Source organism: Vulpes lagopus, chromosome 10 (genome assembly GCF_018345385.1).
Source record: "Vulpes lagopus strain Blue_001 chromosome 10, ASM1834538v1, whole genome shotgun sequence".
NCBI lineage: Eukaryota > Metazoa > Chordata > Mammalia > Carnivora > Canidae > Vulpes > Vulpes lagopus.
In genome coordinates this window covers 107,604,504-107,706,898 of record NC_054833.1, presented here as the reverse complement: position 1 = coordinate 107,706,898, position 102,395 = coordinate 107,604,504, and the positions used below count along the sequence as shown (strand labels likewise).

Below are 102,395 nucleotides of genomic sequence, written 5' to 3'. Positions count from 1 at the left end.
TGATCCCAGGACCCCAGGATCACGCCCTGAGCCCAGCCGCTGAGCCCCCCAGGGGTCCCGAATCTCTCTGTTCCTTAAGAAGAGGATGATGTGAGTACATTCCTTGCCCCGTTACCGCAACAATCAAGTTAATGGAGGTAACACACTTAGAACAGCAAGCACTTGGCTCATAGCAAATACTCAATAAATGTCAATCCTCATAGTTTTTGTTAACTCTAGGTGGGCTGGAAACAAAAGGAGAGGTTGGAATCAAGGATGCTGATTAAAAGGCTGTCACCCCTGTGCCTCAGTTTCTTATCTGAAGCCCCTGCTCCCTGGGCGTCCTCCTTTCCGGCTCCGTGAGGTGTGGGAGCCCACGGAGTACTGGAAAGATCAACCACTAGAACTTGGTGCCTGCCTCATCATTCAGCAGATATTTATTGAACCTCTACTGAGTGCCAGGCCCTGGGGATATGTGGAAAAACAACCCCACCCCACGTCTCTTACATAAATAAGCTCTAGCCTGAGCGGGAAGAGATGAGGAGGAACCAGGCAGTCACAATGCGGGCTGATCTTAGCCTGACCTGGTGTGGAGTCAGGGAGGGCTTCCCGGAAGAGGCAGTACCCAGGCTGATACTTGAGGGCTGTGTAGAAGTTTGTCAGGGGCTGGAGGAGATCGAGAGGAGCAGCATGTGCTCAGCAGGGGCAGGGGCAGGGGCATGAGCAAATTGGTGTTCTGGAATGATCCCTCTAGGGACACATGGGTGGCTCAGCAGTCGGGCACCTGCCTTCAGCCCAGGCTGTGGTCCTGGGGTCCCAGGATCAAGTCCCACGTCAAGCTCCCCACAGGGAGCCTGCTTCTCCCTCTGCCTGTGTCTCTGCCTCTTTCTCTGTGTCTCTCTTGAATAAATAAATAAAATTTAAAAAAAATAGGTAGAATGATCCCTCTAACATGTGACCTAGATAGACTTGCATATATACAAAATTCCAGATGGATGAGGCCACTTACTGTTGTTCCATTGTCTGTAAGAGCAAAAGATTGGTAATAACCCTTCATCTGTCCGTGGTGGCGGCGGGGCGGCCACTTAAATAAACTCTGCCACACTCACAGCACGGGATGGATATTCTGCAACTTAAGCAAAGAAGGAGGAAGCTCTTTTTGCACTAACGTGGAAAGATTTCTAAGGTCTCTTGCCAAGTGAAAAAGCAAGTTGGGGGGACGCCCGGCTGGGTCAGAGGTTGAGCGTCTGCCTTTGGCCCAGGGCGTGACCCTGGAGACCCAGGATCGAGTCCCGCATGGGGCTCCCTGCATGGAGCCTGCTTCTCCCTCTGCCTGTGTCTCTGCCTCTCTCTCTCTGTGTCTGTCATAAATAAATAAATAAAATCTTAAAAAAAAAAAAAAAAAGCAAGCTGGAGAACAATGTGGAAAGTGTACTACTTTTTGTGTAAAAAAAAAAAGAAGAAAATGAGACTGAGAAATTCTGTGATACAATAGCATAGCCACCCAATAGAATGATCTGTGATGATGGAAATGTTCTATATTTGTGCTGACCAACACTGAAGCCACTCACCACATGTGGCATTTGAAATGTCGCTAGTGTGACTGAGGAACTGAAATTTTTTTCATTTAATTAACTTAATTTTAAGTTTGAATCTAAATAGCCATGGGTAGAGGTGCGCCTGGCTAGCTCAGCCAGAAGAGCATGCAACTCTTGATCTTGGGATCGTGAGTTCCATGTTTGTGGTCGCCTCATGTTTGTGGGGGTAGAGATTACTTAAAAATAAATAAATAAATAAACAAACAAACAAACAAACAAACACACTTTAAAAAGCCACATGTGGAAAGGGGAATTTACCAGCTCAGAAGACAGTGCTGTCACCCAGTAATGGTGGGTAGAACAAGGGTGTAGACAGAAGTGAGTAGATTCAGGGGTATTTGGGAGGATTGGATGGCTGATTGGATGTGGGTTGATCAGTGAGTGAAAAGATAGAGTTATAAGGGCACATAGTTGGCTCAGTCTTTTTTTTTTTTTTTTTTAATTTTTTATTTATTTATGATAGTCACAGAGAGAGAGAGAGAGGCAGAGACACAGGCAGAGGGAGAAGCAGGCTCCATGCACCGGGAGCCTGATGTGGGATTCGATCCCGGGTCTCCAGGATCGCGCCCTGGGCCAAAGGCAGGCGCTAAACCGCTGCGCCACCCAGGGATCCCTGGCTCAGTCTTTAGAGCACATGACTCTCGATTTTGAGGTTGTCAATTCAAGACCCACATTGGGGGTACATTTTACTCAAAAAAAAAAAAAAAAAAAGGAGTTACAGACTAGATGTTCAATTTCTGTCCTGGGTGGCTGTTCGATAATGGTGCCTCTTTCTGAAATGAAGACAGAAAGAGCACAGGTTGGAGAAGAGCAGTGATGGGTTTGGTTTTGGACATGCCTGCATTTTGAACATTTTGAGGTGCCTCTGGGACATGGGAATGCAGATGCTCAGGTACAGTAAAGTTCCAGCCTCGTGTTTGCACACCTCTACCTGTGGCTATTTAGATTTCATGAATAAATAAAATATTTTAAAATGAATGAATGAATGAATAAGAAATAAAAATAAAATGGGAATAAGAAAGAGGCAAACACCCGAATTTTGAAATCAGGACTTCCTAAACCTGAGGTTCTTATGCTGCCCACTTCTGGGCCCAATGCAGCATTTTCCCTCCCCTGGCATTTCTCACTCCCTCAGCTGTTGGCCCTTGGCCAGTGTCCCCTCCTTCTCTCCTCCGGATACCTCTCCACCCTTCTCCACCCTTCCATCCCTACTTCCTTCCATCCCCATGTCTCAATGGAAATGAAGTCAAGATTGGTTTTTTTTTTTTTTTTTTTTTAAGATTTTATTTATTTATTCATGAGAGACACAGAGAAAGGGAGGCAGAGAAGCAGGCTCCATGCAGGGAGCCCGATGTGGGCCTCGATCCCGGGTCTCCAGGATCAGGCCCTGGGCTAAAGGCGGCGCTAAACTGCTACGCCACCCAGCTGCCCTCAAGATTGTTTTTGATGGAAAAAAAAAAAAAGATTGTTTTTGATGGAATGTACTTTATGATCCTTGAAAAATATTTTAAATGTAGAATCTCATGTATCGTTTCCATTAAGGAAAAAACAATAAAATCAAGTCATTTCATTCTTAGAGGTCACTTTTTTTTTTATTTCCCCTAGTAATTCAGTTGACCCTCAATTAAAGAAGAAAAGTTCCCCTAATCCTAATCAACAAGTATATCAGGTTGCACTTGCTCCTGCTGGCTGGGGTCAGAAGCAAGTTTATTTTTCCCGGGGTATTAGACATCTTGACTCATGAATCACCAGGGAATAGCTTCAGGTTTTTAATTTCAAGTGTTTCAAATGGCTGCTTACAGACACTCTTCCGTCTTCTCTGTGCCCACCAGATTTCTTGCTGAGACAATTTGGGGTTTTGCTGCCTCCGAAGGACTACCCCTCCCCCAGTTTGTGCCAAAGTGACCTTTCCAGAACATAGATCTCGTCCTGTCCCTTCTCTGCTTAAGCACTTCTGTTCCGTTCCCATGACCTACAGATGAAGTCCAAGTAGCATGTCATGTGAAGCCCTCCAAAAACCCTGGCCTACATTGACCTTACAGCTTTAATTCCTGCCCACTCATAACCTCTCCCCAGGTACAAGCCCCATAAGCCACACTGAACAGTTCACCCTTCCGGAACATAGCCTTTCCTAGTGTCTCTCCTTTGCTTGTGCTGTTCTCCTACCTGGGTGTCTTCCTTTCTCACCCCATTGCTCCCTGAATCTGATAAACTCTTGCAAGCATTTCCCCCTGCAAAGCCTTCCTTATTACCCTAGTAGAGTCAGAATTAGCTGGTCCCTTGACTTTCTACTCTTTATTCTAGCAGAGCTCATGAGACTCTCTTTTTTTTTTTTTTTTTTTTTTTAAGATTTTATTTATTTATTCATGAGAGACACAGAGAGAGGCAGAGACACAGGCAGAGGGAGAAGCAGGCCCTATGCAGGGAACCCGACAGGGGACTCGATCCCGGGACTCCAGGATCAGGCCCTGGGCTGAAGGCAGACGTTCAACCGCTGAGCCACCCAGGGGTCCCGAGACTCGAACTCTTAAGCGTTTTGTGTCCATCTCCCTATTTTGGTCTTAGGCTCACGGAGCGCCTCTGCCTTAACATCCCCAGGCCACGCTTTTTTTTTTTTTTTTAGATTTTTTTTTTTTTAAGGTAATCTCTACACCCACCGTGGGGCTCAGATTTACACCCCTAAGATCAGGAGTCCCAGGAAGTCTCCCTCCTTACGAGTGTTTCCTTAGCGTCTGCATTAATGACTCATCACCCTAGATTATAAATGCTTCTTTACGTGTCTATCTCCTCCACCTGTCCGAGGACACCTGAGGGCGGGACTGTGGGTCTAGCTCAGGGCAGGTACCTGGTGATAGCTAATAATTAGAGAGCACTTTCAGCGTGCCCACTGTGTTTTGAGCACTTTACATATAGTCACACATTTAAGGAACAGTTTTTTTTAAGTAAACTCTACCCCCAACATGGGGCTCAAACCCATGACCCAGAGATCAAGAGTACATGCTCTATCTACTGTTCGAGCCAGCCAGGCGCCCCTGTATACCAATTCACTTAAATGCCAGAACAACCCCATGAGGTGGGTATCATTAGCTCCATTTTCCAGAAGAGCAAACTGAAGCCAGAGATTCTACACTTGCCCAAAGTCACACAGCCAGGAAGCGGAGGAACAAGGATTTTAATCCAGGCCATCTGGCTCCAGGGCCATCTCCTACCCACTGCATGATACTCATTGCATAAGTGAGTGGACGGAAGTGGAGTTGATGCTGAGGAGCCCGGCACACCCTGGATTCCTGCTCCTCTTCCCCCAGGAGACCTAGACCCATGCCAGACTGCAGGGAGTTGCCCACATTCGAGGCCAAGATCTGTACTAATAAAGCGTTCTTGGTGAATAGCATTTTAATAAAGACTTGTTGTTTTCCTCTGCCAGACAGGCCACCCCATTTCCTGCCACCCCACAGGGAGGTCCTGGGAATGGTTAACATTGCTTTGCTGTTGAATAACCTCTGGAGTAGCTTTAGTAACAAAAGACCTCGCGGCACAAGCCTCCTGCCAAACTTTTAAAGACAATCCCCTCTCTCCTTGTTGGTAGGCCCAATAGATGGCTCAAAATCCTGAAATATGCGCTTATCTTTGTCTCAGTAACTCAAGGGGAGTTACCCTTGGAGAAATTGATCGAGACCTACCATATGATTCATCAAAGGTGTGTATATGAAGAGGTTCCTCATAACATTGTTTATAAGAAGAAACACTGGAAAAAACTCTAGGTAGGTCAGGGGCAGCCCCGGGAGGCTCAGCGGTTTAGCGCCTGCCATCGGCCCAGGGCTGATCCTGGAGACCCAGGGTCAAGTCCCACATCGGGACACAGGCAGAGGGAGAAGCAGGCTCCATGCAGAGAGCCCGACGTGGGACTCGATCCCAGGACCCCAGGATCACGCCCTGAGCTGAAGGCAAACGCTCAACCGCTGAACTGCCCAAGCGTCCCAACTTTTTCTATTTTTAGAATTTTTTTTTTTTTTAAGATTCAGCCATTTATTTGTAAGAGACACAGAGAGAGAAAGAGAGAGACAGGCAGAGACATAGGCAGAGAGAGAAGCAGGCTCCCCACAGGGAGCCCCATGCGGACTCGATTCTGAAACCTGAGATCACAACCTGAGCTGTAGGCAGGCACCAAAGGGCTGAGCTGCCCAGGGATCCCCCTAGATTTGTTTTTTTAAGTAATCTCTATACCCAACATAGGGCTTGAACTCACAACCCCAAGAGCCACAGTCACATACTCCCCCAACTGGACTCAGCCAGGCATCCCAGGAAGAGTTACTTTTTAATTTTTATTATTAGTATTTTCTAAAATTTATTTATTTATTTACTTATTTTAGAAATCTCTATGCCGGGCAGCCTGGGTGGCTCAGCTGTTTAGCGCCGCCTTCAGCCCAGGGTGTGATCCTGGAGTCCTGGGATACAGTCCCGCATCAGGCTCCCTGCATGGAGCCTGTTTCTCTCTCTGCCTGTGTCTCTGCCTCTCTCTGTGTGTCTCTGATGAATAAATAAATAAAATCTTTAAAAAAAAAAAAAAAAGAAAGAAAGAAATCTCTATGCCCACTGTGGGGCTCAGACTAATAACCCCAAGATCAAGAGTCCCATGCTCTGCTGACTGAGCCAGCCAGGCGCTCCTGTTCATTTATTTTTAATTTTCCATCCAGCCCAAGGAATAGAACATAAAGATACTGTATGTCTACCTGTGGGAACCCTCTTCCTCCAATGTGCCCCATCCCTCCAGTGATGATCACTCTTCTGATACTTCCCTTTTTTAAAATATTTTATTTATTTATTTATTCATGAGAGACACACAGAGAGAGAGGCAGAGACACAGGCAGAGGGAGAAGCAGGCTCCATACAAGGAGCCCGATGTGGGACTTGATCCCAGATCCTGGGATCACCACCTAAGTCAAAGGCAGCCATCCAACCACTGAGCCACCCAGGCCCAAAAATAAAATCTTTAAAAAATAAAAAGAAAGGACCTTGCCTTTTACTTAGTTCACTTGTATTGTTTTTTTGTTTTTCCCTGACCTTAATTCAATCCTGCCGTGGCTCCTCCCTGCTCTGAGGACCCAGTCTGCTGCTGCACCCAGGGTTCTCCTTTCCTGCCTGTTGGGTCTAGCCTCCTGCCTCTGCCTCCTCCAGCCAGACTGAACTACTTGAAAATGCTGAGCCTTCTTTTCTGGGCTTCTGCCCAGGTGGTGACTTCTGACACTGACACTGGCTATCTCAACTTAGACATCACTTCCCCCAGGAAGCCTTCCCTGAGCCACTTGTGCCCTCCCATCATGGGACTTGTTAATCTTGAATCATTATCACAGGGCTGGTCTCCAACGGATATGGCTATTCTAGTTGCTAAGAACATATGAATGTTCCAATAGGGCCCGGGTGGCTCAGTCGGTCGAGTGTCTGCCTTGGGCACAGGTCATGATCCAGGTCCTAGGATGGAGCCCCAGGTCAGAGCTCCCTACTGCTGTGGTTGCCTCTTTCTCTCTTCTCCTAATAAATAAATAAAATTTGCAAGCTGGAGCAATGTGAAGTGTACTACTCTGTTGTAAAAAAAAAGAAGAAAATCTGAGAAATTCTGTCACATATCATTGGTCCAATAGAAGTCTGTGATGTTAAATGTTCTATATTTGTGTGACCAACATGAAGCACTCACCCATTGGCAGAATGTCGCTAGTGTGACTGAGGAACTGAAATTTTTTTCATTTAATTAACTTAATTTTAAGTTTGAATCTAAATAGCCATGGGTAGAGGTGCGCCTGGCTAGCTCAGCCAGAAGAGCATGCAACTCTTGATCTTGGGATCGTGAGTTCCATGTTTGTGGTCGCCTCATGTTTGTGGGGGTAGAGATTACTTAAAAATAAATAAATAAATAAACAAACAAACAAACAAACAAACACACTTTAAAAAGCCACATGTGGAAAGGGGAATTTACCAGCTCAGAAGACAGTGCTGTCACCCAGTAATGGTGGGTAGAACAAGGGTGTAGACAGAAGTGAGTAGATTCAGGGGTATTTGGGAGGATTGGATGGCTGATTGGATGTGGGTTGATCAGTGAGTGAAAAGATAGAGTTATAAGGGCACATAGTTGGCTCAGTCTTTTTTTTTTTTTTTTTTAATTTTTTATTTATTTATGATAGTCACAGAGAGAGAGAGAGAGGCAGAGACACAGGCAGAGGGAGAAGCAGGCTCCATGCACCGGGAGCCTGATGTGGGATTCGATCCCGGGTCTCCAGGATCGCGCCCTGGGCCAAAGGCAGGCGCTAAACCGCTGCGCCACCCAGGGATCCCTGGCTCAGTCTTTAGAGCACATGACTCTCGATTTTGAGGTTGTCAATTCAAGACCCACATTGGGGGTACATTTTACTCAAAAAAAAAAAAAAAAAAAGGAGTTACAGACTAGATGTTCAATTTCTGTCCTGGGTGGCTGTTCGATAATGGTGCCTCTTTCTGAAATGAAGACAGAAAGAGCACAGGTTGGAGAAGAGCAGTGATGGGTTTGGTTTTGGACATGCCTGCATTTTGAACATTTTGAGGTGCCTCTGGGACATGGGAATGCAGATGCTCAGGTACAGTAAAGTTCCAGCCTCGTGTTTGCACACCTCTACCTGTGGCTATTTAGATTTCATGAATAAATAAAATATTTTAAAATGAATGAATGAATGAATAAGAAATAAAAATAAAATGGGAATAAGAAAGAGGCAAACACCCGAATTTTGAAATCAGGACTTCCTAAACCTGAGGTTCTTATGCTGCCCACTTCTGGGCCCAATGCAGCATTTTCCCTCCCCTGGCATTTCTCACTCCCTCAGCTGTTGGCCCTTGGCCAGTGTCCCCTCCTTCTCTCCTCCGGATACCTCTCCACCCTTCTCCACCCTTCCATCCCTACTTCCTTCCATCCCCATGTCTCAATGGAAATGAAGTCAAGATTGGTTTTTTTTTTTTTTTTTTTTTAAGATTTTATTTATTTATTCATGAGAGACACAGAGAAAGGGAGGCAGAGAAGCAGGCTCCATGCAGGGAGCCCGATGTGGGCCTCGATCCCGGGTCTCCAGGATCAGGCCCTGGGCTAAAGGCGGCGCTAAACTGCTACGCCACCCAGCTGCCCTCAAGATTGTTTTTGATGGAAAAAAAAAAAAAGATTGTTTTTGATGGAATGTACTTTATGATCCTTGAAAAATATTTTAAATGTAGAATCTCATGTATCGTTTCCATTAAGGAAAAAACAATAAAATCAAGTCATTTCATTCTTAGAGGTCACTTTTTTTTTTATTTCCCCTAGTAATTCAGTTGACCCTCAATTAAAGAAGAAAAGTTCCCCTAATCCTAATCAACAAGTATATCAGGTTGCACTTGCTCCTGCTGGCTGGGGTCAGAAGCAAGTTTATTTTTCCCGGGGTATTAGACATCTTGACTCATGAATCACCAGGGAATAGCTTCAGGTTTTTAATTTCAAGTGTTTCAAATGGCTGCTTACAGACACTCTTCCGTCTTCTCTGTGCCCACCAGATTTCTTGCTGAGACAATTTGGGGTTTTGCTGCCTCCGAAGGACTACCCCTCCCCCAGTTTGTGCCAAAGTGACCTTTCCAGAACATAGATCTCGTCCTGTCCCTTCTCTGCTTAAGCACTTCTGTTCCGTTCCCATGACCTACAGATGAAGTCCAAGTAGCATGTCATGTGAAGCCCTCCAAAAACCCTGGCCTACATTGACCTTACAGCTTTAATTCCTGCCCACTCATAACCTCTCCCCAGGTACAAGCCCCATAAGCCACACTGAACAGTTCACCCTTCCGGAACATAGCCTTTCCTAGTGTCTCTCCTTTGCTTGTGCTGTTCTCCTACCTGGGTGTCTTCCTTTCTCACCCCATTGCTCCCTGAATCTGATAAACTCTTGCAAGCATTTCCCCCTGCAAAGCCTTCCTTATTACCCTAGTAGAGTCAGAATTAGCTGGTCCCTTGACTTTCTACTCTTTATTCTAGCAGAGCTCATGAGACTCTCTTTTTTTTTTTTTTTTTTTTTTTAAGATTTTATTTATTTATTCATGAGAGACACAGAGAGAGGCAGAGACACAGGCAGAGGGAGAAGCAGGCCCTATGCAGGGAACCCGACAGGGGACTCGATCCCGGGACTCCAGGATCAGGCCCTGGGCTGAAGGCAGACGTTCAACCGCTGAGCCACCCAGGGGTCCCGAGACTCGAACTCTTAAGCGTTTTGTGTCCATCTCCCTATTTTGGTCTTAGGCTCACGGAGCGCCTCTGCCTTAACATCCCCAGGCCACGCTTTTTTTTTTTTTTTTAGATTTTTTTTTTTTTAAGGTAATCTCTACACCCACCGTGGGGCTCAGATTTACACCCCTAAGATCAGGAGTCCCAGGAAGTCTCCCTCCTTACGAGTGTTTCCTTAGCGTCTGCATTAATGACTCATCACCCTAGATTATAAATGCTTCTTTACGTGTCTATCTCCTCCACCTGTCCGAGGACACCTGAGGGCGGGACTGTGGGTCTAGCTCAGGGCAGGTACCTGGTGATAGCTAATAATTAGAGAGCACTTTCAGCGTGCCCACTGTGTTTTGAGCACTTTACATATAGTCACACATTTAAGGAACAGTTTTTTTTAAGTAAACTCTACCCCCAACATGGGGCTCAAACCCATGACCCAGAGATCAAGAGTACATGCTCTATCTACTGTTCGAGCCAGCCAGGCGCCCCTGTATACCAATTCACTTAAATGCCAGAACAACCCCATGAGGTGGGTATCATTAGCTCCATTTTCCAGAAGAGCAAACTGAAGCCAGAGATTCTACACTTGCCCAAAGTCACACAGCCAGGAAGCGGAGGAACAAGGATTTTAATCCAGGCCATCTGGCTCCAGGGCCATCTCCTACCCACTGCATGATACTCATTGCATAAGTGAGTGGACGGAAGTGGAGTTGATGCTGAGGAGCCCGGCACACCCTGGATTCCTGCTCCTCTTCCCCCAGGAGACCTAGACCCATGCCAGACTGCAGGGAGTTGCCCACATTCGAGGCCAAGATCTGTACTAATAAAGCGTTCTTGGTGAATAGCATTTTAATAAAGACTTGTTGTTTTCCTCTGCCAGACAGGCCACCCCATTTCCTGCCACCCCACAGGGAGGTCCTGGGAATGGTTAACATTGCTTTGCTGTTGAATAACCTCTGGAGTAGCTTTAGTAACAAAAGACCTCGCGGCACAAGCCTCCTGCCAAACTTTTAAAGACAATCCCCTCTCTCCTTGTTGGTAGGCCCAATAGATGGCTCAAAATCCTGAAATATGCGCTTATCTTTGTCTCAGTAACTCAAGGGGAGTTACCCTTGGAGAAATTGATCGAGACCTACCATATGATTCATCAAAGGTGTGTATATGAAGAGGTTCCTCATAACATTGTTTATAAGAAGAAACACTGGAAAAAACTCTAGGTAGGTCAGGGGCAGCCCCGGGAGGCTCAGCGGTTTAGCGCCTGCCATCGGCCCAGGGCTGATCCTGGAGACCCAGGGTCAAGTCCCACATCGGGACACAGGCAGAGGGAGAAGCAGGCTCCATGCAGAGAGCCCGACGTGGGACTCGATCCCAGGACCCCAGGATCACGCCCTGAGCTGAAGGCAAACGCTCAACCGCTGAACTGCCCAAGCGTCCCAACTTTTTCTATTTTTAGAATTTTTTTTTTTTTTAAGATTCAGCCATTTATTTGTAAGAGACACAGAGAGAGAAAGAGAGAGACAGGCAGAGACATAGGCAGAGAGAGAAGCAGGCTCCCCACAGGGAGCCCCATGCGGACTCGATTCTGAAACCTGAGATCACAACCTGAGCTGTAGGCAGGCACCAAAGGGCTGAGCTGCCCAGGGATCCCCCTAGATTTGTTTTTTTAAGTAATCTCTATACCCAACATAGGGCTTGAACTCACAACCCCAAGAGCCACAGTCACATACTCCCCCAACTGGACTCAGCCAGGCATCCCAGGAAGAGTTACTTTTTAATTTTTATTATTAGTATTTTCTAAAATTTATTTATTTATTTACTTATTTTAGAAATCTCTATGCCGGGCAGCCTGGGTGGCTCAGCTGTTTAGCGCCGCCTTCAGCCCAGGGTGTGATCCTGGAGTCCTGGGATACAGTCCCGCATCAGGCTCCCTGCATGGAGCCTGTTTCTCTCTCTGCCTGTGTCTCTGCCTCTCTCTGTGTGTCTCTGATGAATAAATAAATAAAATCTTTAAAAAAAAAAAAAAAAGAAAGAAAGAAATCTCTATGCCCACTGTGGGGCTCAGACTAATAACCCCAAGATCAAGAGTCCCATGCTCTGCTGACTGAGCCAGCCAGGCGCTCCTGTTCATTTATTTTTAATTTTCCATCCAGCCCAAGGAATAGAACATAAAGATACTGTATGTCTACCTGTGGGAACCCTCTTCCTCCAATGTGCCCCATCCCTCCAGTGATGATCACTCTTCTGATACTTCCCTTTTTTAAAATATTTTATTTATTTATTTATTCATGAGAGACACACAGAGAGAGAGGCAGAGACACAGGCAGAGGGAGAAGCAGGCTCCATACAAGGAGCCCGATGTGGGACTTGATCCCAGATCCTGGGATCACCACCTAAGTCAAAGGCAGCCATCCAACCACTGAGCCACCCAGGCCCAAAAATAAAATCTTTAAAAAATAAAAAGAAAGGACCTTGCCTTTTACTTAGTTCACTTGTATTGTTTTTTTGTTTTTCCCTGACCTTAATTCAATCCTGCCGTGGCTCCTCCCTGCTCTGAGGACCCAGTCTGCTGCTGCACCCAGGGTTCTCCTTTCCTGCCTGTTGGGTCTAGCCTCCTGCCTCTGCCTCCTCCAGCCAGACTGAACTACTTGAAAATGCTGAGCCTTCTTTTCTGGGCTTCTGCCCAGGTGGTGACTTCTGACACTGACACTGGCTATCTCAACTTAGACATCACTTCCCCCAGGAAGCCTTCCCTGAGCCACTTGTGCCCTCCCATCATGGGACTTGTTAATCTTGAATCATTATCACAGGGCTGGTCTCCAACGGATATGGCTATTCTAGTTGCTAAGATACTATATTGAAATGTTTCCATATCAGGGCATCCGGGTGGCTCAGTCGGTCGAGTGTCTGCCTTGGGCACAGGTCATGATCCCAGGGTCCTAGGATGGAGCCCCAGGTCAGGCTCCCTACTCAGCTGGGGAGCCTGCTTCTCCTCTCCCTCTGCTGTTCCCCTTGCTTGTGCTGGCTCTCTCTCTTGTCAAATAAATAAATAAAATCTTTAAAAAAATGTTTCCATATCATTGGTCCCTGAGTCCTTCAAATACTCCCACACCCACGTGCTCCCCACATTCAAGTACTCTCCCATTCCCCCCCAGACTTCCCTACTGTCCAGTAATCAAAAGGGTAAATAAAGGGCCTGGGGACCCTGCTCTGCTGTTAAGAGATGGTGTTGATTTCGAGGGGCCTGGTGCCCAGGTTCTACCAGTTGTTGAATATTATGAATGTCATTTTTTTTGAAGATTTTATTTATTTATTCATGAGAGACACAGAGAGAGAGAGGGGCAGAGACACAGGCAGAGAAAAGCAGGCTCCCCGCAGGGAGCCCAACGTGGGGCTGGATCCCTGGACTCCGGGATCACGCCCTGGGCTGAAGGGAGGTGCTCAACCGCTGAGCCACCCAGGCGTTCCCTATTAATGTCATTCTTGATTATTGCCCTGGGTTATAAATACCTGGTTCCCTTGTCTATTTATTCCATCAGAGTGAAAACTCCTTGAGGGCAGGAAGGCACTCCTCTCACCAGCAAAGCACTTGGCACATGCATGGCGCCCAGTGAGTGGTTACCAAATGAATGAGTGGACATGCATTTGGTAAGTTTGAAAAGTTGCAGAGTCACCCTGGAAAATTATGGGCCCCTCACTCTCAGTCTGGACTCTGGAGTTCCTTCCTGCCATGGAGACTTTGCTCTTTGCCCAGGTTTTATCACTCTGCTTGTCTCTACCCCTGCAGGAGCTTCCTTCCACCTGCCCCGCCCTGGCTCGGCTTCACCTTCCCTTCCTACAGAGCTTGGACTCCTTGCTGAGAAGTGCTGACCCTGGCAGATGAAGACGATCCCTTTCTTTCATGAACCCATGAATAGACAAGCACACATGTGCACACACACAAGCAAACACATGCATGCACAGAAGTGCACAGTCAACGTGCTCTCTGGCTGCGGTAAGGTGCCTAACCCAGCCTGGTGTAGCCCGGACTTCTCTGGTTTTAACACTGAGGCTCTGATACTCCAGGAATCCCCTCTATCTGGGGCAGAGATGGCCTCTCTCGCACTCTGTTGGTTGGGTCCTTCTTCATGTACAGTGGAGGGGTGATGGTCTTCAGGAGGGACTTCCTTGTTGCTGGTGCTGAGCCCAGGCCCTGGTCCATGGTGGGTTTTCCTCAGCTCTGCCACTTGCTAGCCATGGAAAATCACCTCACCTCTTGGAGTCCTCAAGAGGCGACAGGATAGGATCTTCCTCTCAGAGGAGCATAAGTCAGTAACAGTAAAAGTGCCTGGTAGGGGGATCCCTGGGTGGCTCAGCGGTTTGGCACCTGCCTTTGGCCCAGGGCGTGATCCTGGGGTCCTCAGATCGAGTCCCATGTCGGGCTCCCTGCATGGAGCCTGCTTCTGCCTCAGCCTGTGTCTCTGATTCTCTCTCTGTGTGTCTCTTGTGGATAAATAAATAAAATCTAAAAAAAAAAAAAAAGTGCCTGGTAGTAGCACCTGGAACACACTGAGTATTATATAAATGAGAGCCGTTGTTGTTGTTATATATGTGTGTATGAAAAGTTTCTAGATTTTTCCATTTGTGAAACAAACCAAAACAGTAGGAGGTATAGGACTACACAAGTCACCCCTCTGCTAAGCTTGCTTTTAGCAAAACTCTCCTCCCAACTTATGAAAGAAAACAGCTTTATCCTGATAATATTCATAAACCACTTAATTCACCCATTTAAAGCATTCAGTTCAGCTGGTTTTAGTGTGTTCCCAAGGTTGTGTGATCATGACCACAATCTAAGTTTAGAACAGATGCCTCTCTCTATTTTTTTTTAATTTTATTTATTTATTCATAGAGACACACAGAGAGAGAGAGAGAGAGAGAGAGAGAGAGAGAGAGAGGCAGAGACACAGGCAGAGGAAGAAGCAGGCTCCACGCAGGGAGCCCAATGTGGGACTCGATCCAGGGTCTCCAGGATCACGCCCTGGGCCGCAGGCAGTGCTAAACCGCTGCACCACCGAGGCTGCCCGATGCCTCTCTCTCTAAAAGAAGTCCCATCCCCATTAGTAGTCACTCCCAATGTCCCTCTCACCCCCCCAGTCCTGCCCAGCCCTAGGCAACCACTAATCTATTCTCTGTCTCTGTGGATATGCCCATTCAGGACATTTCATAAAAATGGACTCATACACTACCTGGCCTTTTGTGTCTGGCTTCTTTTGCTCAGCATGTCATGTTCCCAAGGTTCATCCAGGTTGTTGACTAGTAGTGTGCATCAGAGCTCCATTCCTTTTCATAGTCAACCCCCCACCACCCTCCTTCAATCCATTTTAGATATATCTAGAAAGGGTTCAACACTTAGCATCACCAGAACGAGTTTGCACTTGTAAAGGCAGAGACTAAATGCTTTTTAAATTTTGCTATCTCTGTTTCTGTCTTATTCATTATTTCTCACATTTCCTCTTGCCTTTTCTTACTGCTTTTTTTTTTTAATTTTTTTTTAATTTTTATTTATTTATGATAGTCACAGAGAGATAGAGAGAGAGGCAGAGACACAGGCAGAGGGAGAAGCAGGCTCCATGCACCGGGAGCCCGACGTGGGACTCGATCCCGGGTCTCCAGGATCGCGCCCTGGGCCAAAGGCAAGCGCCAAACCGCTGCGCCACCCAGGGATCCCCTCTTACTGCTTTTTAACTTAAAAAAAAAAATTTTTTTTCTAGATTTTATTTTTAAGTAATCTTTACACTCAGTGTGAGGCACTTAGTTACAACCCTGAGATCAAGAGTCCCACACTCCCTTGGGGTATCTGGGTAGCTCATTTGGTTAAGCATGTGACTTGATTTTGGCTCAGGTCATGATCTCAGGGTCATGGGATCCAGCCCCACATCTGGCTCCAAGCTCAGCAGGGAGTCTGCTTGAGATCCTTTCTCTCCTCCCTCTGCCCCACCACCCCTAAACATGTATGCTCTCTCTTTCTCTCTCTCTAAAATAAATCTTTAAAAAAATAAATTTTACCTATTTATTTGACAGAGAGAGAGAGAAGGCACAAACAGGGGGAGGGGCAGAGGGAGAGGGAGAAGCAGGCTCCCCATGGAGCAAGGAGCCCAACACAGGACTCCATCCCAGGGCCCTAAGATCATGACCTGAGCTGAAAGGCAGATGCTCAACCAGGAGCCCCTAAATAAATAAATCTTTTTATTTTTTTTTTAAGATTTTATTTATTTATTCATGAGAGACAGAGAGAGAGGCAGAGACAAAGGCCGAGGGAGAAGCAGACTCCACGCAGGGAGCCCGATGTGGGACTCCATCCCGGGACTCCAGGATCATGCCCTGGGCCAAAGGCAGGCATTAAACCCCTGAGCCACCAGAGATTCCAATAAATCTTTTTTAAAAAGGAGAAAAGGGTTGTATGCTCCAGCAATTGAGCCCTCCAGGCATCCCTTACATTTTCTTTATCTTTTAAAGGATAATATTTGAAAATTTTTAGGAGAATAAATATATTGCATATACGTTATAAACCATAGTAATATGGGATTCCTGGGTGGTTCAGTGGTTGGGCATCTGCCTTCAGCTCAGGGTGTGATCCTGGGGGACTGGGATTGAGTTCTGCATCAGGCTTCCTGCGCGGAGCCTGCTTCTCTTCCCTCTGCCTGTGTCTCTGCCTCTGTGTGTGTGTGTGTGTGTGTGTGTGTGTGTGTGTGTCTTGTGGATAAATAAATAAAATCTTTTAAAAAATTAAAAAATAAAACATAGTAATATAATGAGTAGGAGCTGGCGGTGGCTCAGTCATTTTAGCATCACACTCTTGATCTCAGCTCAGGTGTTGATCTTAGGGTTATAATTTCAAAATCTTTAAAAAAAAAAGAAGAAAGAAAGAAAGAAAGAAAGAAAGAAAGAAAGAAAGAAAGAAAGAAAGAAAGAAAGAAAGAAAAGAAAGAAAGAAAGAAAGAAAGAAAGAAAGAAGAAAGAAAGAAGAAAGAAAGAAAGAAAGAAAGAAAGAAAGAAAGAAAGAAAGAAAGAAAGAAAGAAAGAAAGAAGAAAGAAAGGAAGAAAGAAATATCTGTTGGATGAGGTTCTGGTGTCCTCACCAAACTTTTCAGCTTCCCTCTCAAGCAATTCCCAATTTCTCCCCCAATTTTTAATAGTCACATATTATTCATAATATTTACATTTTGTTCTGTGACTATAATTTTTTTGAAGATTTTATTTGTTTGTTCATAAGAGGCACACAGAGAGAGGCAGAGACACAGGCAGAGGGAGAAGCAGGCTCCATGCAGGGAGCCCGACGCAGGACTAGATCCTGGGACCCGGGGATCCACCCTGAGCCGAAGGCAGACACCCAACTACTGCACCACCCAGGCGTCCCATGTTCTGTGACCATAATTAAGTCTTCTGTGCTTTGTCTGGAAGTTGAATCTAAAAACTGAAAAGCAATATGCAACATCATGATTCTGCAAGCGTCAGTCAGTGAGAACCCTGACTCTCACGAGCATGAAATGTGAACCTGGTCAGTGACGTGATTTCCAATCTCAAGAAGCTCAAAGTCATAGTTTTTAGAGGCAGAAGCAAGAACTTCCGGGCCAACTGAGTCATTTTACAGACTGGATTTTGTTGGCAGAGGCTGGAGGGTAAACTTTGTCTCAAGTGAAGGGAGGAGGAGGAGGGACTTTCGGTCTCCATCTTGGTGAATGGTGGCTTGGCTCTGGGGGTAGGGGTGGGGCCTTCTCTGCTCTTGGGAGACAGGAACCCCATGGGGCGGGGTGGGGTAGCCCGACTGTGATTCTGGCACCTTATCTGTGATTCTTGAGGAGATGCCAGGTATAAAGATACCTGTGCAAACAGAGGGCACCCGGCCAGCCCCAGAGCTCCCCCTCTTTCCGCAGGCCTAAGAGAGACGGAGAGGCTGGAGGTGCCTGCCACCCACGGCCTGTACTCTGGAAAACCCTGAGCACCATGAAGTGTGGAAATAATATTAGTTAATGTTCATTTAGCACTTCCCGTGTGCCACGTTCATTTAGATTCTTTTACCTGTTTCTCACAACTACCCAACAAGGTAGGTGTTATCCTTGTTGGTACAGATGAGGACATTGAGGACCAAAGGGAGTTTAAGTGACTCATTCAAAGGCCTACCACTAGCCGGTGGAAGAGCAGGATTCAGATTCAGGCAGTGAGCACCCACGTCCATGCTGGGGACCATTTTGCCATAGTGCTCTTGGAACTGGGGCGCCAGCCTCAAGCCCTCCTCCGCTATGACCAGGTTTCTGAGCCTCACTCACCTCCTCTGGAAAATGGGGATGGTACGTTCTGTTCTGTAGGCAGGTTGGAGAACCACAGGCACCCCACACCCCCTTGGGCCTGCCGCTCTGGCTTCAGCTCTCATCATTCCCCTCTACCCCACCCCTTGATGTACTGAAGCTCCAGCATGGCTGAACAGTCAACAGCATGACCTATGCTCTTACCACCTTCTCTGGGTTACCCTGGGGTCTGGAATTTCAGGTGAACCCAGCGAGATCATTTCTCACTAAATTAAGCAAGGTTTGCCTCTCAGTTCAAATGGTAACGATAAATAAAGGCCTGCCCTGGCCTTAGCAGTATAACATGGGGATTAAGAGGCTTTGGAGACCGGTGGTCCTGGGTTCAAATTCCAGTTCTATTACCTTTACTGTGTAACCCTGGACAAATCTTGTTACTACTCTGGGCCTCTGCTTCCAAATGGGTAAAATGGACGTAGTGATAGTACTCAGAGGAATGTATGAGGAACAACGAGAGAAAGCATATAAGGCACGATGAGCTCCAAAACATGGTAGGTATCTTTTTTAAAATCATACTATATATTGCAATTACATTGAGCACAATTCCTGGTTCATAGTTAGCGTTCAATACATAAATGGATAAATGTTTACCTGTCTGCATCCCTCATTACCTATGAGCTTTTTTTTTTTTTTTTTAAGATTTTATTCATTTATTCATGAGAGACACACACACACAGAAAGAGAGAGAGAGAGAGAGAGAGAGGCAGGGACACAGGCAGAGGGAGAAGCAGGCTCCATGCAGGGAGCCCAACGCAGGACTCGATCCCGGGTCTCCAGGATCACACCCTGGGTGGAAGGCAGATGCCAAACTGCTGAGCCACCCAGGGATCCCTGCCTATGAGCTTCTTAAGGGCAGGAAATATTTCTTTAAAACTTTGCTTACTGGGGCACCTGGGTGGCTCAGTGGGTCTGTCGTCTGCCTTCAGCTCAGGCCATGATGGAGCCCTGTGTCCAGCTCTCCGCTCAGCAGGGAGACTGCTTCTCCCTCTCCCTCTCCCTCTGTTCCTCTGCCAGCTTGTGTTCTGTCTTTCCCTCTCTAGTAAATAAATAAAATATTTAAAAAATAATAAAAACAAGTAAATAAAAATAAAACTTTGATTTTTTTTTCTCAGTTCAACTTAATAGAAACAATGAAAGATGGAAAGTGGAGCCCCACTGGACACCTCAGTTGGCCTGCGCTGTAGCACAGCTCAGGCCATTCTCTCCAGGGGAAGAAAGGTTGGCCTCCCCAGCCCCTGCTGGAAAGGCCTGTCCTGTCCCATACCACATCTGCACTGAGTCTGAAGCCTTGTGTTTTAAGCATGACAGCAGTAGCAAGGAGATTTTGTTTTCACGGCCACCCACTGCAGCCCAGCTCTAAAATGGCCCAGTACTCGCTTCTGCTAAGAGAAATATTTTTTGCTCTTCTGGACACGAGGCTCGATGGTATCACTGCCAGGCTTCCAGCCAGGTGGGTGCACTTCCTCATGTTCGTCAGTGAACTGGGAGGCCTAAACTAGCCTCAGCGTCTCATCCACAGAGCAGCTGACAGGAAGGTCATTCACGGTGATCTGCCAAAGGATATTTTTCTCATCAACAATGAAGAGGCCCCTGAATGAGATGCCTTCATCAGCCTTTAAGATTCCATAGTCCTAAAAGAGAGAGAGAGAGAGAGAGAGAGAGAGAGAGAGAGAGAGAGAGAGAGAAAAGACCATAATTCTGAGCGATGCTACACCTGGGGTCTGACACCAAGGGAATGTTCATGGGTCCCAGTCCTTCTTCTTTCTTGGGTGTGTTGATCCATGCCAAGTGATAGAAATGATAATCCACAGAAGCAGCAATCACTGGGTGAGCTTCTTTTTTTTGTTTTTAAAGACTTTATTCATTTATTCATGAGAGACACAAAGAGAGAGAAAGAGAGAGAGAGGTAGAGACACAGGCAGAGGGAAAAGCAGGCTCCCTGCCAGGAACCAGATGCAGGACTTGATCCTGAATTCCGGGATCACACCCTGGGCCAAAGGCAGACACAACTGCGGAGCCACCCAGGTGCCCCGACTTGGTGAGTTTCTTAAATTCTTCTGTCCTGTCCCTGAAAGCAATGGTCTCTGTGGGGCGCACAAAGGTGAAATCAAGAGGGTAAAAAAAGAACACAATGTGTCTGCCTTTGTAGTCAGGTGGTGTGATGTCTTTGAACTGGCCACTTGGCATAATAGCCACAGTGTGGCTTTGAAGCTGGGGACAGGGGCACCTGGGTGGCTCAGCACTTGAGGGTTGAGCATCTGCCTTTGGCTCAGCTCTGCCTTTGGCTCAGGTTGTGATCCCGGAGTCCTGGGATCAAGTCCCACATCGGGCCGCTGCATGGAGCCTGCTTCTCCCTCTGCCTGTGTCTCTGCCTCTCTCTGTGTGTCCCTCATGAATAAATAAATAATAATCTTAAAAAAAAAAGTTGGGGACAGGATGCCCAATTTTGGCATTTCCTGAGTACATCTTGTTCTAGACATCTCTGAGACAGAACAGATACCAAAGACCCTCAGGAAGAAGGTGCTTTATTTATTTATTTATTTATTTACTTATTTACTTATTTATTTATTTATCTATATTTTATTTGCCTTATTTATTTTATTTTTTAAAGATTTTATTCTTTTTTTAAAAAATATTTTAATTCATTTATTCACGAGAGACACAGAGAGGGAGAGAGAGGCAGAGACACAGGCAGAGGGAGAAGCAGGCTCCATGCAGGGAGACCGATGCAGGACCCGGGGGCTGCTCTGCCTTATTTATTTTAAATAAATTCTACACCACATATGGGGCTTTGAACTCACAACCCTGAGATCAAGAGTTGCATGCTCTGCTGACTGAGCCAGCTAGGAGCCCATAGGGCAGGAAACATACTTTATTTTTGTGTCCACAGTGCTTGTCCACAGTGTTGAGCATAGCACCTAGCACATGGGAGTGCTTAATAAATATTTGTTGTTTGCCCTAAAGAGCTCATAGATCTGGTCAGCCGTCACATATCGTGCTAAAATGACAAAGTAAAAGGCTGATAGAGAAGTTGATAATGGGGAATCAGCTGACTAACTGAATCTTAGTATTCTCTCTCTCTTTTTTTTAAGATGTTATTTATTTTTTTGACAGAGAGAGAGAGCACAAGTAGGGGGGGCAGCAGCAGAGTGAGAGGGAGAAGCAGACTCCTCCCTGAGCAGGGAGCCCAATGCAGGGCTGGATCCTAGGATGCTGGGATCGTGACCTGAGCTGAAGGCAAATGCTTAACCAAGTGAGGCACCCAGGGGCCCCTGAATCTTAGTATTCTAATAAAGCCAACCAGACAACTTCTTGCTTCCTGATATGACATTATGGGAAGTATTCAGTACCTCACACGACATATTTTTGTTTAAAAAACTGAATCTGAATCAAATCAAGCCTCTAGGTGTGAGGACCATATAGGATAGAGGGATGTGTTACATGACACTTTGTGAGGATGCATTCAGCCAAATACAAAACAAGACATCCAACAAGACGGGGGCGCCTGGGTGGCTCAGTTGGTTAGGTGTCTGCCTTCAGCTCAAGTCATGATCCCAGGGTCCTGGAATCGAGTCCTACATTGGGCTCTCTGCTTAGCAGGGAGCCTGCTTCTCCTTCTCCCTCTGCCTGCAGCTCCCCCTGCTTGTGCCAATTTAATGGTGGATACATTTCATTATACATTTGTTCAAACCCTGAGGATTTTAATGTAGACTTTGGGTGATGATGAAGTGTCAGGAAGATTTACCAATTGTAACAAATGTACCACTCTGGCGGGGGGGGGGGGGGGGGGGACGCTGCGGGGGGGGGGGGGGGGGGGAGGGCGGGCTGTGGATGTGTAGCAGGCAAAGGGTAATTGGGAAATCTCTGTACGTTCCTCTCAAATCTGCTGTGAACATAAAACTGCTCTAAAAAATAGTCTTAATTTTAAAAAAATGCAGCGGTGAAGAGACAATATTTAGTACAATCACAAAGTTGACAAATTACAAAAATTGCAAAAAAATAATTATTGGAGCTAGATGATAGCTACGTGGTGTTTCATTCTACTCTACATGGTATGCAGTATACTATTTTCTTTGTGTTTGAAAGAAAAATGTTTTCTGCAGACATGAGTGGTTGAGCTCCAAGGGGCGGCACCCCTCTCAGTTACCAGGTACCGTTATTTTCACAGGCAGCTGAAGCTGGGTATCCAGCTCCCTCCCCTGGGTGCTGGCGGGCAGCCCCGGGCAGAGGTTTCAGGAGCCCCCAGGAGCAGCTCGTACGGAGCGTGCTCTCCCCACCATCGGGAGCTTGATCGCCTGCAATCCAGCATTTCGATTTCCCGGGGATTCCTCTCCAGCCAGGCGGGGGTTAAGCTCTTCTCAGAGAGGCTTGGGGCCCTCTGAGTACCATCATAACCACCCCTTTACCAGGAGATGAAAGGGAGGGGACTGCCCAGGTTGTTAATCATTAGCCAGCCTCTTTTCTGACCAGTGGCCAGGACACCCAGGCAACGAAAGTTCATCAGAGACACACCCTGAAATAAGGAAACCTGCCGTTCTCATCCCAGTGACGGACGCTTGGTTAGCACCAGGGACTAGGGCTGTCATCCACTGGGAGAGGCACCCAAAAGGCCTCTGGTCAACCTTCCTTTTTGCTGTAGATGACCTAAAATTCTACCGTTAACACTGGACTGGCCCCCAGAGACCTCTAATCTCAAGATCTTGATTCTTCTTCCCCTCAGTTGAGAAGCTAATGAATGCGGTGGCCCCTATCTCCTTCACTGACAGGGTTGCATAGAATCTCAGGGGGCACAGGTACCTCCCAGAACCCATCCACAGACACCACCTTAAGAACCCTGGGCAGAGCTTACCAGATCCAAATGTCTCATTCCTTTGAAAGAAGCCCACCTAGAGCCCTCTTTAAAATGCAAATAACCCCTGTGAAGGTTGAAAAGACTAACAAGCCGGTCCTGTCCCCGCCCCCCGCCCCCCCCCCCCCCAGGAGATTGCCTAAGAGATTTTAAGGGTAGGGTGGGGAAAGCAGAGCCTGGGAGTGCGGAGGCTGCATAGGGCTCACAGTTTGGTCTAGAACTGGGAAGGGAATGTATTGAGCCGAGAGTTCTAATAGCTAACTCTACAGAGCGCTTACAAGAATCTTGTGAATTAAGTGCTAGCAGCATCCCCATTTTATGGATGAGGAAACTGAGACTGAAAAGGATCAAGTGACATGCTCCCCAGCTAGTGGCAGAGGGGAATGTGAAGCCTCCAGCAACTTGAGATCAAAGGCCATCAGCTCCTTTGATCCTCACAAAGGGGAATCATCTCTTTAAAAAAAAAAAATTATTTATTTAGACATGAGAGACACAGAGAGAGGCAGAGGGAGGAGAAGCAGGCTCCATGCAGGAGCCTGAAGCAGGACTCGGAGAACTCCAGGATCACTTCCTGAGCCGAAGGCAGACGCCCAACCACTGAGCCACCTAGGCATCCCCAGGAATCTTTTCTTTAAAAAAAGAGATTTATATACTTATGGGGGGGGGGGGGGGCAGAAGAAGCAGGAGAGAGAGAGTCCCAAGCAGACTGTGCTGAGTGAGGAGATCCATGAGGGGTGTGACCTCACAAACCCTGAGATCATGACCTGAGTTGAAACCAATGGCGGGATGGCCAACAGACTGAGGCACCCAGGCGCCCCTGAAGGAATCTTTTTTTTTTTTTTTTTTTTTAAGATTTTATTTATTTATTCATGAGAAACAGAGAGAGAGAAAGAGAGAGAGAGAGAGAGAGAGAGAGAGAGGCAGAGACATAAGCAGAGGGAGGAGCAGACTCCATGCAGGGAGCCCCATGTGGGACTTTATCCTGGGACCCCAGGATCATGCCCTGGGCCAAAGGCAGACACTAAACTGCTGAGCCACCCGGACATCCCTAAGGAAATCTTTTTTGATGGAAGAGGAACTGAGAGCCATAGTCACTCAGTGCTTCACCTCCAACCCCTGAGTGTTCCCACCTCACTCTGGACAGTTGAGAGCGGCAGCCCTTCACTAGTGTCCCCTAGAGCTTGAAGGACTTTCTGAGAAATCTGGAGAGAGTGTCATGCCAACCTGTTTTCACTGCCCCTAATTGTTTTCTAAAATCCTTTTTATTGAATTATCAGAGTGTAATGGAAGAGTCGATGAGAGTCGCTTTGGAGTTACAAGGCCAGGCCTTGCTGGGTGGAGAAAAGCAAAGCCCTAAAGGCTCCCTGGGCCGAGCAATGGTATAAAATATGTATTTTTACATAACTGGGAGAAAGAAAATAAACGGACAAGCTGCCCCATGGGGGAAACGCCTCTTTCTGTATTTCCATTATCTTGTTTAATGCACATTCGGTCAGGAGCCTCAGTGGGAAAGGAAATACTGGAGCCCTTTCCCTATGAGCCTCCTAGTGGGTTAAGAGGCAGAGAGAGCCAAAATTCAGAAATCCAAATGGCCTGGGCGTGTACTTAGAAACCCATTAAAACTGAGGGGCCAGGGGTGGCTGCATGGCTTAGTCCGTTAAGCGTCTGCCTTTGGGTCAGGTCATGATCACGGGGTCCTGGAATCCAGTCATGCATCGGGCTCCCCACTTAGTGGGGAGCCTGCTTCCCCCTCTCCCTCTGCTGCTCTGCCTGCTTGTGCTCTTTCTTTCTTTTTTAAGATTTTATTTATTTATGAGAGACTCAGAGAGAGGCAGAGACACAGGCAGGGGGAGAAGCAGGCTCCCTGCAAGGAGCCCGATGTGGGACTCGATCCCGGGACCCCAGGATCACAACCTGAGTAGAAGGCAGGCACTCAACCACTGAGCCACCCAGGCGCCCTGTATTCTCTCTTTCTGTCAAATAAATAAATAAAATCTAAAAAACAAAACCAAACCAAATCAGAAGGGACAGGTGGGGAAACCTATTAAACCTGAGGGGACAGGGTGGGAGGGGGACAGGCTGATTCAAAACAGCGTCTTGGTTTTCAACAATGCCTCTCCTCTCCTCTGGGTTGAGAAAGTAGCCTCAGGGAGCTCAGATCCCCCCTGAGCTCTGGGTGAAGTATTCTAAACCCGGCCTTCCCCGTGAGGAAGGGGGCAAGGAGGTGGTCCTTTCCACAGAACAACCACCACACCGACATTTACTGAGCGGGTGCTACCAAGTGCCAAGTATTCTGTTCAGTGATTTTCTTGCATAGCTTCCATCAACCCATTTATACAGATAAGAGCACTTAGCTGCCCAAGGTCATGCAGCTGGTGAGCAGCTTACTTCACACAGCGTTTTGCAGTTCCGACCATGCGTGGGGAGACAGCGTCCTTGTCAGGGTAGCCAAACTGCCCAGATGCAGCTGGCCCCTGGCCGTCAGACACAGAAGCTATCTGACCTAACATTTGCCTGTCTATTCTTTTTTTTTTTTTTTTTTTTTTTGACTCTAAAATTATTTTACTAAGGACAGAATTCTCTAGGGAAGGCAGTGATGGCAATAGTGTGGTGTTAAGAGCCCCAATCTGGGGATCAGAGATTTTAGGCTCTAATCTTGGCTTTGATACTGACTTGCTATGGGACATTGAAACTTACCTGCTAATAACAGGTTTGGATGATCTTTAAAGGGTCTTTTCCACCAAGGACAGGTGGAAAGCCACAGCTCCAGCTCCCAGACGATCTTGGGTTTACATGAGATGAAGCTAATAGAAGAGTCCTGGAATCAGAGGGAGGTGGGTTCCAGTCCTCCACCACCTCCTCCTGGCCTCCAATTTATAGGTCAGTTGCCTGGCTAACGAATCAGGAATAGTAACAGCTCTTGGGGGGCACCTGGGTGGCTCAGTGGTTGAGCCTCTGCCTTTGACTCAGGTCATGATCCCAGGGTCCTGGGATTGAGTCCCACATGGGGCTCCCTGTAGGGAGCCTGCTTCTCCCTCTGCCTGTGTCTGGGCCTCTGTCATGAATACATAAACAAAATCTTTAAAAAAAAAAAGAAAAAAACAGCTCTTGGTGTGTTTTGAGACGGTCAATGTTACTGTTACCATCCTTCACATCGTTACAGAGCTTTTATGGCACAGGAAACATTGGTCTTATTAATTGTAGGGCAACCTCATAACAGCATAGGGAGGGGTTTGGTGATTATTCCCAGTTGGAAGGTGGAGAAACTGAGGCTTTGAAAGATGAGTCCTACCCAGTGGTTTGATTTGCACACTCACAATCTCTGGAGACCTGCAGTTAGAAAGACAAAACTCCAGGCAGCTGGGTGGCTCAGTGGGTTAAGTGACCCACTCTCTTCTGGTCTGCTCAGGTGGTGATCTCAGGATCACGAGATAGAGCCCCGCCTCGGTGCTTGACTCAGAGCCTGCTTGAGACTCTCTCCCTCTCCACCTCCAAAATAAATCACTCTTTTAAAGAGGGGGAGAGCGCGCTGGTGGGGCGCCTGGCTGGCTCACTTGGTAGAAGGAGCGACTCTTATTCTCCGCGTCAGGAGTTCAAGCCCCACCAGGAGTGCTGGGCCTACTTTTTTTTTTTTTTTTTTTTAAGATTTTATTTATTTACTCATGAGACACACACAGAGAGAGAGGCAGAGACACAGACAGAAGGAGGAGCCCGATGGGACTCGATCGCAGGAGCCCAGGAGCACGACCCCGAGCGGAAGGCAGACGGACGCTCAACCGCGAGCAAACCCGGCGGCCCAGAGTTGGGCCTACTTAAAAAAAAAAAAAAAAGACAAAACTAGTTAAAGAGTTAAAGTCTCTTCGGTCCGGAGTGTTCCTGAGCCTCCGGGTGCCGCGGGAGCTGCCGTTCCCCCCCCACCCCGCACTCTAGAAACCGCGGGGGGCGGTGCGGGCGCCGAGGCAGCCGGGCCGCGCCGCTCATTGGCCGCCCGCCGCAGGTGCAGCCGCAGCCAATCGGCGGCGCGGGGGGCGGGGCCTCGCGGCTCACCTGGCGGCCGGACGCGGCCCCGCTCAGTGGCGTCGGGCGCTGCGGGCACCTGTGATTCGCGGAAGTCCTGCCGCCTCGCGCCCGGCTCTCGACCCCCGCCCGCCATGGGCCCTCGGTACGGCGGCGCCCCCGCGCTCCTGCTCCCGCTGCTGCTGCTGCTGCAGGTACGTCGCGTCTTCGGGCTCTCGGGGGACGCCTCCCGCCCGCCGCGTCCCCTGCCCCCTCTCTCCCGTCCGGCCTCCGCTCTCCCGTCGCCCCCTCCTCTTCCGAGAAAGTTGAGTTTCCAGAGAGGCCTGGAAGCTGCGCGGCGCTCCGGGCTCCACCGAGGCGGGAGTGGGGCGGGCGGGGAGCCGGCGCGGCCGGGCGGCGGGGTGGGGTGGGGTGGGGTGCAGAGGAGGGGAGCCCCGTGCGGGTCGGGGGGAGCCGGGAGTGGGGGCGAGCAGCGGGGTGGGGTGGGGTGCAGAGGAGGGGAGCCCCGTGCGGGTCGGGAGGAGCCAGGAGTGGGGGCGACCCTGCGCTAAGGAAGGGGAAATCCGTGGAAGTAAAAGTACCTGCCGTGTAGGGGAAAGCGAGGTAAGCGGGTAGGGAGGCGGCCCTGCGCTGGCAGAGGGCTCGGGAGGTGTCGGGGCGCTGGTGCCCGCGAGGAGCCAGGCTGCGCAGGGGGGCGTCCCCGGGAGAAGGGAAGCGAGGTGGGGGAGAGCGAGGACGCCTCCGGTGGAATTAAAGAGGAGACGGGAAGGAAAGGGAAGGACGTGACCCGGCAGCCCCTCTCCCCCGGGGCCCTGGGGGCTTGGCCGCAGCAGGTTTCGGAGGGAAAGGGTTTGGTGCGGCCGCCTGCCCCGGGGGTTGGGGGTGGGGTGGGAGTGAGGGTGAGGATGGGGGTGGGACCCACCCACCCACGACGCCGACGCCGGGAGCGAGGGAGGGGCAGCGCCGTTGGTTTCGGTCTGGGCAGGAGGGGACACCCCCCCCCCCCGCCCTCCCGCCCCAGGTCACCCCGGTTTCATGCCTCCTGCCCTCCTCCAGGTCTCATCGGGGCTCTGCCAAGAGCCGGAGCCCTGCCGCCCTGGCTTTGGCGCTGACAGCTACACGTTCACGGTGCCCCGGCGACACTTGGAGAGAGGCCGTGTCCTGGGCAGGGGTGAGTCTCGAGCTGAGTGGGGTGGGAGCAGGAAGGGTCTGAGAAATTGCACTGCCACACCCCTGAGAAAGCCCCTTTTTCCTGGTTCAGATGATGACCCTTTGGAGTTTACCCAGACGGAGGTACCCAAACTTCTAGGCTGGTTGAGGGATGATACCCTTGCATGGCCCTGCTGGGGAGGGGGCCTTTACTTGGAGGCCTTCCCTGCACCTAGAGGGACAGTCTGTCACTTGAGACCGCAGACACCTGATGTATGGCAGGGGCGGGGAGGGGCACCACAGTGATTCCCATTTTGCAGCTAAGGAAATGGAGGCTTGGAGGGTGGAGTCCCTGCGCCCAAGGTCAGGGAGCAGTGTCGGTCACAGGCCCAGGTGCCAAAGTGCACCGTCTCAGTGATGAAGTGCCCTCCTGGTTACCAGGTTGTGGCATTTGCACAAAGAGGTGAAAACATTTAGGTACAGGTACTATTCCCCCTGAGGAATAATGTTTTTGTTTTATTTTTTTAAAGCCTGATAGCTTTGACTCAGGGAATGGAAAGGCACACTATGTATTTCCGGGCGGTATCATTGTGATCATCAGGATTCTAGAGTTTGCTTTAGTTCACTTCACTGTGCCCCAGGAGTGAGAGAGCAGGGAAAGCTTCTGGTTTCATTGATTCCCAGATGCTTATTTCTTACCCAACAACTTCTCCTTCCTCTTGATTTTAGTTGATTGGGTGAGTATGGTAACTATAAAACACTTTTTAAAATGAGAACTCACCCATAATTCCCAGAGGAAATTCACTGCATTTATTCTTCCAGTCTTTGGCCGCGTGAAAACTGTAGCAATCACACTGTTGTGTGAAAATTGTTTGAATTTTGGAAGCTGTTCCAACAGTGGGCGGCATTTTTTTTTCCTTCACAGAAACTGCAGCTTCATTGATTAAACATATTTGCTTTTCTGAGGCCTGTGTTGTGTGGAGGTTTCTATTGAGTCAGAAAGGAAGTGTTTGACTTTCGCAGTGGGTCCACCATTAGTCAGTGGTTGATACTCTGCACCCTGGTGCTGGGCACCCAGGAATGAATTGAGGAGACACAGGGACACCCCAGTCCCCTGTTGGTCTATCACATAAGAGCAGATTATGGAGAATGTTCCAGGACCCACTCAGAGGCCACTGTGGGACATAAGCATTTAGGTGCCAAAGAATGTGGGTGGCCTGCGATGTTTTGTTGGGTATCAGTGGGCAGTGAGGACTGGCTTCTTGGAGAAGGCAAAGTTGACCCAGCCTTGAAGATTGAGGCGGGGGTTAGAAACCCGGAATGTGAGTGCTTGTCTGTATATGCGCGTGTTCCAAGACCAGCACAGGACACTTTGTTTTCCAGCACCAAGTATTTAGTAGCTCTAAATGTGGGGTAGTTTAATTGCCCTTGCGCTTGCCTCACGCCCCCCCAACCTCCCACACCCCAAGTTGTTGGTCTGACTGACCAATATATGATTATTACATAATATAAATATTACCATTATTATTAATAGAGGCACCTATTCCGTTTTGAACCAGGCTCTGGGGGCAAGTGCTTCCTTTTACCTCATTTAATATTCGCAGGAGCTTTATGAAGGTCCAGGCGCTGTTGTTACTGCCGTTTTGCAGGTGAGGAAAGCTGAAACGTGAAGCAGTTGAGTAATCTGTTCAGAGATGCGCAGCTGGTCTTCCTACGCTTCTCTCCTCTTCTCAGTAATCTCAAAAGAGAGACGGTGGCTGGAGAATTAGTGTCCATTAGGGAGGTACCTGTGGTCTTACGTGTGTGCCTGAGAGAGCAGAGAGGTTGACGTGGCACGACCCCAGGAGAGGAGGCGGCGGCGACAGAGATGGGTCAGGCCAGGTGGGAAGAGCAGGACGTCTGCAGCTGGTGTTCTTGGTGATGGAGGCCACCTCTGCAAGCTGCTCCCGCCGTTGGTTTCAGTTTCTTTTTTTCTTTCTTTTCTTTTTGTTTTAAATATTTTATTTATTTATTCATGAGACACACAGAGAGAGGCAGAGACATAGGCAGAGGGAGAATGAGGCTCCATGCAGGGAGCCCGATGTGGGACTCGATCCTGGGACTCCAGAATCACGCCCTGAGCTGAAGGCAGACCTGAGCTGAAGGCAGACGCTCAACTGCTGAGCCACCCAGGTGCCCCAGTTTCAGTTTCTTTATATCCAAGACCCACCCCATTCAACCAATTTTCTGACATCTCACTGTTTTGGGCCTTCTAACCAATCCAGTGTAGAAGTGCCCTTCTGGTAAACTCACACATGCCATCTCAGAGAACTGGCTTTGTGATTTTAAAAAGGCAGCCAGGATTTAGGGTGGTGGCCTTACTCTTGGGACAGCCTAAGGAAACGGAGGGATGTGACATGAGGACCAGGTTTAAAGCACTGACAACAGGAACACTGCTCCATGGAAGTTTGAAAATGAGGAACCTGTTACTTTTTGTCTGCCATTGGCCATAGAGTGTCACAAATAGGGTTTGACCAAACTCAGGGGACCCTGGGGGTGGTTTGCTGGGGTGAATGTTGTACTCTATGGGATGGTTGACCCCATAGTCTCAGTCTTGTATTTATTTCATTGGTTTCTCTCCAGGTTCTAGAATGGAGAATGTTTTAAAAAACAAATGACTGGTAAACTGGTTCTCTAGAGTTTCTGATTATTTTTTCTTTTTCCAACACAAGCTGGTTTAAGAAACCCAGGCTATTGGACAGTTTGGGGCCTAAGAAGTGTCAGAGTGCCCTCAGCTTTAAGATGATCGAGGTGTGGGAGGGGAAAAGCAGGCAGGGTTTTAAATTGATGGCTTTCTTGCTTTGTTAACTCCACCACCTGGCTTTGGGCAAACAGGGTTTATGTTTTGGGTTGAGCTCTGGCTCCTTGATGGATTGACCTAGCTCACAAGCATCCACTTGTGTACATTAAATACATCCATTTCCCCTTCCTAAAAGATGTGCTGAAAGGTGGTAGAAACAGTGTGCAGACCTCCTAATTAAACTGGGCTGGAAAAAAAAAAGAAAAAAAAAAAAAAAGAGAAAAAAAAAAAGAAAAAAAAAAAAAAAAAGAAAAAAAAAAGAAAAATAAATAGAGAAACCTGCTCTGATAGCTCCCTTACATCATCAGATTCCCTCTCCCCCGCCCCTCAAACTCACTTCCCCATTACTCATCTGTGGCGAGGCTTGATGCAAGCTCACTGAGGAAGGAGACCTGGATTCTCCTGTCCTTGCCTTTGTCTGGGAGAAGTGGCGGCTTCCCACATACTTCCTAGGTAAGGAAGTCTGGCTCCTGATCCCCCAGATCCCCGCCCCCGGGGGCCTGCCTGTTTGCTCTCCCGGGCTTAATATTGGGCGAGTCTTTTCTTCCAAAATGCTCACCTTGGTGTCTGTTACACACTCCCTCCCAGGCGTAGCCCCAGATAAGCCAGACGCTGAAGCAATCAGCTCTCCCATCTCCCAGGAGCTGCCAAAACCCTAAAATCCCCAAGAGGCACTGTCACAGTTCACACTTTCTGGGTTTCCACTCTGCCTCAACTCCCATCTCCTTTCAGGGCTTTAGGCTTTCAAGGAGGGGAATGAAGTCTCTATGGCTGGTCAGTGACAGTTCGCACACCTGAAAGATCCAGGTTTGGGGCCCCTGGGTGGCTCCGTCGGTTATGTGTCTGACTTCGTGATGAGGTCATGATCTCAGGCTCCTGGGATCGAGCCCTGCGTAGGACTCTGTGCTCCTCAAGGAGTCTGCTTGTTCGTCTACCCCTCCCTCCACTGTGTGTGCACGCTCTCACTCTCTCAAATAAAATCTTAAAAAAAAAAAAAAAATCCCGGTTTGCCTTCTAGCGCCTAGCCGTGTGACCTTGGGTAAATCACTTTATTTCAATGAACCTCAGTCCCCACCTGTAAATTGGGGGTGTGTGTGCAATAATACTCAGCGGTTTGTTGTGAGATGTAAATGTGCATGTTCGTTTATTTGGCTAGGCGGTAAGAGGAGTGCCAGCCCTGGGCTAGACTCGGGTTGCGGTGATGAACGGAAGCCCGCAGGTGCGCGCTGAACACAAAGCAAGTGAGATGATGTAAAGAAACAGCAAAGATTCATTAGATGGTGCCTGATATTTCTTAGGGACCGAGTAGGCACTCAGAAATTTTAAACAAGTGAATGACTGAATTAATATTTATTACCCCTCATACATTCTAATTTTCCCCCCTCTTAACTCTTTGGCCTCAGGCCAGCCCTAGATGTTGATCGAAATGGATTGGTTTATTATTATTATTATTATTATTTAAATTTTTATTTATTTATGATAGTCACAGAGAGAGAGAGAGAGAGAGAGAGGCAGAGACACAGGCAGAGGGAGAAGCAGGCTCCATGCACCGGGAGCCCGACGTGGGATTTCATCCCGGGTCTCCAGGATCGCGCCCTGGGCCAAAGGCAGGCGCTAAACCGCTGCGCCACCCAGGGATCCCCGAAATGGATTGGTTTAGAGGGGAGTCTGAACTCTCTAAGACTTGTGTGAGGGCTGCACGCCCAATCATGGTTTCTGGAAGTTGGTCTACCTGGATAAGTGTCCCGGGGATACAGTGTGTGGAGTGCTTCCCTCTGAGAGCCAGAGGCAGGAGCCCTCAAAACTGAATCTGGAAGGGGAAAAGGCAGTCATTTTTAAGTGTTTTTCATCTTTGGTCAGTTAAATTCTTGTGGTGGCTTTTCTTTCTCTCTTTTCTTGCTAATTTAAGTAAATTTACCTTTCATACATCCCAGCTCATGCTTGCTGCTTTTGGGAGGGCTTTAGCCTCTTTTTTACACATTTCCTCTTCCCTTTCCTTCCTCTTATCTGCCTCCAATCCTCCATATACCATCCCTTGCCCCCCCACCCGTGGCTCTGGAGGCACATTTCCTCATTTACAAAGTTCTGAGTCAGGCTGCCTAGATTGAAACCCAGGGAATGCCCCTTGCCAGCTGAAGGAATGTTGGCCAAGGACTTTACCCTCTATCTAAGCCTTAGTTTTCTCATCTGTGAAATGGGCATAATAGTACCAGGTGCTAAGTGAATATTAAATATTAAAGCCCCTGGAGTATTTGGTGCCTTCTGTTTGAGTCTCTACTGTGTGTTTTACCTTTGGTTCAAATGTTAGCCCTGTTCTCCCTCCCACCCAGTAAACCAGCCAAACCAGTTTCCTCACTCTCCCTGCTTCTGTGTTAAAGCAAACACTGCTCTGCAAACAGTGACTCGACCAAAGTGCCCTTTGCTAGGAAAGGCAATTCTGTGGTGTTTTCTTGCTTGCGCTGTGTAGTGTACCTGGGTGGGGCTGCCTGTGGACCGGCTCAGGAATATTGTTTGCAGTTGGTGTGGGAGGAGTGGGGCAGGGAGCAGCTGGGGATGAAAATCAAGATGACCTTGAACTTGTCAGTTTTTTTTTTTTTTTTTTTTAAGTGAAAGGGCTAAAGCATGATGGGGAGAGGAGAGGGAGAAGCAAACTCCCTGCCGATGCAGATTCAGGCTCATGTGGGCTCTATCCCAGGATCATGACCTGAGCCGAAGGCAGATGTTGAACCACTGAGTCACCCAGGCATCTCTTCTGTTTAGTTTTGAAAATTATTTCATGGGGTACCTGGCTGGTTCAGTGGGTAGACCATGTGGTTCTTGATCTCATGACCCTGAGATCAAGAGTTGCATGTTCCACCCATTGAGCCAGCCAGGTGCCCTGGGTTTTCTCTCTATATATTTCTTTCCCCTTTATATTCTTTTAGTGGACAAATCATTCACTTGGTTAATGTGCAAAAGTCTCCCTATCACCCCGACCCAGGCAGTGTCAGAGGTGGGGCTACAGTCCTGTACTTTTATCTTCCAAAACCCATGCTTTCGTTATGCCCCTCTTGTGCCTTGTGGCCAAACTGCATCTCCAGTGGGACCTAAGTCACCTTTCTGAGGGAAGGACTTCCCTCCTTCCTCTTGGGAAAGGTGTCTTTATTATACCTTTTGTATCTCACTCATTTTAACTGTGATGCTGGAATTCAGCTTCTTTTGTTTTCGGAGGGCTGCTTGTCTTTGACGTGTGGGCAGTTTCCAGCCTGGTTCCCTTTTAACTCCACTTCGAAATGAATGTTCGAGGAAGTGCATTTCTTTTCCTTTCTGTCTGCAACTTCGGTCCCTGGAAATGCAGTTCAGTCAATTCAGTTGGCATTAGGAATTATGGGTTGGGAGGGAAAGTGTCTTAATCTGACTAAGGTTCCAACTCAGGCCCGACCTCTCAGGAGACCCAGATAATTCTATTCCCGCTAATCCTCTGCAAACTCCACCACACATTGGACCAGGACTTTTTCAAGGTGTGAGAGAGGTCTGGGCCCGGATCCCTGTGAGCTCAGGTGTTCCTGCTGGGACCTAATGGAGCCTGTCTGGAAGGGTTGAACCTGTTCATCGTGAGCAAATCATAAACAGTGGCCAGCACAGGACCCTGTGGGATAATTGGCCAAGGCCTAGATAATAATTAGTGGGCTTTGTAATTAGGAAAGCTTGTAACAAGCCGAAAGCCTTTCAGATTTATGGTACCTGGGCAAGTTGAAGGTTAGGGAGAACACCTGTTTCTGTGGTTTGGCATCAATGTGCTCATACACCTCCTCTGTTCCCAGAAGAATTTCCCCAAAAGAAGTTAGTGTCTTCACTTAAGGTATTGCAACAGCCTCCTTTCTAGTCGCCTTGTCTCCTCTGCCCCTCCCCCCAATTTTTCTCTCCATCCAGCAGCCAAGAGTGATGGTTTTTATTTTTCTTAAAGATTTATTCATGAGAGACACAGAGAGAGAGGCAGAGACACAGGCAGAGGGAGAAGCAGGCTCCATGCAGAGAGCGCGATGCGGGTCTCCAGGATCATGCCCTAGGCCGAAGGCAGATACTCAACCGCTGAGCCACCCGGGCATCCCAGGAGTGATGGTTTTTACTTTATTTTTATTATTTTTTATTTTTTAAAAAGATTTTATTTATTTATTCATGATAGAGAGAGAGAGAGAGAGAGAGAGGCAGAGACACAGGCAGAGGGAGAAACAGGCTCCATGCAAGGAGCCCAACATGGGACTCGATCCCTGGTCTCCAGGATCGCACCCTGGGCCAAAGGCAGGTGCCAAACCGCTGAGCCACCCAGGGATCCCCGAGTGATGGTTTTTAAAGTTGAAGTTAGTACAAATAATAGTATGTTCTACACCTGAAACTAATAAAACGTATGCCAATTATACCTCAATTTTAAAAAAATTAAGTTAAAAAAAAATTAAGTTAAAAATAAAAATCCATCAGTGGCTCCCCATTTCACACAGAATGTAAGTCAAAGTCCTTTCTGTGACTTGCAAGGCTCCTGTGATCTGCCCCCGCCCCTTGCCTCTTGTCATTTCTTCTTGACTGTATCTAGAACGTACGAGGCACACTTCTACCTCAGGGCCTTTGCAATGGCTATTACTGCTGTCCATGATACTTTTCTCTGATATCTGCATGCCTCACTCATTTTATTTTTTTATTTTTAAGTAAGCTCTATGTACAATGTGGAGCTTGAACTCATGACCCCGAGATCAAGAGTTGCTTGCTCTACTGACTGAGCCAGACAGGTACCTCACAGCTATCTCATTTAGGTCCAACTTTTTGCTCACATGTCACCCTCTCAGTGAAGCCTTTCTTGAAACCCCTATTTGAAATAGTTACCCCTTCTCCTAGCACTCCCCTTCCTCCTTCTTTGCTTTATTTTCTTCTGTAGCACTTTTCATCATCTAGGATACTATATATTTCAGTTATTTCTCCTGTCCATTTTCTGTCCCCTCCCAGTAGAACAGAAGCTCCAGAGGCCACAGAATTTCATCTGGTTAAGTTCAGGCTGTATTGCATCCAGAATAGTTAGTGCCTGGTACATATTAGGTACTCAGTGAGTATTTGTTGAATGAATAAATGAGGTTTCAGAGTGTTATGTATAGATCTATACATTTTTTGCGTGTTTAGAAACTATTCAAGGTGTTTTTGGTTTTAAAGAAAAGATAGAACTTTGTCAGTATAAGCCATAGAAGGACATGAGGGGACATTCCCAGGGCATGTGTCTCTGTTTGGCACTCCTCAGCTTCCCTGAGCCCTGCACACCCCTGGTGTAACCTTACCTAATTGTCTTGTCACAAAACAGCTTGCAATCTAGAGTCTAAAGGTCAGGGGAGCCATTTCTGCCCCACACTTCTTGGTGTAAGGAAGCACCAGATCAAAATCTAAACAGAGATCCGAGCCGAGCCGGCCGGGGCCATCTGTTTGGTTTCCTATTGTCTGGGTAACACCTTCCTTGAGTGAGACTCCCAGATGCACCCAACACCTTCTCCCTGGGTATCTGCAGTATCCTTTGGGGCCATTAATTGTTTAAGACCTGGTATCCATTTTTCCGGTTCTTGGCAACGCACAGAAGCCTGGAAGGAACTTGTGAGATGCAAAAAAAAAAAACAACCCCAAAAAACCAAAAAAAACCTCCCCAAGACAAAAATCGAAAGCCATCTTAATTAGCTCATGGCCAAGATATAAGTCTCACAACTCCAAAATCCATCTGATGAGTAAATATTGAGAAGGTATTGTAGGCAGTGTCTTAGAAATCATTATGTAAGATATATTGTCACCCTGCTTTCAGGAGGGTAACTGTCTAATGCCCAGTTGCCAGATGTAGCAAATAAAAATACAGGATGCCCAGTTATATTTGAATTTCAGATAAACAGTGACTAATTTATTAGTTAGTACGTCCCATGCAATATTTGAGACATACTTACCAAAAAAATTATTTCATCCTCTATTCTCATAAACAACATTGCACTGACAAGCAGTTACTCTGTGTCTAGATCTTCCAGATTCTGTCTCTCTCTCTTTTAAACCTCAACAACCAGTGAGAAGCAACAGTTGTAGCTCTGAGAGGCTAAGATAGTGCAAATCCTGGAGACAAGAAAGAGGAGAGCCTGGCTGGGTGTTGTGGTGCCTCTTGGACTCCAGAGCACAGCAGCGCCTGTGCTCTTTACAGCTTGAAAGGGCAACTAGCCAGATGGTCTGTGACCGGCCAGGTGAGGATAGTGGGGGTGATTCCTGCTCTGAAGCTCTCAGGGGGACAGAAGTCCTTCTAGATGATGAGCTTCAGTCTGATCAGTGAACAAATTTGTGTTGAGCACCTGCCAACACTAGTACTGTGTTGAGCTACGGAGGATCTAATGGACCAAAGCACAAAAATCCTTGCCTTTCTGCAGCTTCCCTTCTAATCAGAGGAGGAGACAGGAGGAGACAGCATGGTGATCCGTGGAAGGAGAAAAGTACAGGAGGAAAGGGACAGAACTGTGAGCGTTGGAGTGGAGGGGCTTGGGGGAATCCTTCCTAAACGACATTTATATGAAGACCCCAGAAAGTGAAGTGCTTAATAGACGTTAGGATTGGACTAGGTCTTTGAGGGAGCTGAGCTTCCCACATTCTTTTAAGTCCATATTGGTCCATACTGGTGCCATTTGAAGACAATTCTATTAAAGAGGCCTGGGTGGCTCAGCAGTTGAGCGGCTGCCTTCGGCTCAGGACATGATCTCAGGGTCCTGGGATCGAGTCCCGCATCCAGCTCCTTGCAGGGAGCCTGCTTCTCCCTCTGCCTGTGTTGTGTCTCTGCTCGCTCTCTCTCTGACTCTGTCTCTGTTTCTCATGAATAAATAAGTAAAATCTTAAAAAAAAAAAAAGATTTAAGACAATTCTATTAAAAAAAAATGCTGTTCTCTTTAAAGGTACATACTCCCAGTTGTGAAAATAAGACACAGGATCCACTGTACAGCACAGGGAATATAGTTAATAGTAGCTAACAACCTTATATGGTGACAGATGGTAGTTAGGTTTATCTGGTGATCTCTTTGTAGCCTGTATAAATGTAAATCACTATGTAGTACCCCTGAAATTAATACATTGTATGTCTGAAATTAATATATTGTATATCAGCTACACCTCAGAGGGGGGAAAAAAAAGGCTAATCTCTGGGCAGGTATTTTTCTAGAGGAATAATCCCGAGGGCTAATTGTCCCTGCATCTCCTTTAAAGGGTATCCGGTTTACACCAGGGTCTAAGGTGGGGTCTAAGGTGCTTTCCAAGGCTCTCTCTGGAGAAGAATAGGCTTCTAAATCTGCTTTGCTTAAGCTCTTCATGCTAGAGGGCCGGGATGGCCCTGAAGGCATCAAGGCCCCGGGGGTGGGCTACACTCCTACCGGAGTCCCAAGACCTTAGTCAGAAGCATGCAGCTCTGACTGCGCCTGGTCTCCCTCAGATTCCTCCTCTCGTGTGTGGGAGGGCGGGAAAAGGGAACCTGATGACCGAGTTGTGGTGGGAAAGTCTTGCATTTTCTGTAACGTCACCCCCTGAGTCAGCCTGGGGCCAGGAGCCTGGGCGGCCACCCCGCCTCTGGCCAGGTTATCAGGATCCGGGCTGAATCTACTCGGACCCTCACCCTAGGACGGCGCAGTCCTAAATCCCGGGACACTGGCCCTGGGAGCGCTCTCCTCCTAGCAGGAAGACGGGCGTTTTGCAGAAATGACGGGGCTCTGCAGCTGCCGGGTGAAGTTCACGTGGCCCGCTTCATTACCGCCTCGGCTCCTGGGCTTGTAATGACTAAACTTTCTGGAGAATTAGAATTTGGGGGTGTACTTCCCGTACCTCCTGACTTCAGTCTGCAGGGATAAAGAAATGCTCTTGCTTGCCTGGCAGATGGGTGTTTCAGAGCTTGTCATTAGTCTTTGATTGGGCAACTTTCATGTAAATTGCGCTGATTTTTCTTTGGACTTTGGAATTTAGTTATAATTTCTCTCTTTTCTTTTTTTCCTTCCTCCTTTCTGCTAATCCTCTCACCTGAACCGAGGGAGTACTTAAAAACTTTGGGAATTAAATATCTGGGAGGTGGTTCAGCCGAGGAAACTGAACTTCACTTACCAGGTGTGAGGTTGCACTCCCCGGCTTCAGCAGAGATCTGACGTCAAGGTTGTGGCTTGAATCTTCAGCATTTATTTCTCTTTTATCCTTTGAAATGAAGGAAAGTCTCCTTGAGCCCCCTCCAGGAGTAAAGCTGATTTGGCAAAGGCAGTATGAGAAACAAGATTGTCTAGGTTCAACTTCTGATTCAACTCTTGGTTGCCATGTGACCTTGGGCAAGTTATTCAACCTTTCTGTGCCTCAGTCGTCTCACCTAAAAAAGGGGTTAGAATCGCAGCTCCTGCCTCACAGGGTTGAGGGAGGAGGATTCTGTGAGTTACCACATCTAAAGCACTTTCAGTGCCTGGCCTCTAACAAACATTTTGAACTATTGAGTTTTTCTTATTAGGTGTTTCTCTGCTTTAGATTTGTGTCAAGGGGGTGGAAAAAATGTATAAATATTAGAGACTAAAGGAGCCAGACAGAAGATATTAAGGATGAGGAAGGGCTACATCCCCTTGCCTCTTTGCACCTTGACCTCCTTCTACCTAAGATACTCTCCAGCCAACATCATTCGAGTGCAAATTGTCTACAAGTCAGGCGCTGCCAACCAGATACACCATCATTAAGCTACTTTGCTTATGGTCACGTCTGTTGGTTCACCCATCCTATGAGCTTGACATGACTCTTACCTCTGCTTTTTATGGAGGAGGGAACTGAGACTCAGTGACTTGCCCAAGACCAAGTTAAGAAATGGCAGACAGTGATATGAATGCTGATCTGCTATCCCAAAGCTTAGGTCACAACCTCAGTACTACCTGTACCTGGCTGGTGCTTTCTCTGTGAATTCCCAACCGCTCAGTCCCTTTCAAAATTACTATTACTACTTAATGTATTTTCCCACTGTTCCTTGAATTATGTATGTATAGATCCTTTTTTTTTTTTTTTTTAAAGATCTTATTAATTTATTCATGAAAGACACACAGAGAGGCAGAGACACAGGCAGAGGGAGAAGCAGGCTCCATGCAGGGAGCCTGATGTGGGACTCAATCCGGGACTCCAGGATCACGCCCTAAGACGAAGGCAGCCCTGAGATGAAGGCAGACACTCAACCCTTGAGCCACCCAGCCACCCAGGTGTCCTGTATGAATAGATCCTAATGCCACCAGCAGCAGCAGGAGTAGGGGAGGGGCAGAGAGGGAGAGAGAGAGAGAATCTGAAGCATACTCCCCGCTGAGCATGGAGCCTGATGGGGGCTCTATCCCATGACCCTGAGATCATCCTGAGCCAAAACCGAGAGTCAGAAGCTCACTGAGCCACCCAGGTGCCCTCTTCTTTTTTTTTAAAGATAGATAGATGATAGATAGATGGATGGATGGATGAGAGAGACAGATAGTAGGCAGAGGGAGAAGCAGGCTTCCTATGGGGAGACTGATGCAGGGACTCCATCCCAGGACCTCAGGATCATGACCTGAGCCAAAGGCAGACACTCAACCACTGAGCCATCCAGGTGCCCCTAAAGATTTTTATTTTTAAGTAATCTCTATACCCAACATAGTGCTTGAACGCACAACCCTGAGATTAAGAGTTGCATGCTCTGCCGACTGAGCCAGCCAGGCACCCCCCAAGAATCGAGTTTCTTAGTTTATACATGAATTGGCTGGTTCCAGGAGATTAGATGAATGGGCCAGAGTCACGCAGCTGGTAGGTGTCAGAATAGCAATATTGTTAAACTACACTGCACTAATTATGGCAGCCATGTAGTATTCAACGGTTGATGCAGAACTTTGTTTTTTTGCTCCCTATGCTAACCTTTGAGGTAGGGAGTATCACAGTTCCATTTTCAGATGATAAAACGGAAGCCTCTAGAGGCAACTGACCAACCGAGATCACATAGCTAGGGGCACATCTCTAGGCCTGGCCTGCTATTACCCTTACCTGCATTCAGCTCCATTTTTGGGAATATCTGCTGCATTCCAGATTCTACACTTTGGCCTAGAAAGGAGCCTCAAGGTCCCAATGCAGCTTTCAAAGTCCTTTCACCAGTTTCAGCCCTTGGGGTAAATGAAGCTTCAAGATCCCCTCCCCCTTTGGAAGCCCAGCAGGAAAGGGGTGTTCCTGGTGCCCTTGGGCTGCCGTTTAAATCTGAATGGTGAAGTGTGGCCAGAGACAAAAGTTCCCAAGCCACCATTTCAGAGTTTCCTAGGCTCCTTTTATTACTGTGTTTTCCTTTTTTAAACTTCTACTTCAAGTCTCTTAATCACGTGGGGGTTTTAAACCTGTTAACTGTGTGAACACCACTCCTTCCTGATCTCCACGCCAGGCAGGATCAGATGGAAAGTATTTTGTTTTTTAAAACCTTAAAGGTGGTAGTGGATAGGGATTATTTTTTTTGAGGTGAGGGAGTAGTCTTAACCCTCTGGAGGTTGAAACTGACTGACTTACAGATGGAAGGAGGCGCCTGGGGGTGGGGTAAGGAGAACGGGGGTGGGGGGTAAGGAGCCGGGGTTGGGGTATACATGAAATCACCAGTAGGGTATTGGTGCTGTGTGCTCTGTGTGGGGCTCATTACCCTGTTTCCTCTACTTTGGGACGTGTTTGATAAAGCTTAAATTCTACAAGGAAAACCTGAATAATCTATAATATGAAATTTAAACACCTTCCAAAAATCCCTCCCCTTCTGAGGGGCTGCTGTTAATGATTTGGTGTATATCCTCCCAGACATTTTTTTTTTTTTAATTTTTTATTTATTTATGATAGTCACAGAGAGAGAGAGAGAGGGAGAGACACAGGCAGAGGGAGAAGCAGGCTCCATGCACCGGGAGCCTGATGTGGGATTCGATCCCGGGTCTCCAGGATCGCGCCCTGGGCTAAAGGCAGGCGCCAAACCGCTGCGCCACCCAGGGATCCCCTCCTCCCAGACATTTATTTAAACACTTAACAGCACATGTGTGTCCATATTTGTGGGTTTTTTTCTTTTCTTTTTTTTTAAAATTTTATTCATTCATTCATTCATTCATTCATTCATTCATTCATTCATGGTAGACACAGGGAGAGAGAGAGAGGGGGGCGCAGAGACACAGGCAGAGGGAGAAGCAGGCTCCATGCAGGGAGCTCAATGCGGGACTTGCCCCCGGGTCTCCAGGATCACGCTCTGGGCCAAAGGCAGGCGCTTAACCACTGAGCCACTCAGGCGTCCCTGGTTTTTCTTCTTTTAAACTGGAGTTTTCCATAAATGGAAATATGAATTGTTCTACAAAATGTAATCATCTCCTGCCTGTCCTTTATAATATGTCCTGGAAAGTTTTCCACATCAGCTGGTGAGCTTTTCCCCCCTTATTTTCTTCACCCAGAGGAAAGTGTTTTTAATATCTTAGAAGCTGACCAAGTTCCCCTCAGTCAGTGATTAAGGGCCTACTATGTGCTTTGCGTCAGCCGCAAGGTTTCTCCTATCCTGTGGGGTTTGGCCATCCGTCCATGAGTGTTGGAAGATGCTGAGATGCCAGTTTTTCAGACAATGGGCGCATTCAGAATCCAGGTGGGGTGAGACCTGTGTGGGCTAGAGCAGCTGGCGAAGCTGTGGTGGGGAGTCAGGTGGAGCTGGGGCAGCATTGTAGGGTAGCATATGAGCAGGAAGGTGGGGGAGGATTTTGTTGTTGGCTAGGGTGGCAGGGGTACCATTAGCCAAGGCAGTTGTGGAGGGATCTTCCCAAGCACATTCTGGGGGTTAGGAACATGAGGAAGGGGATGTTTGGGTGGTATCTCAGCTGACATGAAACTGAGCTTCCAGCTCTGGAGCCCACACTAGAAGCGTGGGGGCTGTGAGGAAACTCCCCCTTGGCTTTTCCAGCCTGGCCTCTGAGCTGATAGAGCCTAACATGGCCATAGAAGGATAGTAATGTGGCTGCCGCTGGCTGGCTGGTTGGGTGGGGCCCCGTTGGCAGAGACCCAGGCAAGCTTGGAGAACAGGAGTAACAGGTTCTCCTCCCTCTGCCAGCCCTGGGGCCAGTGGACCAAGTCACTCCTGGGCTCTGCTGGAGCAGTCTGGAGTGAGCCACAGAGAATGAGAAATGAACCACGCCATCCACATGGCCCCCAGAAAAGCCAACATGGTCTGGCCTGGGGGTATCAGATCCAGGGCGTTCACCTACCCGTCCCGCAGCCACCTGAATGCTTATCCAAGGTCTACTCCTCTCCCCCCAGCCTTGCTTCCAGGTGCTCATCTCCACAACTGGTACCACCCATCCTATCTATCAAGTTGTGCATTATTCATTCATTTGCTCATTCATTCATTCAGTAAGTAATGAATAAGAGCTATTATGTGCTCTGTTCTAGGACTGGGGATCCAGCAGAGAACCAGCCATGTACAAACCACCCAGGTGGAGTTCCTAGTCTAGTATGTTGGTGGGAACAGGCAGTAAACATAATACATATATAAAGCATTTAGGGTGTTGGGGTGGCAACAAATGTTGAAGAAAAGTGAATCTGAGTAATTGTTGGGAAGCAGTTGAGATGGTTTGAGAAGGCCTCACCTAAGGAGGGACATTTAAGCTAAGATCCAAGAGAGGTGAAGGATCAGGCTATATGGGGAAGGGTGTTCTAGGTCAAGGGAACAGCAGGTCAGACACCTTGAAGTAGAGTAGAAGAGCAAGGCCGATGTGCATGGATTTGAGCGACCAAGCTGGAGGGCGTGCTAGGAGGGCAGAGGCGGATGGTCCAGGGTAGAGGGCCTTGGGACAACTTTAACTCCAGGCTCCTCTCTCTCTCTTCAGTGCAGACCCCCTCTCAGATCTTATCTCTTTGCCTTATCTCTTCCCTTCTCTATTCCAGACAGTGGAATGCTCCTAAGTAGTTGTTTGATGAAAGGCTCTTCAGTGGGAGAGTATTATGCCCGTGGTTCATAGCTTGAACCCTGGCCCCTGACTGCTCAAGTTCAAGACCCTCCAGGGTAAGGTCGATGGATTCACATTTCGAATGGTGCTGCTGGTCTATCTGCCGAGTAGCCAGACTGTGTCCCTTCCACCAGCAGCACTTCATCGTGCTTTCTCCCTGGCTGACTCCTTTCTCAGGTCCAACCCAGTTAGTGCTTCCTTCAGGAAGCCTTCCCTGATCTTTGGTCCTGCCCTCAAGGCGTTGCTCAGGACATCTCCCCCCAGCCCCTTCTCAGATTGAGATCCCCTGAGTTCTCTCTTCCCTTTCCGGTAGGCCGGATGCCCCATGAAGTGTCCCTTCATGCCCCCCTAGCATGGCACCTAGAATGTAGTTGGCGCTCAAATAGTGTTTGATGAGAGGCTGTTCACTGGGGAGAATTAGGCTGAGGATCCCTGGAGCCCAGGTGACCTATATCCATCTGTTGAGGACATTGTGAAAGGTGGGGGGGAGCAGTGGGAGATGGCGGGGAGGGAGTGCATTATAATGTAGAAGTCAGATTTCTAGACCTCTTATTTTTACAATTGCATTTTGCTTTTCCTCTTCTGAAAAACAACCCACTTTCAGCTGAGCTTAAATATGATCGTGATCCCTCCGTCCATTCTTTTAAATAATAGGAAATTTTTAAAGTTTTATCCACCCCCCCCATGGCTGTTTGCTTCCTAAAGATAAGTCAGATGTAAAAAGCATCTGAAAGTATTCAATTTCTTGATTTTTACATTGAAGGAAAATTACAGTGATAGCTACTACTTTTTAGACTGTTTAGCACCCGCCAGCCGCTTAACTCAAACAAAACTTGGTCACTCTTCAACCTGCCGAGGCTGCCCGCTGCCAGGCACCCTTGGGAAGTCAGGGCTCCAGGTGAGCATCACCACCCCCTGTGCAGAATTTCCATTTTAGAGGGTGGAGAGACGACGCACTGAGTAAGTACAATGTTAGAAGGAAGTTGGGGGGAAAAAGACCTGAGTTTAAAGCAGCATGGGGTGGGTGAGCTAGGGGTCTTGGGAGTGGGGGTTGCTCCTGTAATCCCATCATTGCCACCCCCAAACTTGGTGTTTTCAGCCCCTTACGATTACAAAGATGGCAGGTTTAGAGGGAAACGGCAGGTTTAGAGGGAAACGACTGGTGATACCTACCGACTGGTGATACCTACCGTGAGTACGGGGACAGTTGAGGAAGTGGCTGGGACCGTGAGCAAAGGAGAGAGACCCCTGGAAGTGGAGAGGAGGGAAGTGAGTCCTGGAGGGGGAAATGTCTCCCCACTCCTTGGAATGTGGGTACCCTGAATGCTCTGCCATTTGAAATGCTGATTAGTTGATTAGCAATTGTTTACCGGTCTTCAGCTGTTATTCTGGGACAAAATTCTCATCTTTATTTGGCTTCAAAACCACCCTTGTACCTAATTAAAAATGTAGACTCCTGGGCCCCAACCCCCAGAGATCCCCATTGATACTTCTGGGGGAGGTCCGGGAATCTAAGCCCACCCTGCTCCTGGATCAAGGTCCTGGGATTGCACTTCAAAGGAACCTGATCCACACCTTCCGCTTCCGAACCTGGGCTCACCCAGACAACTTAAAGTGCAGATTGGAGGGGCCTCCCCACCAGAGATCCAGAGTCAAGAGGTCTGAGGGGAACTGAGGCATTTATTTCATTTTTTATTTTATTTTATTTTATTTTATTATTATTTTTAAAAGATTTTAAAAAAATTTTACTCATTCATTCATGAGAGAGACAGAGGCAGAGACACAGGCAGAGGGAGAAGCAGGCTCCCTGCAGGGACCCCGACCTGGGGACTTGATCCCAGGTCTCCAGGATCACGCCCTGGGCCGCAGACGCTCAACCACTGAGCCACCCAGGAGTCTGTTATTTTGTATTTTTTAAAGAATTTATTTATTCATGAGAGACCCAGAGAGAGAGGCAGAGACCCAGGCAGGGGGAGAAGCAGGCTGCCTGCGGGGATCCTGGTGCGGGACTCCGACCCCGGGGTCACGACCTGAGCCAAAGGCAGATGCTCAACCACTGAGCCCCCCCAGGTGCCCGAACTGGGGCATTTAAAAACCACACTCTCTTTGGATGATTCTTGATTGGACTTGGTTGGACTGGGGAATCCACGAACCTACCCTAAAGTAAACAAGATGAATGTGTGTGTGGAAGTGGCCTCGCGGCCGTCTTTGGGTTCAGTGCGTCCACAGCTTTCGACAGACCTTGAGGCGTCCACCTCCCCCTGAAGGGTGCTGGAGGGTGGCTCTGTGCCCCAGAGCCGGTCCCAAGTGGAGCCAACCCCAGGGTCTTACTGAGTCAGAGGGGAAGAGAAATTACGTTGCGCACTGTAAACGTCCCCTATTTTCTTGGAGGAGCAGATATGAGCAAAATATGCAGGACGTGGGATGGAGTGACCAAAACCCGCCGGAGGAAGAATCTATCGTCTGTGGAGGGGAGAGGAGAGTCGGGCGGCCAGCGGGGCTTGTTCTCTCCCCCTCTCCCCCCTCTCCCCCGGCCTGGCCTTCCTGCCTTCCTGCCTCCCCCCATCATTCGTTCCTGCACTCAGGTAGTCACTGGGCGGCTGCTGGCTCAGGACCCTCCGTGACCCAGACTCCAGTCCAGGAAGGGTCTCCCCGATCCTTCGGACTAGTGGATGACGTGATAGATGAGCTTACCGGGTTTGGGCCCGGGGCGCTAGCAGTTGCCCAGCCACCACTAAGATGCATCGCCAAGCCCTGCTGCTGTCCTGGAAAAACTGGCATGAAACTCAAGCGTAGCAGAAAACAGATCCAACATGGAGATAAGGCAGCTGCAGTTTCAGTTTTAAGGTTGGGCCAAGTAAGAATTTTAGGGACTTTCCTTGCTGTGAACAGGGAGTACAGGTGCTTTTCTACTTTGGAGGCGGGGGGGGGGGGGGGGGGGGGGGGGGGGCTGAAGGTGATTTGGTTATGAGTAATCTACCTGGAGGTTGATAACAGATCCAGCGAATGTGTAAGGCATTTCAGAAATGTGATTCTAAACGCGCTCTTGATATTTTAGAGGGCAATTAATCATGAACCCAAAGACTCATGGGTTATTAAAAAGGTATGCCCTAAAACAGGTGACTTACCTCCTTTAAAAAAAAAAAAGGTATTTCTGGACATGTCATGGCTTTCAGATACTTAACACTTTTAAAGATTTATTTTTCTCTCATGAGGAATTTCCCTGTTAAAGTTGTATCTGGTTTCTCCTTATATTTTGTACCTTGTTCTCAGCAAATTGTCCTCAGTATAAGTGTGAAATAATTGAAGACCATTATCAAGAACCTTTCTTTCTTTCTCTCTTTTTTTTTTAAGATTTTATTTATCTTCGTGAGAGAGAGAGAGAGAGAGAGAGAGGCAGAGACACAGGCAGAGGGAGAAGCAGGCTCCATGCAGGGAGCCCAATGTGGCCTCCATCCCAGGACCCCAGGATCACAGCCTGCATCAAAGGCAGATGGTCAGCCACTGAACCACACAGGCATCCCATTATTTTGGGGTAGTCCCAGTAATTTTGCTTTTGCTTCCCATACCAAAGGAGACATACCTAGAAAAGTGTTTCTTGAGGGGGCGCCTGGGTGGCTCAGTGGTGGAGTGTTTGCCTTTAGCTCAGGTTGTGATCCCTGGGTCCTGGGCTCGAGTTCCGCATTAGGATCCCTGAAGAGAGCCCACTTCTCCCTCTGCCTATGTCTCTGCCTCTCTATGTGTCTCTAAAGAATAAATAGAAAAATGTTTCTACAGCTGATGTCAAAGAGATTACCGCCTTTATTTTCTTCTAGGAATTTTGTGGTTTCAAGTCTTACATTTTGGTCTCTAATCTGTTTTGAGTTTATTATTTTTGTGTAGGATGTAAGAAAGTAGTCCAGTTTCATTCTTTTGCAGGTAGCTGGCCAGTTTCCCTAGCACCATTTAAAGAAACTTTCCTTTTCCCATTGTATATTCTTGCTTCCTTTGTTGTGGATTAATTGACCATAAAATTGTGGGTTTATTTCTGGGCTGTTTTTTTTGTGCCAGTACCATACTTTTCTGATTACTACAGCTTTGTTGTTTTTTTTAATTAAAAAAAAAATTTTTTTTTTAAATTTATTTATGATAGGCACACAGTGAGAGAGAGAGAGAAAGGGCAACAACCAGGCCCATGTCTTCAGGGACCTTTACTTCTAGTGTCTTTTTTTTTTTTTTTTTAAGATTTTATTTATTTATTTATTTATTTATTTATTTATTTATTTATTTATTTAAGATTTTATTTATGTATTCATAAGAGACACACACACAGAGAGAGAGAGGCAGAGACACAGGCAGAAGGAGAAGCAGGCTCCACGCAGGGAGCCCGACATGGGACTCAATCCCGGGTTTCCAGGATCAGGCCCTGGGCTGAAGGCAGCGTTAAACCGCTGAGCCACCCTGGCTGCCCAGATTTTATTTATTTATTCATGAGAAGCAGAGAGAGAGGCAAAGGCATAGGCAGAGGGAGAAGCAGGCTCCCTGTGGAGAGCCCGAAGTGGGACTCAATCCCATGACCCCAGGGTCACAACCTGAGCCAAAGGCAGATGCTCAACCACTGAGCCACCCAGGTAGCCCCAATTGTAGAGTCTAAATAGACATTAAGCATGTCAATAAATAGAGATTCCTGGAATGGCACATTCTATGAAGGAAATGAAGCAGAGAAATGGATAAGAGACTAGAGTGGGGCAAGGGCATAATATAGATAGCTAAGACTGGGTCAGGCATGTTGTCACAAGGGAACATGTGTTATGTGTAGTGCTGTAAGGGAGGATGCCATGACAAGAACTGTTGGAAGCAGAGGAAATAGCTAGGACCAGGAGCCTAAGACCACAGAGCACAGTTTACTGGGGAAGGAAGAGGCCTGTCTGGCAAGGGCCTGCTGGATGTGGTGTGGTAATAGTGGGGAGATCCCCCTGGAGGGGTAGGCAGAGACCAGATCTTGTTTCTGGGTCAGATGGTCTCTTCATTCATTCATATTTATTTTTTTATTTCTAAAGATATTATTTATTTTGAGAGAGCAAAAGTGAGGGGAGGGAGAGGGAGAAGAGACTACCCCCCTCCCCCCGCCCCAGCAGGGAGCCTGACATGGGGCTTGATCCTAAGACCTCCGGGATCATGACTGGAGCTGAAGGCCAATGCCCAACCAACTGAACACCTGAGTGCTCCCATTCATTCACATTTAAATATATATTTAAATTCTATGTTGTTGCACATGGTAAGATTTCATTCTTTTTTTATTTTTGTTTATTTAATTTTTTTTAAAGATTTATTTATTTATTCACAAGAAACACAGAGAGAGAGACACAGGCAGAGGGAGAAGCAGGCCCCATGCAGGGAGCCTGATGTGGGACTCGATCCCAGGTCTCCAGAATCAGGCCCTGGGCAGAAGGCAGCACTAAACTGCTGAGCCACCCGGGCTGCACCCCCCTCCCTTTTTTTTTTTTTTTTTTTTAAATAATCTGTATACACAACATGAGGCTTGAACTCACAACCCTGAGTTCTGGAGTCCTTTGCTCTTCCAACCAAGCTAGCCAGATGCCCCAATATTTCATTCTTTTTTTTTTTTTATGGATAAATATAGTCTCTTGTGAAAGACAGATAAATACCACTGTGTCAGCTTCTATCCAGATGAAGTGATTGAACCATTCCATTCAACTGATGTATCCTTCTGGTTAATCATGGAAACTTTGTCCTCAATTGGAGGAGCCTCTATTTCTTAAGGAAATGATGTGCAAGAGACCAGAACATTAAGTTTATTCAGTGAATATGGCTAGCTAAGTACGGGCTATGTGTCGGAGAGGATTTGGGGTGGATGGCTGATGAAAATTACTTTGTACCTGCTGTATCCTGCTTCTCAATTCCAGCTAAATCCAACCTCCCCTGGCTGCTGGATATATGTATGGTTTCTTGCTCCAGCTCTGTTTCCGGTAGCATGTGAGTTTCCTATGGGCCCCGGAATAGCAACTCGGGGTCTCTGAACTTATCTGATATCTGAGCCTGTGCTAAGGGCTTTACATGGATTAGCTTGTGAGTGATGGAGCCTGGACTTGAACTTCGTCATCTGACCTCTCACCTGGGACTCTAGGATACCTGCCTCACAGGTGACCTTGTACTGCCACAGGATGGCTGAGAGTTTATATCCTGGACTCCTTGCAGACAGGGTCATTGCCTTTATGACTCTTACCCTCCTCCGGCCAGTCAGGGAAGAGAAGGGCTCCATTAGTTCTTTGAAGTCTCATCTCTAATTTACAGTTTGATAGTTGCCACCCCTCCCAGCCTCTTGGGAGAGAAAGATCTCTTTAATTAGTCCACCGAGATTAATAAACCATAGACCTTTCAAGGAAAGGGAACAGTACGTGTTTCCTGAGCATCTTTTATGTACCAGGCTCTGCATTCAGAGTGAGAGACCATTGTTTGCCAACATTTATTGAGTACTTAACAGTGTGCCCAGCACTGGACTCCCCTCTCCATGCATGTATCCTTTTTTTATTCCTCTTTTTTTAAAAGTTTATTGAAATCTACACCCAGTGAAGGGCTCAAACTCACAACTCTGAGATCAAGAGCCGCCTGCTCCTCCTGAGCCAGCCCTGTGCTGGCGTCTTGTATAGATCTTGCCACAGCGAAGTAGCAGCTGCAGTTACTACTACATTGTAACCAGACAAAGGCCTTCCTGGAAACCACCACACTAAACACCCAGTAAAAACCACAGGGTTTAAGGGAAATGGCTAGGGGCACAGCACTCAAAAACTTCGTTGTAATACGTTAAAAAAAAAAAAAAAAACTGTGGGTGTAGGTCTGGTGGGGCTGCATCTTGTGAGTTCTTGTGGAAGGAAGATAATCTGCAGTCGATGGAAAGTGGGAACAGCAGATGTGGATGGGTGTGGCTGGAAGATCTGTGTGTGTTTTGTGCATTCCTACCCCTCAGCAGAGTATACTGCTCTGTATTCACCTAGTGTTTCTCCCAGACAAAATTACACACATGAGCAAACTTGAAATTTGAATTATGCTCAAATTGTTCCCTATTAAGTCATTCATGTTGGAACACATTTGCATTTTTGAAGCAAGTATAATAGAATTGACTGTATATTCTCTATGTTGCAGTGAAGTAAACTGAGTCTTGGAGAAGTAAGGTGACTGGCCTCGGGTTATGCAGCTAGAAGATGGCAGAGCTGGGATTTAAGCTCACGTCTGCATCGATGCTTAACCTCTGTCCCACAGGGCTTTTTCTGTTCTCATTCAAGGGAAGCAACTCTCCTGGCAGAGTTGGCCAAGAGCAGCAGAGACTCTGAGACCTGTTTAAGGAGCAAGAATCGTCTTTGGCAAATAGCCAGGAGTTAGGAAGATTCAGGAGTGGATATTTTTGGTTTTTTTTTTTTTTTTTTTTTTTTAAGATTTTATTTATTCATGAGAGAGAGAGAGAGAGAGAGAGAGAGAGAGAAAGACATAAGCAGGGGGAGAAGCAGGCTCCATGCAGGGAGCCTGACACGGGACTCGATTCCGGGACTCCAGGATCACGCCCTGGGCCCTGAGGCAGGCGCTCAACTGCTGAGCCACCCAGGTGCCCCCAGGAGTGGATGTTTTAAAATGTTTAATGATGACCAGTACAGCACAGACCCTTTGCAATCAAAGTGGATGCCTGGCATTTATTGTTCAAACAAATAGTGAGATCCTGAGCAGCAGCCTCTGGAGGGAGGACATGGGGGAGGCCCCCAGGAGGCTCAGGACAGAGGCTTCTTACCTACGGACGGGGGTGGCCTTTGCAGCTTGTCAGCCATGGGTGCAGGCGTGTCAGCACATCCTAGCAGAACATCAGTCCTGATTACATCCTCAGTAACCTGGTCGGTTAGTTTGGTTTGTTCCTCCTCTAGACCCTTTCCCCACTCCCAGAACTTTAATTATGGAAAACTTAGAGCATACATAATAGTTGAGAAATAGGGATCCCTGGGTGGCGCAGCGGTTTAGCGCCTGCCTTTGGCCCAGGGCGCGATCCTGGAGACCCGGGATCGAATCCCACGTCGGGCTCCCAGTGCATGGAGCCTGCTTCTCCCTCTGCCTATGTCTCTGCCTCTCTCTCTCTCTCTGACTATCATAAAAAATAAAAAAAAATAATTAAAAAAAAATAGTTGAGAAATAGTACAGCAAACACGAGTACTTCTCATTTTTACCATCGGCACCGTCGTGCTTACCTTAGGTGTGTTTGCTCTGTGAGCCCTGTGAGAGTATGTCAGACCTCTCACCACTGCATAGTTTAGCCTGCGTCTGCTAAGAGTAAGGACAGCCTCCTTTTGAACTGCAACTGAAAATCACCATTGTCTCGATAAAGAAAATTTAGTCTTCTCTAACAGCCACACCATATTCACAATATTCCCAAATCTCCCAGGAATGTCTTTTTTTTTAATTATAGAATCTTGCATGCAGGCCGTTGAAAATGTTGACTTCTGTGATCACAGTGTATGCAGTAGGGAATGTGAGAAGAAATGAAGGCATCTTCCCTTCCTTCAGAGCCTCTGGCCTCCTTTTGTTCTCCCACTTTGGGAATAGGACTTAAAGCATCTGTGGGATGCAAGGAGAGGATGGAAGTTTGTTGTTGTTGTTTCTTCTTCTTCTTCTTTTTTTAAAGATTTTATTTATATGTTCATGAGAGAGGCAGAGAGAGAGAGGCAGAGACACAGGCAGAGGGATAAGCAAAGGCTCCCTGCAGGGAGGCGGATCCCGGAATTCCAGGATCACATCCTGAGCAGACACTCAATCACCCAGGCATCCCGAAGTTTCTGTTCTTGTGTTTATAAGCACATGAGTTTCATGTAAGCTGTATCCATGTACACAGCAGCCGCACATGGAATTCAAGTTTGTAATTTAAAAAGACATATTTCTTTCCCCTGTAATAAAGCATGGCTGGCATTTTTAGATCTGCAGCTTTTGTTTTTTATAAAGATTTTATTTATTCATAAGAGACAGAGAGAAGCAGAGACACAGGCAGAGGGAGAAGCAGGCTCCATGCAGGGAGCCTGATGTGGGACTCGATCCTGGGACCCCAGGATCACAGCCTGGGCCGCAGGCAGGTGCCAAACCGCTGAGCAATCCAGGGATCCTGAGATCTGAAGCCTTTTTTTTTTTTTAATTAAAAAAATTTTTTTTAATTATTATTTTTTTTATATCTGAAGCTTTTGAAGTAAAAAGAGCTGGTGGTGTCAGCATGTGCCTTTCAAAAGGAATAACAGGGGATTCCTGGGTGGCGCAGCGGTCTGGCGCCTGCCTTTGTGTGTGATGTGACTATCATGAATAAGTAAATAAAAAAACCAAAAGGAATAACAGGTTATATTTTAATAGGCCCTAAAGTTAGGCCTCAAGGTCAAGACAGTGTAAGTTCAGTGTGAGCATTTTCCAGAGCATTCATTCACTATACTTGAGTGTTTAACATTAGCCGAGCACTGCTTTTCCTCTTTTTATCTTCCACAAACCTCCAAAAAGGTAGAAATTTAGCAGTGAAAGTTCTAAGCTGCCCAAATACAGTTACTTTCAATTTCTTTTTATGGAATGGCAGGTAACAAGGACAGTTCATATACTTTTGCTATTTTGAATAAGCATGCTGTCTATGAACATGGATGATAAAGGGCTTAACACGGTGCCTGACGTGCACTGAGTTCAGCCTGAGCCACCGGCCAGGGCACTCACGTGTGCATTAACTCCTTTAAGCTTGAAATGGCACTGTAATGTTTTACATAGTAAAGTCTCATTTTGTCTGCAACTTTGAAAGAACAGGAATCCTTCACCCCTACTTTTACAGGAAAACTCAGCATGTTTTGAGTTATGCACCATTTTTAGCAGAACAACCTGTGCATAAAATCCCAGTCCGACAGGCTTGTATGTGAGCCAGGGTGCTGATCTTTTGCCTTCTGCACTTGCTCATCTAATTCTCAATACAGGTTTCAGATTTAGAGATCACCATGAGACCCATCTCCCAGATGAGGAAACAGTGGCCTGGGGGCGGCAGATGACTTAGCTTGAACCTGGAGGTCTGGGTGGTAGAGCTGAAACCTTACCTGGGTGTTTGTGACTTCCAGGTTGCCACTTGTTATCATCAGGTGGCCCCCACCTCCCAGGGATAGCCCTGTCATAAATGCAATGCTGGTGTATATTATATAAGCCTTATATCATGAGCTGGTTAAGAGAAAGCTAGAATCACAACGGGTTCCTTTAAGGTGTGGTGTTCAGGCATTCTGGCAATGTGCTTCCTATCTGTGGAAGGCCTACTGGTCAAGAGCTCTGAGGCCATACTGTGCTCAAATTCCAGTTTGATGTTAGTAACTTAATAAGCTGTGGGACGTGAGCAAGTTACTCAACCTCTCTGCACCTCATTTTCCCCACTTGTCAAATGGAGATAATAATAGCACTGTTATTGTTACTGTGAAAGTTAAATGTGTAATATAATGAGCCCGGTACATAGTGTGTGCTGTAGAAAGTGCCTGTGGTAGAAGCAATAGTAGTAGTTACTGTTAAACCACCACCAAGTGCTTCAGCCTGGGTTGCCTTCAGAGCAACCTTGTGTTTGTGAGGCTGTGATTTTCTAGGAGAGGTGACCTGTTTCCTTAAAAGATCATTAGCAAAACCACAAGATAGCACTTCCCACTCACTAGGGTGGCTATCATTTGAAAAACAGAGGGATGCCCTGGCTAGCTCAGTTGGTGGGACATGTGATTCTAGAGTTGGGATTGTGAGTTCAAGAGTTCAAGCCCCATAGTGGGTATAGAAGTTATTTAAAAATAAAATCTTTTGGGATGCCTGGGTGGCTCAGCAGTTGAGCGTCTGCCTTTGGCCCAGGGTGTGATCCTGGAGTCCCAGGATCGAGTCCTACATTGGGCTCCCTGAATGGAGCCTGCTTCTCCCTCTGCCTGTGTCTCTGCTTCTCTCTGTGTCTCTCATGAATAAATAAATAAAATCTTTTTAAAACAAATATAAAAAAAAACAACAATAAACCACAAAACAGAAAAAGACAACTGTTAGCAAGAATGTAGAGGAATTACAATGTTTGTACCCTACTCGTGGGAATGTAAAATTTGTAAAATTGTGGAAAACAGTGTGGCATTTCCTCAAAAAGCTGAGCATAATTACTATACGAGCTAGCAGTTTCACTCCTAGGTATATATCCAAGAGATTTGAAAACATGTTCACATGAAAACTTGTACGTGAATGTTCATAATATTATTCATAGTAAAAACAAAACAGAAACCAACCCAGATGTTCATCAGCTGGTGAATGGATAAGCAAAATGTGATCCATCCATACAATGGAAGTCTTCAGCCATAAAAAAAGAACAGAGCACTGATGCCTGGTTCAACGTGGATAAAGGGATGGACCTTGAAAACAGGCTAAGTGGAAGAAGGCAGACACAAAAAGCCCCATAATATGTGATTCCATTTATACAAAATGTCCAGAATAGGCCAGTTCATCTGGGAAGGGAATAGAAGAGTGGCTGCCAGGAGTTTGGGGGGGAAAGGAGAGGGATTGGGACCTGCTGATGGGTGCAGTTTACTTTTTTGGGGTATGGAAGTGTTCTGGAATTAGATTGTAGTGGTCTCAGGCTGCACATACAACAGAGATAATAGCTTAAAAAACATCGAAATTATATACTTTGGTGAATTTTATGTTATGTGAATTATATCTCAACTTTTTAAAATGCCGAAGGGGGAAGATAAGATCATTAATTAATGAAACAGTTCCTGTTTGAGGTAGTAGAGCTCTCATTCCACAAGGCCCCATCCCCTAAAGAAACCTTGGTTTGCAGGCTTCTCATAAACAGAAGGGATTCTGGGAAACCACAACCACATACCTGCCGAAGGAAATGAACGTCCAAGATAAGTTTGATGTATTGTATAATCAAAAGGCAGGCAGGGTCTCCAGATGAGCCTAATAAGCTAATGGCTTAAAAGGGTGTTTAAATGGCATCCTGACTGGTCTGAACTCCTGCCCAGTCAGCAGAAGTGGAGCATTAAGAATGAGAAGGGAAAGTATTTAAAGCTGGCGACAATGGCATGTGTTCGCCTTGTACAGGGCTTGATAATGCACAGTTCTACCATGGAGTTGATGGAGATAAGGAGGTTTTTCTTTTCCTGGCTCCTCTGGCATGCTTCCTTTCTGTCCGAAGGCAAGAAGTTCTCTGCGAATTAACATCCAAAAGTTGCACTCTCACGTAAGCAATGAAATCCTTTGGGGATGGCCAGGTGGCCTCTCCAGCTGTTTTTTTTTTTTTTTTTTTTTTTTTTGCCTCTCCAGTTTTGCCAGGGCCAGCGAACCCCATTACCAGCTAGGTGTTGAGCGAGCCAGCTTTATTTACAGCTCTTAGAGTTAGTTCCTGTGTTGTTGAAATTCCCCGAAGATGAAATTCCCCAAAGATCTCCTCTAACTGGGCCTTGTCAGATGTCAACACTCTGCCTGCCCCATCAGCACTTAGCCTTCTACCTGGAGTGCCAGCTTTAATGAGATGCCCCAGTGGCTTGTCTGGGAAACAAACGGCTCCTATCTGGATCCTGACACTCCCATTTCCTGACCTTGTGCGGGAAGTGAAAGGATAGAACCAGGGAGGAGACCTGACAGAACAGATCAGAAGGGTAGGACAAAATGGCTTTGGGGTCGAGTTGGCCTGAGTTCAGTTCTCATCTTTGCCTGTTTGCTAGCTGTGTGACCGTAGGCAAGTCACTTCACCTCTGTGAGTCTTGGTTTATTTACCTGTAAAATGGCACCACAGTACCTACCTTCTAGGATTGTGATGATTGATTGAGAATCTGTATGGTGCTGGGTCACCTGGGTTGCTCAGTCTGCCTTCAGCGCAGGTCATGATCTCAGGGTCCTGGGATGGAGCCCCACGTTGGGCTCCATGCTCAGTGGGGACTCTGCCCCAAACTCAGCTTATGCTTGCTCTCTTATAAATAAATAGAATCTTAAAAAAAAATCTGTACAGTGCTTGTGATAGGGTTAATACTTGAGTGCTTAACTAGTAACCATAGGCATGAAATCGTTATGATAATAGACTGTTTTAGCCTACTTGCAAAGACTCATGAAGTTAAGATGGGTATTCCTGGCTCATGAGCATCTTTGTCTCCCTTACACTGGGGCTGACCCCAAATCCCTTAGTCAGTGTCTAAAACTGGGGATTCAAAGCTCCAGTTCAAAGTCCCAATTGCTGGCCACTCCCAGGCTCCTCCATGGTCTCTGGAAAGTATGTTCACCTCAGTTGGATTACTGTTCAGGGTTTACTTGCTCTCGGATTGGTTTTGGGGCCATCTGGGCCATAGGATCTGACCAATGTTTGGGGAAGACAGAGGCACCATTTATTCACTTGACAAATGTTTATTGAGTTCCTACTAAATGCTTGGCAATGTTGTACATGTAGAGATACAGTAATAAACAACATTTCAGGGGCAGGCAAAACTCCTGTCCTCATAGAACTTCTCCTCTATGGGAGGATATTAGGTAAATAAGAAGTAAATAAGTCTTATTTATAAAGATTTATTTACTTATTAAGTAAGTAAATAGATAATGAGGTGGCAAATGCTATGAAGGAAAAATAAAGCAGAGAAGCACAAGGAAGGAATGAATACTAGAGGCAGTAGAGTGCTATTTTAGCTAGGATGTTCACAGAGTCAACTACGTAGGAGACTGAGCATTAGATGAGAATTCAGATCTTCCCAACAGATGTGTGTGTGCGCAGGGTGTATAGGGACCATTTTTTTTCTAAAATCAAGGAAACTAAGGCTCAGGGGTTAATGTTCCTGAAGTCATGCATAGTTGAGGTTAGAATCCAGGTTTCTTTGGACTCCAGGCTTATACACCAAACCCCAGTGCTGCATGGAGGCTGCTCCTGCTGAAGCCATTTGTGCTCGAGCAGCTGAGGGGCACTTGGGAGGCTGGAAGCCCAGTTCTGCTTGGGGTGGCTCTTAGCATAAGACATTTCCTTCTCTTCTCAAGTGATCTCACTCTTTCTACTCTCCTGCTGGCCCTTACCGTGCCCTTTGATGCCACTGTCACTGACACTTCTGGAAGGAGTCAGCCCTGCACATGGTGAGGACACACTGTCTTTTCTCCCAGCCCCATCCCTCACTCTGTAGAGGGCATGACTTTTGGAAAGAAAGACACATTCAGCATTGAGCTCATTAGATTGTAACCCCGAGAATGTACTTCTCCAACCACAGATGGAATTGGACAGAACAGGACCAGATAGCTTCTCATATCCCGGGTGTCTTGTTTCTGATAATGCAGCTGAAGTCTGCATCCAGGGTTTTGGGAAGCCTGGATGCAAGGCTTGCCCGCCAAAGTTAGTCAACTAAACAGCATCGCTCCTTCAGTTTTACTCTTTCATTAAAGAAAAGAAAAATGTCAGTTTTTGTGAAGTTAGGAAGCAAATGTGAACCGGTTTAAATGGTGCAAAAGGATCTAAAAGGGAGTCTCCCACCTGTTTCCCCCCACCCCAGCAGTCTGCTCTCGAGATTCCTAAAGATGTTCTAGGTGAATTCTCCAGCCTATTTTGCCGTTTTTTTTTTTTTTTAAAGATTTTATTTATTTATTCATGAGAGACAGAGAGAGAGGCAGAGACACAGGCAGAGGGAGAAGCAGGCTCCATGCAGGGTGCCTGATGTGGGACTCGATCCCGGGCCTCCAGGACCACACCTTAGGCTGAAGGCAGGCGCTAAACCTCTGAGCCATCCAGGGATCCCCCTTGCTTTTTGTTTTTATTTAAAGACAGATTCCTCCCGTTATTATGCATAGATTTACCTGATTCTTTTTAATGACTATCTTAAGTGTGATTTCTGCATGCCTCTTGCTCATTTAACCTACCCTCTCTTGGTGCTGTTTCTGTCTCAGGGCCCCTCTCACCACACCTGCAGTGATTCTGCAAGGATGTCTGTCCTTGTTCACATGTGTGAGTCCCCCTGTGAGATCAAGAATGTAAAATCTGCAAACATGGTCAGAATGGCCTCCACGAGAGGCATACTGGTTCTACTTGCATGATGTCCAAGAAGAAAGCCCTCGAGCTCACATCTTTTGATGAAGTCCAGACTGTGTGTTACCGATGAGAAAACTAACCCAGGGAGAGAATGAAGGGACTTGCATGAGTGTTCCTCTTCCTGACGAACCCCCTACTTCCTGAGAATCTAGTCCCCTGACTTGGCATCCAGCATTTTTCCCAGACCACCTGACTAGAGCCCTCCTCTGCAGCACCCCTTCCTTCTCTGGTCATGTGTGGGTCATCTATCCCCTTCTTTCCCATCGCCCATGTGGACCCCTCCCTATGGCTTTGCTGAGATTCTTAGAGGGGTTCTGGTCCCCTGGAGACAAGTCCTCTGAGCACTTGCAAAAATATAAATTCTTCTCCTAAAACAATTTATATATGTTCCCTTATAATTCATCTTTTTCTTCTTTATGGATGAATATGTTCACATGGCTTTAAAATCAACCAATATAAAAAGTATACACATTGAAAAGTTGCATTCCCACTCTGTCCTATTTTGGTCTAATAACAGACCCTTCCTCATTCTTATAATCTTGCTTATTGGTTTCTTTCAAAGTTTCTGTATGCAAACATATGAATCTATATTCTTTTTAAAATATATATATTTTTTAAATATTTATTCATGAGAGAGACACACACACACAAAGAGAGGCAGAGACACAGGCAGAGGGAGAAACAGGCTCCATGCAGGGAGCCTGATGTGGAACTTGATCCCAGGACTCCAGGATCACACCCTGGGCCAAAGGCAGGTGCTAAACCATTGAGCCAGGGATCCCTGGGTGGCGCAGCGGTTTAGCGCCTGCCTTTGGCCCAGGGTGTGATCCTGGAGACCCAGGATTGAATCCCACGTCGGGCTCCCTGCATGGAGCCTGCTTCTCCCTCTGCCTGTGTCTCTGCCCCTCTCTCTCTCTCTCTCTCTCTCTCTTTCTCTCTGTGACTATCATGAATAAATAAATAAAATCTTAAAAAAAAAAAAAAAAAACCATTGAGCCACCCAGGGATCCCTGAATATATATTCTTATTCTTGCACTGCTTTGCACCTTTTTCACCCAGCAATATGTCTTAAAGTTCATTTCATTGTAGTGCGTAAAGAGCTTTCTTGTTTTATAACCACGATAATATTTCACTGGAAATTGAGAAAATTCTATGGTTTATTTAATCTTCTATTAATAGTTGTTTGAGTTGTCTCTATTTGCTACTACAAACAATGCGTTGGTGAATAGCCTTGTACATAGGTCATGTTGCATGTGTACAACATTCCAATTTTGATCACATTGGAAAATGGGAAGAGGCTGCGTAAAAGTTCCACGGAGTCTTGAAAGAGTTGCAACCAGGAAAATGAAAATTTTGGGAGGTGCCATGGGGGTAAATGCCCCAGGTCCTTGTGTGGTAGCAGCAACCATACAGCTGCATCTTGTAGGATGTGGCCTGTGGCTGTACTGCAGCTTATGGCAAAGTCCACATCTGGAGCTACTGGGCTGGTCTTCATGTCCTTTTCATTCATTCATTAATTCATTTATTTTTTACTTTTTTGAAACTCTTGAAGTGAGCACCCCAGTCTGAGATATTTCTGCTTTTTCCTGGCACTTGGAGGGATACAGAATTGGTTGTGGAGTTTATTTCTCAGGGGCCTATGCAAAGGCACCCATGGGGGCTGAGCAGTTACCTTTAGAGCCAATTGAGTAGATTTAGTAAACGCTCTTAGAATCTACGGCCTTTTGCATCAATGCTTATTTGTTCTGATAATGAAAAATGATGCTAGCATCTATTAAAAAAGAGAAAGCCTCCTCTTGTAAGCTTTATTGGACAAGCGAGCACTTGTTTCGGAGTCATCTGCAAACGCATGTGACCTAGAGACTGTGGGAAATGCCTAACTTCTGCAACTTTGGCTTCCAGCTGTTCTTTGGAGCCCTTTTAGGAGTTGTGTTGCAAATGTCAGAGTCAGAAGGCCCGTGCTTTTCTAGCACAACCCACATTTGGAAAAAGGTGCAAGCCTTCTCTGTGTGAAAGAGGTTTCCAGTCCTTGTTCCTTAGTTTACTGAATGATTCCACATTCCAAACTCCACAGCAGATTTCCATGTTTCCAACAGCCAGAGTCAGCACATTTCTGTGTCACTCAGGCCTTGGGAATGCTGCCCCAGTTGGGCATGTATATCCTTTTTTTTTTTTTTTAAGATTTTATTTATTTATTCATGAGAGACACACAGAGAGAGGCAGAGACATAGCAGAGGGTGAAGCAGGCTCCCTGCGGGGAGCCCTATACGGGACCCGATCCCAGGACCCTGGGATTACTGCCCTGAGCTGAAGGCAGATATTCAACCACTGAGCCACGCAGGTGCCCCGGGCATGCATTTCTATCTGTGTTGTGTTCTTTACAGAGCCTAAGTCTGGTGTTAGCAGTCTACCTGTATGCTCCGCGTGGATCTGCATCAGTCTCACGTTGCTCTGCTGCCCCTGGAGCTTCTCTCCTTCCTCAAGGCAGAGCAGGTTTAGCCTAATGGCTAAGGCAGTGGTGGCTGGAACTGGGTGTGAATTCCGCTTCAGAGACTGACTAGCTCTGTGACCTTGAGCAAATGACAGAAGCTCTTCTGGGCCTCCATCAGCATTGAGGGATTAGAGAACCCCACCTGCTTTATAGCAGCCTAGGAGTCAAGGTTTGTCAGGTGCTCAGCACGATACCTGCACATAATCACTGTCGTTATATTGGGTATTTACTCTTCTAATTATAAAGAATTATTTGTGGCTTCTCTTTTCCCTCCCTACTTCTTCATAACTCAGACTGTGGCAGTATTGTGTGCATGGATTGTGTCTTGTTTTGAACTATGGGACTTTGACTCAAAGGAGACCCAAGTAACTTATTTTTGTTACAGGATCATCCAGATGTAATTTACATACCACACAATTTACCCACTGCAAGTGTACAGGGAGATAATTTTTATAAATGTACCCAGCTGTGTGGTATCACCACAGTCCACTTTTAGAATGCTTTCTTCAACCCAGGATTTATTTTATTTTATTTTATTTTTAAACAAAATGCCTTTAGGAAACGGGAAGAAAAGTTGGGAGGGGCCACAACCTCAGCGGGGGCAGTAGGGACTAACTAATTTCCAGCCTGCCCCTTCCTTCTGGGAACACCTCACACAAGTTCCCAAGTTCCAAACCACCGCCCCCCAGGAACTTAGGGGTAAAAGGAGGCATCATGGCCTCCCAGACCCTTTCTAACTCAAGACCAGGGTGTCCCCAACTGTATCCTCCCCTCCCACTGATCAGCTTTCTCTCTTGTTTTCTAGAATTTTTTTTTAAGATTTTATTTATTTATTCATGAGAGACGGAGAGAGAGAGAGAGAGGCAGAGACACAGGCAGAGGGAGAAGCAGGCCCCATGCAGGGATCCCGACGCGGGGACTGGGTCGCGGGACGACTCCAGGATCACGCCCTAGGCTGAGCCACCAGGGCTGCCCTAGAATTTTCATATAAATAAGAAGGTACTCTTTAGTGCACTTAAATAACAACAACAACAACAACAAAAAACTCAGGCCTGAGCCATTCCCCAAGCTAACTGAATCCAGATCTCCAGGGCTGGCAATATTTTCCAGTCTTTGGTCTTTTTCTTTCACTGAATATAATGCTTTTAAGGTTCATTGATGCTCTTGCCCTCAGTAGTGTGTCATTCCCATCTGTGGCAGAGTAGTAATACCGTATCTATCCTAATAACTGCATAGGTTAATATTTTTTAATGGGTCAGTGGAGAAAAAGAAGAAAATTAGGTTCTTTTTTTTAAGATTTTATTTGGCAGAGAAAAAGGGAGCACAAGCAGGGGGAGGGGCAGGCAAAGTGAGAGGGAGAAACAATCTCCCCATGGAGTAGAGAGCCCTACACGGGCTCGGTCCCAGGACCCTGGGATCATGCTTGAGCCAAAGGCAGACATTTAACCAACTGAACCACCCAGATGCCCCAAGAAAGAAGATTCTTAAAAATACAGTAGTGCCCATCCCTAATTTTTTTTTTTTGAGTTTTTCTTTCTTTATCTTCACCCAACATGGGGCTTGAACGCATGACCCCAAGATTGAGTCGTACACTCTTCTGACTGAGCCAGCCAGGCACCCTTATACCCTGACTAAACACTCACACACACACACACACACACACACACCCAACCAGGCTATCAAAGAATTGCAGAAAGGGGACATAAATGAATCACAAGAGGGATGTTGGCCAGAATCTGAGGAACGCATTCATTGCAAGCATAGACAGTATCTTCTCTGGATTAGACCGTGAGGGCTTTGTGCTTTTGGCTTTGTCCTTTTTTTTTTTTTTTTAAATTAAAAGTTTATATTGAGATATACTTCTTAGATCGTATATTACACCCATTTAAAGTGTAGTGTTGGGTTAAAAGAGGTAAAATGTAGGATTCAATGGCTTTTCAACATATTTACAGTTGTGCAATCATACCATTTTAAAGCATTTTCATCATCCCCAAAAGAAATCTCTCACCCTGTGGCTATCACCCCTCAGCTCTGCTCATCCCGACACCTCCAGTCTTAGGCAGGTCCTAATTGATTTTTGGTCTATAGCTTTACTGATTCTGGGCATTGCGTATAAATTGAACCATACAAAAACAGTCTTATATGACTAGTTTCTCTCTCAGTGAAAGGTTTTCAAGGTTCATCTGTGGTGTAGCATGTATCTGCAGTCCATTTCTTTTTATTGCTGACTAATGTCATATGGATAGACTACATTTGACCCATTCATCAATTGAGGGACATTTGGGTTGTTGCCACTTTTTGTCTATTATGAATAATGCAGCGGTGTTATCTGTATTTTGTTACTTCCTCTGATGGATAGAAGATGCTACTTTTTTTTTTTTTAAGGTGCTACTTTTTAAATTAAAAACAAAAAACTAGGATTTGGGGAGGGGATAGATGTGGGTAACAGCACCCTGATAAAAAGTGAGGAGGGGCTTCTGGATGGCTGAGTTGGTTAAGCATTCAACTTTTTTTTTTTTTTTTAAGAATTTATTTATTCATGACAGAGAGGAGAGGAGAGAGAGCATGAGCGACAGGCAGAGGGAGAAGCAGGCTCCATGCAGGGAGCCTGATGTGGGACTCAATCCCAGGATTTCAGAATCCCTCCCTGGGCCTAAGGTAGGCGCTAAACCGCTGAGCCACCCAGGGATCCCAGCATTCAGGTCATAATCCTCAGGTTTGTGGGATCGACCCTGTGTTGTGCCGTATAGAGTCTGCTTTTCCTTCTCCATCTGCACCTCCCTCTGCTTGTTCTCTTTGTCTCTGAAATAAATGAATAAAATGTTAAAAAAGTGACTGAGGAAATGTGAAGTGTGTGTTTTTCCCATCACATTAGCGTCCAGTAGTCCACAGGTTGTGGAGGCTATGCGAGAGTTAAGACTGTGGTCCTGGGGGCAGCCCGGGTGGCTCAGCGGTTTAGCGCCGCCTTCAGCTCAGGGCATGATCCTGGAGACGTGGGATCGAGTCCCACGTCAGGCTCCGTGCATGGAGCCTGCTTCTCCCTCTCCCTGTGTCTCTGCTTCTCTCTCTCTGTCCCGCATGAATAAATAAATAAAATCTTTAAAAAAACAAAAACAAAAACTGTGGTCCTGGGGTTCAACTAGACCAATATTTGCTGTGTGGTCCTGGGAGAGTCACTTAATATCTCTAAGCCTTGACTGATGTCATTGGAAGAGGATCCTTCTCATATTGGTTGTTGTGATAATAAAAAGTGCTTATTCTGATGCTTGCCTTGCACAAAGGGAGCCCTCACTGGGTGCTCTAAGCACCTGGGGAAGACTTAAGGTATATGCCCACGCCTGAGTATTTTTAAAAGCATCCCAGGAATCTATGTGTAGGACATGTTAGACCCTGGTTGGAGACGATGTTAGAGATACTTTGGTCAAGGTATTTTATTGCACAAGTGGACAACTAGAACCAGCGGAGCCCTTCCTGCTGCATTAGGGCCTATGGCCTGGCCCCTTCCCCAGGCCTGTCACTGCCTTTACCAGTGAGGGGTCAGCAGGAGCTAGAGGGAGGAGCGATTCAGCTGCTTTGGAATTCAGAACAGGGGGCCCTCCCTGGCCTCAGGGAAACCAACAGAAAGGAAAAGTGGGCAGTTACTGTGGTGTGAGAGGGAACCTTTCCTTTCTAATCAATAAGCAAACAGTTCCTGGAGTTGCCCAAGCTGGCCGCAGGAATGTATCCTGGCCTGCAGCCCTGTGGGAATGATCAGTTAGCGCCTCTGTATTTAGGCAGGTGGGTTGGGTGTTTGTGTACTTAACATGCAGCCAGGAGCTGGGACCGTAAAACTCCAATTTAATATGGAAGCCAGAGCACCCCCCACCTCAGTTCTCTTTGTTCTTTTTGATAAAACCAAACAAGGTTCCCTCCCTAAGTCAGGGACGAAGTCCCAGCTCCACCTCTGCAACAGGCAAGGTGCCAGCTTCTGTTAGAGTGAAGTTCAGTGTTGGCTCACTTCCCCTCCTTAAATGAATTGAAATGAGATTCCTTGCTGGTTAGTGTCCATCCTGGGACATTGAAGCCAAGCCCACTGTCCCAGACTTGAGCCACAAAGCAGCCCCAGCTTCCCCAGCTGAACCCCTGGAGCCCCCATGAAGACAGGAGTATTGAGATTAAACTGAGTGAGGTTTTATCCGTGGGTGCTGGCTCATTTCTGAACTCTCCAGTGGAAGGCAAAAACAAAAGATTTAAAACTGAGTTCTTTTTCTTTTTTTAATTTAAATATTTAATTTATTCATGAGAGACACAGAAAGAGACAGAGGGAGAAGCAGGCTCCTCACAGGGAGCCTGATGTGGGACTGGATCCCAGGACCCTGAGCCAAGGCAGATGCTCAACCACTGAGCCACCCGGTCATCCCCAAAACGGAGTTCTTTTCTGGCCTTGATAACAAAAGGGCAGAGGGAATGGAGGGGCCCTCTGGCCCTTCTGGACTCAAGGAGCAGGAGGCGATGCCGCTCTTGGTTAGGCCATGACATCATTGTCATCGCACTAGAAAGGCAGCCCCGGCAGGGCAGGGCCTGTGTCCTGTTGTGTTCGTGGCTGGGTGTTCAGTACTAGGACAGGAGCTGAGTGTTAGGTGTATAGGGCTTGAGCAGGCCCTGGAACTGTCCCCCACACTGCCACATGGCTCACTGCCTTGCTTTGGCCTGCAGCCAGAAAACCGGAACAGTCTCTTCAAATGCCCCTTCTTGAGGTGTCCCTAAATGCCCTCTGTTAAATTGTGCCCCCCGCCCCCCTCGCTCTGCATCAAGCCTTAGAACTCCCTGACCTGCTGCTTTTTCTGTATTAGCACTTTGCATTCCTGACCCTTAGTTGTTAATGATCTCTTCCTCCCTGGAATGGAAGTCCTCTGAGGGCAAGGACCTTACAGTGCTGTACTTGCCAGGCCTTAGAATGATGCCTGGCCAAGAATAAGGGCTCTGGAACCAGTTGTGGAACAAAGAATCCTTGAAACAATCACTCAAAGGAGATGAGGACGTCTCCCTGTCTCCCTTTCCAGAATACAGAAGCAGATGCTCAAGGAAGGTCAAAGTACAACTTGTTACTGGGATTTGAACTTGACTTGGTTCAACCCCTTCACACAAATGTGCAGCCATAAAAGTATTTGCACTGGCTTTTTACTAACTCCAGAAGTGCCATTTATGACATTTTTTAGTGTGCTGATCAATCAACATCCGGGATATTTGCTCTCTGAGAAATAATGGACCATTAGCCCAAGCAGAAACATGACGGGGAGCAAACATCCACTGCCAGAGTGACCTAGACGGCCATGCCTAACCTTAAAACAAAGCAGGGTGGGGGGATCAACGATGGTGAGGCCTTTAACCTTTCCAGCTCCCCTTGGGAGAGGCCTGGGCTAAGTGTTCCTTGATCTGTAACCTCAGTGTTTTCTGTGCACACCGATGCCCTGCTCCCCACCAGTCTGTTGTGTGTGTTTTGTTTTTTAAGATTTTATTATTAGTAAGTAATCTCTACACCCAGTGTGGAGCCCAAGTTTACACCGTCAAGATCAAGAGTTTCATGGTTTATGGTCTAAGCCAGCTCGGCACCCCATACCTCGATCTGTTTTGTTTTTTTTTTTTTTTTTTATAAATGAATCCCTAACATAATATATTTGTGGGTTACCTTTCACTATTTTTTTTAATAAATCCTATTTATTTATTTATTTTTATAATAGTCACACAGAGAGAGAGAGAGAGAGAGAGGCAGAGACACAGGCAGAGGGAGAAGCAGGCTCCATGCACCGGGAGCCCGACGTGGGATTCGATCCCGGGTCTCCAGGATCGCGCCCTGGGCCAAAGGCAGGCGCCAAACTGCTGCACCACCCAGGGATCCCCCTTTTTTTTTTTTTTTTTTTTGATCTGTTTTGATGGAAACACTTGAAGGAGACTGCTCCTCACTTCCTACCCAGCTGGGTTCATTGTTGACATCTGTTTTTAGGGTGTTCATTACATGCAGACTATTTTTTATTATTTTTATACAATTTGTGTTCATTTATTTTGTTTCAAGTTTTTATTGAAATTGTATTAGTTAACATATAGTGTAATGTTGGTTTCAGGAGTAGAATTTAGTGATTCATCTCTTACATAAAACACCCAGTGCTCATCACAGCAGGTCCCCTCCTTAATACCCACCACCCATCTACCCCATCCCCCCACCTACTGCCCCTGCAGCAGCTCTCAGTTCTCTATAGTTAATAGTTTTTTATGGTTTGCCTCCTTCTCTTCCCCCCCCCCTTCCCCCATGTTTATCTGTTTCATTTCTTAAATTCCACAGAAGAGAGGCACCTGGGTGGCTCAGTTGGTTAAACATCTGCCTTCAGCTCAGGTCATGATCCCGGGATCCTGGGATTGAGCCACATATCGGGCTTTCTGCTCACCTGGGAGTCTGCTGCTCCTTCTCCCTCTGCTGCTTCTCCTGCTTGGGTTCTCTCTCTCTCTCTCAAATAATTTATTTTTTTGTTTAAGATTTTATTTCTTTGATTTACAGATGATTCATAGATGAGTGAAATCATATGGTATTTGTCTTTCTCTGACTAATTTCACCTAGTGTAATACACTCTTGCTCCACCACTGTCATTGCAAGTGACAAAATTTCATTGTTTTTGATGGCTGAGTAATATCCGGGTGTGTGTGTGTGTATAAACTATACCCCATATCTGAAACCACTTATAATTTGTTCTGGCAAGACATAATGGGAGGCTGGGAGAAAGAATGCGGTAGACTTCATGAAAGTAAACTTCTTGTCCCTGAGATCCCTTGGGAGCTGCCTATCAACACGGGAGATTGGGCGGGGTGCGGGCTCCCCAGCCGACAGTGCTCCTGGAGCACATCACCCAGATTTTGTGGACACCAGCTGCAAGTCATGCTGTCTACCAGGAATACAAGCTGCTTATCTTCCTCCAGAAAATGTTTGGGGTTTAAGCTGACTGATGAGAGGAACTTTGACTTACTTTAGCTTATGTAATGTGGTGATCTACAGCGGAACATTCTTGGATCTGAAATTTAAAACTTCCTCTTTCACTTGGCTATCTCCCTGTCCCTGTGTTTTTCTGTGGCCCTGGGACTGTAACAGCTTTCCCTCAAGGAGAGTGAGGGAATAATGCGTGCGTGTCAGGTGAAGGTGGAGACGGGACACGTCGCGGTTACCATCAGGTACTCTCACCTGTCCTGTGGGAACTTAACCCTCCGGTATCCATTCAGCTAGGAACTAGTGACAGACGACTTGGATACTAAGGTGGTTAACTCCTGACAGAGGCCCAGACCTCTACATGTCTCTGTGGCTTGGCCAGTTCTCTCTGCTGAGACTTCGGAGCCTCAATTTCCTCATTTATAATCAGTTTCCTCATTTATTAGGCTGCTTAATTCCTACCACCCAGGGCCAGCATATCCCATACAGCTATTAGGTTGTGATGTTAGGTTGCTAGTTGGTAGCAAATGGACACCTATAGAAGTATCTATGTACTTGCCCAGGCTAAAAAGACCCATCTTGAATCTCAACATCCCCAGAGTGTGAACAACTTGGAGATCTGATCATCCTTTTCTTCCTATTTTTTTTGAATGTCTTATTTATTTGAGAAAGAGAGGGGGAGAGTGCATGAGCAATGGGGAGGAGCAGAGAGAGAGGGAGAAACAGACTAGCCCAACGTGGGGCTCAATCCCTGGACCCTAACTAAGGTCATGACCTGAGCTGAAGGCAGATGCTTAACTGACTGAGCCACCTAGATGCTCGATGCTCATTTTTTAAACATGCTTTTTTTTTTTTTTTCTGAGCATGAGTTCTCAGTAAACTCCTAATTTTGAGTAATTTCATTGACACTCATCAAAGGGAGATGTTCCAGAATCACCGAGTGCCATCAAAGAAAATGGAACCTAGAAAGAAATTTTATAGACAGTGGTATCCATGGAGAATTCGGGCTTTGTGGTTGGAATTAGAAATACCACGCCTACCCAGGAAAAAACAAAACAAAACAACTCCTGCCCTGCCCGGCTAAGCGATTAGTCTGTCTCTCCAGGATTCCTTTTGGCCATCAAGTTAAACCTTCTGTCTTTTATCTTCGGTATGTAAGTCAGAAACCAGAGTCCTTGGTTTGGGGTACGCAGTGGTGACATGACCCCCAGGAGCCTCAGAAGGCTCTCTGATCTTGTTGTGTGTGTGACTTTTTCTTCTTAAGGCTGGGTGGTTGAGTTCAAATGGTCCTTGAAATAAATCTAAATGCAGGGTTCTCTGGTGTTGGCTGTGGGAAATGTGTTCCAATGAGAGAGAAACAATCCATAATGCGTGCCTTTGTGTGTCGGGTGGGGCAAACACTGCTTTCAAGTAGTTGCTGCTAAGAGACTGGTTTATCCCACTAGTTACCAAATAACTCAACTATGGTTAGCTGGCTTTGATTGTCAGTCCCTGTTCTTAAATCCCAACATCTCCCAGAAATATATGAAGGCTTTGAGACTGTCTGGTTTCTACCCACTCACATTCCAGCTGTGGGGCTTGGCGGGGGCGGAAGTAGAAAGGGAATCCTTAGAGCAGGACTGTTTGAGCCACAACAGCAATTCCAAGCAAGGAAAGGATTTAATTTTTATCTTAGGCTTAAGTCATTTCTGCCAAGTGAGTTAGCAAATAGGGCTCTTATAGGATGAATAACGCGGGAGAATCACGATGTGTTAAATAGACTTTTAGGGGCACCTGGGTGGCTTAGTTGGCTAAACATCTGCCTTCGGCTTAGGTTAGGTCATGATCTCGGGGCCTTGGGATCAGGCCCTGCGGCGGTGAGTTCCCTGCTCCGTGGGGAGTCTGCTTTTCTCTCCCCCTCTGCCCCTCTCCCCTATTGGGTTCTCTCTCTCTCAAATAAATAAAATCTTTTAAAAATGTATTAAAAAATTTTTCACCTTAATATTCCTTTTTATTATTGCTGGGAAGCTTATCCCCATTTTGCAGATGGAAGCAGTGGTGAAGAGCACTCACCTTGGAGCCAGACAGGCCAGCCCCTCCACGCACAAGCATACAAGTCAGGACAGAGAAAGTGGAGGTGGCTGGAGGAATTAAATTGGAATGCTGGACATAAAGAACTTGGTGCAAGGGTCTGGCTTGTAGAGAGTGGTGTGAGGCACAGTAGTTAGGAGCGAGAACTCTCAGACTGCCTGGGTTCTAGTCCCAACTCTGCACCTTATGAGCTGCCTCAGTTTCCTCACATGTAAAAATGGGGCACTGGTAGTAACAACTTCATAGAGTTCTGGGGTGAAGTGAGTTAATAATATTCTTAAAGTGCTCAGAGTAGAGCCTGACACATATTGTTCTACAAATGTTTAAATAAGGTTACGGGAACAGTAGGCAAAAGGTATCTGCTATTAGTTGAGGCTGTGGTTGGTGATGGTGATGATATTATTGTAGTGAAAAGATTTTCACACCTAGAGATGGCCACTTGGGTTCTTGGCTCTTGTCTCTGGGATTGGTTTCTGGACCTAGTGACCAGATGACAGGTTTTAGGAAAGGCAGTTATCCTGACTTAATACTTAATCCCATGCTGGTTTTATTTTTTGTTTAATTTTTTTTATTGTGAGACGTTCAAATATACCCAGTCTCCATGTGCTAGTCCTCCTTTCAATACTTTGCTGTTCCTGTTGGACTCCCCCGTGCTGGCAGTAGTGGTCACTGTGGCTCTGAGACACTGCCCAGCCTTTGTCAGGGGTGCAGCAAGCTTCCGGGAACAGGAGATTCCCTCATCTTTCCTATAATTTCTGATTTATCAGCCCCAGAGGATCATATTGCATAGAAAGGTAATGGGCCTTAATGAGCACCTGGAATTTCAGGTTGGGCTCCTCACACTTCTTTGTCACTTCTTAAAGGGTGGGGCTTAGCCATCATTAAGACAAGATGCCCCAAAGCAGGTTAAGTGTCTTGCATCAAAGTTACTTGCAAAACTATTTTCCATTTTTCAGGCTGCCACCCTTGGCAAGTCCAGTCCTGCCTGTCCCAACTTTCACTGCCCAGATTTGGGCCAGCTGGGGAAAGGAATTAATTTGGTATGATAAATGGGGGCAGCTTTTGCTCCCTGTTTATGTGACAATCCTCCAAATACAGTCCGATTACCCCATTACTTCTGCTGGCTGGGTTTTGGGGGGGAGGGTTATTTGAAACACATCTTGTTTTTACTAGTTTGAGATGGAATTCCTACATCAGACCTAAAAGGCACTATCTGCCCATCCCTCAAGGACGGCATTTCTTCTTGCATCTCTTGTCATTTTCAGTTCATCTGTTCGCTTAGCAAATACTTGGCTTCTGCATGTCTACCCAAATGCACAGAAATAATAATTATCATTTTCTACTCACATTGCTCTTCCACTTTCAAAATTTGATCACATTCACTGTCTTTGTTAATCTTCACAAAAATGCAGATGAGGTAGGCTCCATCCGTGGCTATATCCTTCATGTCCCAGTAGGGGCAACAGGCGCAGAGAGGTTAATAAGCATGTTGTTTAAGGCCACTCAGCAGGAGCGAGGCGGAATCTGGGTTTATTATCTGACCACAGACTCTGAGACCAGCCTTTGCCTCTTGTCCCTCTTCTTGTGTTTATTACAGCCTTCCTCTGCTCACCCCACTCCCACCCCGTAAAGTTTGGGAAGTGAGTTATAAGAGGTGAGGAGGGTAGGGATGGAGGCATGGTTTTGATTTTTGTTTTTACAAACAGGGAGGAGAGAGTGTTGGGTGGGTGATTGTTTGAAGGACCCAGCTCCCTTCGTATGAACTATCTCTGGCTAGATCTCAGCTCCAGGTTACTGTACAAGGTGGCACCATATTTCCCTGGATTGTAGCTAGGAGGCAAAACTGTCCTTAAAACAACAAGGCCTTCACAGGGTCTCTTCAGGGCAGGGAAACTTAATCATGAGACTAAGTAATTCAGATGAAGGGCCGGTCCTAGCTCTGTCCCTCACTAGTTACCAGATACTAGGCAAATTTCTTAAGTTCTCCAAGCCTTAGGATCCGCGGGGCTGCTCACCCTCCCACCCAGTCATGGTTACTTTCTCTGGCCAGGGTGGGACTGTTGACTTCAGAAACATTTGCAGGGGTGTCCCCTGGTGGAAAAGAATGAAAACTGCAGCCCAGGAATTGAGGATGGCTTTGGGGATTTCTGGCAGAGACCTGATCCTCATGAACATAGAGGTGTCTAGCCAGGGAAAATAGGTTCAAGAACAGGAATTTTTATAAAATTCCTTGGACAAAAATTTTATAAAACCACTTGGACAAAATAGAAATTCCACTGGAGAAATGAAAGGCAAGTATTTGAAAAGGATGAAAACAGGCTGCCTTGAGAGTTTCCCATAGTTAACTATTCTTCAATTGGCTGTTGCCTCTGCCTCATAGGCTCTTGAGCCAGGTTTCTGGAAGACTTGATCCTTCAGGTCTTAGCTCTGCCACCCCCACCTAGGTTGGCCTGCTCTCATCATCCAGTATGAGTTACACTTTTCTGAATCACCCCCTTTCCCCAGCAATTAAAAAAATTATTAAAACGTAGGCTCCACGCCCAGCATAGAGCCCAACATGGGGCTTGAATTCACGACCTTGAGATCAAGACCTGAGCTTGGGAGGAGGGGTGCTGGGTGACTCATTCAAACATCCAACTCTTGATTTTTGTCTCAGGTCATGATCACAGGGTCCTGAGATCCTGCCCTGCACTGGGCTCCCATGTGTCAGCGTGGAGTCTGCTTATCCCTCTCCCTCTGCTTCTTCCCCAACTCACTCTCTCCCTCTCTTTCTCATATAAATAAGTAAAATCTCAAAAAAGAAAAAATAAGCTTGAGCTGAGATCAAGAGTCAGGTGCTCAACCAACCGAGCCACCCAGGGGCCCTCACCTCCTATATCACTCTTGTATCACCCTTTTTAATTCCTTTGTATCTAGTACTTGTCACTACCTGAAATTATTGGTCTCTGTATTTGTCCATGTTTTCTACAACAGTGTAAGCTCAGTGAGAGCAGGTGCATTGTCTGTCGTCTTTACAAGTTTATCCTTAGAGCTCAGCACAGTTTCTGGCATATTGGTTGGTGAAAAACCTGTAGAACAAGTCCTTTGGGATTCTGATGTTTAGTGTAGCCTTTTTTTTTCTTTTTAAACCACAATACCTCCAGCTTTGGGTGTTGGTAGTTTTTAAGTTTTATTACCTCAGTAGCTATATAGTCGGAAGTAGAGTTTCAAAGTTATTGATCATAACATTCCTCTATCCAAGTAGTCCTTCTCTGTTTTTTTTTGCATTTATCTTGCTGCCCTGTGTGATCAATTATCTCCCCTAACAGAAAATAATCAGATTGCAAGCAAGCATTACCTCTGTATGCCTCAGATAATAAGTCTATAACCAGTCAGGAAGTATTTACAATTATCAGTGTCTTTTGTGGAATACTCATGAGAATTGAGTAAATGATTAAGCAAAGCCACATTTGTTTTTAAAGATTTTTTTCCAAGATTTTATTTATTTAGAAGGAGAGTGTACATATGGGTGTATTAGCAATGGGAGGGGCAGAGGGAGAGAGCATCTCAAGCAGACTGTGCTGAGCAGGGAGCCTGGTGTGGGGCTCGATTTCATGACCCTGAAATCAGATCATGACCTGAGCTGAAATCAAGAGTTGGATGCTTAAGTGTGTCACCCAAGAGCCCCTGTTTTTAAAATTTTTATTGAACAAACTTTAATATAGTGCTTATGACGGACCAGGCATTGTTCTATGTATCTTAAAACAGCCATAGTAGATAGCTGCTCTTGTTGGCTTCATTCTACAGTTGGGTAGACAGAGGCACAGACTGAGGCACCGGGAGATTAAGTAATTTGCCCAAGGTCGCAGAGCTGGGCCTTGAACCCAGATAGTCTCTTCCAGAGCCCACACTCTTAACCATCATGCCAGGTGCCTCATTATCTGCCGCTGTTAGTTGAAATAAATGTAAACTGTTACTTGAATGTAGACTCTCCACAGCGTCTCCCTGTACCTTACAGTCTCTAAGTTTTGGACTTAGTAAGGACTCTTAGTTGTCTTGGTGGTCTGTTTTCATATTGTCAAGAGCCAGCTAAAGGAGAGGCCCTTTTTTGGCTTTTGAAAAGAAGTTACTTTCTAGGCAGGTTTCTGTTTGCACTTTACAAGTAGATACAAAAAAAATCAGACCACAATGAACAGTCCCCCTATAATTACGAAGAACATAATGATAATATTGACCACTTGCATATCTTTCCATTCTGTCACCAGTCTGTGTTTGTTTTACTTGTGCTTGTTTTGTATGAGTCAAGTTTTTGGTGGATGAATCAATCTTACTTTTTAATGTTCTTGTCTTTAATCTGCCCCATTTCCTAATTAGTGTGACTTATCCCCTACAGTGAGTTTTGAAGGATGCACCGGTCTACCCAGGACAGCCTATGTTTCTGATGACACCCGATTCAAAGTGGGCACAGATGGTGTGATTACAGTCAAGCGGCCTCTACAACTTCATAAACCAGAGATAAGTTTTCTTGTCCATGCCTGGGACTCCAGCCGCAGGAAGCTCTCCACCAGAGTTAGGCTGAAGGCAGCGACGCACCACCATCACCATCATGTATGTTGGAGTCTTTCTTGGAAGTTCACTATTGTTTTAAGTCTGTTGCCTAATCTGAGTTCTCTACCCTTGGCACCTTTTACATTTGGGCTGGATAGTTTTTGTTTTTGTTTTGTGTGTGTGTGTTTAGCAGCCTCCCTGACTTTAGCCCACTAGACAGATACCAGAAGCCCTCTCCTAGTTGTCACAACCAAAAATGTCTCCAGACATGGCCAATACCCCCCTGGGCAGGGGGTGTGGAATCACCCCTCGTTGAAAACCATTGGTATAACTGAACTAATTCTCGCTGGGAATTTTTTTGTGTTTGGGTGGGGAACAATCAGGTAAAATGATAGCAAGGTGTTAATATTATTTCTGTGGATAATATAGAATAGTGGGTGAGAGCGTGGACACTGTCTAGGATTGAATCATAGTCCTGCCGCTTGCTACCTGAGTAGCCGTGGGAAAGTTCACTTAACCTGTCTATGCTTGAAATTCCTTGTCTGTAATGTGAAGGAAATAATGACTGCGTGAATTAACACATGTGAAATGCTGCAACTGTAGTAGGCATACCGTAAGTACTCAGTAATTGTTGACTTTTTCTTGAAGGAAGAATGAATAAGAGATCAATTCTCTGATCACTTTATTTTACTCTTTTAATTAGTATTTTTTAAAGACTTTATTCTGAGAGCATGAGTAGAGGGGAGGGGAGGGGCAGAGGGAGAGGGAGAAGTAGACTCCCCATTTCTTTTTTTTCCCCCCCATTTTATTTTACTCTTTGTGTTTCTAGTGGGGAGGGTTTTGGGAAGAGAAGAGAAGAATCATTGGGAAGCTTTTGTTCCATTGAACTATAATCTGCACAAGATCCTTCCACATTGTATCTGTAGCACCTGGCCCACAGTCTGGCTCCCTCCAGGAGCCCTGTAAATATTGAATGGACAGGTGGGTGGATTGGCCACGAACGAAAGGATATATGTTTGCCCAGTTCTTAGCAAGAATGTTTCTGGGTATTGTTACCCAAGTCAGACACCTTTGCTAGTTTCTAAATTGCTCTCATGGTGCTTCCTATCAAAATGTGTCTCTGGAGGCCATTCTAGTTGGATCCTGGTACTGCCTTAAAAGTATGGAACATGTTGGAAGTACCAAGGCCTTTCAGGCTGGCTCCTGTTTTTCTCCCCAAAGATTGTTGGGATTCCAGGAAGTTAATAGTCCTTGATAGATGTATTATTCTTTTCTCCCTGATGTAATTGGACAGATCAGAAAAATGAAGAGCTTAGTAGCAGTGTATTAACATAACTCCCTAACTCAGGTCTCCAACTGACTCCGTCATTCGTGTAAGTTCAGCATGGTGAGTTCTTGCTGGGCAACTGTGTGTGAAAGGCTTTTATGATCAAAAGACAAGTTTTGTTTTGTTTTTTAAAGATTTTACTTATTTATTCATGAGAGACACAGAGACAGAGAGAGAGAGAGAGGCAGAGACACAGGCAGAGGGAGAAGCAGGCTCCATGCAGGGGGCCCGATGTGGGACTTGATCCCCGGACTCCAGGATCATGCCCTGGGCCGAAGGCAGGCGCTAAACCACTAAGCCACCCAGGTGTCCCAAAAGACAAGTTATATATATATATATATATATATATATTTCCTTCCTACTTCTGTCAATTTTGCCTTTGCCTCCATTTTTTGTTGTATCATGATTAAGTTCAAATACATATTACAGAAAACCATGAATAACAGTGGTTTATGCAGAATAGAGTATTTCTCTGTCAAGTTAAAGAAATTCAAGGGTAAATGGCCAATCTGGAGGCCCCACAGTCACTAGGAGCCCAGCTTTCTCCTTTCCTTCCCATTCTGCCATCCTCAGCACATGGCTTCTGTCCTCAAGGGTACCTCATGATCCGAAATGGCTGCTGGAGCTCTGTAATCAAATCTTCATTCTAGATGATAAGGAGAAAGAAAGCACAAAAATGCATTACTCAGCTGTCTGCCTGGCTTTTAAAAGAAGCTTTTGTGGAATGCATTTTTAAAGGATTAAAGATACTTTATTAAGGTAATCTCTATACCCAGCGTATAGAGAACTTAGAACTCCGATCTAGAGTCATATGCTTTTCTGATTGAGCTAGCCAGGTGCCCCCTTTGTGGAATTTTTAAATAATGCTTACCTCTCACTGGTTACAACTTGACCTCATGCCATACTTAGCTATAAGTGCAGTAGAAAATCTCTTTTACTTAAACACAGTGCTGAATACAAAACAGATATATGGAGAGAGACAGCTACTTTAGGGGGTTTTTTGTCTTTAGAAAGAAAGAAGAATGGATATTGAGTGGTATGTGGCAACACTGCCATAGTTGTATTCTAAGTGCTTTATCTGTAACACTAGTATCTCTTTTTTTTTTTTTTTAATTTTTTTATTTATTTAGGATAGTCACGGAGAGAGAGAGAGAGAGAGAGAGAGAGAGAGAGAGGCAGAGACATAGGCAGAGGGAGAAGCAGGCTCCATGCACCGGGAGCCCGACGTGGGATTCGATCCCGGGTCTCCAGGATCGCGCCCTGGGCCAAAGGCAGGCGCTAAACCGCTGCACCACCCAGGGATCCCTGTAATACTAGTATCTCATTTAATCCTTCTAATGTTATCCCAATTTTTGGTTCTTAGGGAACTGTGGAACAGAGAAAAATAATCTGCCCAAGAGTAGGAAGTGCCATAGTGAGAATTCACAGCTAAATAGCCTGGTTTTATGGCCTGTCCTTGGCTCAGGAGGGACTACTTCTCTAGAATATTAATAATCCAAGGATGCAGAGAGAGAAAAAGTGTGTGGGCATAACCAGTATGTAGAAATGTAATACTGGGAAGGATGCTGCGATGATAATCTTTTTTTTTTTTTTTTTTTTTTTATTCTATTTAAATACAAGAGACACAGAGAGGGAGAGGAAGAGGGAGAGAAAGAAGCAGGCTTCCTGCAGGGAGCCTGATGTGAGACTCGATCCCAGGAACCTGGGATCATGACCTGAGCCAGAGGCAGATACCCAACCTTTTTTTTTTTTTCTTTTTTTTTTAAGATTTTATTTATTTATTCATGATAGACCTAGAGAGAGAGAGGGAGGCAGAGACACAGGCGAGGGAGAAGCAGGCTCCGTGCAGGGAGCCCAACGCGGGACTCGATCCTGGGACTCCAGGATCGTGCCCTGGGCCAAAGGCAGGCACTAAACCGCTGAGCTACCCAGGGATCCCAGACTCCCAACCGTTAAGCCACCTGGCGTCCGATGATATCTGGTCTTCTCTTCTATCTTGTGCATTTTGGATCAAATTTGAGAAGCCAGGAAATAGCACTTGAATCACCTTTGGAAAATGGTGATCAATGATTATGTGGGGTGTGGGAGATGGAACTGTCCTCTGGAACTTTCATGCATTACTGCTAATCACTTTAAAGCACTTAGCAATTTGGAGGATATTTTTCTTCCATCTTCAACTATCTTATTTCCCTGTGTGTGCATAAAGTTGTCTTTATCACACATGAAAATTGTTCAATACAAGTCTCAAAGGATATATTTGGTTCCCATCCCAACAGCTTCTGTTAGAACAAATGGAAACCAAATAGATAAAATAACACAATGAGATTAAAGAATTTGTATTGATCACAAGTAGTTCTTAGTACCAATTCCTTAAACTTAACTCACCTTCACTAAGAGCTCCACTTTGGGGACCTATACCCCTAGGAAAAACATAAGAGAAAATTGAAATGTTTGAATATCCAATTGTTGGATAAACTCTGATATTAAATCAGCAGTGTCATGTTTCATTAAAACCGACAGGTATCATATATTTAGGCTTGTGATAACTTGCAAAATAATACTAAACCCTCAAACATGTAATTGTGAATGCATAATGATTACTTGAACTCTGGACATTAGAAGGATCAAAAGAGAGAACACAGTCTTTATTATATGGCAGAGAGGTTCATTGGGTTGTGTTTTGTTACTAAGTTAAAACTGTTGACTGTCCTCAAGAAGGTTGGGGATGCTGGCTAGGTAGGTGGGACTGTGTGGCCTGTATGTGTCTGTATGTATCTGTCCTGAATTATCTGATTTTGTTCTTCATCTTCTTTCTTTTTAGGATGCTCCCTCTAAAACCCAGACAGAGGTGCTCACATTTCCCAGTTCCCAGCATGGACTCAGAAGACAGAAGAGAGACTGGGTTATCCCTCCTATCAGCTGCCCGGAAAACGAGAAAGGCCCATTTCCTAAAAACCTGGTTCAGGTAGAGAAGGAGGTTCTCTATTTCTCTGGGAGCAGTTTGAGAGAGAAGGACCTAAGAGAAAAAGAGGGAAAGCCCCAATGTCAGGATCATTTCTTGATAATTCTGTTTCTTTCTTTTTGATCTTCAGATCAAGTCTAACAGGGACAAAGAAATCAAGGTTTTCTACAGCATCACTGGCCAAGGAGCTGACGCACCTCCTGTTGGTGTGTTTATTATTGAAAGAGAAACAGGATGGCTGAAGGTGACTGAGCCTCTGGATAGAGAACAAATTGCTAAGTACATTGTGAGTATCTCTCAGAAGCCTGCTAATAATCGGGTTGTATCCTTCCAAAATTTTTTGGTCCACCCATGTTGGATCCCTAGATCAGGTGTTCTGGACACATGAGGCTTAATTTGATACCTGTTGACAAGGGGGGAATGACAGAAGAATTGGAAAAAATGGGGAGGGGGGGTTGATTCCCCCCCCCCAATCAGGAATAAAGAGAGAAGAGACCTTATGATCATACATGTTTTTAATTTTTTTTAAAGGTTTATTTATTTATTCATGAGAGAGAGGAGGAGACCTAGGCAGAGGGAGAAACAGGCTCCCCACAGGGAGCCTGTGGGACTCTATCCCAAGACCCCAGGATCGTGACCTGAGCCAAAGGCAGATGCTCAACCGCTGAGCCACCCAGGCATCCCCATACATGAGTTTAGACCCAAGATACCAACTTAACTTATTCTTGGGGCTAAAAGTCCCTGCCCCAAAGGAAGAGGCCAGTTATGACATTGGGAAGCAAAAGCCATTCCTGGGCCTTGGTAGCAATGTGAACCTAGAGAGCTGGAGGGTAATGTATTGAGGCTAAAGGCAGAAAACTCTGGGAGAGACACTAGATTGGAGCAACCAGAGCAAATTTTCCCCTGCTGGGGAACCAGGGTGTTTTAGGCTCCCTCCCTCTCTTGTGTCTTAGGCCTGGCTCCCTATCCTCCTGTGGGAAATGGGAGCTCTGACCTGCTGGGGTGTTCTATGTCCATGAATCTTTACATATCATGACCTCAATCAGTGTCATGACATCACTGAAGCAGCAGCACTTGTGGGGGGAAATTCTCTTCTGGGGGTGTCCATCCTTGGCTCTTAGAGAGTAAGTAGGAGGGAGTACAGGCCTGCTAGAGTTCGAGCCACACGACTTATCCCATTTTTTCCTCCTTGTTGGGGCCCAAGTAACTCTCGCTTGGCTCTTACAGCTCTACTCACATGCCGTATCTTCTAATGGGAATGCGGTCGAAGACCCAATGGAGATCGTGATCACGGTGACAGATCAGAATGACAACAAGCCTGAGTTCACCCAGGCAGTCTTCCAAGGATCTGTCACGGAAGGTGCCCTTCCAGGTATGGTCTATAACGAGTAGCTGAATACTCAGAAAGACACTTAAATTCTTTGGACCTCAAAGTGTCGGGGCTTGTGTTTGGCATCAGACTCTTCATAGGGACAGAACTTCTTTGGAAGCCTCTGTGTGTGTGTGTGTGTGTGTGTGTGTGTGTGTGTGTGTGTGTGTGTGTGAGAGAGAGAGAGAGAGAGACAGAGACAGAGAGACAGAAACATCCTTTCTACAGAAGTGTGTATTATAAAATAGGAGCAGTTTGAAAATCTCCCCCGCCTCCTCCCCCTAGAAGAGAAGAACCTTCTCTGATTTAGAAACAGATCCTTGCCATTCCTGGCCATATTCTTTTCTCACTCTTATAAAGGTAACCACTGCCCTGACTTTTGTGGTAATCATTCCTTTGCTTTCCTTGATCTTTTTCATCATGTGTCTACCTACCTCTGTATATCTTGTTTGTTTTGCATGTTTTCTAGCTTTACATACATGGAATCCCACTCTACATGTATTTCCGTGGTGTGCTTCTCTCATTCAGCTTTATGTACATAACATTCTTCATGTTGGCGCCCATAGCAATCTAAAAGGTCATTCATTTTCATTGCCGTGTAGTGTTCAATATTTTTGTATTTATATAAAACACTTTGTTCCCCTGTTGATGGAAATTGGGTTTGAGTTTCCTGCTGTTAGAAATAGTGTTCTCAGAGCATTATTTAACATATTTCCTGATGCATGCACACAAGACTTTGGGGGGAATATCCGTAGTAGTGGGTTGCTCAATTGTAGGGTATGTGTCCGTTCATTGTGACTACATGGTAACAAACTGTTTTCCAAACTGGTTGAACCACTTTACGCTTCCACCAGCAATATATATCCTGGAATTGTTAGACTTTAGCTTTGTTGAGTGTGCAGTTGTATCTCTGTACAGTTGCATTTCTCTGATTTATTAATGGGCTAATGAGCATTTTCTATTTTTGCTGGCCCATTTGGGTTTCTTCTTGATGGCTTGTTTCTTCAAGTCTTTTTGCTCCTTTCTTCCCTTGGGCTCTTTGTCCTTTTCCTGTGGATCCCTAAGGAATTTTGTTGATGGCATGGGCGCTAGTCTTTTTGCAGACACATGTGCTGTAAGTATTCTCTGCTACCTTCAAGGCCATGATCTCAAATGACCATTCTGTCTGGTGAAGCTGTGCCTGAGGAGCCAGTTGTGGATATTGGTGGGATTTTTCCTATTTTTCACCTCATCCACTCAGTCTGAGAAACATGGCACAGTGTTTTAATTTAAGGTTATTTATTCTACATACTCCAGCCCCCATCCAGAATATCTATTGGAAAAGCTGAGTCCTTGGAACACTACTCATTGGGTGAAATGCTTTCTTTCTCCCCTACTACCACTTTGGTAAAAATTTTGGGAATGAGAGAATGGAGAAGCCATGACATGGTACTGTCCCTGGGACTTCTCCTTGAACACTCTGGACAGAATTGAACTGAGCAGTGCTGACTGGAATCCAAAGTGCAGCTCAACTGATTTGTCTCCTTTTGCACTTGCAGGCACCTCTGTGATGCAGGTGACAGCCACAGATGCGGATGATGACGTGAACACCTACAACGCCGCCATCGCTTACAGCATCCTCACACAAGACCCCCTCCTGCCTAGCAGCATGATGTTCACTATCAACAAGGACACAGGAGTCATCAGCGTGCTCACCACTGGGCTGGACCGAGAGGTCAGAGGTCAAGAGCATCTATAGGGTGTTGAGGGCAAATAAACATCAGCTAAATCACACCAACAATGCAAAACTCTGCCGAGGCCAGTGCTACTATGTTTATCGTCTGAGCATCGCATCTAAGCATCACTCTAGAGGATTTGTACCTAGAAAGCCGGCTGATGTTGAAGCAAATGATCAAATAAGGTGTTTCCATGTGCTGGGCTGGGCTTGATGGTGCCATTGGTCCTGACACCAATGTGTTTGATCTCTGCAGGGTGTCCCCATGTACACCTTGGTGGTTCAGGCTGCTGACCTGCAAGGCGAAGGCTTAACTACAACTGCAACAGCTGTGATCACAGTCACTGACATCAACGATAACCCCCCCATCTTCAACCCGACCACGGTAATTCTATAACCCCTTGGATGGTTTCCAAAGAAAGGACCTCTGTTGTTTTGTGGCTGCTCATGGGCAAACCCTTTGAAAATTTTCCCCAGAATAGTGAACTTTAAGAAGCAAACAGATTGGGATGGCAGTTGTCTCTGTCATCCTCAGCATGGGCTCTGTTGACATAGGTTTGTGAAGTTGCAAATGTCACCTAGGAGTGCCTGGCTGGCTCAGTCAGTGGAGCGTGTGACTCTTGATCATGGGGTTCTGAGTTCAAGCCCCACATTGGGTATAGAGATGACTTTAAAAAAAAATCACCTGTTGATCTCGTGTCTTCATGTTGTGCATCTTGGTAACAAATCCTACCCGGTTTTATTTATTCATTGAACAAATATTTTCTAAGTTTATAACAACAGGAACTGTATTACACACTGGAGATCTTATCACAAACAAGACAGACAAAGGTTCTATTCTCAGTGGAGTTGACAGCCTAACTAGAGAGGTTTGACAACCTGTACAAATTAATATGTACAACTGTATTAAATGCAGATGTGAAGAAGGTACTGAAAGCCACATGAAAGAACCTTATATCTTAATACATTAGTTAGAAGTAAGCTCAGTGGTTAGTAACAGAGACTTGACTCTTGTGCTTAAACAAGTAGGGCAAACTTTTCCTTGTGTCACAAAAAGCCTAGAGCTAGAGTATCTACGCTGTCAATGGAACCTCCTTTGTCTTGCTGCCCCACCATCGTTGGTGGATGGCTCCCATCCTCATTGTCCCGTTGTGGCCCTAGATGGCTGAGCTCCAGCTATCTCTGTGCTTCATTCAGGAAGGAGACACGCACATGAAGAGCAAAAGGCATTGCTGTTAAGTCCTCTTCTGTGCAGACCCATCCCGCAACTTTCATTTACCTCCTATTAGCAGCTGCTGTCTTTGAAGATGACTGGAAATAAAATATTCTGTCTGGGCACATTGCTGCCCCCAACAGTATAGTTCGTGAAGAAGGGTTGAGTGGGTGTTTAGTAGGCAATTAGCAGTCTGCCACCTAATGTAGGCATTGTGAGTACAAGAAGGCTTCACAAAGACCATAACATTTACAATAAGACTTGAAAGGAGATTGTCAAATGTGGAACAGGGGACAATGGAAGTGTTCTAGGCAGAGGGATAACCATATGCAAAATGCCCTGAATCGGACAGCCCGGGTCGCTCAGTGGTTTAGTGCTGCCTTCGGCCCAGGGCCTGATCCTGGGGACCTGGGATCAAGTCCCATGTCAGGCTCCCTCTACGGAGCCTGCTTCTCCCTCTCCCTCTGCCTGTGTCGGGGCCTCTTTCTCTTGTCTCTCATGAATAAATAAAAAAATCTAAATTAAAAAAAAATGAACTGAAGAATAATCTGTGTAGTGAACCATATGAGGTCAGGTCCTATAGGACCTTGTAGTTGGAGGTTAGAATTTTAGAATTTATCCTGGGTGCAACGGGATGTCATCAAGGGTTTTAAGCAGAGGACTGTACTGACCAGACTTTGATGAAAATTATTGGTACCATTGGGAATGATGGGAGAGGAGGGGAGTAGTGGATAAGCCACAATGTGGAATTTGTTGAAGATCAAAGCAACTGGCCAAAGTGTGCTGAGGGGCTCAGGTAGCCGGCTCCTTGAAAGACTAACTCAGGTAGTCTTAAAGGCTGTTGCAATTTGAGTGATCTTGGCTGTTCCACCAATAGGAAATAGAGGCCCAACTGGTGGAGTGGGCACTTCTCCAAGACTCTGCTCTTTGGATCTTGGGCTCAGAAAGGACTCCTTTAGCCCTCTTGGATATGGCTCCTCTATTGGTTGTCAAGATGTCCTAAGTGACCCATCTTCTCCTTTGCTCTGTAGTATCAGGGCCGGGTGCCTGAGAACAAGGCTAATGTCGAAATCGCTGTACTCAAAGTGACGGATGCCGATGTCCCCGATACCCCAGCCTGGAAGGCTGTGTACACCATACTGAACAATAACAATGATCAATTTGTTGTCACCACAGACCCAGTAACCAACGACGGCATTTTGAAAACAACTAAGGTTTGTACGGTGCCTGGCAAGATGCAGGTATTGACATCTTAGCTAGCCGCCCACTGCCTTGTCCCCTGGTGTCTTCTCAGAAGTAGATCAGCATGGCATTGGCGGGCTGGGGGTGGGCAGCTTTCCCAGGTTCTGGTGGACCATTTGGGGTTTGCAGCAACTCTTCAGGCACATGTGAGAAGCTCCTACGCAGCCCCCTGAAATTGAGGAGAAAGAAAGTACCATCTGTTTTAAAAGGCTTTCTCCCTGAAACATTTGCCTACCCCCATATCCATTTTGCAAATGAGAGGAAAAATGGTTTATTGGTCTCTGCCATTTTGCCGGATTATTTTAGAAGTGGGACACATGACTTTGAAACCTGAAAATTTAAGAAGTTGGGTGACCTCCTTGTTGAGGTTACTAATTCGCCCCCAAACTTAGACTTCCTATTGAGCAAGTGAGCAAAACCATTCATTTCTGCATCACTCACTACATAACCTTATTTCCCACCCAACATTTGATGTCACCATTTTCTATGCTACAAATGAAAGATAGAAGCTAGGAAAATGAGCCCCCGCCAAACACACTTGATCACAAACGTTCCCGGTGTACTCCTTACAGCGACTCTATTTAGTAGTTCCTTTTCCTATGTATTTGGATGTGGAAGCAGACCCACAGGGCTAGGAAATGGCCCACCCTGGCTTTGTTTGACCTTTTTGCCGCCTCATTGGAACCGCATGTTGTCACTAAACTTAACTGAGGTTAGTGAGTTGGACAAGCAGGGTCTTCTGTCCATCTGCTATCACAGAGACAACACGTCACATAAGATATGAACATTCTTACTGGTCTTGGATAATAAATGACTTCCAGTATGAGCATTTCTTACTGGGTTTTGCTGTGAGGTTTCATGTAGTTCGTTTTTATTCTTCTGCTAGGGTTCTCATCTTGAATGTGGTTGCTTGTTAGCTTTTGAAAAACATCCATGGCTGGGCCTCCCTCTCAGAAATTATGATTTACTGGATTAGGGTGCAAGCCTCCCTTTTCTTCTATAGTTCTTAAGTTAATTCTTCCTAGCACAGCTAGGTTTGAGAACCACAAGATATTGTTAACCAACTACAATAGTTAAGGATTTAATCTTTTTTTTTTTTTTTTCCTAAGCTAACATAAAATAGGTTCTTTTAACTCATTTCTGTTCTCTTTAGGGCTTGGATTTTGAGGACAAGCAGCAGTATGTCTTGTACGTGACCGTGGTGAATGTGATCCCGTTTGAGGTCATCCTCTCCACCTCCACAGCCACTGTCACTGTGGACGTGGAGGATGTGAATGAAGCACCCATCTTCATCCCTTCCCCAAAGGTAGTGTCAATCCCTGAAGACTTTGGTGTAGGCCAGGAAATCACATCCTACACCGCCGAGGATCCAGATACATATATGGAACAGAGGATAACGTAAGTGTGGAGATTTTTCAACAGACTAGCAGGAACTGGGGAGTTGTGTGTGTATGTGTATAAAATACTTAGTTCTTAGTATTTTATCATCGTTGGTCTGTGCAAGACCCTTCTCTTGTCTGGCTTGCCTTTTTTTTTTTTTTTTTTTTTTTTTAAACTCCCATTCCCCACACCTTTTCCATTCCCTCCACGGCCAGCCATTCTACTGTGTTGCTTCTCGAAGTTCATGCAGTGTAGCCGAAGTGTGGTTTTCAATTACATACGAGGTGTTGTATTATTAAGAAGCTCACTATTTCTTCTCCTTTTAAACTGGAAGGCACCTCTGTAAACTAAATCATACCCATGGATGTGCAAACACATGTGCAAACCAAGAGCAACACCCCATGACCATGTAAGACAGAGAAGGTCCTTAATCTTTTGAGGGCTGGATTTGAGTAGGAAAAAACTATTTGAGGAAGCACAAATCCAAACATGACACCTGTGTCTTGTGATTTGTAACGTGATTTCCCGGGAGAACAGAGCTTGTCCAATGTGCCCACTTCTTCTTAGAGAAGTTCCTGCCTGTTCACATCTACTTTAGAGGAAACTGTAATACTGAACTATTTATAAAATCATTCTACAAATCTGGAGTAGCATCTTGCTTACTAATTGAGTATATTTTTGTTTTGGGATGTGTTTGTGTTTTAGCATCAGTACTTTTGACTTCTGAAACTTCCAACTTCAAACAAAAAGAGTTTAAGTGGGGCACCTACGTGGCTCAGCAGTTGAGCATCTGCCTTCAGCTGCAGGGCATGATCCTGGGATCTGGGATTAGTCTCCTTGCATGGAGACTGCTTCTCCTCCCTCTGCCTGCGTCTCTGCCTCTCTTTCTGTGTTTTTCATGAATAAATAAATCTTAAAAAAAAAAAAAAAAAAAAAGTTTAAGTGGGACTTCAGCTTTTAAGATTATTCTGGGAATTTTTTATGCTGATTCTGTCCTGAGCAAAAGAGCTCTTGAATACCTTTAGACCACATATGTGCCCTGTACAGGAGAAATATATAAAGGGTGCAGGTAGTGAGCTTAAGCCTGCTAGAATTGAATGATTAGGTCAGGGATGATGGGGAATTTTTAAATGGAGGTTGATAACCTCCAAGCCTTCTGATTGTTTTCAACATAGTTTTTTTGAATTTTTTAATTTATTTGAGAGAGGGAGAGAACATGAGCAGGAATGGGAGTTGGGGTGGGAGATGTGGGGGAGTGAGGGAGAGGAAGAAGCAGGCTCCCTGCTGAGCAAGGAGCCCTGATGTGAGCCCCAATCCCATGACCCTGATATCATGACCTTAGCTAAAGGCAGATGCTTAAGCAACTGAATCACCTAGGTACCCCTGGTTTTTAACATTTACTAAAAAAACAAAAGGCAGGGACAACACAACATGACATGATGTGCCACTTGATGTGATTCAGTAGCATGCACGGAGTACACTAAGGAAATTTTTTTTTTTGGAGGAAACAAAAGTTGGGACAGAATGTAGTCAAGTGTTAGGATCTGATTTCGAAGAAATGCAGAGAATGAAGAAACTTAAATGCCACAGGAAGCAGTCAGCCAAATACAGAATGTGGAAACTATATGACAAATGGTACTGTTTCTTCAAGACATGAATGAATGGCGAAAGGGTGGGGGGGCTGGTGTCGATTAAGAGAGTACTAAGAGGAAAATGAACCAATTGTAATGTGTAGACTACACTTAAATATGGACTCAACAATCCAACTATAAAACACCTTTGAGTCAATTAGAGATACTTGAACATGGATGTGGCATTAAAATGACATTAAGTAACTATTGTTATTTTTGCAGGATGTGTTAGTGGCATTCTGTTTTTTGTTTTTTTTTTTGTTTTGTTTTTAACCTTTTCTATATAAGATACGTGCTAAGGTATTTACAGGAGAAATCGTTTGATGTCTGAGATTGCTTTAAAATTCTCTGAAGTTCGGGAACCTGGGTGGCTCAGTGACTCTTGATCTTGGGGTTGTGAGTTTGAGCCCCATGTTGGGTATAGAGATTTCTTAAAAATAAAATATGAACTAAGTTAAATACTCTCATTTCATACATATATTCAATGTACTGCTCATAATCCAAGGATTCTTCCTGTGGTCCAAAATATAAGGGCTAGTAAAGTAAGTGTGTGTGTGTGTGTGTGTTTTCCAAGTCCCAAGAAGGCTTTGTTAAATGCAGAGGGGAGTGGATAAGTCCTTCCTAGCTGCTGCTTTCCTCATGGCTGCCAGGACATTGTTCAGCTCCTTTTCCTCTTGGTGCAAAGGTCTCCCCACCTTTTCTTTTTTCTTTTCTCTTCAGATTTTATGTATTTACTTGTGAGACACATACAGGCAGAAATGGAGGCAGAGGGAGAAGCAGGCTCCATGCAGGAAGCCCGATGTGGGACTCGATCCCTGATCTCCAGGACCACGCCCCAGGCTAAAGGCAGTTGCTAAACCGCTGAACCACCCAGGCGTCCCGTAAGATGTGTTTATAATGAAATTCGAAAAGTATAGTGGAAGGGGCTCCTGGATGGCTCAGTCTTTTAAGCATCTGCCTTTAGCTCAGGTTTTGATCCTTGCGTCCTGGGATCAGGCTCCATGTGGGCCTCCCTGTTCAGCGGGGAAGTCTGCTTCTCCTGCTCCTTACCCTGCTTATTCTGTCTTTTCACTGTTCTCTCAAATAAATAAAGTTTCTTTTAGAAAAAAGGAAAAGTATAGTGGAAAACCACAAACAATACTGTAGGGTTTTTGTTCAGTGATGGAACCTTGCATTTTATGGGTTGATGTCTTTGCCTGCAGTAGTGAAATGAGCTTCCTTTGGGAAGCTGGTCTGAAAGAGTCTACTTTTGAAAACACATAGAGATCATAGTATCTGTTGCTTACTGCAAGAATTATCCACGGATCCTAAATCTAATGAATGACAGCTAGTTGGTGAACAGCATATTGGCACATTTTCTCCCCTTAGGTCATAGATTAATTACCAAGAGTAAAAAGGTACCTTGACTATAAAGAGATCTGGTTGCCTGTCCCTTACCCAAGTGATCAGAGTTAACCTCACCAAGAACAGATGTCTTGTGCCTTTTTTTTTTTTTTTTTTGTCTTTTTTTTGTCTTGTGCCTCCTAATGTGGTTGATACACTGAGGACACATGTCACCTACGCAGTGTTCTTCTTCCCCTTCCCTCGCATAATCTACTTAGGGAATAATCAGACCAACTCAAATTGAGGGGCTTTCTCTAAGATAACTGGCCTACATTTTTCTTTTTCTTTCTTTCTTTTTTTCAAGATTTATTTATTTTAGAGAGAAAGAGCTGCAGGAAGGAGCAGAGAGGGAGGGAAGAGGGAGAGAGAGAGAGAGAGAGAGAGAGAGAGAGACTGAGAGACTCAAGCCAAATGTGTGCTGAGTACAAAGCCCGATGTGAGGCTTAATCTCATGACCTGAGCTGAAACCAAAAGTTGGGCACTTAACAAACTGTACAATCACATCAAGTGGCACATCATGTCATGTTGTGTTGTCCCTGCCTTTTGTTTTTCCAAAAAGTGTTGAGAAAGAAAAGAAAGGCTAAGGAATAATTCCATATTAGGGAAACATGATGTTTAAATGTCACATGCATGGATGGATCCTGAATATGGGCAGGGATGTTCTGGAGGACAGTTTTTGGGAAACTGACAATTTAAATATGTGCCATATATTAAATAATAGTATTAAATCAAAGTTACGTTTCCTGAAATAAGATGGTGTTATATATAAAAATGCCTCTGTTCTTAGGGGATAATACACTGAAGTATTTATGAATAAAAGAACATAATGTCTGCCATTTATTCTCAAATGATGAATTCAACGATGAGGTGAGGGGGACATGGATGGTCATGCTTTCCTGTAGATGGAATAGGTCAACAAAAAGGAACCTTAGCCTTCTTCACTTACATGCTGTTTACTGTTCTAAGCCAGAGCTTGTGCCTTTTCAGGTATCGGATTTGGAGGGATGCTGCCGGTTGGCTGGAGATTAATCCAGAATCTGGTGCCATTTTCACTCGGGCTGAGCTGGACAGAGAGGATTTTGAGCACGTGAAGAATAGCACGTATGAAGCCCTCATTATAGCCATTGACAACGGTAAGGGTGCCCTTAGCATTTGGCCTTGGCTGCCTCACTCTACTGGCGAGTTTGCTTCCTTGCCCCCACCCTTCTTTTAGAGGCAAGAATTCATTCTTTTTCTTGTATTCTGGAACAAAAGTATATGATTTTCAAAAGTACAAATAATTAGGTGGAGCAGAGGTTCTTTTCACCATTCCATCTTTATACCTGAACCCACTCCTTCCCCACAGGAGCCAGACTGCCTGGATCTGGATCCTAGGATGAAAGCTTAGGTCCCTCACTTCCTTGTTCTGACAAAATGATAATACCCCATCTGAATTTTTTTTAAAAGATTCTGTTGGGACGCCTGGGTGGCTTAGCGGTTGAGCACCTGCCTTCGGCCCAGGGCGTGATCCTTGGAGTCCCAGGATCGAGTTCCATGTTGGGCTCCCTACATGGAGCCTGCTTCTCCCTCTGCCTGTTTCTGTCTGTGTCTCTCATGAATAAATAAATTTTTTAAAAAATTTTATTTATTTACTTATTGGAGAGAGAGTGCACGAGCAGGATGGAGGGGTGGTGGGGGAGGGAGAAGCAGACTTCCACTGAGCAGGGAGCCTGATGTGGGGCTCAATCCCAGGACCCTGGAATCATGACCTGAGCCCAAGGCAGATGCTTAACCAACTGAGCCACCTGGGCGCCCCCCATCTGGATTTTTAATGAGTTCATTTATATAAATGTGCCCTAGAAGAGTGCCTGCTACACAGTGTATGCTCTACAAGGACTATCATCATTTTTATCTTTATCATTAGGAGTGAATCGTGGCTCCTTCCAGACTGTTTCCATGTATTTGATTACATTTATATGCATATAGAAATATAGTATTATGAAGCCACTATCTCCTTTATAGCCTGGTTTTGTTTTTATTACAAAAACTATTAAAATTTTAATTTATTTGGTATTCTTATTATTTACAATATGCCTTTAAGACAGATCTACTTTGACACCTTATAAATCTGAAAATATTATCTTGGATGTAGCATCAATGAATCATTCACATCTTAAAGAGCACTGGGGTGGTTTCCACTTGTTCATTATTTCCATGAGTTTTATAAGTAAATGTCCCTGTCCTTGCCTTTATGTGCAAGTATATCCCTCAGCTAGATATTTAGAAACCATGTGGGAACTGTTCAAACCTGCTCTCTTCCTAGGATTGTGATAGATTCTCTTTCTCTTACCAACTCCCCAACTTCTGGAGGTAGTAACTCCAGGCTTGATGATCTGAAAACACAGCAGGGCAGGTAAGGCCATGATGGAGCTGGACAGGTGGCTGTTGAATGATGCAGCCTCCATCACATTGTGAATGTCCTTGGATAAGTCTGGCCTCGTCATTTAGAATCTGAAGCGTGCTCCTGCTGCTGTAATTTGAAAGCAGGTTAAAAGCAGAGAGCAAGGCAAATAAGTCCATGATGGGGTCTCAGTCACAGAATGCTTTTGCCTGAAGGGAAAGCTAGCCCCTGGCTTCAGCCACACCGGGTGGCTGTCTCTGGCTGCATGGGAACACTCCAGCTTGGCCTGGAAATAAGTGGAGGAGATGGCATCTGAACATAGGTTGGTGCCTTTACTTTCTGTAAAGGAAGGGCCAAGGGAGTATTTTAGTTTTGTAGACCCATGTGGTCTTGATTGCCTTTGCACCCTAGCAGCAGCCATAGAGGGTGCCTGGGTGGCTCAATTGGTTAATTGCTTTCAGCTCAGGTCATGTTCTCGGGGTCCTGGGATAGAGCCTTGTGTCGGGCTTCCTGCTGCTGGGGAGCCTGCTTTTCTCTTTCCTTCCCTCTCATACTCTCCCTTGCTATTTCTCTCTCTCTCTCTCAAATAGATAACATTTAAAAAAAAAAAAAAAAAAAGGCAGCCAGACAATCTGTAAAAGGGGAATGAGCACAGCTGTGTTCCTAAATTGTTCTGAAAGCATTAGTTTGCTGACCCCTGACCTGATAATAATGACTAAGGTATGATGGTGCCGAATTGTCATAAATAAATATATTTTTAAATTTTTAAAAAAGATTTTAGGGGATCCCTGGGTGGCTCGGCAGTTTAGTGCCTGCCTTCGGCCCAGGGTGTGATCCTGGAGTCCTGGGATTGAGTCCCACATCGGGCTCCCTGCATGGAGCCTGCTTCTCCCTCTGCCTGTGTCTCTGCCTCTCTCTCTCTCTCTCTCTCTGTGTGTGTGTCTCTGTCTCTCATGAATAAATAAATAAAATCTTAAAAAAAAGAAAAAAGCTCAACCCTTTGATAATGACCTTAAAGCCATAGAAGTTCTGAAAAGGGAGAACTGGTAGGGGGGCAATGAGGAATTCTTAGAATGGTTAAAGTTTAATAGATGCATAAAGGTATGTGTAGAAGAGGGAGGAGGATGTCCTTGGTATGAGGATAATTTGAATAATCATTAAAGTGGTGCCAGAGAGCAGCCCAACCTAAAGTGAAGATGACCTGGGATGGGGAGGGCTCCTGGTGATGGAGCCCTGAAGAGCCAAGCCAAGATTGGGATTTGGTCTGAGGGAGGCAGTAGAGCTTCATGAATGAATGTTTCTGAGTTATGGTATTTCCTTTTTTTTTTTTCCCTTAGGTTCTCCAGTTGCTACTGGAACGGGAACTCTTCTACTGGTCCTCTCTGATGTGAATGACAATGGCCCCATTCCAGAACCTCGAAATATGGACTTCTGCCAGAAAAACCCACAGCCTCATGTCATCAACATCATTGATCCAGATCTTCCCCCCAACACATCTCCCTTCACAGCAGAACTAACACACGGCGCAAGTGTCAACTGGACCATCGAGTACAATGACCCAGGTGGGAATTGGAGTCTTACTTCAGAAACTTTGACCCCATGCTTTCCCTGCTTCTAACACTGTCCCCTTCTGAAATTCCCTTCTCAGCTCCCAGATGTCACTGCTTTTGTTTGATGTTTGTTTATTTGCCCCTTCTACTTTTCAGGGATTCCACCAAATGTCCCTTTCCTTTCTGGTATCTGACTTGCAACATACTGCCCAGTAATCTGCAGCCCAAACAGTTCCTTTTTCTTTACCCCAGTATTTATTCTAGAATGAGATTTTTTTTCTCCCCTTGTCCCATCATTTATTTTTGTTGCTTCCTCCAGCTCGTGAATCTCTAATTTTGAAGCCAAAGAAAACTTTAGAGTTGGGTGACTACAAAATAAATCTCAAGCTCACAGATAACCAGAACAAGGACCAGGTGACCACCCTAGATGTGTTTGTGTGCGACTGCGAAGGTGTCGTCAACAGCTGCAAGAGGACGGCGCCTTACGCCGAAGCAGGCTTGCAGGTTCCTGCCATCCTGGGCATTCTCGGAGGAATCCTCGCTCTACTAAGTATGTATGCTTGGCAAGTGTTGCAGCCTTTGGCTTCTATAAAATAGGGGATCTTTATCCCTTACTGAACAGTTCAGAGATAAGTTGGCCAAGACTGGAAGGCAGCCTTATTCCATTAAATTTTAGCAGGAGGGGATCCCTGGGTGGCGCAGCGGTTTAGCGCAGCCTGCAGCCCAGGGCGTGATCCTGGAGACCCAGGATCGAGTCCCATGTCGGGCTCCCAGTGCCTGGAGCCTGCTTCTCCCTCAGCCTGTGTCTCTGCCTCTCTCTCTCTCTCTCTCTCTGTGTGACTATCATAAATAAATTTAAAAAAAACAGAATTTAGCAGGAGCCCAGTCCTTCTGTTTTGTTCTTTCAGTCCCTCACGGCAGTTCTTCTCATGCTCAAATACCTACAAATCACCTGCATTAGGGTTCTTTTTTTTTTTTTTTTCCTTTTACCTGCATGAGAATTCAGATCCCGTGATCTGGGAGGTCTGGGGTGGGGGCCTCAGATTCCACATTTGTAACCAGCTACCAGGGTGGTTACAGGTGCAGATGTTGCAGGTCCTTGGGCCAGCTTGGAACAGCAAGGCCTTGCAGCACTATCCTCACCTGAGCCCATGTACAAACTGGTTCCTATGGTTGATGAAGACACAGAGAAGGCTTGATTGGACTGTGGAGGGCAAAGAGGAGGCCAACATGGCTGGAATAGAAGAAAGTTCTTGGAGCAGTGGGACCAGCTTGGGGTTTTGTTTTGTTTTTTAAGATTTTATTTTATTTATTCATGAGAGACACACAGAGAGAGGCAGAGACACAGGCAGGAGAAGCAGGCTCTGTAGGGAGCTCCACGCGGGACTTGATCCCAGGATCCCAGGATCACAACTCAAGCCAAAGGCAGATGCCCAACCACTGAGCCACCCAGGCATCCCAGGAGGTTGGGTACTTCTAAGAAATCTTTTCTCCAAGTCTTGTTTCAATGCAATACTACTTCAGTAGTGTATCCTTTAGAGATACTTGGGCACAAACGCCTATAAAGAAAACACACTGAAGTTTCATACATTTTTCATTCATAAATAGTTTTAAAATTTTTTAACAATTAGTTATTAATCACATGTATCCTCGAAATACCCCAAGATCAGATGAAAACTTAGGAAATTAACCTGATTTTAGAGGTTGCTTACATGATTTTTGTCTTAAGAGAAAATAAGGAATATACAGGCTATCATATGATCTGTGTCACACTTCTTGGAACTGATTAAAAATAATATATATCTGTCAATCACATTTAGGCTGACCCAACCCTCCTCACAGACCTTCAGTGGTTCCAATTCAGAATCAAAGCCAAAGTCCTCCCAGTAGTTACCACATTCCTGCCACCCCTCTAAACTCCTTTTCACTTTCCCCCTCACTAACCCTGCTATGCCATGCTCATCTCGCCTCTTCTTAATCATGCCAATTATACTCCTGCCTCAGGGCCTTTGCCCCTACCATTTCTTCTGCCCTAGAGCATTTTAGCTCAGGTTCTGGGAAATGACTGGTTTAAGTCCAGTTAAAGACTACACTTGAATTCCCTACTACACTTGGCTACTGTGTTACACTGCATATATTAACTTCAAGTTATGTGAGCATCACCATATGGGTTGTCTGACAGCCCTCTGCCTGGTGGGCAAGGCAGTGGTGCTCTGTGATAGCTGCATTTTATGGCCTTCTTGACCTGTGGCTCTCCTTATTCTCTCTTCACCACACCAGTCCTGATTCTGCTGCTTCTGCTATTTGTTCGGAGGAGAAGGGTGGTCAAAGAGCCCTTACTTCCCCCAGAAGATGACACCCGGGACAATGTTTATTACTATGATGAAGAAGGAGGTGGAGAAGAGGATCAGGTATGTTTTCTAAACAGTGATAAAAAGCTAAATTGCCATCTCTTTATTTGGAAGAAGCGATGATTAGAAGAAGGTAGACATTTGAAATAGCATGTTTGTTCGGTGCCCAGATGAATGAACAGAGGCAAAGGGCAGTTAAGCAACTTAGCCAAAGTCACACAGGTAGGAAGCAGTAGAACCAGGTGTCTGACTCCAGAGCTTAGCTTCCTCATCGATGTCCTCAGGACACAAACTTCAAATTATCTTTCACATAAAGCAACTACTCTGTTGTAATATTTTGTTTCCCTTGAGCTTTTAGGTATGCCAAACGTTATTTCCCCACTTTTTGTGGATGTTAAAATCTCTAGCCCTTTATAGATGGTCTTGCCTTAGCCTGGAGTTTTCAGTTTTTTAAAGTAATCTCTGAGCCCAACGTGGGGCTTAAACTTGTGACCCCAAGATCAAGAGTTGGTTGCTCTATTGACTGAGTCAGCCAGAAGCCTTTTGAAGAATTTTTGAAAGTGTTTAGAAAGGGAACTTCAGGCCCCATCTCAGAGTTCTACTTTTGGCTCCGGCCATGCATGAGTGTGTTTGCTGAACTCATCTGGAAGAACAGTCGCTGATTAGAATTTCAGTGCCTGGTGTTACAGCATATTAGGGTACAGAGCAGTGTCCGTCGGGAATAACTGCTGATCTCAGCTGGTGCCTTAGTCTATGTGGGCTGCTATACAGGATACCACAGGTTGCTTAAAAACCACAGAAATTTTTCTCAGTTCTGAAGACTGGGATGTCTGAGGTCAAGGTACCAGCAGATTTGGTGTTTTCGGGGAGGGGGGGCTGCCTCCTCGTTCGCAGGCAGCCATAATGTCACGTGTACTTCAAGGCAGAAGGGGAGCTCTAGGGTGTCTTTTATCAGGGCACCAATCCTATTCCCAAGGACTCCGCGTACCATCCTGACTTAATGACCTCCTAGAAGTTGCACCTCCAAATACCTCCTTGGTATTTGCTCCAAATACCACCACATTGGGGGTTAGGCTTCAACGTGTGAATTTTTTGAGGGACACAGACATTCAGTCTATGGCAGCTAGGCTCACAAGAATCTGTAGATTGGTTGGGATTTATCCAATAAGGTACAACAGTCTACATCCACGCCCAGAGTTATTCCTCAGAATCTTTTTATGCTGTATTTTATTCTAGTGATATTTTGAAAGCTCTCAGGTTGAAAGCTGTCATTTCCGATTATATTGGCACATGCTTATAACTATCATGTAGTTGACAGGACATGATCTGGTACATCCAAATATACCCCTGGACTTTTTTTTTTTTTTTTTTTTTTAACTCTTTGCTCTATTTTTATCTTTTTCTCCAAAGGACTTTGACTTGAGCCAGTTGCACAGGGGCCTGGATGCTCGGCCCGAAGTGACTCGTAATGATGTGGCCCCAACCCTCCTGAGTGTGCCCCAGTATCGGCCCCGCCCTGCCAATCCTGATGAAATTGGAAACTTTATTGATGAAGTAAGTCAGCAAAGTCAAAAGCTATGGTGCAACTCCTCTCTAAAGTCAGGAGCATCCCAATGATAGATGATAGATAGATAGATAGATAGATAGATAGATAGATAGATAGATAGGAGCAGTTGTATTGAAAGTGAGGAGAAAGTGTTTAGATTCTTTGCTTTACCATGTTTTCTCCTTGCCTGATCCCTGAATGCTATTTTTTGAGTCTCATCAGAATTTCAGAACTAAAAGCACTTCAGATTGTTCCTAGTGAATTTGCAGTATCCATATGGCAAAACCAAGAATTGCTTGTAAGGATTTAGTAGAACTAGAAATGAAACTAAAGAGATTCAAAGTAGATCCAATTTGGTTTCACTAATGAGTCTTCTTGCCCCTGCATCCCACTGCTGGTTGGGATGTGATAGTATGTGTATATCACAGGTCTACCTAAGGGCCAGGAAAATGGCATCAATTTGTAGATGTCAGAAATACATTCAGCTATAAACTCTCAAAGCTTAAACAGATAGGAGTAGATTAACCCCATGAATCCTTGTTCCCATGCTTGTTGCCACATAATCACAAGATGCCTGCTACACTTTCAGGCTTTGGGTCTGTATTCTAGTCAAGAAGGAGTAGGAAGGGCAGAGCAGAGGCCAAAGAATCTTTGTTCTAAAAAAAAAAAGAAGAAGAAGAAGAAGAATCTTTGTTCTAGCAAAGTGTTAATGCAAGTAGGGAATTCATCCATATGTTACTGGCCAGAACTGTCACAAGATTGTCCTTATCTGCAAGGGAGAATGAGAAATAAGGCATTAAGTTAATTAGCTTAGGGTAAGATGAGGACAAATTAGGGGTCAAGATGAGCAAAGAACCAAGTAAGCTAATAGTACAGCAGGATCTATTTCCTTAAACAATGTTCCCTGATCACTTGCACAGTTACTAAATGATTTTCAGGGCTTGTCTGTATGGTCCAGTGGCTCTCAGCGAGTCTTCCTGGTAGAGGCTGGTTTTGCTTCAGTTTCCTATGGTAGTTGTCACCAGGGACTACACAAAGCACGCCAGTGTTGGAAGTGAGCAGGCCACATTGATTTTAGCCAATGGATCTTCTAGAAAGCTGGGATTAGAAAGGTCCAGTTAAGGGATCCCTGGGTGCTGCAGCGGTTTGGCGCCTGCCTTTGGCCCAGGGTGCGATCCTGGAGACCCGGGATCGAGTCCCACGTCGGGCTCCCAGTGCATGGAGCCTGCTTTTCCCTCTGCCTATGTCTCTGCCTCTCTCTCTCTCTGTGTGTGTGTGTGTGTGTGTGTGTGACTATCATAAATAAATAAAAATTAGAAAGGTCCAGTTAAAACCTTCCTCTTAGGGGATCCCTGGGTGGCTCAGCAGTTTAGCGCCTGCCTTCAGCCCAGGGTGTGGTCCCGGAGTCTTGGGATCAAGTCCCGCATCGGGCTCCCTGCATGGAGCCTGCTTCTCCCTCTGTCTGTGTCTCTGCCTCCCTCTCTCTCTCTGTCTCTCATGAATACATAAATAAAATCTTTTAAAAAAACAAAACAAAACAAAAAACCTCCCTCTTAGGTAAATCTGAATTCAGGTCCTTTCTTCCATTCACATTCATTTGTGTATCGTCACATCTGATAGTAGCTTTATTTTTTTAACTTACAATATTAATGTCATTGCATTACTTATAAAATAATGTTATAATAATTTTATTATAAATAAATATATAATAAATTTGTAAAATGTACATAAAGAAAAAAATGTAATCCTTCCTTACTGCCTCCAACTCTATTCTCTAGAGTTAACCATTAACAGTTTGGCATTCATCTTTCCAGACCTTTCCAGGTGGCGATGCTGTATGAACCAGTATGACTATCCTCATTGTTTTCAGCCTCTGTCCATCCCAACTGGCTTCTCTCCTGCCTACATATAATTTATCATTAGTTTAGGGGAAACATTCTGCATATTTATCCATAATTTTTCTTTTCATCAAACAACATATTGTTTATCCTCCTTGCCAGTTTGTATAAATTTACCTTATTGGTGCAGATTGCTCCTTGTGTTCTCTAGGATGGTTGTTGCGTTATTGTGCATTACATGCTGCTGCTTGAGGCACCTAGAGAAGGCATCTTGCCTGACAGGGGTGTGATTCCTTTCATTAAAGGATCCTACTATCTTCCTTCTTTTTTAGAACCTGAAGGCAGCGGACACTGACCCCACTGCTCCTCCTTACGACTCTCTGCTCGTGTTTGACTATGAAGGAAGCGGTTCTGAAGCTGCCAGCCTGAGCTCCTTGAACTCCTCAGAGTCAGACCAAGACCAGGACTATGACTACCTGAATGAATGGGGCAATCGCTTCAAGAAGCTGGCGGACATGTATGGAGGTGGCGAGGACGACTAGGGGACTTGAGACAAATGAAGATGAGTCCTTATACCATGTGGTAGAAAATGCGGAGGTGACTGTTTTCAGCTCCCATTTCATCTGAGAGGAATTTCTGGAGAAGAGAAAATGCACAGTGATATATAGTTAGGATAGTTAGGATTTCTACTTTATAGATCTAATCTGTGTGTTTGTTAGAACGATTTTGACCTATTCTTTGAAGCTTTTTTTTCTTTCTTTCATCATTCTTTAAATGGTGATGCTATCCAAAAGACCCCCCACATGTTTATATTTCAAAAGAATAGCTAAAGCCTCCAGAAGGTTCTGCTAGCAGTTTGCAGATTGCCTTATTGACTTGTCTCATTTTTTTAAAGGAAGGTAGGGCTAAACTACTCTATTGTGTTTGTTTGTTTGTTTGTGTGTGTGTGTGTGTGTGTGTGTGTGTGTGTGTGTGTGTAATTATTTTTAATTTGTGTTCTTTTTTCTCCTATCACTGCACTGGTGTCCCGTGTTCTAATAACCACTCTTAACTCCTTCTGAACTTACATTGCCTCAGACAGGAGTTCTCTGCTGCAGAAATTATTGGGCCCTTTCAGGATAAGAGACTTGGTCTTAGTTTGATGGTAGTGTGACTGGGTATTATGGACTCATAAGGACTTTAGTGGTTCTCCTTTATTTCCTAAGTACATAAATTGAAATTCATATCCATCCACTGACTTGTTCTGCATTAAGTGTGTTTGTCAGGTGGAAGTCATTATTGGGCTACTTTGGTTCTGAACAAGGAGCATCGACCAGAAAAGGTGGTGAATTTTCAGGTGCCACTCAACTTCTAATGCTCACTTATCACTCAAACAGAAGCGTGATCTATTCTGACATTTAGCGTAGTGCCTGCAGTGCTGCAGCCAAAGATTGAAGGCGGTTTGTCACAGCCAAGGGCAACGTGAAAAGTGGACTTGGAGGTGGCAGGTGGGATCGGTCATTGAGCCTGGCGTTTTAGCAAACTGATGCTGAGGATAACTGAGGTGGCTCTACCTCTAGTCCTGAAAATTCTGAAGAATGGAAGAATCCCGACAAGTGTGTCCTATCGCAATCCTTAGGCCACAGTTTGTATCTGAGGCCAAGAATCCCCAGGTGCCTGCTTTTGTTAATGTCTACCGAAAATGCAGCCTGATCTGGACTCAGGTGCCCCAATTCTAAGTGTGCATAGAAAACTGACAATATTAGGAAATTCTTTTTTTCCCCCCCTTAGGAGCAGGAAGAAAATATGACCCTAAAGGGTGTTGGCAAAGGGAGGGTGGGGAGAGCTTTGACTTGGATCTTTTTTAAATTGAAATGTGAACTTCAAGGAACTTTTGACAACCATGGGAAATAATTTTATCTTAAATTGCTTTACTGTCTGTCAGCTGTTTTTCAAAGAAAAAAAATCATCCCTGCAATCACTTCTTGGAATTGTCTTGATTTTTCAGCAATTTAAACTCTAATTTAGTCCTGTATAGAGAATGTTAATGTAGTTTTGAGTGTATATGTGTGTGGGTATGGATAATTTTGTATTTTCTTTAGGTCTGGAAAAGGAAAACAATTTAAGCTGCGAAAATTCTTAAATATTCATTTTTATAAATTTTATTAAAGAATTTTGTTAAACCATTGTCAAACACTTGTTTTATATGATTATACCACAATTCTAGGCAAGACCAGTGATAGTTGAGCTCATTCAAAACATGGGGAAGGAAGCTTCATGTTGAAATTACTCCCCCAGAACTTTGTGTCCTTCTATTTGTGGGCAGAGTACAGGAAACTGCATTTAAAAGGTCACTTGATTTGAAAAATAACTATCCATGTGGTATATGGAGAAATCATTCTCTTATTGATGGAAAAACTGTGGGCGACACTGAGGGACCAAAAAAAGTTGAGCTTCAGACAGTATTCAGTGGGTCAGCAAAGTTGGTGTAGTTTGGGGGTCTACCGTCAAAGATGACCCTAGCCTCTCCCCAGGGGACATTGGGCAATTTCTGGAGATAACTTTGATTGTTGGGATCCCTGGGTGGCGCAGCGGTTTGGCGCCTGCCTTTGGCCCAGGGCGCGATCCTGGAGACCCGGGATCGAATCCCACGTCGGGCTCCCGGTGTATGGAGCCTGCTTCTCCCTCTGCCTGTGTCTCTGCCTCTCTCTCTCTCTCTCTGTATGACTATCAAAAATAAATAATTAAAAAAAAAAAAAAAAACAACTTTGATTGTTGCAACTGAGGAGGTGCTACTGGCATCAAGCCCAGGCCAGGGATGCTGCTAAACATCCAGTAACGCATGAGACAGCCATGCACAACAAAGGACCACCACGCTCAAGATGTCAGTGGTGCTGCTGTTAAGAAAACCTGTTCTGTGACTTGACTTTGTTGGAGGGGTATAATAGTGTGTGTGTGTGTGTGTGTGTGTGTGTGTGTGTGTGTGAATTTTTAAATGGGGGTGAAATATATATATATAGATCTTACTTGACTTACAGTGTGGTTATATACCAATAAACCATCATAAGTTAAGAATATTTCAAGGGCAGCCCGGGTGGCTCAGCGGTTTAGTGTCTGCCTTTGGGATCGAGTCCCACATCAGGCTCCCTGCTTGGAGCCTGCTTCTCCCTCTGCCTGTGTCTCTGCCTCTCTCTCTCTCGAATAAATAAATAAATAAAATATTTTAAAAAAGAATATTTCAAAAATGCATTTAATATGCCTAATCCACCAGACATGATAACCTAACCCACTTTTTTTTTTTTTTAAGATTTTATTTGAGAGAGAAAGCACAAGTTGTAGGGAGGGGCAGGTAGAGAGTGGAAGGATGTGGGGCTTGATTTTGGGATCATGACCTGAGCCACCCAGGCACCCCTAGCCTAATCCACTTTCAATGT

The 102,395-nt window shown here is 45.7% G+C and overlaps 2 protein-coding genes across 2 annotated transcripts; one reads left to right on the top strand and one right to left on the bottom strand.

Annotated features, from left to right (window-relative positions):
* Positions 1 to 19,663: 19,663 nt before the first annotated feature.
* Positions 19,664 to 20,639, bottom strand: LOC121500763 (peroxiredoxin-1-like). The gene is made up of 4 exons (XM_041772807.1): positions 20,596 to 20,639; positions 20,195 to 20,376; positions 19,874 to 19,996; positions 19,664 to 19,806 (listed from the first exon to the last, which is right to left on the bottom strand). Exons 1-4 carry the CDS (start codon positions 20,637 to 20,639, stop codon positions 19,664 to 19,666), a joined length of 492 nt encoding a protein of 163 aa, XP_041628741.1.
* A 6,432-nt stretch (positions 20,640 to 27,071) lies between these two features.
* On the top strand, positions 27,072 to 100,211 carry CDH1 (cadherin 1). The gene is made up of 16 exons (XM_041771991.1): positions 27,072 to 27,233; positions 28,096 to 28,210; positions 74,942 to 75,156; positions 79,245 to 79,388; positions 79,516 to 79,671; positions 80,613 to 80,757; positions 82,293 to 82,468; positions 82,725 to 82,853; positions 84,713 to 84,895; positions 86,077 to 86,321; positions 90,305 to 90,450; positions 93,035 to 93,259; positions 93,567 to 93,797; positions 95,528 to 95,658; positions 97,009 to 97,152; positions 99,315 to 100,211. The coding sequence occupies exons 1-16, from the start codon at positions 27,174 to 27,176 to the stop codon at positions 99,522 to 99,524; spliced, it is 2,655 nt and encodes an 884-aa protein (XP_041627925.1). The 5' UTR covers positions 27,072 to 27,173; the 3' UTR covers positions 99,525 to 100,211.
* Positions 100,212 to 102,395: the final 2,184 nt, after the last annotated feature.

Excerpts from the sequence above, each read along its gene's own strand:
- LOC121500763 (XM_041772807.1), bottom strand. The coding sequence starts at position 20,639 with ATGTACTCAGGAAATGCCAAAATTGGGCATCCTGTCCCCAACTT. Across the intron at positions 20,377-20,595 it reads GGGCATCCTGTCCCCAACTT|CCACACTGTGGCTATTATGC; the intron begins TTTTTTTTAAGA and ends CCAGCTTCAAAG. Across the intron at positions 19,807-19,873 it reads CCCCAGGTGTAGCATCGCTC|AGGACTATGGAATCTTAAAG; the intron begins AGAATTATGGTC and ends TCTCTCTCTTTT.
- CDH1 (XM_041771991.1), top strand. The coding sequence starts at position 27,174 with ATGGGCCCTCGGTACGGCGGCGCCCCCGCGCTCCTGCTCCCGCTGCTG. Across the intron at positions 82,854-84,712 it reads CCATCTTCAACCCGACCACG|TATCAGGGCCGGGTGCCTGA; the intron begins GTAATTCTATAA and ends TTTGCTCTGTAG. Across the intron at positions 86,322-90,304 it reads TATATGGAACAGAGGATAAC|GTATCGGATTTGGAGGGATG; the intron begins GTAAGTGTGGAG and ends GTGCCTTTTCAG.